This window comes from Archocentrus centrarchus, unplaced genomic scaffold (genome assembly GCF_007364275.1).
Source record: "Archocentrus centrarchus isolate MPI-CPG fArcCen1 unplaced genomic scaffold, fArcCen1 scaffold_35_ctg1, whole genome shotgun sequence".
Taxonomy (NCBI): Eukaryota; Metazoa; Chordata; class Actinopteri; order Cichliformes; family Cichlidae; genus Archocentrus; species Archocentrus centrarchus.
Window position 1 is genome coordinate 2146825 of NW_022060262.1, and position 136091 is coordinate 2282915.

Below are 136091 nucleotides of genomic sequence, written 5' to 3' on the forward strand. Positions count from 1 at the left end.
GAGCTCATGTCTGATGTGTTGGACTAACATCTACTCCATCTGAGACACAGCTTTCATCAGTTCACTACAAAAAGTGTCCCAGAGAGCCGGTTTCAGCCTCCAAATCCCTCCATTCCTGGAGTCCTACAAACCAAAACCAGCTTTATTTCAGGAACAATGCCCAGAACCAAGCTGCTGCTGACAAATGCTTCACACTCTGACTGCTAGCAGATACCTGCCTTACAGAGTGAATCTTTTTCAGTGACAGATGTGTTGGTGAACCTGCACAGAAACATGTGGATCACAGAGAGCAGATTATAGAAACAAAGATCAGCCGTTAAACTGACAACACGAATTCAGTCGTCACTAAAGAGGATTTCAAAGACAAACTGATGGTCAAAGCTTTGATCACTCAGATATTTTTTTTATTTATTTATTTCAAACAATCAAAATTAAAAAGAAAAAAAAAAACAGTTTAGGAAAATAAAACATACATATATGTATATATCCATATGTACATATATTTACAGATACAACAGATACAAAGCAAACATTAATAATAATAAAATGTCCAGCAAAGTATTTTGTAAACAAATCTCAAGGTGTTTGAAAAGAGAGCAGGAAGAAGCAATAGCTTATCTAGTCCTGTACCTATGTCAATATGCAAGTTCATAATTAAACTAGTTATATTATAACCCAAACATGCATATTTATATGTATACACAAACACATGCATGTATGGCTACACATACAGTACCTACCCATATTAAAGTATGGTACAATTTACCCAATCCTCTATAGATCAGCGCTTAATGTACATGTATATACAGTTCAATAATAACAAAACATTCTATCTCATTTGTATTTATACACATTATTTATATACTCCTTATATTTTTTCTTAAATTGTACAATATTTGTACTTTGCTTAATTTCCTCATCTCAACCATTCCACAAACTGATACACACATACTTTTAAGATTGCAGCAAACACATGGTTGTACTAAGTTATATTTCCCTCTCAGATCATACCTTCCCTCTATTCTTAAGAAATTCTGAATATTCTTTGGAAGCATTCTGTGTGTTGCCCCAAACTTCAACACAATACTCGAAATACGGCAATAACATTGTACAGTAAAGAGTGTGCAAAGTATTATTATTCAATATATGCCTAGTTTTTCTTAATATCTCTATAATTTTTGCCATCTTATTACACACGTGTTTGATATGGGGTTTCCAACATAACTTGTGACCCAAAATTACTCCTAGCAACATATGTTGAAAGACTTGTTCAGTCCGTACATTATTAATTTTCAACTTTACTGTTGTGTTAATTTCTTTATTTTCAAACAACATAAATTTTGTCTTAGTTAAAATTAAAGATAATTTATTTCTATCAAACCAGTATTTAAGGTTATCAATTTCTTTTCCAACATCCTCCAAAAGCTGTTTCAAATCATCCCCACACTCAAAAAAAGGAATTTAGGTTGTCATTACATTAAAAAAATAGTAACATGTTCTTTTAACAAAATAATTTCATGTTTCAAAGGCAAACGTGATAAAATCATGTCAGATAAGCATGAAATTTAACAACCTAACGTTCATGAAATTCAGTCATGTTGAGATAACAAGATTCAATGGAGTCAGAATGATCTTGCGCCGAAGACGGAGCAGCGAGATCACGGGAGATCACGCGAGATCACGCGAGATGACATACCATTTGGTGTGCCCGGGAAATTTCGAACGGCAGTTATCAAGCGAAGAAGGAAGTTGGCTGGCGTGCATCATAAAAGGTAAGATTCAGTCTTTTTTTTTCTCGTCCGTCTAAATGCAAATGATAATATGTGAATCAAATAATCAGCAGACTTTTAATCATTTTCCGTAATATTTGGTCGCGTAACATGTTTATGTTAGCTAAAGTGACGATAGTTAGCTGGCAATTATTTGTGTTTCTCTACCATTTGCGCCAATGTTTTGCCTGTTCCATGCTTGTATGTGGCTCATTATTTTATGTTGTGTGGATTAAATAGGTTAATTTTAGGCACAAACAATGCTTCGTTTTAACTCTGCAGCTCCTGGAGCGATGTCGCTCGCGCTCCATTCATTTTTTCCTATAGAACTTGTGTGATGAGGCCACCGTGGCTTCACACAAGTTCCATAGGAAATGAATGGAGAGGGAGCGACGGATTTCCATCATTTGGACAAAACGACCCTTTAACACGAGTGGATCATCGCGTACAAGTTTTTCCACGCCTCCACAGCTCTGTGCTGTGAGCGTGCATGCGTGTGTTGTGCTTGCTGTGCTCGCTGTGCAGAGGTCAGCTGTTATTTTTTCTTTACGTCAGCTGAAGCCACCGTTAGCAGCCATCGATCAGTGCCGGTCTTGTGCGAAATTCTGTTCCCGTGTGAAAATCTGTTCCCCCTGTGTTGGGAGTGTTGCGACCTTGAAATATCCCTTTTAATCTTATTTGTATTTTCAATTATTTAGTTGGCAGTAACAGATTTAAACAATAGGTAAATATTTTACGTTTCTATTTTATTTTGATGTTATGCCAAATGTTACTGTGATTAATGTTGCTACTATGGGGTCCGAGTTCAGGATGTGATGTCATCAACTATCGCGAGGTTGGTGAGCGGTGCGACCTCTGGTGAATGTTTTTTTTTTTGTTACTTTCTCTCGTTCATCTGTGCTCATGTTTGTGCCTGCTTTGTGGAGTCATTCAGAGAATCGGGAATAAAAAAAGTTGCTGAACTGAAGATGGAATCCTGTCTTTTTAAGAGGGCAACATAAACTTGGTGTTTCCGCCCGGTTGAAGTTTTTTCTTCACCGCGAAGCAAGACGAGAGAGAGCGACAGATGCGGACTCGGTGCGAGCTAGCACTAGCTGCTAACCAAGGCTACAGACTCCAAGAGCCCCGAGGAAGAAGGTAAAACGTTTTGATCATGGCCGAAGTGCAACAGATGTCATCTGACTGGGAAAGCCTGGTGGCTGAGATAGAAGAAAAGTTGTTGAGTCTGAAAGCACAGGACCTGAAGGATGTGTGTACAGCCCTCAGCCTAACTGTAGATGAACGTGACAGCGACGTAGCACGTAAGTTGAGAAGGTGTATTCTTCAGTATATAGAGGGAGAAGATATTATCTCAAGAGAAGATGAAGGAATGTCTGTTTTGCTGAAACTCAATGACCAAATCGACGAATTAAAAGAGAAATGTGAGTACAGTGAAGTACCCTTGCCTCAAAATGTCATCCAGAAGCGCCACCCTGTGGCCGAAAATGAAATTGCACCCAGTGATGTAGAGGGACAAAGGGAGAGTGACTTGACCATGAATGCAACAGCTGCTATAGCTAGCCAAAATGTCTCTTTTGTCCACCCGCTGTATAGAAGAGAGTTAAAAATAACTGGACAGATTGGGGAACCAAATCAAAGGGACAAATTAACATACTCAAGTCTGGAAAGACAGATTCAAAAGGCACTGAAAAAAGGATATGATGAGGGAGAAGTTGTCGAAGCTGTTATTCAAGCAATAGCTCCTGGAACAAAACTAAAAAGTTATTTAGAGAGTAGGATAGACCTGACGCTGCAAGCCCTCAGACAAATCCTGCGGACCCACTACATTGAAAAAGATTCCACTGAGCTGTATCATTCCCTCACACGTGCAGTTCAGGAACCTAAAGAGACGCCCATACAGTTTCTGATGCGAGCCATGGACATGAGACAACAAACTGTCCTTGCCTCAGAAAGAGTCAAGTCTGGTCTGAAGTACAGTGCAGAACTAATTCAAAACCAGTTCCTTCAAACAGTGATGACTGGTCTTCGTGATGACACCATTCGAACAGACATGAAACCACACTTACAAACCCCCAAAGTGACTGATGAAGCTCTTATGGAGAAAATGACTGCTGCATACAGTCTGGAAATGGAAAGGAGAAACAAGCTGTTAACCACACCGAAAACCAAAATGATCAGTGTGGCAGCAATTAATGAGGAAAATGAAGGAGCTGAATGCGAACATGTGTCTAAACCCAACAAGAACAAAGGTGGGGAAGCAAATAAACGTGATACACTCATGGACAAAGTGGATCAAGGTAACAGAGCCATATGTGAAGCTATTCAGAACCTCACAACACACATTGCAACCCTTCAGCAGAGCCCGCAGTCTCAACAAAGAGCGAATGGAGAGCCAAACGGAAAATACAGAACCCAACCTAAGACAACAGCCGAAAATGTCAAAAATGTCAACAGTCCAATCCTGATGGAAGGTGTGCTCATTGCTACAAGTGCGGCAGTACTGAGCACTGGGCAGCAGGTTGCCGAATGAAAAACGTAAGAGCCAGCACAAGCAAAATTGAAATCCTGCACTGTCCCACTGAAAGCGCAGAGAAAGCAGATCTTCTCAGTCTAGGAGCACCTCTCACTGGTAAACAATTGCAAACTGCAAAACTGGTGGGGAGGAGGTGTCTAGTTCGAGCCTCCCTAGGAGGAGTGGACACTACAATATTGTGGGACACGGGCTCACAGGTATCAGTAGTGGGAATGGGCTGGAAAAGAAAACATTTGCCAGATGTGGAAGTCAGACCGGTGACTGAGCTGCTTGAAGATGGATCGTTAGAGCTTTCAGCGGCAAATGGAACTGACATCCCATATCAGGGATGGATGGGGATTGAAGTGACTTTAGCTAAAGATGCTGTAGCTGGAATGAGCGACAAACCTGTCCTGGTCCCCATCCTGGTGGCAAGCCATGATATGGAACGCCCAATAATTGGCTTTAATGTGATTGAGGAATTAGCCCTGACCAATGACACACATGAAGACTGCATGCGATCTGGTCATATGGTTAAGAGACTTTGCTCAGCACTGGAGGTAGGTCACAGAACTGCAAAGGCTGTTTTATCTGTTTGGAAAAGCCAAAGCTTGAAAATCAGCCCCATGTAGCCAGAGTGGGTAGACAACCAGTGACCATCCCCCGTAACAAAGTGATGGGGGTGCAGTGCGGCCGACTAAACAAGAGTATGGTGGGTGCATCACACGTAGTGCTAGAGCCAAACCTTGAAGCACCCTGGCCATCTGGTCTTGCCATTAGAGCACAGCTGATTAAGCTCCCTCCAGGAGATCATGAAAACATTGAAGTGACTGTTGAGAATGTGACTGATAATGACATTGTGCTACACAGTCGCACCACACTTGGCCTGTTGTACAGTGTGGATGCCATCTACCCATTGCAGACAAAACTGGCTGATGAACAGACTTCGCAGACACCACACAGCTGTGCTGCTCCACCCACACAGCAGTCAAGTGGAGAGCTACGAGGTGAGCCATGGGACCCACCCGTGGACCTGAGCCATCTATCTGAGGACCAACGACAGCAGGTACAGCAGATGCTCAGGGAAGAGTGTGATGTTTTTGCTAAGGATGACTGGGATACAGGGTGCATTAAAGATTTGGAGATGGAGATACGGCTAAAAGACAATGTGCCTGTTCAAAGAACATATAATGCGATCCCCAGACATCTCTATCAGGAAGTTAAAGCGCACATACAGGACCTACTCCACCGAGGCTGGATCCAGAAATCCTGTTCTTCATACTCTTCACCTGTGGTATGTGTCAGGAAGAAGGATGGGAGTCTGCGGCTATGTATAGACTACAGGCTATTGAATGGGAAAACACTGCCTGACCGTCATCCCATCCCGAGGATACAAGAGATTCTGGAAAACCTGGGAGGCAACTCCTGGTTCACGGTGCTGGACCAGGGAAAAGCATACCATCAGGGCTTCATGAGTGAGAAAAGCAGACCCTGCACTGCATTCATAACGCCATGGGGACTCTACGAGTGGGTGAGGATCCCATTCGGGCTTACGAATGCCCCTGCCTGTTTCCAACGCTATATGGAAGGATGCTTGGGAGACCTCAGAGATGAAGTGTGTGTCCCATATTTGGATGATGTATTGGTCTTTAGTCCTGACTTCGATCAACACATCCAAAATGTAAGACAGGTGCTCAGGAGGCAGCGAGAGTGTGGCATAAAGCTGAGACCAAAAAAATGTGACTTTTTCAAAAGTGAGGTCTGTTATGTGGGTCGTGTGATTTCTGCAGAGGGATACAGGATGAATCCTAAGGAAACAGAAGCAGTTCAAGCACTGAAGCACGAGACACCAACCACTGTGCGAGAGGTGAGAAAACTAATGGGTTTCCTTAGCTATTATAGATCCTACATCCCAGATTTCTCCAGGACAGCCAAGCCCCTTTATGAACTGTTAGCCAAGCCAAAATCTGAGGTGAAGCAAAACCAAAAGAAAAAGGGGTGTAGCCGCAAATCAGCCCAGTTACCACCTTCCCATCCAGTTCAGTGGACCTCCTCCCACAAAGAGATACTGAACCAAATTGTGGATCAGCTGACCAACCCACCTGTTATGGCATACCCAGATTTGGAGAAGCCCTTTGTGCTTCACGTAGATGCTTCTGAAGATGGCTTAGGTGCGGTTTTGTACCAACGGCAAGAGGGGGTACTCAGAGTGATAGCATATGGATCAAGAACCTTAACAGCAGCAGAAAGAAATTACAAGCTACATTCTGGTAAACTGGAATTCCTCGCGCTGAAATGGGCTATCACAGAACGGTTCCGTGACTACCTCTTCCACGCACCTCACTTTACAGTCTACAGTGACAATAACCCTCTGACCTATGTCACCAAGTCAGCAAAACTCAATGCAGCAGGACATCGCTGGGTTGCAGAGTTGGCAGACTATAGGTTCACATTGAAATACAGGCCTGGAACAGCAAATAGAGATGCAGACTTCTTGTCACGCAGACCAAAGCCCATCGAGGAGCTCATCCAAGAATGTACGGAGGAATGCCCACAGGAAGCTGCTGAATGCATCACGAAAGCTCCGCACCTGGACAAAATAGGTGAGGTGAATTGGATATCAGCTGTTACCTGTAACGAAGATGTGCTGTCAGAAGGGTGCAGCATCACTGAGCCACCTCAGCCTCTTGCAGCAGAGGACATGAGAACAGCTCAAAACACAGACCTCATCATAAACAGAGTGGTGGCCTTAAAAAGGACACACGCCCACATGAAACATAAAGACAAACTGGCAGAGAATGAAGGTGTCAGACAGCTTCTCAGAGAGTGGCCCCGCCTACACATGGATGGTGATGGTATCCTCAGAAGGGAGACGGCGACACGAAAACAGCTAGTTGTTCCTGATTGTCTGAAGCCAGTTGTGTACAAACTCCTGCATGAGGAGATGGGACACTTAGGTGCAGATAAAATGGTAGCACTGGCAAGAGAACGCTTCTTCTGGCCTAAGATGAGACAGGAGATGGAGCACTATGTCACAAATGTGTGTTGCTGCATAAAGAGAAAGAAGCCTCACAGAATAACCAGAACAGCTATACAGAGTATAGAGACCTCCGCACCGTTTGAGATGATCTGCATTGACTACTTACATCTGGACAGGTGTAAGGGAGGTGAAGAATACATACTGGTCGTTGTTGATTATTTTACAAAATATGTACAGGCATATGCAACGAGAGACAAGTCTGGGAAGACTGCAGCCAAAAAGCTTTTTGATGACTTTATCATGCGTTTTGGTTTCCCATCCAAGATACACCACGACCAGGGAAAAGAGTTTGAAAACACTCTCTTTCACAAACTCCAAAGCTACTGTGGTATCCGCCACTCCCGCACTTCTCCATATCACCCCCAGGCTAATCCTGCAGAGCGCTTCAATAGGACGCTGCTAGGAATGCTGCGCACACTGGAAGAGTCTCAGAAGGCAAGGTGGAAGGAGCACCTGAACAAAGTGGTTCATGCTTATAACTCAACTGTGCATGAAGCAACAGGGTTTTCTCCATTCTTTCTTCTCTTTGGTCGTGAACCAACACTACCAGTGGACCTGATGTTCCCCAGGAAGGGAAGGAAAAAAACCAGTCACAGACTGGCTATGCAGAGAAGTGGAGAGAAGCCATGCAGGAGGCCTATGCGATTGCGATGCAGAATATGAAAAAAAATGCACGAAAAGGACAGAAAACCTACAATCAGAACGCATGGAGTTCTACCCTGGGGTCAGGTGACCATGTCCTGGTGAGAAACCTGACGCCTAGAGGTGGCACTGGAAAACTACGCAGCTACTGGGAAGACCTGATTTATGTTGTCAAGGGAAGGAAAGGACCTGATAGCCCTGTGTATGTAGTTGAGCCATTGCAAGGAACAGGGAGACAACGGGTGTTACACCGAAACCTACTCCTGCCATGTCCTTACCTGGTTGAGGTGCAAGAGGAGCCCAGCCTGAAAGAGAAAAGCAGTGGAGACAAAACAAAACAGAGAACAAGAAGACAGCATAAAGCCAAGCACACTTACCCCACTGATGCAAGCAGTTCCAGTGATGAGGAAAATCACATGTGGGCAGCAGTGAGGCGGGCAAATCCACCCCTCAATATAGAAGCAAAAGAGTTTTGCCCCCGGAGTGAAATGCTCAGAGGTGAACCTGAGGAGGTGTTCATACCTGAGGAGCACTCTGAAGAGGAACATGAGGAGGAACAACATGAAGTGCCATCTATGGAACTTGAGGATGAACAGAGTGATGCTGAAACAGGGAGAGAAAGGCCTAAAAGAGTCCGACAGCCCAGGCGTGTCTACACCTATGACCAGCTGGGGCAGCCGACCTTTCAGCCGCTGGAAACCTGCCCTGTTAGTATGAGGGAGTCCTCCAGAACCAGCCATGGCCTGCTAACCAGACCATAATCCATGTATCCTTTTTACATTGAATAGAGGCTCACACACACATATACAAGACAATTACAAGTTAGTTTATTTGTGATTTGTTATACAGTTATAGTTCACGGGGATGTGGTAATTCAAATGCATCACAGAATATAAAAACAGGTTTTCTGAATATTTATTTCAATAATAAGTACAAAAAATGGGGAACTAAGCTAACATGTTGGAGTTAAGGCAGTAGTGTGGTACATACTGTAAAGTGAGAACTAGTAATGTGTACACTTACTGATAGGCATGCAGAACACATGGCTATGAAATGTGTGAATACACAGTTCTGGGTGTAAATGGTAATTTCCTTGTCCCATTTGTGAAGATTTGGCGGGCCCACCAATGCTTCTATGGACTATGCACCTTACAATACTTACGGACTGTAGATATTTGATCCTGTATTGTGGCCATGAGAGACCATTAGAAAGAAAAAAAAATGAAGAATGGACTGTTAAGATAGCACAGCCTCATCATCCTGTAAAAGAGAAAAAATGTGATGTGTATGATACTCACCTGTTTATGTACCTTTGCATCAAATGTTCAGTTAAGAAATTAAGAAAATGTTCTGCAACATTTTTTTTAGTGGGGGAGGGTGTTGCGACCTTGAAATATCCCTTTTAATCTTATTTGTATTTTCAATAATGTAGTTGGCAGTAACAGATTTAAACAATAGGTAAATATTTTACGTTTCTATTTTATTTTGATGTTATGCCAAATGTTACTGTGATTAATGTTGCTACTATGGGGTCCGAGTTCAGGATGTGATGTCATCAACTATCGCGAGGTTGGTGAGCGGTGCGACCTCTGGTGAATGTTTTTTTTTTTGTTACTTTCTCTCGTTCATCTGTGCTCATGTTTGTGCCTGCTTTGTGGAATCATTCAGAGAATCGGGAATAAAAAAAGTTGCTGAACTGAAGATGGAATCCTGTCTTTTTAAGAGGGCAACAGGAGCACGCACTGCAGCCAGAGAGGCGGATCGAACTGTCTTCAGCAAACCTCATTTGGTATTTTCCCCAGTGATTTATGTACAACCTTCCCTACCACCCCTAACGTGCCCTATATTTCCAGTTGTTATTATCATGTTGCATTCCAGAGACCTATACCAAAAGTTTGAATACATGTATAGATGCACCTCTGCTCAGGATGAATTAAATATTTTAATGGTTGAAAATGTATCTGATCTCTTTCAGAACATCACTTGTCTGTTGATCATCTGCATGAGTACCAGTGAAGGGGGTCATCGGCCATCAAGTTTTTGATTTCAGTGGTAATAGTAAGTTTTACCAGATCTGAAGTGACTGATTCTAATGTTGGAGTGCTTATAAAGCTAAACCTGCATGTGAAGAAGCCAAAAAAAGCAGAAGTAAATTACTGCCCCAGCTGGCAGAAATGATGGACAAGACCTTTGCACTCAGAAGGCAAGAATGTATTTGGAGAGGCCCCCATGATAGCAACAAGGTGGCGATGAATGCATAAAAGAACAAGCCCCACTGCATGCAATGTGTCACAATACATATTGGCAGACTCCGAGAAGTTACTCATACTGATGTGGATTTACTGAAGGCCAGCAACTGTAGCCTAAGGCTACATTCACACTGCAGCCTGAAGTGACCCAAATCTTTTTTCTTTTTTTTTTGCCCTTATGTGACCTGTATCTGATCTTTTCATGTCAGTCTGAACAACATTGGATTTCACAAAAAAATCGGAATTGAGCATTAAGGCCTGCACTGTGAATGTAGCTTTAGTTGGCCTTCTGACAAAGAAAGTTCATGTATAGATAAATACATTTATTATGCATTTACATTTCTTAAACAGAACTGCTATCTCAAACGTTTACCAAAGGTGACGGTACAGTGCCAAACTAAGTTTTGTCTACTTTTTTGTTTTTTTTGTAGGTGATAAGATAAGAGATAAGATAAGATAGTGTTTATTTGTCACATGCACAGTTATACACAGTACAATGCACAGTGAAATGTATTTTGTGCAGAGTTTGAGAGAATCACAACAATCCATTTGCAGTCAACATTCTTCTCCAGGCTTGATGTTCAATCTGCAAACCTAATGAAGGCGTGGTCTACTTTTCACATATTTCAGGCATAAATATTTCTTAGATGACATCTTCAACTAGGTGGTAAAATAAAATGTTAAAATAATTCATTTTATTCATGGCGTGATGAAAGGAAAACACAAAGTAGTAAAAATAGTTAAGTAATGGATTCTTAAAGATCTTTTAAACAGACTATCCCTGATCAAACAATCTAAGCTGTATAAAATGTTAGCCACTGATCACTTTTATATTATGACTTCCTTTGAATTTAGTTAAGTTTCCAAGTGTGTGAACCTACACTGCTGGATTGTTGAAATTGTGTTTTCACTGCTTTCTTCTTTTTCTGATCTGCATATTAAGAATGAAACTATTGAAGTCAGAAGAGAATACATCCTCAAAGGTCTCTGCATGTACCTGAATGAAGACCCAGAGAAGCTGGTGAAGGAATACCTGGTATGTTAATTTACCTATGTGTTTATGATAGGGATGATCAGAGTTGGAGTTAATTGGGCTTCCTGTGTATTCCTATTAGATTTAAAATTATGTTAAGAGAAGGTCATTAAAACTCTTCTTTTTCTTTTTTCTCTTGGTTAAATTTCCAGTTTCCAATTTATTTATAATGCGCATTTAAAAATAACAAAAATTTGACCAGACATTTAAAAACATGCACCATACTTTGGCACAATCACAAACCACCCTTACCTACTAGACATTTACAACCCATTGTTACTCTAAATTGAATCACTTGCTGTTGTTGAGGGTCACTTGAAGAAGGGGGAAGGTATAAGCACTGACTTGTGGGATGTCTTTACTAGGGCTGGGTGATATATCGAGTTTTTAAGAAATCTCGATATATATTTTTATATGCGATATAAGATGAGACAATATCATTTATATCGATATAGTCATGTTACAGTCATACTTGTTTGTCTCTGAAAAACTTCACACTGCCTCGCCTTTCTCCCTCACCGCTTCACCCATAAATAATGCAGGAAGCGACAGCATGGCAGTGTTGCCAACTTAGCGAAATTGTCACTAGATTCAGTGGCTTTTCATACCCCGCTGGTGACTTTTTTTTTTAACCAAAAAGCACCTCGCGACCAATGTAGCGACTTTTCCCGGTGATGTCGCCGATTTTTGGAGAGTTTTGGAAACCTGAAATCCTCCGCTGTCGCTGTGTTTTGTGTACATACAGCCTTCATACTGTGTCCATTTATATGCTTTGGCATTGCCTGGACCCCCAAGAGTCCCTGGCCATACCACACCTAGATAGCATAATTTGGTTTGTACTGTAAGTCATGTGACCTTAAAAGCGGAGGTGGGTCTTTTTTGTGTGCATCCATTGTCATGGCATTTACTCCATCATGGGAACAAGACAGGTTCGGCACATGGAAGATGTTTGGTTTGTATACAGAGTTGCTATGGAGGGCTTTGTACTCGCCCATAAGTATGACTGGTTTGGAATGACAGGCAATGTGGCAGACCCTCCAAGCAAACTTGCAAATTGAGGGTGACTGGCCATGGAATACTGGGCCTGTTTGGGATTCACCCTCTGTCCTTGTCTTTCTGACAATAACAAACACACATACCCTACTTTAGCTCCTAGTTTTTCCTGTAATGAGACAATATACCTTTTCCAAATTGGAAAATCTAACGCTGGACTCACGATTACCACAGACAGGCCTATGGTGGAGCTTAGTTGTTGGAAGTATTTCACCATGACTCAGTCAAATTTTTATGTTAATTGGTTATTTGATTACATGTGTTTTGTTATGAATATGGATTAGGGTAGTGAAAGCTGTTTTACATACAGTAAAGATTGTGTACTGTAAATATGAATGCAGTGCAAATCAATTTAAGAAATCTTTATTCTTTTTTGCAGGATGTCAATGAAGGTGCTCAAACGGCCATAGCAGAGACTGCGTTTGAAATCTTTGTCCTTCAAGCAGAAGGTGCAGAGCCTGGTGATGACCCCATGGATGTTGGGAGTGGAAGTGATGAGTAACTTGGACAGTGTACCTTTTGCTGTAGAGATGTTGCTGGGTCTTGTCTATGTGCTAAGAGAGGCAAAAGAGTTTATTCCTTGTTTAGTAGTCAGCAAGCATCTGCACTGCCCATGTAAAAGTAAATGCATTACATTTTTGGAAATACATTTTTGGAAATACAATTCTATTGTATTTTTTCTAATTTGTTGTGTATTCTTTCCACCCTTTCAACTAGTACTGTTAAAACACTTAATTTATTAACACTAAAAAACTATTCTTTAAGGTAACGTAATTCAATCATGGAAAGTATTTCCACAAGATTAAATTGCTTTCTTTCAGCATAAAGCAAATTTGTTAGGCTAACTTAATTTCCATGAATTGGATCAACTTAATTAAGTAGTGTAGTTATACCACTGTAAAATAAGTTGAATTCAACTAAATTTGAATTCATCTGAAACAAGTAAATTCATTTAGTTGGTCCAAAACATTACAAATTAGTTGGGCTGGCTCTATTAAATTAAATTGGGCCCAACTATAGTAAATAGGTTGAATCAACCTTAATAAATTAAGTTGAACCAACACAGGTGCTTTAAATTGGAGCAACAGAATTACATAATGCTGAAATAAAGTAAAGTAATCATGTGGAAATCTTTTCCATGATTTTTTTTATGTTAATCCAAAGAGTTATTTTTTTGAGTGCAGAACAAAAAATAGTTGTATCATCTGCAACAAAATTCAAAACATTAGTCACTCTACAAATATCATTAATATACATAATAAACAATTTGGGACCCAATACTGAGCCTTGTGGAACACCGCAAGTAATATTCAAACATGAAGATTTGGACTGACCAATTTGTACATATTTCTGTCTATTATCAAGATAACCTTTCAACCAGATATTTGCTACCCCTCTCACTCCATATATTTCCATTTTATATATTGATATTTTATGATCTATGGTATCAAAGGCGTTTTTCAAGTCAGTGAATATCCCCACTGCATATTTTCTGTTTTGTATATATTCTGTTATATGTTCCACTAAGTCTATCATTGCCAATGGTGTTGACCTGGCTGATCTAAAACCGTATTGACTTTCCATTAAAATGTTGCTTTTTTCATTGAAATTGTCGAGCCTTGCCACAAACAATTTCTCCATTATCTTAGAAAATTGTGAAAGTAAAGAGACTGTATAGTTAGTAAAATCATGAATATTACCAGCTTTGTGTAAAGGAAAAAAATTAGCTATTTTCATTCTTTCAGGGAATGTAGCTGTTCTGAATGATAGATCACACAGATTAAAGGGGACACAATTCCATCAATTACCTTTTTACTGCAGTCATATCAATAACATCACAATCTGTTGAAAGTTTATTTTTACATTTATTTACCATTTCAATAACCTCTCTTTCTTCTACTGGTTTCAAAAATATTCAGTTTGGATTTTAAGTCCACAAAACTCACTTAAACTATTCTGCTGAGATGGTATATTTTTTATTTCCTTGGCCAGTCTTGGACCCACATTTAAATATTTAAAGTAACATGCAGCAAGTCATTCCACCTTAAAAGCTGTTTACATGTTAAGAGGAAAATTAAATCTGGAGTAGTTCATTCACATGAACTGGACCATCTTATAGTGACCTTGGACCTTTGATTCAACTGCTGAACCATCATCCTTGATATGAGAATAATCCATCTGTTTTGTTTTGTTTGCCTGTGATCTGTTAAACTTGCAGGTTTACACTGTTTGTGTCAGGGTCCTGGGCTGGTGGCCCAGTGTTTTGTGTTTCTCTTGTATAGCTCTGTTTTGTTTTTCTTGGGTTGTGCCTTTTAGTGTTTCTTTTAGATAGTTTTCTCAGCTGTTGTTTAGATGTTCTGTTTAGTTTCCCTTCCTGTTGTTTCTTTGTGAATGGCTGATCCCCTTTGTCAAGTTCCCGGTGTTAGACCTGCGTGTGTTTTGTTCACTTTCTGTTTTTATTTTGGTAGTCTTGTGCTCCATGTGTTTTGTGTTGTGTTTTACTTCCTGTTATTAGTCTCATTCATTTCACCTGTTGTTCCCAGTTGTTTCCCCTCACCCCTCGTTTCCTCTGTGTATTTAAGTCTCAGTGTTGTTTAGTTCTGGGTTCGAGTCCTCGTAATTTTTATGTCTATGTTGACATTCCTGCTGTGTCCTTAGTGTTTTTGGGTTTTCTAGTTCTCTAGTTTTGGATTTCAAGTTTCGGGTTTTTTTGTTGTGTAGCTGCCTGATGTTCAACCTATTTCAGTTAAAACGTTGTTAATAAAATCTCCAGTATGTATCCTGCTCTCGCCTGTGTCCTGCTCTGAGGTCCTCCCAGCCTAGTTAGCCGCAGCAGCCGTGACAGTTTGTACAAACTCTACATTTCCTGTCTGTTTCAAATTAAAGGGCTTATCACAGCAGCAGTTCTCAAGGCTTTTATTGTGAAGTATTTGCAGTTAGAGGATTTTTAGTGTAAATGTGTGTGTTGGTGAAGTGAGCTCACAGTCAGCGTTTCTGTTCCTCTTTTTGCTCTGTGGTCTCAGAAATGTTTTTCAGTTCTTTTCAAATGATGACGCTGTTAAACTGGTTTTATTGAAAATATGAATTCATATGAATTCAAATGAAGATAAAATGACATCTGAGGGAAATTTTACCATCCAATCCATCAAAATGACACCAAGGAAATCTGAAGTGAACTCTGGGTTGAAATCAGTGCAGCAGTGAAATTGTTGAGCAGAAAATGGTGAAATATTCAAATCAAGCATAACCACATAAGGAAAGGAAAAAAGTCCCAGAGGAACATTCAGTACTTCCAGTTACAGAACCAGATCAAACCTTCAAATACAAAATAAATGACAAACTGCTTCTAACATCATGCTGAAAACATGAATTCAGAAACAGCTCTGCTGCTGCTGCTCTGATTCCAGGATTGTACTCACACACGCTGAAGACTGAAGAGTTTAAGGGTCGCCCTCGGTGCTCCAGCCGTGAGTCCGTTACCGTGAACTATGGAGCGGCAGATTTGTGCTGGAACTAAGTTGCACACAGCTGATGATTCCAGACTGCTTCCAGTACCTTAAAATGGAGATTCACACAGACAATCAGGTGACACCAAGTTCAGGAAAGAGAAGTGAAACTTTAATAAGGAAGAACTCAGAACACTCAGAAAGGCGTTTGAGGGGAAGCTGAGATTAAGTAACAGCAGAATCTGTGTGGACTTTAGAAACATGTTGGAGGTTTTCTGTTCTGTTATTGAGCACAGCCTTAAAAATGTGTTTCTCTGGTAATGTGACACTTTGAATCCAAACTGGCTTTACTGCAGATCAAAGACTCAGTGTATAAGTGGAAGCTGCTTTTAGCTGAGCTGTGTCCTCAATCCAATCTGAACTGAACAGTTTCCACTGTCCAAAAATAAAAGTCCTGCTCTCAGAGTCAGAAGTGCTCTCAGTGAAAAGGAAAAGTGAAAATGCTCTTTAAGGACGGCACATTTCACTGGTTTATTATCAGGATCAGCGCATAAATGTGGAAGCTGTACTTTGAGGTTGTAACTGGTTGAAGTTCAGCTGTGAAAAAGTGTCAGTCAGAAAAAAAGGAAACATTCAAACAGAGCAGAGAAGAAAAGTCCTGCAGATCAAACACTGAAACACTTGAAACTATGGATTCAGATCTACTCTGCTGCTGCTCTTATTCTTAGATTACATACTGATGAAAGGATGAACCTTCAGCTTCACACAGAGGCAATCGTCAGTGACAGATTCAAATACCCAGAGAGGCGTCTGAGGACACAAAGAGGAGCATCAGAGACAGATCGATTCATTTTTAGAATCACCTTTCCACCAACCCACATCGCTGTCCTGTTACTGAACACTGCAGTCACCACATCTACATAAGGAAAAATCACCAGCACTCAACAGGATGATGTGCTGCATTCAGGTGCACCTTAGGAAGTCCAAAATCTCTCCTTAAGCAGTTGGAAGCAGCCGTCCAAAGAGGAATTATTTCTCATGGTTTTCCTGTTTGTTCGAAATACAATCTGTGATTAAAACATTTATTTCTACATGGAAAAGTCATAGCACCCCCAAGAAAACAGCTTGTGTCTGTGTGTGTTGAGAACTGAAAGAACAAATGACCCTCAGAGCACCCTCAGTAAAATGCTTAGCCCCCCCTTAGGACCTGCAGAAAAATATTTCTGGAGCCGCCACTGAACAGAACCCAAACTGCTTGAGGTCCAGTGTGAAATATCCAGTCAGTCAGTCTACCAGGATGTTTTAGAGGACTTCATGATTCCTTCTGCTGAGGATCGGTATGGAGATGCAGATTTCATCTTCCAGCAGGACCTGGTCCCTGCCCATGCCGCCAGAAGCACCAAAGTCTGGTTTGATGACCATGCCACAGTGCTTGACTGGCCAGCCAACTCGCCGGACCTAAACCCCACTGAGAATCTATGGGGTATTCTCAAGAGGAAAATGAGGGCAACCAGACCCAGAAACAAAGAAGAGCTGACAGCAAGCTTCAAGGAAATCAGGGCTTCCATAACTCCCAGGCAATGCCACAGGATGACTGCTTCAATGCCAGGTCGCATCAAGGCAGTGATTAAAACAAAGGGATTCCTAACCAAGTATTGAAGATTGACATATCATTTTAAAGTGCCACATTTTGATTGATTTGATGTGATCCTAATTTCTTTTTTTTCTGCAAAAACTGAGAAGTAGTTTGGACTGAGTATTCTAATTTTTTGAAATCCTGTTTTTGTGGGTTTTATGAGCTAATCGTTTAAATTGTGGGGCTTGAATCTATAATCTGTGAAAGTTGAACTTTTTGAATGGAATTATGGAAATTAATCAACTTTTCCATGATATTCACATTTTTTGGAAAGGGTCTGTATATAGAATGAAGAAATAACCTGTTTTTCAACAATCTTTAGGAGTCTTGGAACAGCTGATGGTTCACAAGCAACATGATGTCAGCTAGCTGAAGCAGTTAGCCTAAAACTGACTGTATAGGAGTCAGTGGAGGATTGGATCAGTGGAGGTGTAGCAGTTCTGAATTAGTAGTTAATGAGACGAGGACACTCGCTCTGGTCACAGCTTTTATTTCAATCCCCCTTTAAAATGGGAAACCAGGGGCATTGGTTTGGTGGACACAGCCTGGCTACACTCTCTGTAAGATGTGGATGAAAGAAACACTGTGAATATAGATGATTTAAAAGGTATTATTTTACAGGCTGGAAACAGACACAACCCTATTAACAATATCGTTCTAATGCCTAATGCATTAACAACATATTTTCAGTGTTTATTCCTGATTACCACAATCTTTTCAGCTGCTAGCTTAATCTATCAGCAGGAAGGAACACAAGCTGCTTGTCTCCTCTGAGGGGGAAACACAGCAGTTGTGACTAGTGATGGGACGGTCGCGAACGATCCGGCTCTTTGAAGTGAACGACGGGAGCCGGATCCTGGTAGTGAGCCGTTTCTTTTTTCTTTTTGTTCGTTCCTTTTTTTTTTTTTTTTTTTTGTGGAGGCCGCACGTGATTGGTTAAGATGAATAGTAGCATATGATCGTCTGAACTGCACAAACTTGAATCCGTGTCCACACAGAAGGGAGGAGTTCGTAGGCACAGAAATTAGAGTTGTATTCACAGGACTTTACACTCACAGCTTTTAGATTCGTACTCACAGAAAAACAATCCTAATCCACAGTTTCTCAATTACGAATACGAATGTTAGAATTGTGCACACATCTTTTTGACAGTTATCTTACTCCATAGTCATCTTGGTTCAGTCTGTTTAAAAAAAAAGAAGAGAAACGTTGTTGTGTCATTTTCTCTTTGTTGCTGTTGTGTTTTGGTCCTCAGGGCCACCGTACCTTAACTTAAATCTCCTTTTAAAGCTCCTCAGTGGATCAATTTATGACTCTAATGGTGAGTTAAATGTTGGCTGAATCAGAGGCAAACTGTACACAACTGTGTTGTATACATGTAGCCAACAGGGGGCAGCACAGGAGCGTCAGTTTGTTCCGCAGCACCTGTGATTTCCTGTAAAACATCATACAGGGCTGTAAGTCTTCCTTCATTGATATTAATGTCAGCAAAACAGAGGAGATGATTTTAAATGTTGGTAAAAATCCTGACCTCCTGTAGCCACCAAGAACCAATTAGCTCATTAACCATTATCATTCTACTGATTACCAATTATCAGTAGAAGCGCTCTGGCACCCTGAGTGACGATAAAGTCACATTTAAGCCACAGGCTGATGCAGGAAATGACATCAGAGATTATTTTTATCATAAGCTCTGAGATTTTAATGTTATATTTTTATGAAAGTGTTTTATCTTTGTTGTAGAGAATCTGTGTTAACTTTTCCTCTCATGTGTGGGTTTGGGAAAGGGTTTTAAATTTGAGGAACAGAAATCAGTTGTTAAACTTTGCAGCAGGACTACCGGGTGTTCCTGAACAACCTGTGGGATGTGTGCAGGATCAGGACCCTGAGGAACACTTGCTCCATCCTGGCTGATTCCAGCTGCTCCTTCAGGGACACTTCAGGTTACTTCCCTCAGGCTGCAGATTTGTGGAGCCACGTTCAAGGACCAATAGGGTCAACAACTCTTTTATTACTGTGGCAACAGGTTTATTAAATAACACAGGGTGATTTCTATTATTAATTATTTATTATATATGTGAGATTACAGTTATATTTTGTTGTTTTAATGTCACTGCTAGTGTGGAGCCCACTGTGTGCTCACATGTGGATGTAATTTAAAATAAATGTAATAAATTCAAATAAGATCTCTAATGTTATGAATACATTTCATTTTGTTTTATTTATGTGCATCAATGTTTTTATTCACACCGTGTGTTAAACTTTGAGTGTGTCTGCAGTTACAACACTCCCACCAGTAGGAGGCACTGTGATGGTGGTATACCTGCAGCTCGTGCGTCCCCCTCATGGCTGAGGAGGAATCAGAGCTTCTTCTGTCTTTAATAAAGATTTCTTTTTTTCTTTGACTTTAAATCTGAGTCGGTGTAGAAATGAAGGGTTGGAGTCGTTCCCAGCTGTCACAGACAGAGCTGTGGGTACAAACAGAGCTCCAGTTCATCACAGGGCAGAATCACCTGTTAATGTTTGTCAGAAACCAGACCCTCAGTCAGCCATGTTCACCCTCTGAGGACCCCAATCCAAACACTGTGCTGTCTCAATGTGTCATTTTTGAGTTTTTAATGTTCTTCACCTCAACATTCAACATTTTTCTCTAAATATAAAAAACAGTGATGTCATCATCATTAGCTGCACACTGTTAAACCTTTCCTGAGTCTGACCTCTGAATGTATCTCCAGCATCCTTTATCCACTCTCCCTCCTCTGCACACGTCCAAACCATCTCAGCCTCTCTGTCTCCAGACTGTCCCTCTGAGGGACTCGTTCCTAATCCTGTCCATCCTGCTCACTCCCAGTGAACATCTGAGCATCTTCAGCTCAGCTTCCTGTCGTTGTGTCGGTGCCACCATCTCAAATCCATCCATCACAGCAGGGCTCACTGCCACCCTGTAAACCTTCTCCCTCATCTCCTCCTGCCTGCACTCTCTCCTTGTGATAGGACTGATAGTTTAGTTTGCCTCATTCATCAGAAAGCAGTCTGTGGGTGGTGGGGTGGGGGATGGGGCCGCGGTGGGGTGGTTGGGGGGGACTGGGCACTGCATTTCCATGCCCAGGCCAGTATGTCCTGTCGCCTGTTTGTGTCTATTGTTGAGTGAATGGGCATCTAGGGGGAGCGGGCCGCCCTCTGCAGTGGGGGCGAGGGCGCCAACCTCGGGTGCTGCAGTCCTCCGGGATGCTGTCACCGCGGCCCCGGGCTCACCTCCCCCTGCCCTGTGCTGGGGTGTGGGAGGTCGGGGTGCCTATTGAGCCAGCGGACAGCTGGCTCTCTTCTTCCAGGATTCTTCCTGGTCATATGCCCCCCCCCCCTCTCCCCCTCCCCATACACAAACACACACACACACACACACAGAATACACATCACTCACAGATGTAGGATGGAGAGGCCACGTGGAGAGCTGCACCACCACTTGCCTCTCCGTTTTAATTGCACTTTAGTCATTATAACTCACAACACATACACACTTACAACCTGATACACATAGGACCTTTGGGGCAGGCATGTTACTCAGAGGTTGATGAGGTGGGGCCGCTGAGGTGGCCCCACTCGGATCCTCGTCACTGTCTGTCTCCAAATTTTATTTGCACTTTAGACATGGAGGGTTTTGGGGGGGCAGTGTGGGCAAGCACTGACGACCAACAGTTGGTGCTTGTGGCATAACTGTCCCCTCAATTTTAACTGCACCCTATACACCTCATTCACTCACAAACATTAACACATAGACCTACAAGTTGGGGAGGAGGAGGGGTGGATGGGTCATCTTACACCCCGATTTCTTGCGTCTCGCCCGGGGTAGGGGTCGGGTGGTTCCTTGGGGACCGGGCTGGTGGCGTCCTGGGGTCGCTGTTGGCCCTGGGGTGGTTTCCACTTGTCCCGTCTTCAGAGGGTGGGTAGCTATGGATGAATGTGTGTCTTTGTGTATTTGTCACCGTCTCCGTGAGTATGGGTGGGTGAGTGAATGTGTATGTATGGCATATCTGTGTGTGGGTAAGTATGTATGGGCATGTATGAGTATCTGTGCATAAATGTGTACACGGGTGTCTGGGTGTGTTTGTATGTATGGCTGGACCTGGGTCTGGGCCTTGTGCCTTGCCTCCTGGCCACTCCTTGCTGGTTGCCTCCTCCCCCCTACCCCCCTGGGATGGGGGTGCCTCGGGGTTCCTGGGTGGGGCTGGGTGTTCTGGCGTGGGTGCTGGCCTGCCCCCCTTGGGGGTGCGGTGCGGGGCTGTGTTGGCTTCTTCGGCGTGGGGGGGGGCTCTGTGGAGGGTCGGGCGGTCCTTGGGTGCCGTGGGCCCGGGAGCCCTGCCGCCGGCCAGTGCAGGGGGCTGGCCGCTGGGGGGGGGCTGGCTTCTCATCGCCTTGGGTTCCCTGGAGCCCTCGCTCCTCGACTGGGGGGGCTCCGTCTGAGACCACCCTCTCCCGTCTGCTGGGGTAGGTGTGCGGTTGTCTTTGGACTGAGTGGCCGGGGGTCTTCCTGGCTCTTGGTGGGCTGCTGGTGGCCTGGGTTTCCGGGGGCTTTCCGTACCTGCCTCTGGCTTCTGATGGGTGGAGCTGCAGCGTTTTGCCCTCATTGGTAAGTACGTTCCATGACACAGACACAAACATGACACAGACACAAACGCCCACTCAATCACAACTCAACAAAATTGTTGGTGTGCGTAACATGCTTTGTTAGTTTTGTTTTTCACACACAAATTTATTTTTGCAAGTATTGATAGTATTTTTTTATATGTTAAAGTGATGAAGTATCTGATTAATAGACTTGTGCTCTTTCCCCTTTTTTTTTGCTCCCTTTCTCTCTCCCTTTTTCTTCTCTTTATTTTCCTCTTCTTCAGCCTGTCAGCTCTGGCTGTTACATAGTATGTGGAAAAATAACTCAGATAAATAAAATAAAGGGTTAAAACATCAACAAGAAGAGCCTATTGAGAACCTATAGAGCTCATCTTGAAATAGCAAATATGTTTGGCACAACAACGCATTCAGATCACAGTTCTGCTTGCAAGATCTACCAGACATGACAGGCTAAAAAAAAAAAAAAAAAAAAAAAGAAAGCAGTCTGTGCACACTCCTGCTCTCGGGCAGGTACACGTTGCTGTCTTTGACAACACAAAGGGAGTCGACCACTCGTGGGTTTAAACTCTGGACTTTATCCTTCACACCTGTAAACACAAAGAAGCTGAGACTGACGTTTCCTGTAAACAGATCCATTAATGTGCTCACACAGCAGCAGCAACATTACATTAAATGTGTTATTGAAGAAGAACTTCTGCTCTCTGCTGAATCCACAGTGATAATGAAGCTGTAGCAGGGAGAGTTGAAGCCTCAGCTCTAAGCCTTTCAATGAACACACATCAGATTGTCGTCACTGAGCTCACTAATGTGTCTGCTTTCCAAATGTCATCACCTGAAGCAAAGCTCAGAGGCTTTCCTTTGGCACAAGTCCAGCAGGATTACAATGAGAAGAGACGTGTAACGTCTGAGCCGTGGAAGCAGAAATCAAAAAGGCTGTTAAAGAAAAACAGTCCAGTTTTTTAAATACTTTATTTTCCTCTCAGCAGTGCATTCAGGCAGCACATTTCTATAAATATATATAAATCAAACTAAGTAAAAGAATGAAGCTAGAGACAAAAGAAAATCAGTTATGTATCTCCAACCCAAAGATAAGAAAACTGCATCCAACAGCTGTGCAAACACTGGGCTGCGCCCCGTCTCAGACGAGCTGGCTGTTCACCACCACGACCCGACACACAGGAGCTGCAGCTCATGTCTGCGTACTCAGTCACTCCTCCTCCAGCAAATAATGATTAAGCATCAAGTAAGTACAAAATGAAATTATAATCTATCATTGAAAGAGGGTGATAATAAGTTAACAGATAAAAGTAAATGTAGATACATTAAGAGACTCTGACTGCTCCTTAAACCTCCTGTAGACGAGTTTTTTGATTACATTCATGCAACACAAGGTAAACCCCACATAGTGAACACAGATACAGTGTGACGTACACTCAAAGCACTGACTGATGACATGTCCAGTGTGTCACATGTCTCCCTTCAGTGTGAGAAGGCAACTCTCCCCCTGAGATCAGGTTCTACAAATGACACATCTGGACAGAGTAAAAAACACCCGGTGATTGGCAGATTGCGGTGTGCCATTATACAGTATGTGTGTGTGTGTGTGTGTGTGTGTGTGGGTGTGTGTGTGTGTGTGTGTGGGCGGTATCAGGGAATGAATCTTCATGTACATTCATTTCGTGCAAAGTTATTTTCAGAATGTGGAAACAGACAGGAAGATCACGCCGGGGACTTTCCAGGTAACTCTCTCTCAGTTCAGGGAATCCCTCAGCCTGCTGCTGCTGCTGTTGTTAGAGCTGACAGTGCAATGTTGAGTCTAATTCAACCAAAGAGTTTTTGTGCCATTTTAACTGTTTTTACAAAAACAATGTAGCTCTGAAAGGTCATGAAAATAAAAGATTCAACTATTTGTGAAAGAGGGCACGCCTTCTTACACAAGTCAATCTTAGAGAAACTCTAAACCAAATCTGAAACAGTCTCATGGAGTTGCAATCAAAAAGAAGCTGTAGTGTGACATCCTGATCAGCCTTAAGTCCTCCAGCTGAGTCATATCTGCTTAAAGACTCTCTGAGACGTCTCTAAACTTTTAGTTCAGGTGTTTCCTGTGAGATGAGTCATTAACAGGTTCACACTAACAACGGCCCTGAAAGGAAAAGCTGCATTTGATTGTTGTTGATGCAGTTTCATTTAATGATCCTCAAAAATGTGATTCTCATGTTTAAAGTAGAAAAAGCTGAAGAGCAGCAGGCACAGACTCACACTGCAGTTTGTTTGTACTTCCACTCACAGACTCATGAGGAGCTGAGCCTGTTTAAATTCTATTCTCATTTTTAGTTTCCTTGTTAAATACTTAAAGCAGGTCATGTTCAGCTTTATGCTCAGCTATAAAACATCCTGTGTGTAGTGTTGTAGTCAAGACCACCTAACCCGAGACCGAGACAAGACCAAGACCAGAGGGTATCGAGACCGAGACAAGACCAAGACTTTTAGGGTCCGAGACCAGTCGAGACCAAGACCGAGGGGGGGCGAGACCGAGACAAGACCAAGACCAGTGCCTGACACTACATGACACAATAAAATGTGAAACATGATCAAAATCACTTCTCAAATTGATCTGAAAGATCCGCATTCCCATAAAATCATCCTGATATTAAACACTCACAGCTCAAATAAATATAACCATCTTTATTTAATACTCCTGGGTGACTTCCATCATTTATCACAGAATGTAAAACAATTATTCATAGTTCATCACAATAGTCTTAACTTTTCTCTGCCTTTCATAAACTATGCATAAAGTTGTGTTGTTTTTAAACCAACAACCTTTGTAAAAATGGGTGCTTTTTCAAAACCACATAGCTAAATGTGTAAAACTGAAAAAATGGCAAACACTCATCAACAGTAAGAACTAAAGCCTTTAATCTTATACAGATTAAAGCTGCAGGATGTAACTTTTATAAAAATCTGGTTTTTACATATTTGTTAAAACTGTCACCATGTCAGACAGTATGAGACCGATAATCTGCGAAAAAAATGGAGCTCCTCCACCTCCTCCCTGAACCGCTCCCAGTCAAAAACAACCAGTCAGAGCCAGGAGGAGGGTCTTAGCACTGTCAATCACTCCTGGTGTATGCTGCTCAATGTAGTTGTGTGCAACACTTCATAATTTGGTATCGATCCTATGTAAAGTAAACACAGGGCCATTATCACCGATACTGATACCAATACTTTTTAATAATTATGAAGAATTTCCATGAAGTTTAATTGGTTTGAGATTTTTTTCCTTTGGATCATTAATTAGTTAAAACCCAGGATAGAACTGGGCAAAGTTTATATGTAAGTAGAAAATACTTTATCAAAATAAAAGTTATTGTTCTGAAACAATAGAACAAAACAATTTTCCCCATACATTGATGTCTGGAATTTTTTTTCATAAATTAAGTGTACAAAATCATCACTCAAGAACAAATGCAAACTTTTTTCCAGGTAGATTTTTCAGAAAGTATAATAAAAAAATTTAATAAAAAATGTTCCTTCATTCATTAATTTTCTACAAATTTAAATTTAAATTTGATTTAAATGTTTCATAGCAAAATCCTTTTTTTTTCCCAAATAAAATATGTTATGCATCACATGACAGTATAACAAAACACTGTGGGGAGAGGAGGAGCAAAGTGCTCTGTGCTGTGACAGGAGCGACACTTAGACAGTCAGCTCGCATCTTTGATGAAACCGCAGCACTGCATACAGGAGAGAAACTGAAGCCAAAGTATCGATCTCATTAGACTGATATTGATCAATACCAATACAACGTTGGCATCCATATTATCGATATTAGGATCAATCTGCCCACCACTAGCTCAATGTACTAATGGCGGAGAAACAACTTACTTACTTCTCTGCTGTTACCATTGGTGGTGGCCATGGTAACTTCCGGGTTCTAGCAAGAAATATTCCTCACCCCAGCACTAATGCTAATGCTAATTAGTAAGCTAATACTAACCACCAAATGCCGCTCCCACTTGTTAATTGAGTGATGGGGCCTAAGACATAACCAGAAAGCAGTAATCAGTTTTTTTGGACGTGTAGTTACATTTCTCGAGGTGCATGTCAGGTTTGCTTCAGAGAGGATTTTCAGTTATACACAAAGGATCAATGCAGAACTCTAAATCAGGCCTTATTAGATCGATAGAATGATCATTTTTGCATATAATCCAGAAAAGTTACATTTATACATCACGCATTTAATGTGTCCCAGAGTGCCGTTTCCTTCCACTGTGTTTGCAGAAATCACATAAAAAAATACACAACAAAAACATAATCCAGATTCCTCGGCTGCTAATAGCATTTCCTACATTTGAATATCAGCCACCATATTGTGAGCATAAACTATCACGTTTTTAATGCAACAATAGGAAGTGACATCATCTTGCTGGGAACTGTAGTATTTTATTCTTGAAGGCCTCTCATAGCTCTACTGGTGCTGAAAACTAATGTTTGACTATGGCTTTCTGAATACAAGTAGGGCTGCAACTATCAATTATTTTAGTAATCAAGTATTTAATTGATTACTCCGTCAATTAATCAAGTAATTGGATAAGAAATAATTTTTCATTTTAACAATTCATCAGCATATTTTAACTTCCGTACTGCAGATGTTTCTCTGTGTGAAACAAACAGGGTGGATGGAGCAGCTACAAAGTTCTCTGTTCTTCATGTTGCTGATCAGGTGGTTGATAAAAACATTTTGACGGATCCCCTCTGTACTGAAGTTGGTGGAGGGGGCACCGAACGATTGCTAGTGCTAATGGCAGCCCCCCTTTCCCCAGTACACTGTGGTTATAGATCAGTTCTGGTGGCTACAGCTGACGTAAAGAAAAAAATAACAGCTGACATCCTCTGCACAACACGCGCGCACATTCAAACATGCGCACTCACAGCACAGAGAAGTGGGGGCGTGAAAAAACATCTCAGCGATCCACTCGTGTTAAAGGGTCGTTTTTGTTTTTTTGGAAATGCTCCGCTTACACGGAGACACCTGAGCTGCAGAGCTGAAACCAAACATCAAAGCAACAAATTTGTGTCGAGGATTTTTAATAATCGAATTGCGTTATTCCAAGAATCGTTGCAGCCCTAAAACTTGCATTAAATTTTTAGTTTGTGTATCAAAATACATGAAGGTTGGTATTTACCTTTCATGCTGGGATTTTTTTGTTGAATCGGAAGCCTGAAATTTTCCTTTGATCTTCATTTTCCCTCTTACTTCTCTTCGTGTTCATGCCGGTTGTTATTTCGATTTATGCAGCACACGCGTGACCATAGTGAGATCAAACGTACACACTGTGAATGAAACTGTCCGTGCTCTGTGGTAGATTGCAAACTGCGGTGAAATGATACAGGCGTAAGCAGCGATAATAGCAGCGACCTAGCTGGGGCGGAGTCTGTGAGGTGCGCTCCTTTGAGAGGCAGAGGAGCGCAATATTTGTGGGATTTGAATCAGTACGTTTTGCATCCAATAAAAGCAAAGATGTTAACAAATAAATTGGACAGTATTCTGGCAATTTAGTGATATTTCCACAGCTGTGGTCTTGACTGGTCTTGAAATAAAATCCCGAGTCCGCAAGGTCCGAGTCCATGACAAGACCGAGACCAAATGCGGTCGAGTCCATGACAAGCCCGAGACCATCAAAAAGCGGTCTCGAGACCGGTCTCGAGACCAAGACCGATCTCGAGTACTACAACACTACCTGTGTGCTGCAAACAGGACTTTATGCACTGCTAAGAAGCCTGATTTATATCTTTATATCAAATATATAGAGACACCTTTTAGACTGAATTTGGCATTCTTAAAACCTTAAACTGATATATAAAGATTTATGCTCAATCATCCAGGTAAAGAAAGCTGATTCTAATGGATTTAATGTTTTCTGTGGGAGAAATGGTGGACTCCATCTGCCTGGAGCCCAGACGGGATGGTTTCTGGAACTGGATCAGCAGGATTCCAGTGATGTAAGATCTGCTCGTATGACAGGATCATGTAGGACCTATGCACGAGACTCACATGTGCTCAGAGAGTAGAAACTATCAGAGATTAAAAAAAAAAAAAAGCCCACACTCAGGCACTCGTCATGTTTGCATGTTATTATCAGAATAAGATCTCAGAATGAATTTTTCATGTCATTTTGTTACAAAAATAACCTGTTTTTAATAAATAAATAATCTCTTTCTTTCCTTTGGCATTAACTGAGTAAGAGACTGTCTTTATAGAAGATAAACAGGGGTGCTGAAATTTGCTTTCGGTCTATCAGTGTATGAATGAAGCTTGCTGCAGAAAGAGAATGAAAGCAGTCCATCTATGCGCCATGCTGTTGTTGTTAAACCTGCAGACATGGTGTTAATACCAGGGGAAAGTGTCATATTGTATGACAGCATAGGTTGTTCCAACACTACACAACAATCATCAGGTTACTTGTTGGTATTTGGTAAAGAGGAAGACCTTTTTCAGACAGTGTTGGACTAAGGACTGTAGTAGATAGAGAAATGTACACATGGCACAGTCTTGGCACATGTACATGAGGCTAAGTTCAGTTAGTCTGGCATTCACCCAGTACAAACCTGTTAATTGTGTGTGTTTTTTTCTTTTTCTCTGCTCTGTAACAGAGTGTGGCAGAGACAGACCATTTAGAGGCAAACATTTCATTTTTGAAGCCAACAGTTACAGCAACAGTGTTTCCAGTTCTGTTGACAGACTGGTTTTTGTCCTCTCTGTTAAACGAGCAGAACTCTGCTCTGTAAAAGCACTGGGACGTGTGAAGATGAACTTTAAAGCACAACCTTCCTGCATGTTGTTACCAGTTGCAGATGTGCAATGCATAATAAAACAATTTATAAAATAACATGCAGTTACTGAACCCTGAAGAAACTTCGATACCATATCTTCTGACATGGGTACAATGGTCTGACTACAGTGAACCTGCACCCTGCTGGTGCTGAGGTATATACACCAGAAGCATCAGTGGGAATAAAAAAGAAACTAATTTGTCATAACACTTGTTAAGAAAAAGTTTCGCCTGTAAATAATAGGTGTGTGTTTTCTTACACAGTATGACTCCTCCTGCCGTTAACGCGGTTAGAGCGAGGATGAAGTCACTTCATGCTGCAAGTTTACAGTAGAGAACAGTGGAGAACAAACGGATTAAAGCTGAAAATGTTCTCCTTGAAACCACCGGCGGGTTTTTTAATGGCTTGTGAATCTACAGCGCGCTGCACCGCTCTCTCTCTCTCTCTCTGCTGTTTGTTGTGATTTGGCGTTTTAAATAAAGTTTAATTGAACTGAATTAAATGTAAGTCAGTGAATCTCACCCAGCGTAGGCTTGGCACTGACACTGGTACTTTTTCTGAGGGAAACCCCCCCTTATGTGAGCTCCCTCAGAGCATATAAAGTAGAGGAGTTGACGGAGCACATTGATTTCATTAATGGAGTTAATCCAGAGAAATGATTAACTTAATCCGGCGTGCACTCCTCTGGACTCTGCTGATTGGCTGTGTTTCTGCGTCCGAAGGTGAGCCGTGCAGGTACTCAGGTGTTTAAATATATGAAGTATTTTGAGTTTTCCTCTTTAATCGGTGCTACTGCTGTTTGGTGAAATGTTTACATTCTAGGAACATCGGAAAACCTTTATCTGATCCATCGACTTTACCCGATTTAACGACCATGTGTAAAAACAGCAGACCGCTAAAACACGCATGTTTGATTGAGCATCATTAATTTTACTTTGAGAGAACAAAGGCAGCACAAACCCTCAGCAAGAAAAGCAGCTAATGAAGAAAATCATTAAATCGTCTGTAACAGGACTGAGGTGTTTGTCACAACAGCAGAAATCAGTGATGATCGGAGCTGCAGGAATGAACAACCGCACTCTGATCTGTTTAACCTCACACTTTCCTCTCTTTTAGAGATAAACGTCACAGCTGAGTCTGGACAGAACGTCACTCTGACGTGTCGAGCTCCAAACAAGAACATCGTAGTCGTAGAGTGGAGCAGAGCTGACCTGGAGTCAGATTATGTCCTTTTGTACCGTGATGAGCAGCTTGTTCCAGAACACCAGCATCCATCCTTTAAGAACCGGGTGGATCTGCAGGACAGACAGATGAAGGATGGAGACGTGTCTGTGATTCTGAAGAACGTGATGATTAATGATGCTGGAACATACGAGTGTCGTGTCTTCAGGAGAAGAACAAACCGCAGGAAGAGAGCTCTGTTGAAGACTGACCCCATCAGCATCATCACCCTGAGAGTTGTTGCTCCTCCAGGTGAGTGAGCAGAGTTCAGTGTGTCTGTGATCAGAGGTGAAGCTGCTTCCTGGTTGTTGATGTTTGTTTCTAAAGATGTTGTTGATGAGACTTTGTAGAAAGCAGCTGGTCTGAGTGGTGTGATCAGAGTGCAGTAGATAATGTCTGACAGCAGTTTGAAGAGGAAATGGATTCTGTTCTGTTCTTCATTCATCACCTACCTGACAGCTGACACCTCACACCTGTTTCTACCTGCAGGTCCAACAGGAGGAGACACAGAGGATGGAGGGATGGAGGATGTAGGGGAGGAGGATGGAGGGAAGGAGGATGGAGTCAGTAGAAGATGTCCTGGCCTGGCAGCTGGTCTGTCAGTTTTTGGTGTGATTTGTGTTGTGGTTTCTTCTTTTGTGATCTCTAAAAAACTGAAGAAGAAGAATTGTCTCCTTCCTCCTCCTGATCATCAGTCTGAAACAAAAAACTCTACATTTTGTTTCTGTGTTGGTTTACAAGAAGCTCAGACAGATCAGAGTTTCCTGTAGCATCAGAATATACCTGCATTATTAGAGCTGCAGATCCTGTGTTTTCAGGCAGTGTCAAAGGCTTGTATAAGCTGACTGAACTGTCCTGCTGTTTTTTTTTTCATCTCTACAGTTTTTAATTCATGAGCAGAAGATCAGCTGGAAGCTCCTGAAACTCTGAGTCCTCCCCTGAGCTTTAAAATGTGAGCAGAAACAAACAGGCCTTAAACTGTTAGTAGTGATGATGATGATGATGATGTGCCTGTGATCCTTAGTCAGGAGAAAGCAGATGTGCTGCCACCTGCTGGCTGTAATTTGTCACTAAAGCTGTGATAAAAGGTGAACATTAGATTTTATTCTCTTCTTCCAGTGAATTCATCACACTTTAATGAGTCTAGAACAAACAGTGTTGAAGCTGCTGAGAGGACAGGAAATGACATCACACTGAGTGATAATAAAGTCACATTTGAGCCACTGTTGATGCAGGAAAGGACACCATATTTTTATCGTAAGCTCCGAGATTTTAATGTTATACTTTTCTGAGTGTTTTATCTTTGTTGTAGAGAATCTGTGTTAACTTTTCCTCTCATGTGTGGGTTTGGGAAAGAGTTTTAAATTTGAGGAACAGAAATCATCTCCAGGGAATTGTTAAACTTTGCAGCAGGACTGCCGGGTGTTCCTGAACAACCTGCAGGATGTCTGCAGGATCAGGATCCTGAGGAACACCTGCTCCATCCTGGCTGGTTCCAGCTGCTCCTTCAGGGCCACTTCAGGTTACTTCCCTCAGGCCGCAGATTTGTGGAGCCACGTTCAAGGAGCAAAACTCTTTCATTACTGAATCAGAATCAGACTTTATTGACCAAGTATCGCTCACACAAACAAGGAATTTGTTTTTGGTTACGCTCGCAGTGCACGAAAAATACAGTAAAAATAATCTTATTCACACAGCTCACTCTCTCCTTACACACACATTCATACCCGTAAATCTAGAAAATATTTAAAATATTTAGCATGTGCAATTTACCTTGTAATTTTAAAAAGGCGCAGTTTGTGCAGTATAAAAACTATAGAAAATATAAAATATATTAAAAAATTGAAGTAAAGGTGAGAATCCTGTGTATGCCCTTACATAAATTAAATAGGAAATTTTTGATGTGCAAGTGTCCCAAGTATTAACAGTTCAGTAGTGTTCAATTGTTCATGAGAATAATGGAAGTTGGAAAAAAGCTTCTCTGTAGCCTGGTCGTTCGGGTCTTCATATGGCTGAAACGTCAGCCTGATGGAAGGCACCGAAACAGGTGATGGCCAGGGTGAAAGGGGTCAGTGATGATTTTCTCTGCATGCTTCCTGATTCTGGAGGCATGCAGGTCCAGCAGTGTGGGCAGCTTTACACCGATGGTCCTCTCTGCAGACTTGATAATACGCTGCAGTCTCTTGGTGTCGTGTTTTGTGATAGCGCTGCCCCACACTGTGATGGATGTGGTGATGATGAACTCTATGATGGCTTTAGAACTGCACCATCAGCTCTTTGGGTAGGTTGAACTTCCTCAGCTGGTACAGAAAGTACATCCTCTGTTGTGCCCTCTTGATGATGGAGTTGATGTTACTGTGGCAACAGGTTTATTAAATAACACAGGGTGATTTCTATTATTAATTATTTATTATACATGTGAGATTAGTTATGTTTTGTTGTTTTAATGTCACTGCTAGTGTGGAGCCCACTAATGTGTGCTCACATGTGGATGTAATTTAAAATAAATGTAATAAATTTAAATAAGATCTCTAATGTTATGAATACATTTCATTTTGTTTTATTTATGTGCATCAATGTTTTTATTCACACCGTGTGTTAAACTTTGAGTGTGTCTGCAGTTACAACATTCCCACCAGTAGGAGGCACTGTGATGGTGGTACACCTGCAGCTCGTGCGTCCCCCTCATGGCTGAGGAGGAATCAGAGCTTCTTCTGTCTTTAATAAAGATTTCATTTTTACTTTGACTTTAAATATAAAGTCGGTGTAGAAATGAAGGGTTGGAGTCGTTCCCAGCTGTCACAGACAGAGCTGTGGGTACAAACAGAGCTCCAGTTCATCACAGGGCAGAATCACCTGTTAATGTTTGTCAGAAACCAGACCCTCAGTCAGCCATGTTCACCCTCTGAGGACCCCAATCCAAACACTGTGCTGTCTCAATGTGTCATTTTTGAGTTTTTAATGTTCTTCACCTCAACATTCAACATTTTTCTCTAAATATAAAAAACAGTGATGTCATCATCATTAGCTGCACACTGTTAAACCTTTCCTGAGTCTGACCTCTGAATGTATCTCCAGCATCCTTTATCCACTCTCCCTCCTCTGCACACGTCCAAACCATCTCAGCCTCTCTGTCTCCAGACTGTCCCTCTGGGGGACTCGTTCCTAATCCTGTCCATCCTGCTCACTCCCAGTGAACATCTGAGCATCTTCAGCTCAGCTTCCTGTCGTTGTGTCGGTGCCACCGTCTCCAATCCATCCATCACAGCAGGGCTCACTGCCACCCTGTAATCCTTCTCCCTCGTCTCCACCCACTCCTCCTGCCTGCACTCTCTTCTTGTGGTCTGTCTGCTGCTTTGGATTGTTGAACCAGCCATTTAAACTAGGTGTGGGCAGATTGATCCAAGTATTGATAGTATTGATGCCAACACTGGTATTGATACTATCATGATAGGACTGATAATTTAGTTTGCCTCATTCATCAGAAAGCAGTCTGTGCACACTCCTGCTCTCCTGCAGGTACACGTTGCTGTCTTTGACAACACAAAGGGAGTCGACCACTCGTGGGTTTGAACTCTGGACTTTATCCTTCACACCTGTAAACACAAAGAAGCTGAGACTGACGTTTCCTGTAAACAGATCCATTAATGTGCTCACACAGCAGCAGCAACATTACATTAAATGTCTTGTTGAAGAAGAACTTCTGCTCTCTGCTGAATCCACAGTGATAATGAAGCTGTAGCAGGGAGAGTTGAAGCCTCAGCTCTAAGCCTTTCAATGAACACACCTCAGATTGTCGTCACTGAGCTCACTAATGTGTCTGTTTTCCAAATGTCATCACCTGAAGCAAAGCTCAGAGGCTTTCCTTTGGCACAAGTCCAGCAGGATTACAATGAGAAGAGACGTGTAACGTCTGAGCCGTGGAAGCAGAAATAAAAAAGGCTGTTAAAGAAAAACAGTCCAGTTTTTTAAATACTTTATTTTCCTCTCAGCAGTGCATTCAGGCGGCATATTGACAGGACAGATTGATTTGTCTTCAGTTTGGCTGGGCAAACTAAGTAAAAGAATGAAACTAGAGACAAAAGAAAAACAGTTGGGTATCCCCAACCCAACAAAAAAGATCTAAAACTGAATCTAACAGCTGAGCAAGCAGTCCTGCACCGGACTGCATCCCATCTCAGTCGAGCTGGCAGCAGAGCCGCTGTGGGTAAATGTAGATACATTAAGAGACTCTCACTGCACCTTAAATCTCCTGTGGACGAGTTTTTTTGATTACATTCATGCAACACAACATGTGATAAACCCCACATAGTGAAAACAGCTTCAGTGCGACATACACTCAAAACACCGACTGATCACAACTCCACTGTGTCACATGTCTCCCTTCAGGTTCTGAAAATTCACGTGTGTGTCTGTGTAAGGAAATGAAATTTGTGTAGGCTCATGCCAAATCACTGACAGAATGTGGTAAACAGACAGTGAGATCACGCTGGGGACTCGTGACTTTCCAGGTACCTTCAGGAGAGAATCCGACAGAAACTGTGTTCGTATCTGACATCCATGCTCACCCTGCTGCTGTGGTTAGAGCTGTTAGAGCTGGTTAGAGCTGTGGTTAGGCACATTTTATAGTTTTACGTGGCATTTGATGCAACCAAAGAGTTTTTGTGCCATTTTAACTGTTTTTTAAAAAAAACAATGTAGCTCTGAAAGGTGATGAAAATAAAAGATTCAACTATTTGTGAAAGAGGGCACGCCTTCTTACACGAGTCAGTCTTAGAGAAACACTAAACCAAATCTGAAACGGTCTCATCGGGTTACTGAGCTGCAATCAGAGTGATAATGGCTCCCTCTGAGGTCACAGTGTCACATCCTGTTCAGCCTTATCTCCTCCAGCTGATTCACAGCTGCTCAACGACTCTGAAACTTTTTTAGGCCTCCTTTTGCTGTTTCCAAAAAGTGATGTGTTTACGCTGAGACATTTCAGAAACGATGTCTGTGCACACAGAATCGCAAAATGCTCAAAAGGCTGAAGTTCCTTTTGCAAGGCCACAACCATAGCGCGCATGCGCGAGTGCGCCCTTTTCCAAAAAGCATTGTTTTCATCCGTTTACACGGAGACGGAGGCCGGAGCATTTCAGAAACGCTCCACTCTGGAGGCCGTTTCCAAAAAGTTTCGTTTTCACTCCATTCTCATGTAAACGGGAGGACGAAACACATCAAAACGTAGTCGCTTTGAAATGGTGTTGTTTAAACTGGGCCTTAAACTTTTAGTTCAGATGTTTCCTGTGAGCTGAGTCATTAGAACAAAACAGGTTCACACTAACAACGTTTGTACTTCCACTCACAGACTCACGAGGAGCTGAGCCAGTCCATTTTCATTTTTAGTTTCCTTGTTAAATACTTAAAGCAGGTCAGTGTTCAGCTTTATGCTCAGCTATAAAACCATCCTGTGTGTGTCATGATCCTGGGCCGGTGGCCCAGCGTTTTGAGTTCTTTTGTGTAGCTTTCTTTTGTTGTACTTTTCAGGTTGTTTTCTTAGTGTTGCTTTTAGTTTCTCTGTTTGTTATTTGAGTGTGCGGTTTGGTTTCCTTTGTTGTTTCGTTTTGTAATGTTGCCTTAAGTTTTCTGTGTTTAGGTTAGTATCTGTTATGTTTAGTCAGTTCCTGTTTTATTTTGACAGTCTCGTGTTCCTTGTGCTTTGTGTTTAGTTTTGCTTCCCCTTTGTCATTAGTCTCATTCATTTCACCTGTTGTTCCCAGTTGTTTCCCCTCACCCCTCGTTTCCTTTGTGTATTTAAGTCTCAGTGTTGTTTAGTTCAGTGTTCAGGTCCTTGTCAATTTTTCGCTGTGCGTTTTGGCCTCTGGTTTCGAGTTTTCAAGTTTCTAGTTTCATGTTTTGAGTGTATTGTGAAGCACTATTAATAAATCTTCACCTAACCTTGGTCTTGTCGTGTCCTGCACTGGGGTCCTCCCTGCCTTGCCTGCGCCAGCTGTGACAGTGTGCTGCAAACAGGACTTTATGCACTGCTAAGAAGCCTGATTTATGTCTTTAAATCAAATATATAGAGACACCGTATAGACTGAATTTGGCATTCTTAAAATCTTAAACTGATATATAAAGATTTATGCTCAATCATCCAGGTAGAGAAAGCTGATTCTAATGGATTTAATGTTTTCTGTGGGAGAAATTCTCCATCAAGAACAGAACTGACTTTCTGATTTCCTTCTGTTTTTTGTTTCTGTTTTTTCCCCAGCCAAGATCTTTTATAATGGTTTCATTTCCTCCAGGTGTAAATGAAACCATTATAAAAGAGCCAGACTGGACTCCATCTGCCTGGAGCCCAGACGGGATGGTTTCTGGAACTGGATTTCAGCGAGGATGACAACATTGTGTTAGGACCTATACATGAGCTCTGCTCAGAGTGTAGAAACCATGAAAGATGAAAAAGCCCATGCTCAGGCACACATCATGGTTGCATGATATCAGAATAAGATCTCAGAATGGATATTTCATGTCATTCTCATACAAAAATGCTGAAGATATCAACAGTGCGACAAAGATGAAAAAATAAAATGTCATGATTCTGTGACAGGTTTGCTGAACTGTGCGGCTCTGTTTTCTGCTCAGTTCAGCAAAACTTGTAACAGAGTTGCTCTTTCTGAGTAACAAGATTTAAGAATAACTAAGAATATTTAATGAACCTCGGATTAAAGAGGAGCAATGATGTTTATTGTCCTAGTCGTGGAACACTGGACCAGCTCGTCATCCTCTCGAGGATATTTGAGTGTGCGTAGGAGGTTGCCCATCCAGTCTACATGTGTTTTGTGGAGTTGGAGAAGGCATTCGACCATGTCCCTTGGGGTATTCCGTGGGGGGTGCTGTGGAAGTATGGGGGTGTCTGGCCTGCTGTTGTGGGCCATTCAGTCCCTGTACAGCCGCAGCGAGAGCTTGGTCCGTTTGCCGGTGTTGTGCCAAAAAGTGGTCGTCTGCCATAAAGTGATTCTGATGTTTCTGTGTGCTCTTATGTGTAATGTCTTTGCTTATATTGGTAAATAGAGTGCAGTCAGCATGATTTATGAAGGGCTTATATATAAAATGCAGAAATAACCTGTTTTTCAACAATCTTCAGGAGTCTGTGTTATTGAACCTACATTATAATCAATCCAGAGCTTTTTGGCCACTTCAAATATCTTTTATAGAACTGTGATGTTATATTTGTTGTGATTTCTGCAGCCTTCTGATTTCTGTTTAAAAAGACATTTTTAATGTCAGTGACAGTTTTTACCTTGATAAAAACAAATCTATAAAAGTCACTTTGACAAAAACTGAGTGCAGCTTCTACCTTGTGATAGAAATGCTGTTTCTGACTCAAAATGACCTGACAGCGGATCAAAAAGTATGTACTCTATGCACTGCATAGGGGCGCCGCACAAAGGGGGGGGGGGACCAAAACGATGCGCGGAAATAATGTCTCTAGTTGGATTTTCTGTATTTAACAGCTGTGCATATGATATGATCAATAACAGAGGCACGTTGTTGAATACACACACATAAAAAAGGCTCTCCAGCGCGCGCGCTTTCAGAAACGAGCTGGATCGCGACAGTTTTCATTTGAATGGCGCTATCATCTCAGGACAGGTAACTGAAGATGGAGAGGCAAAAAAGAAAGATCGTTGGGGCACAAAACAGAAAACGGAAGAGGGAGAAGGATAAAAATGTTGTTGGGATGAAAAAAACATTTCAAAGTGGTTTAAAGACGGTGTGTGTGTGAGTGCGTGCGCGCGCGCGCGCGTGGGTTAAGGTGCAAACGGAGTTAAAGCTGAAAATGTTCTTGAAAACACGGGCTGTTCTTTTTAATGGATCATTTAATGAATCTACAGCACGCTGCGCCGCTCTCTCTCTCTCTCTCTGCGGTTTGTTGTGATTTGGCGCTACAAATAAAGTTTAATTGAACTGAATTGAATGTAAGTCAGTTGTTATGAGAATGGTGTGGCCCCTTTAAGAGAGAGAGAAGGAACAGCAGTGTGACATGCGTGGGGGCGAGTGCATGTGGGAGGGGGAGAGATGCAGCGCGAGTGTGAGGGCAGATGCTAGTTGAGCACTATAGAAAGAAGACACAGTTTGTACAGCAGGTCGTGATTATAAAATAAAGCTGTTGCTCCAGCGGACAGTGGTGTCCCGTCTGTTGTTTCCACGGTGGAGAATAAGGGAGTTAACCCCGAGGTATTCGGCCCTGGAGAAGAGTAAATCTCCCCTGTGCTCTCTGACCCCGGTCTGAGAGCTGCTGCAGGAAAGGTTAACACAGTGAATCTCACCCAGCGTAGGCTTGGCACTGACAGTGGTACTTTTTTCTGAGGGAAACGCCCCCTATATATAAAGTATAAAGTAGAGGAGTTGACGGAGCACATTGATTTCCATCCATCGAGCTGTCCGCTGAGGTTTCATTAGGCAGTTAATCCAAAGAAATGATGAGCTTAATCCGGCGTGCACTCCTCTGCAGTCTGCTGATTGGCTGTGTTTCTCCGTCCGAAGGTGAGCCGTGCAGGTACTCAGGTGTTTAAATATATGAAGTGTTTTGAGTTTTCCTCTTTAACCGGTGCTAATGTTCTTTGGTGAAATGTTTACATTTTAGAAACATCGGAAAAAATTCCGGATCATCTCTCGGCTTTATCTGATCCATGGAAAGTTTAACGACCAAGTGTAAAAACAACAGACCGCTAAAACACGCATGTTTGATTGAGCATCATTAATTTTACTTTGAGAGAACAAAGGCAGCACAAACCCTCAGCAAGAACAGCAGCTAATGAAGAAAATCATTAAATCGTCTGTAACAGGACTGAGGTGTTTGTCGGAGCTGCAGGAATGAACAACCGCACTCTGATCTGTTTAACCTCTCCATGCTCCACACTTTCTCTCTTTTAGAGATAAACGTCACAGCTGAGTCTGGACAAAATGTCACTCTGACGTGTCGAGCTCCAAACAAGAACATCATAGTCGTAGAGTGGAGCAGAGCTGACCTGGAGTCAGATTATGTCCTTTTGTACCGGGATGAGCAGCTTGTTCCAGAACACCAGCATCCATCCTTTAAGAACCGGGTGGATCTGCAGGACAGACAGATGAAGGATGGAGACGTGTCTGTGATTCTGAAGAACGTGACGATTAATGACACTGGAACATATGAGTGTCGTGTCGCCCAGAGAAGAACAAACCGCTGGAAGAGAGCTCTGTTGAAGACTGCCCTAATCAGCATCATCTACCTGAGAGTTGTTGCTCCTCCAGGTGAGTGAGCAGAGTTCAGTGTGTCTGTGATCAGAGGTGAAGCTGCTTCCTGGTTGTTGATGTTTGTTTCTAAAGATGTTGTTGATGAGACTTTGTAGAAAGCAGCTGGTCTGAGTGATGTGATCAGAGTGCAGTAGATAATGTCTGACAGCAGTTTGAAGAGGAAATGGATTCTGTTCTGTTCTTCACTCATCACCTACCTGACAGCTGACACCTCACACCTGTTTCTACCTGCAGGTCCAGGAGGAACCACAGAGGATGGAGGGGAGGAGGATGTAGGGGAGGACGGTGGAGTCAGTAGAGGACGTCCTAGCCTGGCAGCTGGTCTGTCAGTTTTTGGTGTGATTTGTGTTATGGTTGTTTTTGTGATCTCTGGAAAACTGCAAAAGAAGAATTCCCCACTTCCTCCTCTTGAACAACAGCCAGTCTGAAACTGTAGCTACAAACAGACCAGAGATCCTCGGAGCATCGTCCTGTCATTAAGATTGAAGCTCCCGCAGCAGTACAGACGTGTGTCAGTGTTCCTGTCAGTCTGACTTTAAAAATGACCAAACTGAGAATCTTTGTTACAGCTGAATTGTTTGTTTACATGTCAGAAATTAAGTCTGTTCAGCTCGTCAGCTCCAGTCGTGTTATGAAGTATTTTCTGTGTAAAATCTGAAGTTATTCTGATGAAGGCAGACCGGAGGATGGAGTCAGTAGAGGAGGTCCTGGTCTGGCAGCTGGTCTGTCAGTTCTTAATGTGATTTGTGTTGTGGTTTCTTCTTTTGTGATCTCTGAAAAACTGAAGAAGAAGAATTTTCTCCTTCCTCCTCCTGAACATCGGTCTGAAACAATAAACTCTACATTTATTTTCTGTGTTGGTTTACAAGAAGCTCAGACAGAGCAGAGTTTCCTGCAGCAGCAGTAAGACAGTGAAAGCAGCAGCAGTACAGACGCGTCTCAGTGTTCCTGTAAGACTGACTTTAAAAACCAAACTGAGAAAATGTTCATTACTGCTGAACTGTTTGTTTACGTGTCAGAAATTAATTAAGTTCAACGTGTCAGCTTCAGTCATGTTATGAAGTATTTTCTGTGTAAAATCTGAATGTGTTCTTTATTCTGATGAAGGCAGCACTGACACAGTCTCTTCTTTTACAGAACAGACCGTCTCACATTATTTACCTGATATTTAAAAGCTGTGTATTTATTTCCTTCAAAGTGTTCATGTTCATTATTTTGAAAAGTCTCAGAACAATCTTCTCTATTTTTATTTGTGATTTTATTTTCAGTCAGCACTGAATTTCCCCACAGTGAGACTAATAAAGAGATTTATTACCTCACTTTGGGTCCTGTGTTAAAAAGCCCGTGACTTCCAGCACCTCCAACACTCCCTCCTCGTCCAGCTGTGGCCCTCAGAGCTCTGTGCAGACTCCAGTTTTTAAATATGTCCCAAAATGTCTTTTTTTTTTCTGTGCTTTGTAACAGGAGCCTGTTTTCTTTCCAGTTATTTAGTTTTTCTGTCATCACAAAGTCAGACTGGAAGAGTTCATTTGATTCATATCATGCTCTTTGCTTTCAAAATAAAACCATCTGAATGGACACATTTATTGTTTTGAACAGTCAGAAGCTCCGAGTGCAGCTCATGAGCCTCTGTATATGTCAAAGATAAACCTGAAAATTGAAAAGCATGACCCATCCTGTTCAGGACATTAGAGCTGATTACGCTTTCTTCATATTTCACCATATTTCACAGCATCTCGTCTGAACTCACACTGGGCTTTGTGTTGTTCAAAGAGAACTAGAATTAGATACACTCCTGATCAAAATCTTACGACCAGTTAAAAATTGCAAGAATTTGGATTTTGCACTATTGGATATTAAGAAGGTTCTAAGTAGAGCTTCACGATGCTAAAAGAAGAAATCAGCGCAAGAGACAAAAACTTTTGAGCAGGGAATTTATTGTAAACTGCATTTACACTCAAACATGATTTTTTTCAGCTGATCAAAAGTTTAAGACCACAGCTCAAAAAAAGGACTCAGTAATGAGTAGCTCCACCATTCTTGTTGATCACTTCAATCATTTAGGCATGCTTGATGCCAGTGTTTCCAGGAGGCTAGTGGGAACATTGCTCCAAGTGTTAAAGATGGCTTCATGAAGGGCATCCACTGTCTGGAACTGATGTCCATTTTTGTAAACTTCCCTTACACGCTGATAAAACTGACAGTGCAATCCTCCACGTTAACTCCACCCACGATGCAGGAAACGCGAGGTCACTGTTAACACAGTTGGAGCTCCTCTGGCAGTGTTACAGCTCCGCGCAGCTTCAGCGCTTCTTAGTACCTTTAGATCTGGAGGTTACCTGGAATATACTCAAGGCCTGTTAATGGAACAAAATGAGGGGGTGAAACAACCGCGTCCCGCCGCTGATCATGGAGGGAGATTAATGGTCACACGGGTCCACAGAGATGTCTTTAAACTGTTATCAGTATCACTTTTTACCCTTTATTTTTCTTTAGATGACTCTGACACTTTCCCAGCAAAGGGAAATATACGAAGCCTAATTCAAACTGACTGTATAAAACTGAGACTGAGAAGTTTTGAGAAAAAAGATTTTTCAGTTGGGCAGGTCCCTTTCTCACATCCTCCTTGCAGACAACGAACATTCAACTACACGTGGAGGAAGATAACACAACCAAAGCATGGCAATGATGAACGTTCTCCTGATCCTGCTGTTTGTCCCTGCTCTGGTTTCTGCCTCTGAAGCGGGGCCGGCGGTAGCATAGGACAAGGGTGGGCTCAGCCCACCCAAATCTGATTCTTGCCCACCCAATCAAAATCTCCCATACTGCCTGCGGGCAACGAATGGTACTCCCATCAAGCTACTCCTACAATAGTTTTATTTTCCACACTTTGACTTTCTCACACGCTTTCGTCACGCGTTCGTGGTTCGAGACCAGCTAGTTTGCGGGGCCGGAATTGAACCCGTTTTTCGGCCGAGCACCGAGTGTTTCGGCAGTGGAAAACCCGCCTCATGGTTCAAATTACGGCACGGGCTCCGGAACCCTGTTGGTGGGAAAGAGGGCTGATTCAGGGCTGCACCCCCCGTTTCGTGCTTTTCCTTAATCTGGGTCACACTCTAATTTCCATGTTAATATTTTTACCTCTTTTTACCATGAGCATGTATCGCGTCTATCAGTAGTAAATCTAGCACTGGAGTATCCCCAACAGCTCCCGTCCCGCTGCTGCCCGTGCTGAAATATCTCCCCCTGAGCGGGTTACCTGCTCCGTCTCCTCCTCTCTCCGATCAGCAGACAATCTACCGACTAGTTTCTCTGCATGTAATAGCACAAGCACCCCTGATGCTAGTCCTGCTCTAGCCACATCCCCAGACCCAAAGCAGGTCCTTCCTCTGGCCGTTTCAGCGCCAGGTCCTACCGTTGCGGACCTGAATAGCAGTGTGTCCACACCAGGGTTATTATAGTTAACGAACACGAACGAAATAACGAAAACTAAAATTGAAAAAACATTGTCGTTAACTGAAATAAATAAAAACTACAATTTAAAGGAAAAAACGATAACTAACTAAAACTGTATTGTGAGTTTAAAAAACTGACTAAAACTAACTGAAATTATTGTGGATTGATAATTTTTTCCCTCTCCAAGTTTAAGCTGGGAGCGCCGTCGGGCAGCTGTGTGCGTGCGTGTGCACGAGAAAGCGGCAGAGTCGCTCTGAACCGACCGGGTTCAGAGCGGGTCCACGCTGCCGCAACGCTGTGATGAACCTGTTCAGTCCTTGTGCGTTTCCGTCTACTTTATCAGTGAGAGAATAACAATCAGGAATAATAATCAAAGCATCACTATAAGGACTCACAACTGTCAGCAAATTCCTGGAGGGAGACTGCTGTCGGAATGGACGTGAGGAAATGAAGGAAGTGGAAAAACAGGGACAAATATGTTTGCAGCCAAAAAACTGAGCACAAAGAGCAAGGACCAAAAAAAGTCCCAGCTGGCACTGCAGCACACGACCACAAGGTAATTAACACACACAGCTACACAGGCAGAAATGTGGACATGAGGTCGGACACTTCTGTAGGTTGTGTACAGAGGCTGCAAAGACCCTGCAAGTCTAATCAGCGAGCATCTAACCAAACTAGCTCCAAAACAGAAGCAGCATCAGGTGGTGAGAACATCAGGATGCAGCTGGATTTGAGCTTTGACTCCTTCAAAGAGTTTGTTTTTGTCAAACACCACATGTAGGTGTTGTTAATCTACTGCACTGACACTGGAGTTTATTGTGGAGTTTATTGTAGAATTTATTGAGTTTGGGAGTTCATGTTTTTCTTTGTTTCTCCCTGTTGATGTTCATGTGTGTCCTAATTATTACACATTTAGCATGTAGTGCTTCTGTCTGTGAACTGTTGGTTGTTGAATATATTTCTTTATGGTATCTTTTGTTGAGTTTTTATTACACAATATTCACTTTTGTGCATTAAATCTTGCACCTGACAAAGTATGAAAATACTAAAACTAATACTGAAACTTAAATCTAAAATAAAAACGAGCAAAACCACTCTGAAAACTAATTAAAACTAACTGAATTAGAGAAACAAAAGTAAAAACTAACTGAAACTAAACGATAATGTAAAATCCAAAACTATTATAACCCTGGCCCACACAGCCAGTACTAGCTAACCATCGTGCCTTCACCAATACATTCCACTCATTCAACCCGGCGTGGTACCGCACTAGACCTTGGCTGGAATGCTCTGTGGCTCAGGACATGTTTCTGCTTCCCAAATGAATTTGTCACAAAGTTTGCCCAAAAAAAAAAAAACAGAAGAATGATTCTGTAGTTTTTCACATTTTGCATTTTTTTGCAGTTGCTGTTCTCTTTCTGTTGTACTGTTGTATAATAAAAAAAAGAAAACAAAAAGAATTAAAAAAAAATATGTATATTCCAGCCACAGAAGGTCACAAATCTGTACTTTTTGTGATGTCCCAAACCCAGATAAATGGAGAGGGTATATGTATATCTTTGTGCCTACTAGGGCTGTATTCAATTCCCAAAAAACAAACAAATATAGCCTAATATTTTGTGTCATATTATATATATACTTGCCCACCTACATTTTCAGTCTGCCCACCCAACTACAGTGGGCTAGAACCGGGCCTGGCGTTGCCTCATTTTCGTTTGTTTGGTGTGGCGTGGTGTCCGGTTTCCCCGTGGCTTCCTTTTCCTCAGTTGGATGTTTGCTTGGTGAGTTGTCGATTTGAATTTTTATCTTTTTTTCTTCTGAATTGTATGGATTGTATTTAAGGATTTTATTGTTTATTATTAGTCTTAAGGTGACGGGCAGCCTTATAGATGATCCGTAATATAGCACCCCTTGGTGACGGAACGAGGTACGTTTGTCTTGTTATGTGATTTAGTTGTTGTGATAATTGTAAGTTTCCTGTTGATAATGTATTGTAAATAAATTGATCGTTTTTTTGTATTTGTTTTTAAGTTTTCACGGTGCACAATGAAGTGGAAATAAAGAGTTGAAGCACCCGTCGAGACTCCCGTTTATTAACCCAGGGGCAGCTACATACCTCTTTTTTGAATCCAGCAGAAGAGGCAGAAGGTGAAGCCACGTCATCCTGCTGCAACGGGGCTGTTCAAGAAAAAGACAACGTGAATCTTGAGAGCAAGCTATGAGTTAAGAAAATGTTCAGCACAGCCAATACAGTATGTGGCTGAACCTGTTATACCTGTTACATTAGTTTACACATCCATAGCTTCCTGAACTGCACCTCTTATTTGTCATAAATGAATTAAAGTTAAAGAGCAGAATAAATGTTATAAAACCATAAATATGTGATTGTTTCTGAGAGCAGTCTCACAGTGTTGACCTCTGACCTCTGGAGGGCCCTCAGCTCCAGCTGTTTCATTGGTTGTGACTGACTGACCTTTTATTCTGCAGATTTAACAGAGAAAAGCTGCAGTGAAGCTTCTGTCGCTTTCAGTCACATATGCTCTGACTCAGGTACTCTGCAGTAACTATGATTACTGGCACATTAAAAACTGCATTATTGACACTTGGAAATAAAAGTGATTTGAATGATAATGAGGTCAGCAGGAAAACTTTATCTCATTCACTGCAGGAAATCCTGTGAGCTTCCTCACTGTCTGAAAACATGGAGACATGATTTTTGTCAGTCCACAGAAAATATTTCAACAATATTTTTATATATTAAAGTCTGTTGGATTAATGTTGATCCTCTATCATAAGATACTACTGAGGAAAATATCTATTTATTTGGGAAAATAAGAGGAGCTGTGCCTTCATGCTGGTATCATGAGGAGGTACCTGCAGCCCAATCAGGTTGCAGAAGTCCAGTTCCTCCAGGAGGGCACATCCATGCATGCTGTCAGAATCAGGTTTGCTGTGTCTCCCAGCACAGTCTGAGGAGTGTGAAGGAGATACCAGGAGATGATCAGGACTGCAGAAAGGCATCAGCCCAGGAGCAGGGCCAGTATCTACTCCTCTGTAAAAGAAAAAGAGCTGAAAAAAAATAAAAGTGCGTCTGTCACTGTCACTCTGACACATCAAACTCCAAATAGGAACACAGCTTAGAGGTCTGATCCAGAACAGCAGCATCCAGCTGTGAAGAACCAGGTGGATGTGCTGCACAGACAGAGGAGGGTGGAGATGGATGCTGACAGTGGAACATGCGAGGTTTGTGTTTTCATGAGAAGAAAGAACCATATTATTTTTCATGTGTTGGAGAGAATGCAGTCCTGCTAAACAGTAGAGACAATGCTACTGACCTCCTGATCAAACAGGAAGCAGGTTTGACATGTTCACTGCAGACTGACAGCAGCTGGACTCAGTTTGTGTTTGAATAGTTGGTCCTTTCAGTGTAGCCCTTTAACCAGTGTGCTTAACTCCAGTGTCCTGTGATTGGCTGCTGTGCAGGTGAAACTTTCTGCTCTGTGTTGTTTCCTCTTTCAGAAAATCATCACAGCTGAGTGAGGACAGAACATCACTTGGTCATGCTGAGGTTGAAATAAGATCCTCACAGGTGTAAGGTGGAGTAGAGCTGACCTGGGATCAGATAATATCTTTGTGTATCACCATGAGCGACTTGAAGTTAATAAAGGTTTTGGGAGTGCAGGGACATCACACTTTTTTAAACAATATTTTTTATTCATCTTAAATGTCATAAAATTGTGAAAAAGGCAGAACAGCTAGTTCACATCATCATGAGTATCAGCAATAAGAACATCATTAAAAATAAATTTAAAAGATTAACATTTTTACACATTTAGGTACCTACAGAAATCTGCAGCGCTGCTGTAATACAGCAGTGTGACCACTAGATGGCAGCAGACTTTAAACATGACTCACTGTGAGTCACATGTTCATGAGTTTGTAGTTTACCAGACAAGCTCCTCTCTTTCCACTGTAAACCTCTGAGTAAGACACTATAAACACCTTCATCATTTAAACCACAGCCAACAATTATCACCTCTCAAATAACCAGATAAAGAAAGATTAGTCTCACATTTTATTCACTGAAAACTGAAGAACAGATTCATTAATATCAAAAATTACTGCCATGTTAATTAGAGCTGGCTTTTTTTCTGGGTGCTGGTGGATGTCAGTGTTTAGAGTGGTGTACTAGTTCAGTGAACAGATGACCTCTGGCCTGGAAACTGAACACACACACACACTTTATTTCACAAGTCTGTTTTAAATTCAATTCAATTCGATTAAAGACCCTACAATAATACAGAGAAAACCCAACAGTCTTAACGACCCCCTATGAGCAGCAATTGGAGGGGGGGGGGGGGGGGGTCATCTGCTGTGACCGGTTGGGCTGAGGGGAGAGAAAAGACATGCTGTGGAAGAGAGCCAGAGATTAATATCAATTAATGATTAAATGCAGAGTGGAGTATAAACAAAGTAAATAAGGTGAATGAGAAACAGTGCATTATGGGAACCCCCCAGCAGACTAGGCCTATAGCAGCATAACTAAGGGATGGTTCAGGGTCACCTGATCCAGCCCTAACTATAAGCTTGATCAAAAAAGAAAGTTTTAAACCTAATCTTAAAAATAGAGATGGTGTCTGTCTCCTGAATCCAAGCTGGAAGCTGGTTCCACAGAAGAGGGGCCTGAAAGCTGAAGGCTCTGCCTCCCATTCTACTCTTAAGTATCCTAGGAACCACAAGTAAGCCAGCAGTCTGAGAGCGAAGTGCTCTGTTGGGGTGATATGGGACTATGAGGTCTTTGAGATAAGATGGTGCCTGATTATTCAAGACCTTGTATGTGAGGAGAAGGATTTTAAATTCTATTCTAGATTTAACAGGGAGCCAATGAAGAGAAGCCAATATGGGAGAAATCTGCTCTCTCTTTCTAGTCCCTGTCAGTACTCTAGCTGCAGCATTTTGGATCAGCTGAAGGCTTTTCAGGGAGCTTTTAGGACAGCCTGATAATAATGAATTACAATAGTCCAGCCTAGAAGTAATAAATGCATGGATTAGCTTTTCAGCATCACTCTGAGAAAGGATGTTTCTAATTTTAGAAATATTGCGCAAATGCAAAAAAGCAGCCCTACATATTTGTTTAATATGTGCATTGAAGGACATATCCTGGTCAAAAATGACTCCAAGATTTCTCACAGTGTTACTGGAGGCCAAAGTAATGCCATCCAGAGTAAGTATCTGGTTAGACACCATGTTTCTAAGATTTGTGGGGCCGAGAACAAGAACTTCAGTTTTATCTGAATTTAGAAGCAGGAAATTAGAGGTCATCCAGGCCTTAATGTCTTTAAGACATTCCTGCAGTTTAATTAATTGATGTGTGTCATCTGGCTTCATTGATAGGTAAAGCTGAGTATCATCTGCATAACAATGAAAATTGATGCAGTGCTTTCTAATAATACTGCCTAAGGGAAGCATGTATAATGTAAATAAAATTGGTCCTAGCACAGAACCCTGTGGAACTCCATAATTAACCTTACTGTCTGAAGAAGACTCCCCATTTACATGAACAAATTGGAGTCTATGAGATAAATATGATTCAAACCACTGCAGTGCAGTACCTTTAATACCTATAGTATGCTCTAATCTCTGTAATAAAATGTTATGGTCAACAGTATCAAAGCTGCACTGAGGTCCAACAGGACAAGCACAGAGATGAGTCCACTGTCAGAGGCTCTAAGAAGATCATTTGTAACCTTCACTAATGCTGTTTCTGTACTGTGATGAATTCTGAAACCTGACTGAAACTCTTCAAATAAACCGTTCCTCTGCAGATGATCAGTTAGCTGTTTTACAACTACTCTTTCAAGAATCTTTGAGAGAAAAGGAAGGTTTTGGAGATTGGCCTATAATTAGCTAAGACAGCTGGGTCAAGTGATGGCTTTTTAAGTAGAGGTTTAATTACAGCCACCTTGAAGGTCTGTGGTACATAGCCAACTAATAAAGACTGATTGATCATTTTTAAGATTGAAGCATCAATAATTGGGAAGACTTCTTTGAACAGTCTAGTAGGAATGGGATCTAACAAACATGTTGCTGGTTTGGAGGAAGTAACTATTGAAGTTAACTCTGAAAGATCAACTGGAGTGAAAGAGTCCAAACAAATACCAGCAGTGCTGAAAGCAGCCGAACATGAAGAATAATCTTTGAGATGGTTATGAATAATTTTTTCTCTAATGTCTAAAATTTTATTTGTAAAGAAATCCATGAAGTCACTGCTAGTTAAAGTGAAAGGAATACTCGGCTCTACAGAGCTCTGACTCTTTGTCAGCCTGGCTACAGTGCTGAAAACAAACCTGGGGTTGTTCTTATTTTCTTCAATTAATGATGAATAGTAAGATGTCCTGGCTTTACGGAGGGCTTTTTTATAGAGCAACAAACTCTTTTTCCAGGCTAAATGAGCATCTTCTAATTTAGTGAGACGCCATTCCCTCTCCAGCTTTCGGGTTATCTGCTTTAAGCTGTGCGTTTGTGAATTATACCACGGAGTCAGGCACTTCTGATTTGAAGCTTTCCTTTTCAGAGGAGCCACAGTATCTAAAGTCGTACGCAGTGAGGATGTAAAACTATTAACGAGATAATCGACCTCATTGGGAGCAGAGTTTAGGTAGCTGCTCTGCACTGTGTTGGCACTGAAGAGCATAATAATGAAGGAATTAGATCCTTAAACTTAGTTACAGCACTTTCAGAAAGACTTCTACTGTAATAAAACTTATTCCCCACTGCTGTGTAATCCATTAAAGTAAATGTAAATGTTACTAAGAAATGATCAGACAGGAGGGGGCTTTCAGGGAATACTGTTAAGTCTTCAGTTTCTATGCCATATGTCAGGACAAGATCCAGAGTATGATTAAAGTGGTGGGTGGGCTCCTTTACATTTTGAGAGAAGCCAATTGAATCTAATAATAGATTAAATGCAGTGTTGAGGCTGTCATTCTCAGCATCTACATGGATGTTAAAATCACCCACTATAATTATTTTATCTGAACTGAACACTGCTGAGTGTTAATGTTAAGGTATGACTCAGTTCTTTTCAGTGTGAATGTGATAAATGTTGGCAGCAGGTGATCATGTTTATGTATGAATAGAGTGAACCTGCAGCACTGAGGGGTTTAAATCAGTCAGTTGTATCTTTAAGCTGATCTTTCAGTGATATAAAAAGTCATAAATGAGGCTCCAGGTCACTTATCAGCTGAACAAAGACCTGCCTGTAGAGCACGAGTTTGTCCAAAAACTGAGAGGACCTGAACACCAACTTTCATTGACTGCAGTTTGTAACAAGGAAACTCAAATTTAAACTGAACTTTATCCTGTGGAGTTCCTAATGAGTGTTAGAGTGTTAAAAATAAAACAATGATGTGAGCTCAAGTTCAGTGTTTCATCCTCATGTTTTCAGCGTTTACAGATATCATTCCTGATATGAAACTCTTTACAGCATCATTTTCTCCGTCAAAGAAAACTCGAGATTCAAATCTGTAAGAACATAAAGAACGTTGAACTGCTAGAAAACACATAAGTCTGAAGAAAGGAAGCTGTAGCCCAAAACGTTACTTCTTAAAGGTTTTTGTATTAAATTTTCCATTCAGGAGCTTCATGCTGGTGTGCGGACTTCCTTTTAGGCTTTGCCTATTTTCATTCCAGCACACAATTTGAACTTTTTGGATTGAGTGTGTCTTCATCACTTGGTATACTACTCTTTGAAAATACACTTAGAATATAAAACCATTTTTATAGCACGTTCAGTTAAATCTGCTTTATTCACATGATGAGTTCAGAGAGAAAAACAACAGGTTCACACTGACATCATGATACTGAATAACACAATCTGATCACATTTTTAAAACGCTTTAAGGAAAAGAGAAACTAACAGAGCTGCTGTCAGGGTGTCACTCAATAAGACCGTTTCACATTTCAAAGGGTGGGGCAAAGGGTATGACAGGTGAGAAGTGAAATTTATGTCAGTGTGTTGTTTCCTTGTGTGACATCAGTGTGTGTTTCTTTTCCCATGTTTGGCTTTGACTGCTTTAACTCAGTGAGTCTGGCTGCCTCAGCTCAGAGGCAGCATGTTTGAGCCACCTTTGGTCCACACATCATCGCTGTAACTCATGTCAGACCCGACTCGTGCCTGAGCTGAGACACTTTATGATCAGTTTAACACAAACGGTAAGCAGGCAAACTGTGCAGCAGAGCCTTTCAAGCAAACACCACACAATCATTGCATCTCATACGAAATAAAATGATTAATAAAAGGAGAATCACCTGAGATAAATCCCACCACACTGTGATGCACAAAATCAAGCTGCATGCATATATACAACATCACTATGATCATGAGGATTGTACAATAACTATTAGTTAATGAGAAAAGGGAATTTTGTTGCGATACAAAAATTCATTTTTTGTCTTTTATATTTATTGATGCAAAGTGCCTCCAAAAATACCCTCATTTCAATGGACTCTGTATCATGACTGCAGCTTACAGAGCATCTGCTTTATGTGAGACAGTCAGGAAAACAGCCACAGACACTACAACCAGGAGTGTAAAATATGGAATTACAGGCAAGGTATGAGGAGGAGAGGACATGCAGCTTACCTTGTAGTTGTTTCAAACCCCCACTTTAAATCCCCTCATATTGCACTGAAACTTAATGACGTCCAAGCTGCAGAGGAGAAGCTTGTTTGTCGTCTTCTGGAGAAAACAAGTCAAAGACAGTGAGGAAAACGTCCTTATTAAATGCCTGCTAAAACTCCACCTACTGAGTGGCAAACACAAAGGTAAAATAGTTTTCGTCCTTACAAAGGTAGAGAAGTTCATGTTCACGGGCAAGTTCACTATAAAGAAATCGTTGTTTTTAGGTGCTTAAAAGCACCGCTGCAGCAGGCTAATCACGAGTTTACTGCACAGGTGGGTCTCCTCGGTCCAGGGTAGATCACCATGGTAAGGAATACTGAGAGCTCATCTTTCCTAAAAAATACAAAACCTTCTGATATTTGTGTGCAGCAGTCTCCCTGATGAGCATCAGGATTGAAGACAGATTCTTAGAAGCACACTAACACGAACACCTAAGCTATAAACGATGACCTCATGTCAAATTCTGACCTTCATTTAATTCAGTTTTGGTATTTATTCTTTACTCTCAGACCATTAAACCCCTCTGAAGCTGTGCTGACACTGTAATTTAACATTAATATAATGAAATACTTGATTTTAATCCCTCATATTCTCGCCTGTTTTAATGATAGAGCTGTGATACTGATACATCTGTAAATTTACACTGTTGGCAGTTTTCAGGCTCTTTCCAGGCTTCAAGTAGGATAAAACTTTATTAATATATCAGCTCCAGTCCAGTCTTACTGACTAAAGTGGACACTTTGAATACTACATTACTCTGCAGAGCTTTTCCTCTCACACAGACTGTTACATCAGGTTTTGGTGGGGCCGCTCTGACTCTCAGAGTTGGAAATCCATCTTGAGGAGAGGACGCGCCAGTTGAAAATCCTGACTTCAAGTGTCAAACACTAAAACTCCAGACTCCAGGCAGAGAGAGCGAGAGCTGACAGCAGGGGCGGTTCTAGGGGAGGGGCCACAGGGGCATTGGCCCCATCTGAAATCTGATTGGCCCCCTGAAGTGCCCCTGTCCTGTCACTCATCTGTCCTTTGTCCAAGAGCGAGGATCAAATTATAGGTGGATGCAATTCCATGCCGAAACACCAGTGGTGCTAATGAGCCAAATAGGAATGTCCAGTATGACTAAAGCTTACAGATGAAAAAGAAGATTTGAACGATCTCGCGGAGAAAGTTTTTTAACTGACAACCAATGCCAGTGTATATTTTGAGGAATTTGTCGGTAATGATAAGTCATAAATTCCTTTTTACTCAGAGCTGTCACACAGTGTAAGTCTGACAAACATTAAATTAAGAAGCAAAGTTAGTTAAGAGTAATGTTAACTGAGGCCCTACTTGTGTTTGGACATGAATGTTAGCATTTCACTAATTCATGTACTTCTTTGTAATCTGCATTTGTGTGTTAACATTAACTATAATGTTTGGCAGTGATAGAGAAGAATATGAAAAGTAAGGGTCAGTCTCAGGCGGGAATTCAGCAGTTTTTGAGCAAAAGAGTGAGTCTGCAGCTGAAAATGAGCAGGGTGAGAGGAGGGAGAGAGCAGCAGAACACAGTAGACCAGAGGCTGGTCAGGAGCAGGACACCTCCAGTCCCTTTTCATCAGGTCAGAAATCATTTAGGGAGAGCAACAACAGTTAATGCTGTAATGTATGAAATGTCTGATATTGTTATTTAGTGAAATGCCACATCAGTGGGCAATTTAGAATTCGTGGTGATAAGATTTACTGTAACTTTAATGTAATGGCTTTAATTTTTATTGGTCCGTATATCTACCACATTTACCACAAATACTTGGCCCTTCTATGAATACTGTGGCCCCTTGATGGCCCCTTATTCAGAAAAATCCTAGATCCGCCACTGTCTGACAGGCTACATCAAGTCTGTTTAACCACAGGTGTCAGAAGAGCCCCAGAATCACCCACACAGTCATCGTGTGGACATCATTGAGTGCCAAAGAATAAGTAATGACTGCAGCAGCAATAGCTCTATTTATCTATAATACTGTATAATAATGCTGGCCTTTCAGCAGAAACTTCAGCTGAACAGCTTTTGTGTCTCGACATTAGTGGCATGTTTGTCCTGATGATGACACGTGTGTTAATGACTCAGATTTTTTTCTTTTTTTTCCTTTTCTGAGCAGAACCAATGCTCGAGTACTAGAATCCTTCTTTTTTAAGTAAACTCACACATAGGGAAATGAAAACAGCTTTTTTCTGTGTGTGCGGGAAACGTCTCACTTTAGTCGTGCAGTCTTTTTCAGTTCTTTTAGTTACAAACAGCACAAAGGAAGTGAAAATATGTGCCCTCACCTCATGCTTGTTTGAGACGCTGACTCATTCATAACTTCCTGAACTGCATTCAGGTTTAAAGTCCCATTAGTTACATGCACGTGTGCGTCAGTTACATTTCCCAGCAATACACATCCATTTTTATGTTCCTGCTGTCAGGTAACTTTCTGAATTAGTTAAAAAAAAAACTGTTACAGAACAGAATAAATATTTGGAATTCATAAATACAAGAGCAGCCTCACAGTGTTGACCCCTGACCTCTGGAGGGCCCTCAGCTCCAGCTGTTTCATTGGTTGTGACCTTTTTTTCCTGCAGATTTAACAGAGAAAAGCTGCCGTGAAGCTTCTGTTGATCACTTTCAGTCACATGTGCTCTGACTCAGGTGCAGTAACTGTGGTTATTGTCATTTTAAAAGTTGCATTATTGACACTTGGAAATAAAAGTGAGCTCTAGATATTTTCTCACAGTTCAAACATTTGAATGATAATGAGGTCAGCAGGAAAACTTGATCTCATTCACTGCAGGAAATCCTGTGAGCGTCCTCACTGAAAACATGGAGACATGATTTTTATCAGTCCACAGAAAATTTTCATCAGTATTTTTAAAGTCAGTTGGATTAATGTTGATCCTCTATTATAAGTTCTACTGAGCAAAATATCTATTTATTTGGGAAAACAAGAGGAGCTGTGCCTTCATATTAAATCTTCATATCTAAGAGCTCCAAGAGCAGAATATGAGGTCAGTGTATGAGTAGAAAATAAGATGGGTGGAACAATGAGCATCCATCAGCACAGGATAACACAGTTAAACTGCAGAGAGATCGTTTTTTTTGTCAAAAACACCTAAAAATGTACTCAAATTTTTAACTTAAAGCTGTTCTTAAACCCTTAGGACTGTGTGAAAAAGCTTGGGCATTTTGTAAAGGTAACATTCTATATTTTTTAATACAAAAGTAAGATTTTCTCTAAGTGTAACTATCAGAAAGTTATACTCTTTGGAACAGACAGATCTGAAGATTTTTTTTCTCGCCTAGATTAAAAAAACAAGAGTGTTGACAGCTGAAGTTGATACTTGTGGACTAAAACACACCATAACTACAAAGAAGAAGGTCTTGGCTATTCCCATTTCAAATCTGAAAACAATAGCTGTGAAAATGAGCATTTTACAGCATATTTCATATGGTATAGGTTGTGCGTTTTTCAGAGTGACATTTTTGGACACTACAAATGGACACTTTGGATGAATAAGGCATGTTTCACACTTGACCAGTCCCATCGCCAGATCTCAGTCTTAAGGGGGGCTTATGAAGTCCAACAGGGGGGCACCACTATTATTAGCTTGATTAGTGATCTGGCTTGGGTGGGCGGGCCAGGGCGGGCCCAAGCGTATCAGTGGGCGGGCACGGCCCCCTAGGGCCCGCCCATAGCGACGGGTCTGCACTTGACTGGAGTTTTTTCATGGCACTTTAGTCTTTTTCTGTTCTGTTCTTTGTGTTTTGGCATTGTTTTGAACTAAAAACCCATCAAAACAGCAACAGCGCACATAAAACAACTTTTACGCACGAGTGCACAGAAATCCTGTAATGACTAAACTCTCTTACTCACGGTGTTCTGTTTTACCTAACTCATGAAAGTGCCACAAACTATACATCCACGTGCTCAGAACCTTTTGGCTAAACGTCGTCATTTTTATTCTGTTAGCTGATAAATTGGATCTTTCATGCTAAAAAGTGGGCATGATCTTGTGCTAGTCTGTGACACTCATTGGCTGTTCCTCGCTACAGACAGCCGTCACAGTGTCCCAGTTGGTCAAGTTAGGTGTCAATCAAAGCCTAAGCGTAAGACTCCGGGCGGCCATTTTGAGGCCAGACAGTAACGTCGGCAGAAAAGCGTCTTCACTTTTTTCAAGAAAAGTTTAGGCTCTGTTTTTGGTGCCCTTGTGGATGCGACTGGTGTTTTGGACCTCATGGATGTATTGGATTATATTCACTGGACTGTTATGGACAGAATGATGCCAAATATGTGGGGACAAAGATTTTGACTGGAGAGCAACGTTGAAGGTAGGGAGCAAATTACTAGTTTCGGGTATTAGCTTAACGTTAGGAGGTATTAGGGACATTTTGTTTTTTTTTGTTTTTTGTAATTTTCCTGCCATTTTGTCTGTGCTGATTGAGCATAACTCAAATTTGCCAAAGGGTAATCATTTTCAACAAATTTTAGAACTGTCAAATCAGTTTTGAAAAATAGCCTAAATTAGCTTAGCAAGTCACACTCGTTATCCTAGGGACACAAAATGTCCCATTCAAAACCATTGAAAATTGCATTTTTGATCACACGTTTATCTTCACATAAACCAATGCAATCTTTTTCATTAAGATTTTATTTTGGACTACTGACTTTGAATTTTTGATTTTTATATTTACCATTCAATGCATGCATCAAAATTACACGCTTTTTACTGTTTTCTGCAAGGTGTTCTTGCTCCCGAAATAATAAGTGTGTGTCACTATTGATGTTGGATCATCGTGTATGTGTGTGCACGGGGATGCATGTGCACGTGTGTGCGTGTGTGTGATGTCCAACTTGAAGTCTTTTCTCTTTGAAGGCCAGATTCTGCTTTATAAACCTAATTCAAGAATAATAAACAATGAGGGACCTTTCAGTGCTTCAAAGAGGCCTCAGCAGCAAGAACCAAAACAAAACTGGACTTTGTTCTGGTTCTCGCTCAGGTAGATTCTGCACCTGCACTGCAGCCATGGCTATAAGCATGAACAGTAGTGCAGGATTAGCCCTTTTGGGGATGACAAGATTTTACAGCACATGGCATGGTGTTTACAGGTCAAAAAATGAATCAACTCAAATCTACAAGGTGCTGCTGCAGGCCCCTCTCTCATCAGTAAATGCAGAAGTAAGAAGCAGTATGAATTTTACATGCAAATATGGGAATTTTACATGCAGTTTACATGCAAAGACCACCACAGTCTGTCCATTTGCTGTCTCAGCTTTACCTTAGCTGGACTCTCACAATCAGACAGACACATACCTCTACACTCTCCCATCCTGTCTGTCTCTCACCCACTCTGTCTCTCACCGTCTTTCTCTTTTGCGCTATATTTTTACAGCAGTTTTTGAGAAGGTGACATTTTTTGTCCTCAGAACCTCAAGTATGATTTTTTTTTTTTATTTGTCACTGCAGGAAAAACAAAAAAATGCATGAAAAAACATATTGCTCCCAATCATTTACCGTCTCATGGCCTAATAAAAATCAAATATTCCATTCATTTGGTTCTACTTATCCAATTCTGTGTCACAGAGGGTCCGGAGCCTATCCCAACTGCCATAGGGCGAGAGGGGGGGGTACACCCTGCACAGGTCACCAGCCTGTCACAGGGCCAAGACAGAGAGACAGATAACCATTCACATCAGTGGGCAATTTAGAATCACCAAATGACTTATGCCTACAAATTGCATGTCTTTGGACTGTGGTAGGAAGCTGGAGTCCCCTAAGAGAACCCACACAGACATGTGGATAACATGAAAACTCCACCCAGTAAGGCCCAGGCAGAAGGTGGATTTGAACCCAGGACCTTCTTGGTGTGTGCCAACAGTGCTAACATTTGCATCGCCATGTTCCTCTCCTCTGTAAAATGTATTTTATGGCAATTATTTTAGTTATTTGGATGTTTGATTAAAAAAAAAAAACAGTGGCGGTATGTAAGAATACTGACCTTTTTGAAGGGTTAGAATACCCAAAAATATATGCAATATTTTATATATTTATTTCAAGCTGAAGTAGTTTTAAAAGACTGGATCATTTAAAGTGGAAAAAAATATTACTTTATAATATTTTTACTACAGTTTTTGGGTAGAGGACAGTATGTGTCCTTAGGATCATGAATGTAAGTTTTTCACAAAACCTGATACTGTAGAAAAACAAAAAATGCATGAAAAAGAATGTTGATGCCAATCAGTGACTCATCTCAGGGCCTAATAAAAATAATAATCCAATAGTCCCCAAAATACATTTTATGGAAATTATTTGAGTTTTCTTGTTTTTGTCCATGAAAACACAGTGGCACTGTGTAAGTAAATGGGCCTATAAAGGGTTAAAAATGTTCAAAAAGTATATAATATTTGGTATCTATGTGTCAGGCTGAAGTAGTTCTAAAAGACTAGATCATTTAAAGTGGAAAAAATATTACTTCATAATATTTTTACAACAGTTTTTGGGAAGAGGACAGTATGTGTCCTTAGGATCACGAATGTAAGTTTTTTAAAGGATCTCCCAAGGGTTAAAATACCCTGTGGTGTATATGCTGCGATTGTTGTACCTGGGAATGGCATATATGGTTGGAAAGAGGAGAGCCATGGCTTTCTTTTGATGTGTCGCATGTGTGTGTGGGCTAACGTGTGTCGGAGAAATTTGGCTGTAAAATTCGAGATGCTGCGGGACGGCCTGATTTCGGGCCCTGGAACGTTAAGGGGTAAATTTAACAGGTGGTGGCCACAGACCGTTGCTCTCTCCTCATCCCTGACTGAGTCTCCAGTAATTCAGCTCCTCCAGGAGGGCACATCCCATGCATGCTGAGACACAGGTTTGCTGTGTCTCCCAGCACGGTCTGAGGAGTGTAAAGGAGATACCAGGAGATGATCAGGACTGTAGAAATCAGCACAGGAGCAGGGCCAGTATCTCCTCCTCTGTGTGGGAGGAACTGGAGGAGCACTGCCAGAGAGCTACAGAATGACCTCCAGTGGGATCCTGATGCTCACATTTCTGACCAAACTGACCAAAAAGTCTCCATGAGGGAGGAATGAGGTCCTTCAGTGCAGTGATTCCCAGTGTGGTCTGTCATTCTGTAAATTACGACACTTTTTAATGCAAAGTTGACATTGGTTAAAAGTCAACTTTGCATTAAAAGTGTCATAATTTACAGAATGACTATGATGGCAGTCATAAACAGTCATGAAGACTCCTTCATGACAGGTGTTATGTCTTATGTACACCCCTGCAAATAAAGCGTTACCAACAGAAATATTTCATGCAGAAATCAAAATGCTTCCTACGTTATAATGAAGGTATCTGACAGGTTTTGATATCATAAATCTTTTGCAGAGTCTCAGTCTCTAGCACTTTTTGAAATCTTCATCTGCTTTGTTGCAGTTGTGCTCTGCACGGATCTTCAACTCTTTATAAAACTTTTGCCATTCTTCAAAATCTCTCTTTGCAAGAAGCGGTGAACTCGACAAGATGTCGACTTTTTCCCCTCTCAGAGCCCTGAAAGCTGCAAACATGGCCACGATGCAGGACTTCCCCTCTCCAGTCCTGACCTGAAGTAACCGCCCTGTTTCTGAAAGAGCCAGAAGACTCCGGCTCACCATCTGTGTCAGCCGTGGCCCAAATGGCTTCTTATTGTTTTCAGTTTGAGTTTTTTCCACTGCCAAACAGAGTTTCTTTAGGATGGTTTTCAGTTGACTGTTCTTTGAGCCGTCATTGGGAATATCACGTCCTCCGTGAACTGTTGATACAATATCTCTGACATCAGCTAAAAGCTTTTCATCAACCTGGTTCAGCTGTTCTTGCTGGATTTCATCAATTATTTCCTCCAGGGTCTTCTCTCTGTCATTGGCTAAATATTCCTTCAAGGTTTCATCTGTTACACTTTTGTCTTGGATTCTGATCTTAATTTTGAAATGGATGATGATAAAGAAGTTCTCCTCCAGAAGCTGAAAGGACTGGTTACAAACATCAAATGGAGCCCAGAGCAGGTCTCTGACTTGTTAGATTCTCTTTTAAAGCGATTTGAATCAGCAAATGAGAAGTCACATCTCCTCACATGGATGATCAAAATGCTGCACTGCATAGAGATTAATGTTATTACTTCAGATTGGAAATGTGAAAATGTAAAAACATACATACACACACACACACACACATGAAAACCACTTCTGGAACTGATCCCAGACAAAAGTGTAACAGATAAAAACTTGAAACAACACACACACACTTCAAAAGATTTATCTTTTGAACTTGAAACAACACACACACACTTCAAAAGATTTATCTTTTGAAGTGTGTGTGTGTTGTTTCAAGTTTTTATTTTCAGGTTTTTATTTTCAGGTGCTTCAGAAGCACACAGACACACAAACACAACCTTATTTTTTTATTCTGCTCTTAACAGGAACGTGCTGTTATCATTAAGTATTTTAGCAAATACTTAGAGCAGACACATCATTTACTCATTTAAGGGAGCTGTAAAAACTGTAGGGCAGCTGATTGAAACACATTCATAGCTGAATAATCAGGTGATCAGTGCTGGGAGAGGAAATGTGTAGAGGTCTCAGCCTACCTTTATACTGTGATATATATTTTTATCATCAGTTTCCCAGCTACAAGAGGAGCTGGTCTCCCTCAGACTGCAGCGCTCCAGCGTGTACAGGAAAGGCCACTTCTCTCAGGCCCTGGGCACCACGGGGACAGAGCACATCAGCCAGAGGGCCCCCGACAGCAGCCTGTCTCTGGGGCAGACGCTGCTGGGAGGCGTGGGAGCGGTCGGAGCTGCGCTCCTGCGGCGGCCGATGGCTCGCTCCCAGCTGGTGGCCATGTCTTCGTCAGAGGACGAAGGCAGCCTGAGGTTCATCTACGAGCTGCTTGGATGGGTGGAGGAGACGCAGGTCAGTCCGCTCTAAAATCTTTTACTGCCGATTATTTTATGAATTATTTATTTTCACATGCTGTGAGATGCTGAAAATTAGTTACTGTGTTTTATAAATCTTCCTCCTTAAAAGACAGGACGTATATTTTAAAGTTTTATCAGAATAAAAACATGTATTCAGTCCTTTGTGAATCGTCCTGTTGGGTTGTGTGTCAGGAGCTGCTGGAGCGCGCCGAGTGGGGTGCAGACCTCGCCTCTATAGAGGAAAACCTCCAAGAGCACAACAGCATACACGCTGCAGTGGAGGAGCTGAGGAGCGGCCTGCAGGAGGCGCGCAGCTACGAGGTACACACGTCCCTCATATGATTGGGATCGATGCACTCGTGGTCTCGGTTTTTAATGAGGCCCCCCCCTTCCCGATGCAGGTGTCACAACGACGGATTAGTTGGACGCATTAACTCAGGAGTCGATAGGAACGGACTCATTTTTGGAGCCAGCCTCAAGTGGCCATTGGAGGAACTGCAGGGTTTTTCTGTCTAACTGTGGGCTTGAAGCGATGGATGATGTGTTATTTGTTTACTCTGCCCATCTGTGCGTGTTCCAGGTGTGGATAGAGTTTGGTCGTATTAAGCTTCCTCAGGGCCTTCATCCCAAGGACCTGGAGGAGGACTGGGGTAAACTCATCCTGGAGATGCTGGAGAGAGAGAGAGAGAGAAGGTTCTCCGGCCGGCCGTGGAAAGGTACAGAAACACGGGCGGATGTGTAACTGCTGATCAGAGTTTTTGAAACTGTTGTCTCATCATCTTCTGTGTGTTTCACAGGTTGGAGCTGCTGCTGCAGAGAGCCAATAAGATCCAGAACATGTCACTGGACTGTGAGGAGAAACTCACCCTCGCTAAGAACATGCTGCAGGCTGTGAGTGCTGCACCTCTCTCACACACAGTCCCTGGGTTTATGTTGGGTAAATGTTTAATAATGTGAGTATTTTACAGTGTGTTAATGTGTTGAAGCTGTAAACGCGACCACCCTTTGGGACAATAAATATTTACACACCACCCGGCCGGCTCTCTGCAAGCACTCTCACTTCCCTTTGACAGTGTGCCTCAGCCTGGGCACAACTTACAGATCTGCCTGGATGTTAGAGGAAGTGACGCTCCACAATTAAGTGCTTTATTGTACCCCCGTCTGATTTCACTATACTGTACACTGAATTTGTCTCTGGGTAAACAGTAATCATCAGGACAGCGTACTTCATAATAACACAGAAGCAAAACCAAATTGTTGATCAGTCCCTCCCACGGTGTCCAGGACATGTCCCGGGCGGAGAGCGGCGAGGCGGTGCAGTGTGAGAGGGAGCTGGTCTGCTACCTGCAGGACTGCGAGTCTCTGATCCAGCAGCTCAACCAGAAGCTCAAAATCCTCCGAGATGAGAAATACTACCAGGTGGAGCAGCTGGTGTTCAGGTGAGTCGGAGAACGTGTCGTGGTGGTTTGAAGGGTTTCAGATCTGTGGAGAATCAAACCTGCCAAATTCAGAAAAAAAAATTTTTCTCCAAAAAAAAAAAAAAAAAAGTGACTCGTTAAGACATTTGTTTCCTTTTGTGTCCATATTTAATATTATTTACTTTGATTTGTCTGACATTCTCATTTTACACCTATTAATTTCTGTATGTTCTGTAATTTTGTGTGATATGCACCCATGCCTGAGATCCCTTAGCTGAGCCTAGTCATGTGATCATATTGTGCTGCGTGATTGGCTGTGCCTATGATTGACAGAAATGGAGAAAGTGGGGATTCCCCATATCTGTCAGCTGACTTCAGTCTCTGAACAGCTGATAGTGGGAAGCTTCCAGGTCCAGTCTGTTTATAGGAACATCTGTTCTGGGCTGCAGCCTCATTGAACAGCCGGTGGTGCTGACTTCTGATTGGCTGAGCATCGTCTAACATGTGACTCATGACTATAAATGGTACAGACTGAGACTCATCATTGAGCAATATTAAAGCCATACCTGCTGCTCAGCAGTATTGCTCCAATGTAAGCAGCATTATGATTATAGTGATGTTATAGATCATGCATTGATATCAGCAGATTATGTAGTATGGGTGCATCACACGGTAATACTCCTGTACACACATGAGTATAATAGTTGTGAATACTTTGTAAATATATATATCTGACTTACTGTTATAGAGTTTATAAACAGAAATACATCATGTAGTATACAGACTTGTACAGAGTGCAGTACTTTATCTGTTTACATGGAAGTTTTGTGTCTGTTCTAGGTTACTAAAGAGTATAATCACAGAATATCTCTGACAGCAGGCTGAAAATAGTTTATTTAATGATTATTGTTAATATTGAAAGCATGTGTTTGCTGGAATGAGCATTATATCTGTGCCAGCCCAGAGGTGACTGAAAGTATTTGGATAAAAGTTTAGAGTAAGGCCTCAAAATGAGCTCAGAGTAGTTTTGCAGAAGGTACTCAGATATATCCTGATATCCTGATTCTGCATTTATTTTATATTTTCGTTAATGGTGGGACGACGTCCCATCCCATGAGTCTGTTAATTTATTCATGGTGTTAAATTTATTATTGTTTTTATAATTTCTGGATTATTTCATGGACGTAAGAATAATTTGGGCCTCTGTACAACTCTTATCAGAGCAGCCTTCAATTCATTATTATGAGTGAGACCATTGATTTTAATCACTGTGAGTACAAACAGTTTTATACGTATAACACCTGCTGTATCCTTACCTGAGCGTGTAAACTAAAATGTGTGTTTCACGGTGAATAAGGGTGCAGCCATAGAAAGTGAGAAAACACTGCCACCATCAGGTCAAACTGGAACATTGCACCAGATAATTCTCCACAAAAAGTCAGAGCTGAGACCTCAAACACACAGAAATTGTTCAAGTAAATTGTTAAATAAGCAAATTTTTAAGTATTATTATATTTATGCATGGATGGAAGGTTTATGCATTTGTACCTATTCTTGTATGTTAGACTAGGGCTGCAAGGATTCCTCGAGTAACTAAAATAATTGATAGTTGCAGCCCTATATCAGATTGCTGACACTAGCACTATAAAATGATGTGTTCAGTGTAAGTTCATTGAAGTGTTGCTGCTTGTGTGATTACAGATGCAGAAGATTTCCAGACAAAAACATCAGCTTTGCTTTCATGTTCCAGTGATTTATAATCTGATCTAAGATCAGCCTTCACTGATAGATGATGGCTCTCTGATGGCTACAGCAGAGTTACTATTAATATAAATCCACTTTAACTCTTTAACATTGAACTAAAAATGACCGAGCAGTGAGTTTCTGCAGCTGTCAGTGTGCCGGTGAGAACGTTCCACATGTTGCTCTGGAGGAGGCTGGAAAACTTTGTGAAAGGAGTTCAAATCAAGTGAAGCTCTGCTGATCCTGAGGACATCCTGACCTCTTTCTGACAGTCATCTGGGCACCTTTCTGCTCCATCTCTTTAACATCCTCATACTTATCACTACATGCTGTTTATGTGCTAAAAGAGAAATGATTTCCTTGTTACCAAACCCCATTCTGAAGTATAGTTTCATCAACTCATCTACATGACGTTCTGGAGAGGGTATAGCAGTCGTCACGTGGCAGTTGTTTGACTCACAACCATTTTAATCTGCACATTTTGACTTTTTTCTCAAAACATATTCACAAAATGCACTATTGAAATTTTTTTTCTCATGGTTTTGATTGAAAACTATTAATAAAATGCTCATATTTATTAGATCTAATGCTTCTCCAAAACGTATTGCTTGTGTTATGATGTAGTCTGCCCAGTACTGCAGCAGTGCGATTCCCAAAGTACGATTCATTTATAACACAGGAAAACACAACAGAAACTAGAATTGTTTTATTTTTTTTATTTGATGGTATAACTATGATTTAAGTAGGCTTCATCTGTTTTTGTATTGATTTGATGCCATATTAAATGTTCTTAAAATTGTGTTCAATTCAAGATCATTTTTCTAGCATCAAATCCCAACAAAGGTTTCCTCAGGGTGCTTTCTGATGTAATGTAAGGACCCTGGTGTGTTGGCAAGAATTCCCCCAACATTTAGGTGATGCCCTGTGAGCAAGCACTAGGCGACGGTGGAGAGGAAAAACTCCCGTTGAACAGGAAGAAACCTCTGGCAGAAGCAGGCTCACAGGGGCGGCCGACTGCCACGGCTGGTTGGGGGAAAGAACACGGGGAGATTTGTGATTGTGATTTCCACCTTCACAACTGGTGTAATCACCTCTGTCAGACTGTTGACGGTGTCACTGACTCTTATGGCAGAATTTTTTCCAGTTTGTCATATAATACGACACATGTGAATCGTTTTCTTTTAATCATTAAGTTAAGTTTTGAAGGAAAGCCCCCGCTCCTCATTTACTCTCGTTAGCAATATGTCATTATAACATGCTCTTCTTCCGACAAACCGTACATACAAGTATAACCTGCACCCCCCAGCCAATAGGCTTCTCTGCCCTCCTCGGCTTCATCAAGTGAGAGATGCTCATTTTCCCTTATTGTGCTGAGGATCTCATCTACAACCATTTCAACTGTGAGGAAGGGAAACTCGTCAGAGATGTTGGATTGGAGGCTCTCTTTGCTTGAATATTGTAGGTTGTCACAGATTGAAAAGCACCAGCAGGAGGAGGGCTCCCCTGGAGAAGACATGGCCTTTCTTATGTCGAGGAAGAAATCAAGATTGATGTTCAGGTGCTTCCAGAGAGCTGTGTCAAAAGATATATTACTTGAAATCAGAGTAGCTTCCAAGAGCTGGTCTGGAGAGCTGAACTCCTTCATGACGCCTTCTGTCATGTCCTCGATGAATTGATGTATGTTGTTTTTGAGCTTTGTCACAGATTGGGCATTTGTGATATCCTCCTGCAAAATATCTGTAATCGTGTGTGTCAGAGAGACGATGATGGTCCAGACTCTTCTCTCAGAAAGTTTTCCATAATTCCTACTCTTTGAAATGACCTTTTTGAAGAGAGAGACCACGAGGTGCCTGGAAATTCTCTCAGCTAATGAGTCGAAATGTTGTGCGAGTTTCTGCTCTGTGGGTGCAGAAGCTGGACCTGCCTCAGGCTCCGCCTTTGTGCATTCCTTGACTTCATGATGTAAGAGATGCACGTTTTTCCTTATTGCACTGCGGATCTCATTTACAACCATTTCAGGTGTTAGGGAGGGAAACCATTCAGAGATGTTGGATTGGAGGTTCTCTTTGCTTGAATATGGTGGCACGACAGGGCTTACACGGTTGCTCTTACAGCAGCACCTGAAGGGCTTTGTCAAAGCTTTTCCCACTGCTGAAAAGAACCTGGAAACTTTGGACTTCTTTCTAGGCTTGAGGAAGACACCAAGATTGATTTCCAGGTGCTTCAGGAGAGCCACTTTCAAAGATGAATCTTCTGAAGTCAGTGCAGCTTCCAAGAGGTGGTCTGGAGATCTAAACTCCTTCATGACGCCTTTTGTCACGGCCTTGTTGAATTGACGTATGTTGTTTTTGAGCTCTGTCACAGATTTGAACTTTGTGGTTTCCACCTTCACAACTGGTGTAATCACCTCTGTCAGACTGTTGACGGTGTCACTGACTCTTATGGCAGAAGGTTTTCCAGAATTCCTACACTTTGAAATGACCTTTGTGAAGAGAGAGACCATGAGGTGCCTGGAAATGGTCTCAGCTAATGAGTCCAAATGTTGTGCAAGTTTCTGGTCTCCTGGACTCACACAAGAGGTGGGTTCATCTGTGGGAGCAGAAGCTGGACCTGTCTCAGGCTCTGCCTCTGTGCACTGCTTCAGGTTTTCATTGATTGCTGTCCCAGCCTCAGCATAACTCATTTCAACCAGTGTCCAGGGATGCTGGGGGCTTGAGGTTTCTTCTTCATCTTTTGTGCAATGTGCTGTTTCTGAAGAAGAGTACAAATTATTTAGCCGATCACGTATTAAACCAATAACTTCATCTGCAAGTGTTTGTGGTATTAAGAGGGGAGGTCTGGAACTTTGAGCGTCCTCCTCTGTTCCTGTACACTCCTGTTCCTTATCATGATAGAGACGCACAGTATTCCTTATTGCACTGATGATCTGTTCTTCAAACATTTCAGCTGTGAGGCAACAAGACAATGTCATATTGCCTTTTGCCATGACATAGCTTTCAGTCTGGGATTCAGACATTGATGATGCTCCTAATTGACTGAGATTATTTGCTGTGCTTAGAAAATCCGGTTTGTTTTTAGGGTGGAATGAGCGCGGTGGATCATCGGACTCTGTGTCTTTCTCCTGTGTTGGGGTCTGGGCTGAAACAATAAAGTTCTGGATGTCTACTGCTACTGGCCTTGAAGGAGAAGATGATGTAGATCCTCTGCCACTTTGTTCCGAATCATCTGACTCTGTGTCTTTCTCCTGTGTTGGGGTCTGGGCTGAAACAATAAAGTTCTGGATGTCTACTGCTACTGGCCTTGAAGGAGAAGATGATGTAGATCCTCTGCCACTTTGTTCCGAATCATCTGACTCTGTGTCTTTCTCCTGTGTTGGGGTCTGGGCTGAAGCAATAAAGTTCTGGATGTCTGCTATGGCCCCAGAAACCTTGTCGTTTTGAATGGTTTGCTCTAATTCTTGATTCTCCAGCCAGAGAACAAGCTTCTGCACAAACTTTTCCACCAAGTCCTCTATGAGAACATAGAGGACCTCGGAAGAAAATGGACGCCCTGAACTGCCTACTGCATGTGGCGTCCTGGAGATGACTGACTCTGATAGAGACCTCCTCATCACAGGCAATGGGATTTTATAAAGGTAATTGTCCGTTACAAGATCAAATATTTTGTTTGTCAGTTGTCTTGAAAGATCCCTGACCTCCTCGCTGTCTTTAATGTTTTTCAAAATTTTGGAAATGCACGATTCTCCCTCCTTTGTCAGTTTGTTATACAACTTAGTAACAGCTGACTTCACGTTGTCAAAGCTGACTGGAGAAGATCTAACTGTGCTCTTTGGGGTTGGTGCCTCTTGAGAAGGCGCATGGGAGGATGTAGAAGCCTGAGGAGTTCCAGGCATTGATCTTGGGAGGCTGACATTAATACTCTCAGGGCTGGTCGGTCTCTCATCCTGAGGGAGTTTGGGCAGACAAATGAAATATTTCCTGCTTTTTTTAACTGCTTCCTTCAGCCCTTTTCTCATCTTTGTAAACTGTTTCTTGACAAACATGTAAAACAGCTGTTTGCGTGCATTTCGCTTGGCGCAGACTGTTGATGGTAAACTTGAGGTGAAAAAATCTCTCAATTGCTTGATGAGTAACCTCATGTTACAGGCAGGTATGGGTGAGCTAGGTGCCTCACGGGGCTCATCAGAGTCAGGATTCTGGTTGTCTGATATTATGGTGATAACGTTCCCTGCGACTTTTTCTACTGGGAGTGGCGCTGGGATGTTTTCAGCTTTTCCCTCAGTTTCTGGGAGGTCCTGGGTTTCTTCATGTCCTTCATCTTCCTCATCATCTTTTGCGTGCTCCTCTGTGATATCTGCGTCTCCACGCCATTTTGTGAGAATGGAACAAATCTCACTGGTCGCTGGTTCTGCTTCGATGACGGATGCTTTGCTTTGATCACTGGAATGACCGGAGCTAGAATCATCTCCCCTTCTCGTGCAGCACTGCTTAAGCTGACCTGCACAGCTTTTTAGGCATGAGGCAGCGTAAGAGACCATGCGACGCAGGTTTTTTATGTTTCTCAGTCTTCCACTGATGTAGATTACAGGGTCTGGAGGCAAATCGGAGCCACCTGTGATCAGAGAGACGGCCTGGGATATCTTATCCGCGACCTCCCTCTCAATCATCTGTGAAAGCTTCAGAGCGCGCTTACTCGTCGATTTCAGAGCACTCGTGATGCTGGCTGAAAGAGAGTCTCCAAATGCTGACTTTATTTTTTTTGTTATATCCTCTGGACTTCCTCCCCTGAGTGCCTGGTTTTGAATTTGAGGCAGAGAAAGCCTCAGGATTCTGGCAGAAGCTATCTGAATTATTTCAGAAATCATGTCAGCCAGAAGTGCTTGGACATCTGAATCCAAAGCACCATCTTCTATCATGCTCCACTGTAATTCAGAGAGCTTCTCAAAGTAGCTATTAATAACTGGTAACAGGTCCTCTGGTGTGACCAAGATTGTAATTTTATCGTTGGGTTCTGTCATTGTAACAAGTTTTCTTTGTTTATGACTTTAAAAAATGATTTTCGTTGTTTTGTTGGTCCTCTGTTTACAAACGCTCTCTGGGCAATGAAGACAGTCGCGACGGTACTTATGCATTCGGTCTGAGCCGAGCATGACGTCATCTTATAAGATCAAAGAATTCCGGCGGTCTCGCAGACGCGGCACTATCGAGCACGCGCGCAGAAGCGCCATGGGAACACGCCTGAATGAAAGACACTAGCGCGCGCACACACGCACGCGAAGCAGCAATTCGTATCTTTCGGTCACGGGGGGGCTTTCGCTAGCTAACTGCTAGGATAGCGATCCGTTCCGAGAGCTTCTCAGCTGTAAAGTGCGTTATAATTTAAGTGTATTATTAATGAGCAGAGTGATGAGCAGACAGCAGCAAACAGAAGGTCTGGGCCCTATTTCAGGAAGCATGTTCAACAAACTGAGTTTAAAAACAAACTCTGATTTGACCAACTCTGATATCGGCAACTGATCAGAGTCAGTTCAATCAACTCTGACTATGTTCGCCCTGAGTTAGCGCGTGCGAGAGTAAAGAAAGACATGCATCAGACACCATGATTCACCATGGCAACAAGTAAACAAATACCGGAGCTTCCATTTTAATCCCAGAGAGAGAGAGAGAGAGAGAGAGAGAGAGATTAAAATGGAAGCTCCGGTCTTTGTTTACTTGTTGCCATGGTGAATCATGGTGTCGCTAACGCAGGGCGAACATAGAGTTGAGATATATATATATATATATATATATATATATATATATATATATATATATATATATATATATATATATATATATTATGGCTCTCACTGCGGTATTGTATTACTTCCTGTTCCTGTTTCGGAGCACAGTGTTTTGCTGTCTGTTAGCTGTTATATCTGTATAACTCGATTTATCTGGATAATAACATATTTTAGTGTAATCTTCACCTACTTTAAATAGCATACTCTTTGCTGAATCACCTGTATTCACATTACTCACTTTATTTGTTTTTAGAAATTCGCTAGCTTAGCTCAGCTAGTAGCTTAGCCCTTAGCCGACTCACTACCAGCATGGCTTCTTCTCCTGTCTCTCCTGCACTTTCCTGCTCTGGGTGTCACATGTTTAGTTACTCCTCGGCCTCCTTTAGCAGTAACGGTACTTGTAATAAATGTAGTCTGTTTGTAGCTCTGGAGGCCAGGTTTTCTGAACTGGAGACTCGGCTCCGCACCCTGGAAAATCCTACATCTAGCCAGGCCCCTGTAGCGGGTGCGGACCATGGTAGCTTAGCCGCCGTTAGCTCCCCCCAAGCAGATCCCGAGCAGCAGGGAAAACAGGCCAGCTGGGTGACGGTGAGGAGGAAGCGTAGTCCTAAGCAGAAGCCCCGGGTACACCACCAACCTGTTCACGTCTCTAACCGTTTTTCTCCACTCGGCGACACACCCGCCGAGGAACAAACTCTGGTTATTGGTGACTCTGTTTTGAGAAACGTGAAGCTAGAGACACCGGCGACCATAGTCAAATGTCTTCCAGGGGCCAGAGCAGGCGACATTCATGGAAATTTGAAACTGCTGGCTAAGGCTAATCGTAGATTTGGTAAGATCGTTATTCACGTCGGCAGTAATGACACCCGGTTACGCCAATCGGAGGTCACTAAAATTAATATTGACTCGGTGTGTAACTTTGCAAAAACGATGTCGGACTCTGTAGTTTTCTCTGGGCCCCTCCCCAATCAGACCAGGAGCGACATGTTTAGCCGCATGTTCTCCTTGAATCGCTGGCTGTCTGAGTGGTGTCCAAAAAATGACGTGGGCTTCATAGATAACTGGCAAAGTTTCTGGGGAAAACCTGGTCTTGTTAGGAGAGACGGCATCCATCCCACTTTGGATGGAGCAGCTCTCATTTCTAGAAATCTGGCCAAATTTATTAACCCTCCTAAAAACTGACTACCCAGGGTTGAGACCAGGAAGCAGAGTTGCAGTCTTACACGCCTCTCTGCAGCTTCTCTCCTCCTGCCATCCCCCCAAAACCCCATCCCCATAGAGTCGGTGCCTGCTCCCAGACCACCAAAAACCAAAGCTAAAATCAGCAAAAAGCTATTTAAGCATAAAAATTCAAAAACAATAAATAATACAGCTTCATCAACTGCACCAAAGAATAAAACAATTAAATGTGGATTGTTAAACATTAGGTCTCTCTCTTCCAAGTCCCTATTAGTAAATGATTTAATAATTGATCAACGTATTGATTTATTCTGCCTTACAGAAACCTGGTTACAGCAGGATGAATATGTTAGTTTAAATGAATCAACACCCCCAAGTCACAGTAACTGTCAGAATGCTCGAAGCACAGGTCGAGGAGGAGGATTAGCTGCAATCTTCAATTCCAGCTTATTAATTAATCAGAGACCCAGACAAAGTTTTCATTCTTTTGAAAGCCTGACTCTTAGTCTTGTCCATCCTAATTGGGAAAATCAAAAAGCTGTTTTATTTGTTATTATCTATCGTCCACCTGGTCCCTACTCAGAGTTTCTGTCTGATTTCTCAGACTTTTTATCTGATTTAGTGCTCAGTTCAGATAAAATAATTATAGTGGGTGATTTTAACATCCATGTAGATGCTGAGAATGACAGCCTCAACACTGCATTTAATCTATTGATAGATTCAATTGGCTTCTCTCAAAATGTAAAGGAGCCCACCCACCACTTTAATCATACTCTGGATCTTGTCCTAACATATGGCATAGAAACTGAAGACCTAACAGTATTCCCTGAAAGCCCCCTCCTGTCTGATCATTTCTTAGTAACATTTACATTTACTTTAATGGATTACACAGCAGTGGGGAATAAGTTTTATTACAGTAGAAGTCTTTCTGAAAGTGCTGTAACTAAGTTTAAGGATCTAATTCCTTCATTGTTATGCTCTTCAGTGCCATGTGCCAACACAGTGCAGAGCAGCTACCTAAACTCTGCTCCCAGTGAGGTTGATTATCTCGTCAATAGTTTTACATCCTCACTGCGTATAACTTTGGATACTGTGGCTCCTCTGAAAAGGAAAGCTTCAAATCAGAAGTGCCTGACTCCGTGGTATAATTCACAAACGCACAGCTTAAAGCAGATAACCCGAAAGCTGGAGAGGGAATGGCGTCTCACTAAATTAGAAGATGCTCATTTAGCCTGGAAAAAGAGTTTGTTGCTCTATAAAAAAGCCCTCCGTAAAGCTAGGACATCTTACTATTCATCATTAATTGAAGAAAATAAGAACAACCCCAGGTTTCTTTTCAGCACTGTAGCCAGGCTGACAAAGAGTCAGAGCTCTGTAGAGCCGAGTATTCCTTTCACGTTAACTAGTAGTGACTTCATGGATTTCTTTACAAATAAAATTTTAGACATTCGAGAAAAAATTATTCATAACCATCTCAAAGATTATTCTTCATGTTCGGCTGCTTTCAGCACTGCTGGTATTTGTTTAGACTCTTTTGCTCCAGTTGATCTTTCAGAGTTAACTTCAGTAGTTACTTCCTCCAAACCAGCAACATGTTTGTTAGATCCCATTCCTACTAGACTGTTCAAAGAAGTCTTTCCAATTATTGATGCTTCAATCTTAAAAATGATCAATCAGTCTTTATTAGTTGGCTATGTACCACAGACCTTCAAGGTGGCTGTAATTAAACCTCTGCTTAAAAAGCCATCACTTGACCCAGTTGTCTTAGCTAATTATAGGCCAATCTCCAACCTTCCTTTTCTCTCAAAGATTCTTGAAAGAGTAGTTGTAAAACAGCTAACTGATCATCTGCAGAGGAACGGTTTATTTGAAGAGTTTCAGTCAGGTTTCAGAATTCATCACAGTACAGAAACAGCATTAGTGAAGGTTACAAATGATCTTCTTAGAGCCTCTGACAGTGGACTCATCTCTGTTCTTGTCCTGTTGGACCTCAGTGCAGCGTTTGATACTGTTGACCATAACATTTTATTACAGAGATTAGAGCTTGCTATAGGTATTAAAGGTACTGCACTGCAGTGGTTTGAATCATATTTATCTCATAGACTCCAATTTGTTCATGTAAATGGGGAGTCTTCTTCACACACTAAGGTTAATTATGGAGTTCCACAGGGTTCTGTGCTAGGACCAATTTTATTTACATTATACATGCTTCCCTTAGGCAGTATTATTAGAAAGCACTGCATCAATTTTCATTGTTATGCAGAGGATACTCAGCTTTACCTATCAATGAAGCCAGATGACACATATCAATGAGTTAAACTGCAGGAATGTCTTAAAGATATTAAGGCCTGGATGACCTCTAATTTCCTGCTTCTAAATTCAGATAAAACTGAAATTCTTGTTCTCGGCCCCACAAATCTTAGAAACATGGTGTCTAACCAGATACTTACTCTGGATGGCATTACTTTGGCCTCCAGTAACACTGTGAGAAATCTTGGAGTCATTTTTGACCAGGATATGTCCTTCAATGCACATATTAAACAAATATGTAGGACCGCTTTTTTGCATTTGCGCAATATTTCTAAAATTAGAAACATCCTTTCTCAGAGTGATGCTGAAAAGCTCATTCATGCATTTATTACTTCTAGGCTGGATTATTGTAATTCATTATTATCAGGCTGTCCTAAAAGCTTCCTGAAAAGCCTTCAGCTGATCCAAAATGCTGCAGCTAGAGTACTGACAGGGACTAGAAAGAGAGAGCAGATTTCTCCCATATTGGCTTCTCTTCATTGGCTCCCTGTTAAATCTAGAATACAATTTAAAATTCTTCTCCTCACATACAAGGTCTTGAATAATCAGGCCCCATCTTATCTCAAAGACCTCATAGTCCCATATCACCCCAACAGAGCACTTCGCTCTCAGACTGCTGGCTTACTTGTGGTTCCTAGGATACTTAAGCGTAGAATGGGAGGCAGAGCCTTCAGCTTTCAGGCGCCTCTTCTGTGGAACCAGCTTCCAGCTTGGATTCGGGAGACAGACACCCTCTCTATTTTTAAGATTAGGCTTAAAACTTTCCTTTATGATAAAGCTTATAGTTAGGGCTGGATCAGGTGACCCTGAACCATCCCTTAGTTATGCTGCTATAGGCCTAGTCTGCTGGGGGGTTCACATAATGCACTGTTTCTTCTCATTCACCTTATTTACTTTGTTTATACTCCACTCTGCATTTAATCATTAATTGATATTAATCTCTGGCTCTCTTCCACAGCATGTCTTTCTCTCCCCTCAGCCCAACCGGTCGCGGCAGATGACTGCCCCTCCCTGAGCCTGGTTCTGCTGGAGGTTTCTTCCTGTTAAAAGGGAGTTTTTCCTTTCCACTGTCACCAAGTGCTGCTCATAGGGGGTCGTTTTGACTGTTGGGTTTTCTCTGTATTATTGTAGGGTCTTTACCCACAATACAAAGCGCCTTGAGGCAACAGTTTGTTGTGATTTGGCGCTATATAAATAAAATTGAATTGAATTGAAATATATATATATATATATATATATATATATATATATATATATATATATATAATATATAAGTCCCACCCTAATATATATATATATATATATATATATATATATATATATATATATATATATATATATATATATATATATATATATATATAATATATATATATATATATATATATATATATAATATATATAATATATATATATATATATATAATATATATATAATATATATATATCTATATAATATATATAATATATATATATATAATATATATTATATATATATATATATATATATATATATTATATATATATATATATTAGGGGTGGGACTTTAACACGTTAATTTCCATTAATTAATTATGGGGAAAATAACGAATTAAAAATTTTAACGCACTTTGCACCGTGGAACGTTTCTCAGTGCACGAGTTCCCAGCATACAGATTATATCGACGCACAATGTCAAAAATTCAGGGGCCGCATGCTTCGAAGGACCCGGCCCACCTAGCCTTCGCAGCCCACGAAGACCACAAAGGCCGGAAGTGAGCGGCTCGCCTTCATATCAGCGTCACCTGCCCCCACCTCTCCGTAGCTCCTGTCGCCTAGCAACCGTGAGCGCGAAGCACAGCTGTGTAAAAGCAGCTGGTTAAACGGAGAACGAACTTTTTCTCCTTTTTGTGCTTTAATTTTAAGTCTTTTATTCAATATAAGCTGTTAAAACAAGCATGACACATTTCAGCATCAAGGAATACAGCTGAGAGAATGATTAATTTCCAACTATATTAAGTGAGACATTAATGTAGAATAAAACTATCCAGTTATGATGCTTTGAGTTTTGAGGCTTGTCTCTGTGCTGTTTGGCACATTACATGTGAGATACTTTGTGGCATTTGTGCAGTAATGGCTTTCTTCTGGCAACTCGACCGTGCAGCCCATTTTTCTTCAAGTGCCTCCTTATTGTGCATCTTGAAACAGCCGCACTGCCAGTTTTCAGAGAGTCCTGTATTTCAGCTGATGTTATTTGTGGGTTTTTCTTTGCATCCCAAACAATTTTCAGTTTCAGTTTTAATGTTTGTTTTACTTCTATTAGCCTTTTTTTTAAGCGTGTGAAAAGTAGTCCAAAGTGAAAGTTGTGCCTTTAGCTCCTTCATGATCACCAGCTGGAAGTTTTCATTCTTTTTTTTAAATTTTTTAAAGCGGAGCTTTTTAATCTTATTCTTTTAGAAATCATATTGAACAAAAAAGTTTATGAATTAGAAACATAATCTAATTCTAAGCACCTGATGGCTTTGTTACATTGTTGTATTGAACATTATGCTTTCAAGTGTGAGCTTGTTAGTGCTGATAATGGGTGGGATTATTTATTCCTGTACAGATGAATCTCCTTTAATCAGGAACTTTGTGATGCAGGTCGATGCAGGTGTGTAGCACCGAATCAGTGCACTGCAAATGTTTCAGGAGCTTTATTGTAAAGATAAAGGGCTTTGAGATGAACCGATGCTTCAGAAATAAAACTAATGTGAAGCTGAAGAGTGAACAAACCACACTGAACAAACCTGCAGTCTGTCCTAAACTCCTGCCTTTATGATGGACCCGACAAGAATCAAATTCCACTAAAACCTGATGGAAAGCTGCTCACTGACTTTCTTTCTTATGTGGTCCCTTTATCCTGGCATCACGAAGCAAAATATAATATAAAATAAAATAAAATATAAAACTCATCTTTTTAATATTGCATTTGCTTAAAGTTTTCTTTGTATTTTGTTTTATTGTTGTGAAGCACTTCGTGGCAGCTGCCTTAAGAGGTGCTATATAAATAAAGTTTTACTTACCTACTTACTTACTTACAATCACCACCCTGAACTCTCACACTCACACTCACCCACCGTAACTGTGCAACACCCACATCTCTGTGCAATATTAGATAATTCATACTGAACAATATCTATCACTCCTATATTGTGTAATATCCAGTATTCATTCACTAGTGCAATATTCATTCACCAAGTGCAATATTCATCATCTTCATTATTATATGTATACACTTATTTACTTTTCTTACAATGTACAGATGCACCAATGTAGGTATATATTTCTATACATTCTATTTTTTGTATATTTTACACATTGTTTATTTTCTGTATATTCTTGATTATAATATTTTCATTTTTATTTTAGAGAGCTTGATTTTCTGTTGCATGGCACTGAACAGGAGTGGCCCTCCAATCTCATTGTACTGTACATCCTGTATAATGACAATAAAGGCATTCTATTCTATTCTATTCTACATCAGGTTTTGGTGGGGCCGCTCTGACTCTCAGAGTTGGAAATCCATCTTGAGGAGAGGACGCGCCAGTTGAAAATCCTGACTTCAAGTGTCAAACACTAAAACTCCAGACTCCAGGCAGAGAGAGCGAGAGCTGACAGGCTACGTCAAGTCTGTTTAACCACAGGTGTCAGAAGAGGCCCAGAATCACCCACACAGTCATCGTGTGGACATCATTGAGTGCCAAAGAGTAAGTAATGACTGCAGCAGCAATAGCTCTATATCTATAATACTGTATAATAATGCTGGCCTTTCAGCACAAACTTCAGGTGAACAGTTTTTGTCCTGATGATGGCACGTGTGTTAATGACTGAGATTTTTTTTTTCCTTTTCTGAGCAGAACCAGTGCTCGAGTACTAGAATCCTTCTTTTTTAAGTAAACTATAGTCCCTACAGCTCACAACACATCAGTGCACACACATAGGGAAATGAAAACAGCTTTATTCTGTGTGTGCGGGAAACGTCTCACTTTAGTCGTGCAGTCTTTTTCAGTTCTTTTAGTTACAAACAGCACAAAGGAAGTGAAAATATGTGCCCTCACCTCATGCTTGTTTGAGACGCTGACTCATTCATAACTTCCTGAACTGCATTCAGGTTTAAAGTCCCATTAGTTACATGCACGTGTGCGTCAGTTACATTTCCCAGCAATACACATCCATTTTTATGTTCCTGCTGTCAGGTAACTTTCTGAATTAGTTAAAAAAAAAAACTGTTACAGAACAGAATAAATATTTGGAATTCATAAATACAAGAGCAGCCTCACAGTGTTGACCCCTGACCTCTGGAGGGCCCTCAGCTCCAGCTGTTTCATTGGTTGTGACCTTTTTTTCCTGCAGATTTAACAGAGAAAAGCTGCCGTGAAGCTTCTGTTGATCACTTTCAGTCACATGTGCTCTGACTCAGGTGCAGTAACTGTGGTTATTGTCATTTTAAAAGTTGCATTATTGACACTTGGAAATAAAAGTGAGCTCTAGATATTTTCTCACAGTTCAAACATTTGAATGATAATGAGGTCAGCAGGAAAACTTGATCTCATTCACTGCAGGAAATCCTGTGAGCTTCCTCACTGAAAACATGGAGACATGATTTTTATCAGTCCACAGAAAATTTTCATCAGTATTTTTAAAGTCAGTTGGATTAATGTTGATCCTCTATTATAAGTTCTACTGAGCAAAATATCTATTTATTTGGGAAAACAAGAGGAGCTGTGCCTTCATATTAAATCTTCATATCTAAGAGCTCCAAGAGCAGAATATGAGGTCAGTGTATGAGTAGAAAATAAGATGGGTGGAACAATGAGCATCCATCAGCACAGGATAACACAGTTAAACTGCAGAGAGATCGTTTTTTTTTGTCAAAAACACCTAAAAATGTACTCAAATTTTTAACTTAAAGCTGTTCTTAAACCCTTAGGACTGTGTGAAAAAGCTTGGGCATTTTGTAAAGGTAACATTCTATATTTTTTAATACAAAAGTAAGATTTTCTCTAAGTGTAACTATCAGAAAGTTATACTCTTTGGAACAGACAGATCTGAAGATTTTTTTTCTCGCCTAGATTAAAAAAACAAGAGTGTTGACAGCTGAAGTTGATACTTATGGACTAAAACACACCATAACTACAAAGAAGAAGGTCTTGGCTATTCCCATTTCAAATCTGAAAACAATAGCTGTGAAAATGAGCATTTTACAGCATATTTCATATGGTATAGGTTGTGCGTTTTTCAGAGTGACATTTTTGGACACTACAAATGGACACTTTGGATGAATTTGGATAACCCTGAAAATGCAATAACTTTTGAATGCTTCATCCTACAGACGTCAATGAGGGCTCTAATGAAAGCTTACACTTAGAGGAATTAGAATATAGAGCCAAAGCCTCTCTCCCTGTTTTAGAAATTCATATTTTATCATAAAAAGCAATAAAGAGTAAACTAAACGTGTGCATTATAAAAAGTTGTCCAAACCAGTGCTATAGCCAACAAACATTTTAATAAACACACAAATATTACTATTTACATATTTATTGGCACATTATCATTTTACATGTTTTACATGTACTCTGTGCCAGCCATTGAGAGAGTGCTATAACTTAATTTTCTCATCTAAAAATACAAGTTGCAGCAGTACATTGCTTATCTACCTACACTGATCCACCTGCTGCTTCTCCAAAGTGGGGAAAGGCTGACCACCATCTACTGTAGGTAAATATGCTGACCATCTGTAAGCACCTCATGCAACCAACTTAAAAAAAAAACCAAACTATTCCTTTAATCTTAATTTACATCTTATGCTATGCTGTGTTGGGTTCATGTCAGGATTTCGGCATAGACATACACAAAACAGATGGCAGTTCCAGTGATTGAAGAAAACTTGTGAGCATAGTTTTAAACAATTCAAAGGATAAGGTATCGTTCCACTTAGCACACGAAGATGCTGGATAGATGTTCTTTTGTGGAGCTGAAACTCATTCAACATTTACACTAGGAAACTAGGGCTGCACAGTATGATAAAACAGACGATATGACAGAAATTTCAATTTGATTGTGGAAGTTATTTTTTTATCAATTATTGATGGTCACTGAAATATCACTGTTGTGCTCTTGTCATTTATAAAGGCCTCAGATGATGATGACTCCTTCTGCAACATTGACATTGGGATCCTCCTTGTTGAACCTGAAGGTGCTGTGCCCTCATCCTCCCTGCATCTCAGTCCAGCCTCACTAAAAATTGTCATTGAGGGAGAAGTGGTGATGGACAACATTCAAGACCTGCCAAAAGCTGCGTGTCTTCTCTTTGGACTTGCATATGCAATGCATCTCAGTTACCCCATTTCTATGAAGTTCATGTTCCAGTTCATCCAGCAGGTATTTCTTGAGCTGGGCCACGTTGAACTAAAACCAAAGTTACAAACATTGAAAAACCAGCTTGCGATGTAAAGAAATGTCCTGTGTTATCAGTGAACAGTCAGGGGGTTGAATACTCAAGGACAACTTTATCAACTCCATCTGCGTTATGTAATGCAGTTCAGTGCAGCAGTGCTGCCACAACTTTTATTTCTTAAGAAAGTTTGTAATGTTCAGTTTACAGTGTTATAAGAGACATCAATGTCCAGCCACTTGTACTGTACAAGACAGGATTTAGAAGTATATGCTCAGGGCTCCATAGTATTATTTAGTTGATACAGTTAAAGGAAAATTCAGCACTTTTCATGTAAATGTCCAGTTTATGTTGATGGTAAATGTAGTCATTTGAAGCAGAAAATTCAAAATAACGTAATTCTTCCTCAACAAAAACATCACCGCTTATTTTACAGGTTTTTTTCAGTCAGTAGCAGCACAGGAATTTATTGCTTCAGTTGGTTACATTTACTAACAACGCAGACTGTACATTTACATAAAACATGCAAAATCTTCCCTTAAACATAGTTGATCTGTTCATTTTCCAAGTTGGAGATTGTGTCCTACTTTAAGGTTTCCAGTTTTCCCAAAAGGATGCAAATATTTTTGTTGGATGCTGCTGCAGTTTTATTCATTCTCTAAACATGGTAGAATTGAGATCAAGCACATATGCCTATTTTTACTTGCCTTTTGGATGGCAAACTTTTTTTGAATGGCTACTGTTTTAATACATTTTTTGTACTTGTGAAAAGCATGATGACAAACTACAGTTAAAATTGTCTTTTGCATAAGTATTCTGTGAAAAATAAAATATTGGAATACTGAAATGTATTTAATTTATTCTCTTTACAATTTAGTGTTACATTCAATACAACTTGAACATAAAAAGGGTAATTACATCAGAGGAAATGTTATTAATTAACAAAATATAAATAGCTTTAAATGTTAAATTGCTTATTTGCTTTACAGTTTAGCTTAAAAGTTATTTTCACTCTTAATCCAAATTAGTTGAGTTTACTAGAAAATTGTTGCCTTAAACCGTTCTAGTTTTTACACAGAGATGAAACTAAACATGTTTAGTTGTGTTAACTTGGAACCTTAGTACAATGTATCAAACATGTTTAGTAGTATTTACTAAAATTGATTAGCTCACATAAATAGCAAGAAATTTATATGAGCTAATCAATTTTAGTAAAGACTACTAAACATGTTTAGTTTCATCTTTGTGTAAAAACTAGAACGGTTTAAGGCAACGAGTTTCCACACGATTTTCTAGTAAACTCAACTAATTCGGGCTAAGAGTGAAGGAGGAGGATGGAGGGAAGGAGGAGGATGGAGGGAAGGAGGAGGATGCAGGGAAGGAGGAGGATGGATCTGTGGCACTGATAGCTGGTCTCTCGGTTTTATGATCTTCAGAAATCAAATCAAACAGTTCTTCTGTTGAATCATCTCAGAGATTTTTACACCTGAATCCTGATTTTCCTGATTTTGGTGTTCAGCATCTCTGTGAAAGACTTCATCATTCTGGGGGCTGCATGTTGAAGAACATTATCTAAACATTGATTCATTCCAAAAGAAAAATGACACAACTTTTTAAATGTTATTTTTCTTTGGTGCCAAACATCGACAGTCAGGTCAGCAAACATTTCCAGGTTTGATATGTGAACGTGCATTAAGGGAATTTTTTTAGTAACAGAAAAATCGAGGTTTTTTTTTTTTAGCTCCTCACTGTCTGATCGATAACCTTCACGAACTTCTTCTTCTTTGAAAAGATGAGTTTGTTTAAAGTATTAGTATTTGAGTATTAGAAGGTTATGAATGACAAAAGTACTGTTGATGCTGTGAGGAGGGACCAAACCTGCTCGTCCATCCTGCTGCCTCCTGCTCAGCTAAAGCCTCTCTTTAACTTTGCTTTTAAATTCCAACTACCTGCTGCTTCAGTTTAAAAACACACATCATTCATATTTATGTATCATAGCCTCTAAAGTTGATTGTATGAATCTTTCATCTATTTTTTTCATGTTTTCTAAGCACTACATGTACTGTGAAGCTTTATTAGAGCACACCTGCTTCTTCTTCTTCTTTAAGCTGCTTCTGTTTGGGGGTCACCCCAGCAGGTCATCTACCTCCATCTACACCCAGCGTCCTCCAGTTTCACACCAGCCCTCTGCCTGTCCTACATCATGAATCCTTTCTGTGGGCTTCCTCTTTTCCTCATACCTGGCAGCTCCATATGTAACAACCTTTGTCTAGGACAGTGCTTCCCAAAGCGTGGGCCGCTGCCCCCTGGTGGTACTACAGGAGGGCCACAGTAATAACAGACATCCAGTTTGATAGCACTCACAAGTATGTAGTTATATATTTATAGAAATGTATTTATTTATATGAAAATTTAAATAAAATTGTAATAGTGGGTAGTTTGTGATATTACTCACTGCTTCCCATTGAAGGTGGGTCACATATTGGCATTAACCCTTTACATATGACTGCGTAGTATTAGCACTTTATAGCCAGAAGCCTGTGTTTATGTTTTTTGAATCATATTTTAAAGGGAATACGTCACTTTTTCTTGTATTTTGATGAGAGTGGAACCATTTTCAAATGTACGTCCTATCAGTATTGAATATGAGCAGATTCTTGTTTTTTTTTTTTGCACTGATGACTGCCTCTGTTCTTTTATTAGAGACTTTCTGACCTGTTGACTCAGTTGATGCTGTTTTTATGCACTATTCCTCTTTTCACTCCCCGTGTGTATTTATACCACTGTTTCAGTAAGTTCCTGTTTATTATGCTGTAGAGTTTTTACTATAAAAATAAAGTTCACTGAGACAGCTGCTGCTGTTGTTACTGTTGCTTCATACAGTACAGCCCAGTCAGATTTCAGAGGAGTCAGACCCTGTCCCCCTTTTTAAAAAGCTGAGCTGCTGTTGAACCACTCGCTGACGCTCCTTCCTCATCAGGACCTCACCTGCTGTCGGGATCTTCTTGAGCACATTGTTTGGTTGATGGTGGAAATCTGATGATTTTTACAGATGAGCACATGTGACACCGTACAGACTTTAGTACTTAAGAGAAGCAGCCAGTAAGCTAGTAGTTAAATGTCAACATAATGAAGTGTTCTTTAAAACAATACACATTATTAATAATGCACATAAAACCTTATTGCTCCATATGATGGTTGTGGCAGTACAGTACTGACCCGTGGATGAGCTGCAGGAGGAACTGAATGTTTTTGACTGATGAGAGACATGATGCTGCAAAGCTGCTTGCAAGTGATGAGTGGAGTCCACTTAATCTTGTTCATTTTGTTACACAGTGGACAAAGATGTTCTCGTTTGTGTGTGTGTGTGTGTGTGTGTGTGTGTCACCTTTCTGTAAAAGTCACCACATACTGGTTTATTAATACTATTATTTTTACTGAAATTAAAATCTAATAAAATGTGAAATATTTTGGTTGATTTAGCAGCACTAATGCATTTCCTCAATCATCCACCAGGGGGTAGTGCAGAACGCCAGCCTCCCCTGACACTGCGACCTCTTAGTGTGAGCATCACAGCCACACAAAGCAGCAGCAGTGGAGATAGAGGGAGGAAACCGCCTGCTGAGAGGAGAAAACAAACACTGGAACAGCTGGAAATGAAAGCTGCATCCACATGATGCAGTTTTCAGTTTCATGTTATTTACAGTGTTCAGTTTGTTTGACCTGTGCAGGCCACAGGGTACAAAACCTCCAACAAACTGCATGTCCATTCTTATACCACCTACAACAGTGTAGCTCAAACTGTGGGGTAGATGCCGTCTGTCTGCTTTAAGGTGTGAACATGAACACAATTCAAACAACAGGAAACGTGATAGTAAACTTTATTTAGTACTTAGCTGAAGCACCTTTGACAGGAATTACAGCACCGAGTATTTTTGAGTATGATGCAACAAGCTTTGCACACTTGGACGGATTTTTAGTCGTTCTTCATTTCAACTCCTCTCGAGCTCCGTCAGGTTGGGCTGTTGGTGCTCAGCCTTTTTCAGGTCTCTACAGAGATGCTCAGTGGGGTTCAAGTCTGGCTCCATGCTTCACTGCTGGGATGGTACTGGGTAGGTGATGAGCAGGTCCTGGTTTCCATAATGTTTATAAAGTGTGGACAAATAGTTCTTGTTTCATCAGACCAGAGAATCTTCAACCTCAGGGTCAAAGTGACCATCAGTGATCTCGGGTTCAAACAACAGGAAACATGATTACAAGCTTTGGAGTTCAATCAAGACCTCCAACCTGCACCTGTCTGCATCACACAGTCCCAGTTCACACTGGTAAATATGAACTGGGACTGAGCTTCACTCAGGATGTGGTTTGGTTAGCTTAGCTTAGCATGATGGCTGCAAACAGCAGCTAGCTTGGCTCTGTTACAGAGCAGCTGTACCTGGGCCTCCTTGATCTGATGGTTGTTGGTCCATAACTGATGTCTTCAGTTGTCACTGCTGAGTAGACTGCAGCTGAATCAGTGTCTGCAGAATAAAACACATTTAAATGACTGCAGGAACAACAACTGCAGCAGTACAGCTGTATCATTACACTGCAGCTAAATGAGACAAAACATTTGTTCTGTTTGTAATGTTGCATCATGAAGAGAGTCAATGATGATTTTTGGATCATGGAGTCATTGGTCGTCTGTTCCTCCATAATCCAGAAGAATTTCTGCTCTCAGAGTGTTGATGTGATTTCAGTGAAACCAGATGAATGTGTGTGGATGTGATTGTTTGTGAGTCTCCTCGACTCCTCAGTGGATTTTAATTCTCATTAGTTTGTCCAATACAGCCAAACAACAACAAGAAAACTTGTAACTTTCTTTGTGTCCTTCATGAGCCTGATGAGCTGCTACATATTCAGCTTTCACAGTTTTTGCTCCTCTTAACACCTCTGCTGAGAAACACTGACTGACCACAGAGAACTGGGGGCTGTTTCTGAGAAAAGGGCAGGTGGACGACCACAAAGCAAACACGCTCTCACAGCATGAACACTGTTGTTGGCCAAAGCAGTAACACTGTGGTTCAACGTTCAACTGTTTCAGATCAACTGTGACCAACAACAGGAAGTTGCTGCTGTGGTTTTACATGCACGACTTTGATAAAGTCCATTTATTGGAACAAAGAACATTTTGTCCATTCAGTCTGCAGCATCACTATGACAACAAGGAGCCTAAACAACCTGAGCCAGAGTCACATGTTTGCTGTTTCAGCTGCTGATTGGTTCTTTGGGAGCAGTGTCACGGCAACCATAGTGTTTTTGCTGTTGACCTCACAAACCAGCCCTCAACACTACCTCTTCTTTGTTTGATTGGATGATGATGACTCTGCATGATGTCATCTTCTCCAGGCTCTTCTTTATTCACTGAAATGATTCAAAATGAACAATAACATTTAAATATGTAACGCAATCTATGGATTTCATGATTGTAGACTTGATCTTAAAAAAGTCCATAAACATAAAATCTGAGAATAAGTCTGAGTCTCACCTTCAGGTTTCCTGTGAACACATCGTCTCACCAGCAGAACCAGTAACACCAGTAGAACCACAACACAGACTGATCCAAAAAAATGGCATCACAGAGAGAACAAGAGGAGAGAGTGATGGAGGTGTGGATGTAGGTGGAGGTGTGGTGGTGTGTCTCTCTAAAATAAAGCAAACACAGTCATTAAGTTATGGTCACATTGTGAATGTTGAAACCTGCAGAAACACAGACAGGTGAGTGTGTCACCTGTGACAGTGATCCAGCTGGATGGAGACTCTCCATGACCGCTGATGTCACACTTGTAGAGGCCTTCATCAGACCTGGAAACATGCTGGATGGTCATGTGACCTGTAGGCTGCTTCCTGATGAGGGAGCCATCTTTATAGAAAGCAGCTGGGAGGTTGGAGGGAGTGGTCTTTGTTTGACAGAGCAGAGTGACGTCATCTCCCTCCATCACAGGGAGGACAGGACTCTGCAGGATCACTGATCCACCTCAACACAGAGACAAAGTACAGCATTTCATCCATTTACACACAGCTTCATCAACACTAACTCCACACACTCAGCTTACCAGAGACTGTGAGATTAACCATGTTACTGATGGCACCCTCTCTGGACTCACACCAGTAAACTCCACTGTCATGAGGGTCAGTGTAGCTGATGGTACAGGAAGAACCAGCTGCTTTGAAGCCAAACAGGTCATATTAGTGAGCATTTATCAGGTTGAAGCTGTGACAGAAGAAGGTTACTGACCTTGGTTTGTTGTGCAGCTCAGCAGTGAGATCAGAGCTAAAGAGAAATGACACTCAGGTTGGTTTGAGGTGAACACAAAGAACAACTCCACACAAACAGCTGACAGACACACAAACTCGTCTCTCTCTGATAGAGTTGATGCAGCAACAAGTTTCAATAAAGTTTGCACTACAGTCTCTCCTGTTCAGTGTCACAGTAAAGTCATGTGTCCTCTGTGCAGCTGTGTTCATGTAATCAGTGAATGATCTGAGCTTTTCACTGCCTGCTGTGTTTCCTGGACTCCTGATAAAGATAAAGAGTCAGTTCAGACCTGCAGTTGGTCCTCATAGTGTTTGAACTTGAATTCAGCCTGATTAGTTTTTCATGTCTTCTCCTCCATCATCAGTTATCAGGAGAGCAGACAGTCAAAGGTCAATAATTCAAACAAACACAGAGATTCTACTTACAGAGCAGACACAGCACAGATGTTTCCTTCATCGTCCTTATGCTGCCCTCGCAGTGCGTTTCTGGCAGAGCTAGACAGCTAGTTAACACTTTGATACTCCAATAAACTCACAAGTCCTTGCTTGGCTTTGCACAGTTTAATTAAGAAGTGTCGCCAGTGTAAAACTGAAAAAATACAGAAACATAATCATATATTAATATACACACACTGTAATGGACTCCTCATGACACATTACTAAGCAGCTAACTATACATGTAGAACATTCCCCAACTTAACAGGCTAGCTTAACAAGAATAGCAACTATAAAATTATCCAAAATAAAACATCAGAAGACTAACAAATATTAGAAAACATAGTCAGAACTAATGCATGAACTACTTACAGACAAATGTGTCCAAGGCACAAGCGTATGAAAGGGCACTCTTTTGCACCATGTGCTTCGCTGCTTTCCCTGTAGCCAACTGCTTTCACTGATTAGCTACAAATCTATTCCATTAAAAATAAAATAAAAGGTCCACTAGGTGGCAGCATTGTACAAATGTGGTCACATTACCACTGCTTAAATTACAATGTTTTTTATAGAAAACAGCACACTCCCCGCTTGGCATGATGTTATCATGCCACTATCAAACTAAAGAAATGTCTCTAATTAGGAAACTGAAATCTCTTCTGTTTTTGTTCAATTTTCCTCAGAAATTAGGACTACAAGTTCTGAAACTGGTCTCAGGAAAACCTTGACAGTTCCTTCCTTCACAATCTTCACCTCCACTTTGCGAATAGCCTGGTCCTTGCTTGGCAGGGTTTTAACAACCACCCCTACTGGCCATTCATTTCTGTGAGCTTGGGTGTCTTTGAGTAAGACGACATCTCCCACTTTGATATTTGGCTTTCCTTGAATCCATTTTCTACGACTTTGTAGAGTGGACAAATATTGCCCTTTCCATCTTTTCCAAAAAGTGTCTGCGAGACACTGGACCTGCTTCCACTGCTTACCATGCAGGTCAGCCATTTGGAACTTTCCAGAGGGGGCTGCAACAGGATTTGTCTTTTGTGTCAGAAGCATTGCTGGGGTGAGGACTGTAGGCATGTCTGGGTCAGTAGACACAGGAACCAGGGGTCTTGAATTCATGATTGCCATGACTTCAGCCATGAGGGTGCTCAAGACCTCATGTGTGAGGCGCGTCTGGCCTGTCTGAAGCAGCATTGCATCCAAAATGCGCCTAGCGACACCTATGAGCCTTTCCCATGAACCCCCCATATGTGATGAATGTGGTGGGTTAAATACCCATGTGCATCCCTTGTTTTGGAGGTAGGTTTTTACTGCTGAATCTTGTGTGCTGATGCTCAATTCCTTACAGGCACCCACAAAGTTTGTTCCCCTGTCAGAACGAAGGAGTTTGCATGGGCCTCGGATAGCAAAAAACCTTCTCAGTGCATTAATGAAGCTGTCAGTTGACATGGACTCAATCAGCTCAATGTGTACAGCTCTGGTTGCCATACAGGTGAAGAGTACTGCCCAGCGCTTGCTGTCCGCACTCCCTCCTCTTGTACGACGTGTAATGACGGTCCAGGGTCCAAACACATCAAGGCCTACATTTGTAAATGGCGGCTCGGGTGTGAGTCTGTCAACTGGCAAATCTGCCATCCTCTGTTCTTGAAATTTCCCACGCAACTTGCGACAAATAACACACTTGTGTATAATAGAGGACACGAGCCGTTTCCCACCAATAATCCAGTATCCAGCCACTCTGATTGCTCCCTCTGTTATATGGCGTCCTTGGTGAGATACTTGCTCATGATAGAATCTCACAAGCAGTGTGGCAATGTGATGAGTGTGTGGAATGATCAGAGGATGTTTTTCTTCTGTTGAGAGGTCTGTACACGATATGCGACCTCCAACCCGAAGTAAACCATTATCATCTGTCACAGGATTTAGCTTTCTGAGCTGGCTTTGCTTGTTACATGGCTTTCCCTCCTTGATACACTTTAAGTCTTCTTTAAAGACATCTTGTTGCACCGCACGTATAATCACTATCTTGGCTTGTGAGAGCTCCATCAGGGTTGGCCTATCTCTGAAACATTTCCAGCCTTTGTCTTTTGTTCCTTGCTGATTTTCTTTAAAGGACGCTGCGACGTGAATCAGTTTGGCTGTAACACCACAGAGTTTTCTCCAGTTTGAGAATCGCTCAAAGCGTCGTGACCCTAATTGGGCCCCAATGGTTCTGGTGATCATGGTTGTGACTTCAGGTCGGATTTCTGCATCCGTGTCAGGATTCACAAGAGAGCAAAAACAGGGTTCAGGAACCCCCTCTGCACTGTCACAAGTTATAAAACTGGGTCCTGACAGCCAGCTGCTCTGTTGCAGTTGTTCTGCTGATGTACGCCTGGTTGCATGGTCTGCAGGATTCTGGTTTGTAGGGATGTAGCACCACTGATCAGGATGGGTACATTGTCTGATGCGAGCAACCCGGTTGGCCACATAGATGTAAAATCTTCTTTTGGAGTTGTGAATATATCCAAGTACAATCCTGCTGTCAGTAAAGAACCTCACAGTATCCATTTGGATATCAAGCTCATCTCTGATCTGTTCATACAACTGTACAGCCAGCACAGCTGCACAAAGCTCAAGGCGTGGAATGGTAGGAGCTGGGCATGGGGCTAACTTGGACTTTCCCATGACGAATCCAACATGATTTTTCCCATTACAATCTCTTGCTCTCAAGTAGGCTACTGCTCCTATTGCCATTATCGAAGCATCTGAGAAAATGTACAGCTCCTTTGTCTGTGCTGAAGACAGTGAGACAGGAATATAGCATCTCTTTATGGACAGGTTTTTCAAGGCCTTCAGAGAGTCTTTCCATGTGTTCCACTCATCTTGCTTGTCTGGAGGAAGCGGAGTGTCCCAGTCAGTACTTCCGCGTGAGAGTTCCCGGACTAATGCTTTTCCTTGCATTACTACTGGAGCCACAAACCCTAGAGGGTCGTACAGGCTGTTCACTGTGGACAGCACACCTCTTCGAGTAAATGGCTTCTCCTCCTGGGATACCTGAAATGTGAAGCTGTCTGTTTCCAGGTTCCAGTAGAGTCCTAGGCTACGTTGTAGAGGAAGAGGGTCCACACCAAGCTCCAAATCCTTCAAGTCTTTTGCACGATCTTCCACAGGAAAGGCTTCCATCACCTGCCCACTGTTTGATGCCACCTTGTGTAGCCTCAGATTGGATGCTGCTAGCATCTGCATAGTTCTTGCCAGGAGATCTATTGCCTTTTCTGGTGTGGAAACTGATGTAAGGCCATCATCCATATAAAACTGCCTCTCCACAAACTGCCTTGCATCAGAACCGTATTCTTTTTCACCCTTCTCTGCAGCACGTCTCATGCAATATATGGCCACGGCAGGGGATGGAGTGTTTCCAAACACATGCACTTTCATCCTGTACTCTACCATATTTGTGTTGAGATCACTGTCCTTGTACCAGAGGTAACGAAGATAGTCTCTGTGGTCCTCTCTGACAATGAAACAATAAAACATTTGTTGCACATCTGCACTGATAGCTACAGCCTCTTTGCGAAACCGCAGAAGAACTCCCAACAAAGTATTGTTTAAATCTGGGCCCTTGAGGAGTACATCATTCAGAGACATGCCTTCACACTCAGCACTTGAATCAAATACGACTCTTATCTGCTCTGGTTTCCTTGGGTGATACACACCGAATGTTGGCAGATACCAGTGTTCTTTCTCTTCCTCCATAGGTGGTGCTAGCTCAGCTTGCTCACTGTCAAGTGTTTTCTGTTTTCTTTTCACAGTCCTTCTCACTCATTTGAGCTTTTTTTCATTTCTCTCACTGACACCAAGTAAAGCCCCGCCCTCTTCCTCTGAGCACCAGCTTTTCTATTGGTGCAGAGGCAGTGTGTGTGTGTGTGTGTGTGTGTGTGTGTGTGTGTGTGTGTGTGTGTGTGTGTGTGTGTGTGTGTGTCAGATTTAAGCCCATGTGACCACACGCTGACCTCAAATCAGTGTGAGATTGGCTCCAACACAAAGAGGGATTAGCAAGTCTGCACATGATTGGACGCCTGCCTGATTGCTAACGGGACACGAGACCGCAGCTGTTGACGACCAGTGCCACCGCTGATGCTGATGCTGATCATCTTTGTCTTTCCTGATACCTCAGTCCTGAAGCCTAAAATCTTTTTTGTTTTTTTTATTTAGGTGTCAGAAATTCAGATTAATAATGTAAGACAAAAAGTTCTCACTGAAACATTTAGACAAAAGGAGGGAAACAGAAGGCAGGAGGAACTGGAGGATATAGAAACAAAGAATCATGACAAAAACAACAAATATGACAGACTGTGACAGTTTATGTCACAAGTGGGTTCAATGTTAATGTGAATTTTAGCAGTCAGGATCTAATTTTTCCAACTCCACTGTGAACTTGGATGGGAGTAGAGCATTGACTGAAACTGCAATTAGCAATCTAAGTGTCAAATGTTTCCAGTTATTCCTTTCCAATAAAGTTGGATTGGAAAGGAATAACTGGAAAACTTTAGGAATTTACTGGGACCAGAAACTGCAGTATATCCAGTTTACTGTATAAGAAGACAAATCATGATTTATAAACATTTTTTAAGCCAAAGTGGCATCTGCAGGCTGCTGCAATGGAAGCTTGTTTCTGCCACTTTTTTCATCCTAATTTCTCAGAAGTTTGAGTTAGTAAGTCCAAAAATAATAACCCAAAATTTACATATTTTTTAATTTTACGCTTGCTAATGAATGTTTTCTTCAGTGGCAGAAACAAGCTTCCATCTGTTTCTCTTTATTTCAAGGTTTTTTTAATCTTATTAAATGACTAACAAAATCTACCAAAAAAAAAAAAAGATCGGGGAACCATATTTTATCTTCTAGCCTTCCAGTCACTCTCTGTCTGTCTGCACTGATTCTCTGCTTGTAGGCTACATAATTATATGGAAACCTGTGTGTGTGTGTGTGTGTGTGTGTGTGTGTGTGTGTGTGTGTGTGTGTACTGTAGGTGCTGGCCACAGGTCTGCAGGTTTACAGTGAGGACTGGCACCATCTGGAGCAGGCGGACTGGCAGCAGGTAACCTCACAGCAGCAGGGTGACAGGATGAAATCATGAATGAATGAATCCGTGACAGCAAATGAAGCAAGAGGAATAAGAAGGGATGCTCCCTGCCCATCTGTACGTGCACCTTTTACATGTGTGGAGTGCTTGTGTTGCTGTCTTTGTCAGGTTTCAGTTTTAAACCACTGAAGCAAAGATTTTGACTTGCCCTACCTCCCCCACTTGGCCAGAGTTCTCATCCTATTGTGTGTCAGTGGAGCACTTGTGTGCACAGTAAAATAAATGTCAAGTGCTACTACTTTGACTACAGTGGTTGCCTGTAAAATGTGAGTAATCAAATATGGACAAGTATGTGTTAGATAACTATATGAAAATATAAAACTATATTAAGTGAGTATACAAATCAGGGGCTGACTGAACGAGAGTAAATGAATGAAAAATGATCTCACTTTTACCTCGTGTTTGGGCCAACAGGTTCCTGCTGTGGTCCATTTCCTGCACTCACTGGACTTCTGTAGTGCTATTGCCAAGGTAGCATACAGCACACGCACACACGTGCAAACGCACACACATGCAAACACACACACACACACACACACACACACACACACTAAGCGTGTCTTTGTCTCTTTCAGGTGGCTCATCCCTCCATCCGCTCTCAGCTGCTGGGTTACATCTACAACGGCTTCCTCGTGCCTGTACTCGCTCCGGCTCTGACCCATGCTAACGCTTAGCTTGGCCGATGCGCTGGCTCGACTCTACAGCTGCTTTAAGGAAAATAACGTTGCCTTGTTTGTTCAGCATTACTTTACCTTCAGAGCAATAAAATCAATAATCTGGTGCTCTTATAATTACGTGATTTCTCGCCATCAAAACCTTCGGAAAAAAACAAGGTAACTGATAATGTCGATGTACCTTACTTGGGCCATAATTTCATGTCATTTACACAAGTGACGGGTGAGGTACTGTTACCTCGCTGCTTTTTAAAACATCCTTGCAATGTCTCCACCTCCGATATGGTACCATTTAGGCCAGGTTAAAAAAAACTGCAGTCTTGACGGAGACGGTTGCATTCTCTCTCTCTCCCTGCCCTCCCCATCTCTCCGCTTGCTGCTTGCTGTGAGAGCGTGTCTTACACACTGTCCGAATAAGAATAAGATTGAGAGCAACATGGATCTGGCTAGCTGGGCCCTAAACACCATTGATCGAATTTTTTCCACTATGAGATTTAGCATTAGCAGGCTAATGCTAATTAGCTCAGGCTAATGGGGATTGGCTCAGGCTAATGGGGATTAGCAAAGGCTAATGGGGATTAGCAAAGGCTAATGGGGATTAGCAGTCTGATGCTACCACCACAATAAGATGGCACGCTTTATTTTAGGAGTGGTTGGCACAGATATTTCAGCGATACTTTCACGCGGCTTAAGCATTTTCATTTGAAATAAAGCCGATTAACTCCTTTGCCGTTTCAGTCGACAGCATATGAGCTGGTGCGCATGCGTATTCCAACAGTCATGTGACATACAGAGCGCGCGTTCAAAACATGAAATGATGACGTCACCTTCAGGGGTCTTTGGTACGGGACGAATTACAGTCTTAGGTACGGGACGAATTACAGTATTAGGTACGGGACGAATTAGTCTTGTATAGAAATTTATTCAAGCTCGCATCGCATTTTATTTCAAAGAAAAAATGTATTTTTCAGATTTTTCTGATCCTATTTTTAAAATGGAGGATGATGAAGAAGTTCTCCTCCAGAAACTAAAAGGACTAATTACAAACATGAAATGGAGCCCGAAGCAGGTCGCTGAGTTGTTCCATGCTCTTTTAAAGAGATTTGAATCATCGAGAAATGAGAAGTCACATCTCAACACATGGATGATAAAAATGTTGCACTACATAGAGATTAATTTTATTACGTCAGATTGGAAATCTGAAGATGGAAAAACGCTCCTGGAACTGATCCAGGACAAAAGTGCAACCGATGAAAGCTTGGAGGAATATTTAGCTGGTGACAGAGAGAAGACCCTGGAGGAAGTAATCCTTGAAATCCAGCAAGAACAGCTGAACCAGGTTGATGAAAACCTTTTAGCTGATGTCAGGGATATCGTATCAACAGTTCACGAAGGACGTGATATTCCAAATGACGGCTCAAAGAATAGTCAACTTAAAAACATCCTAAAGAGACTCTGTTTGGCAGTGGAAAAAAGTCAAACTAAAAACAAGAAGAAGCCATTTGGGCCACGGCTGACACAGATGGTGAGCTGGAGTCTTCTGGCTCTTTCAGAAACAGGGCGGTTACTTCAGGTCAGGACTGGAGAGGGTAAGTCCTGCATCGTAGCCATGTTTGCAGCTTTCAGGGCTCTGAGAGGGGAAACAGTCGACATCATGTCGAGTTCACCGGTTCTTGCAAAGAGAGATTTTCAAGAATGGCAAAAGTTTTATAAAGAGTTGAAGATCCGTGCAGACCACAACTGTAACAAAACAAATGAAAATTTAAAAAAGTGCTACGAGTGTCAAGTTGTTTACGGCACTGCAGAAAGGTTTGCTGGTGACTGGCTCCGGCAACGCTTTCACAGATTAGACATTTTAGGACAGAGGACCTTGCAGTGTGCAATAGTGGATGAAGTAGATTCTGTAATGTTAGACAAAGGTCATCATACAGTCAATTTAAGCAGTCACATGCCTGCTTTGCAGCATCTCAACCCACTCTTGGCATGTATACGGGCCACTGTTAATCTGTACAACAAAACAGGCACAGGTGCAACTGTGGGACCAAAAAAACGTTTTTATCAAGTCCTTGAAAACACGATGGTCGAAGATGGTGATGAGGTCATCATTCGTCAGATAGCAGAGGACACAGGTATACTGAAAACAGGATCAGTCAAAGACCTGAGAGAGAACCAGAGCCTCTTAACTAAAATGACTAAAAGTGTTACTGTGAAGCAGCTGGCTGAGTTCTTTAAGGCAGTGGAAAGAAGATTCCCATCATGCCGGTTTTCTCTTCACATAAACAGCAATGGTGCAATCGAGGAACTTCACAAAGAGCTGCAGAGTGAAAATCTGGAAACTAGAAGAGTGTCTCTGCTTTTACTGGATGGTGGCTTCTGTCAGTACATATACTCTGATCCAAACAGTTTGCTGAGTGCTGTAGAACAGGAAGTTAAGAGTGTAATTCATTTTACACCATGTGACCTGAGCCAGACTAAAAGCAGCTGCTACATCCCAGGTTTCCTCTCAGAGCTGGTTGAATCGAAACTAAAAGTCTGGATTGAAAATGCGTTTAAAGCTAAAGTCATGACAGAAGACCATGAATATGTGATGGAGAAACACGGAATCGTACCTGTGGACTACAGCTGCACAGGGGTTGTTGAAAACAAGAGAACGTGGACTGATGGACTGCAGCAATTCATTGAACTGAAACACGAGTTAAAGATGAGTAACATGACCGTGATTACAAACTACATGTCCAATGTCATCTTACTGCAGAAGTATAGAAACCAGAATGGAAGTCAGATCTATGGGATGTCTGGGACTCTCAGCCAAAAAGCAGAGACTGAGACTTTGCAAAAGATTTATGACATCAAAACCTGTCAGATTCCTTCATTCAAACGCAGGAAGCTGTTTGAGGTTGAAGGTGTGGTCCTGGAGGATGAAAAAGAATGGACTGAAAAAATCTGTGATGTCATCATAGCACAAACGAGGCCTACATCATACAGGAACCCAAGAGCTGTGCTGGTCATCTGTGAGACCATCAAACGAGCCAAGATGATCCATAATCATCTTGGAGACAGAGTCAAGAACAAAAGTCTTTATATAAGCAACAACATGGACAACAGTTCAATCTTTTCCCAGGAGCTCAAAGCAGGAGAAGTCATCATAGCAACAAACCTCGGAGGCCGTGGAACCGACCTGAAGGTTTCTGATGACATGAAGAGGGCTGGAGGTTTGTTTGTTGTGCAGACCTTCATGCCCAAGAATGCTCGTGTGGAGGAGCAGGCATTTGGACGCACAGGAAGACAAGGATCTCCAGGATCTGCTCAGCTGATTGTGTGTTTCAGTCATCTGCCAAAGCTGCTCCAGTTACTGCTTTTACCAAGGAAACCTTCCTCAGATGTTACTCCACTTAATCTGCATCCATTTGTGCTGCAGCTAAGGTCATATCAGAGAAGCCACAATAATACAGTATCAGCCGATATGCTCGAGGATATTTTGACTGAAGCTTCACAGCACGAAATAAACAAAGCTAAAAAGTTCAGAGACAGCTCAGTGGAAGGTGAACTATCAAACTACCTGGAGTGTGAACTCGCACACATTAAGAAGAAGGAAGAGCTCTTCAATGTTTATCTGGACATATTAGATGATGTGTACAAAGAAAACAAGAACCCAGAAGCTTCATATTTGTCTGCTCTGCATGAGTTTTGGGGTATGTGGCTACTCACAAGCTTCAATGAAACAGACTCTATTGAAGACTTGAAAAGTAAACTGAAAGCAGACCTGCACACAGCCAGGGAGAAACTCAGAAGGAGGGAATCACCTTCATCAAACAGCTACCACTACATTGCCTTTGGTAATGACCTGCGAGAACAGGGGAACTTTACAGGGAGCATCGACATGTACACTAAAGCCATAGACAACGATCACTGCTGGGGAGCTATTGCATATTACAATCGTGCTTTCACATCTCTGAAGCAGCACAACGGGCGTCAGAGTCTAAACTGCATCAGTCGAGCTCTGGAAGATTTGAAACATGCACTCCAGTTGGTTGAGCTTCACCAGGACCAACTTGAGGTCACCTATAGGTTCCCAAAACAGCACAGCAAAAACTGTCATTCACTCACCAGATTTGAAAGACAGTTCAGAGCCAGAGACACAGTGTTAAAGTCATTCATGGAAAACATCAAAAAGGTCACATTCAAGGTGGAGAGAGCAATTTATCTCTGCAAGCATCTCAAAGTAAAAGAGAATCAAGTCGACTCCATGGTTCCAAAGGAACATACTGAGGTCCCAAGGACTGTTTCAGTGGCAGTAAGGAATAGAATCTTAGCAGCTCATCAGCTCATGAGATCCGTTGATATTCCAAGGGAACTGAAGTGTTTTCAATCTCTGGGCCTGACTGAAATCTATACCATAGAAATATTGTGTGGTCGGAAAGGTTTTTAGTCATAGACTGCTAGAAGCCTAAATTCAACACATTAGATGCTGGGTATTCAGCTTTAGGAAAAAATACAAGCAAACAATAGCTGCTGTAAAGAAATTTTGTCAGACTTTCTAGACTATGAGGGAAACAAATCTCCAGTTGTTAGATTTACTTGAGCTTTCATTCTGATTTTCTGAATGACAATGGCAACACATATGTTATATTCAGTTTTCCAGATTCTTTTAATGGTCGATTGAATAATTAATATTTAATTATTATCTTGACTTCATCTCGTCTCCCCGTGTTCTTTCCCCCAACCAGCCGTGGCAGTCGGCCGCCCCTGTGAGCCTGGTTCTGCCAGAGGTTTCTTCCTGTTCAACGGGAGTTTTTCCTCTCCACCGTCGCCTAGTGCTTGCTCACAGGGCATCACCTAAATGTTGGGGGAATTCTTGGCAACACACCAGGGTCCTTACATTACATCAGAAAGCACCCTGAGGAGACCTTTGTTGGGATTTGATGCTAGAAAAATGATCTTGAATTGAACACAATTTTAAGATCATTTAATATGGCATCAAATCAAAACCAAAACAGATGAAGCGTTTTAAATCATATTTATACATAATTGTATTTATACCATCAAATAAAAATAAAATAAAAAAATTCTAGTTTTTGTTGTGTTTTCCTGTGTTATAAATGAATCGTACTTCGTACAGCAACTTGTGCAAAATTGTGTGAAATTTCACCCAAAAGCTAAATATCCCTAACTTTTTGTGAGTAATGTATATGACACACACACACACACACACACACACACACACACACACACACACACACACACACACACACACACACACACACACACACACAGGATGCACAAAATGGATATATTAAAAGCAGTAAAGTACAAAAATGAGGGTTTGCTGCAGTAGTTTTGTTTAGTGCTTGAGCTTAAAGAAATTAACAGAATTGGCCTTACCAGACATGTCCTCAGAAAGCTGTCCGGTTTCTCCCTCAGGAATAAAGGCAGACCTTGCAGAGATGGGACTTCCTGCGGGCCAACATGTCATCTGTCTGAAACATACAAAATCAAGACCAAAAAAAATATGGTGTAAAATTTTTAAATTTCTGATTATCTCACATCTATAAACACAATTTTCCAATGCTCTCCTCCTGATAGCATGTATTTGAGGTTCAAAGTGAATTAACCCAGGTTAATCCATAAATCACTGTTTTTTGGTGATTTTAAACATTGCCACCTTTCACATTTTACACTCCAAAGCTGTGTTTGAAAAGAGAAGCCACTGATTTCATTCTGAGAACACCTGAAATGTCAATCACTAATGGTTGTTTGCTTAACAGCAGTGCATTTGAAATTTATTTTGTGTATGGTTATAAACTGGCTCCAGTAAATCATCATGAAGCCTTAAATATTTAGTTCAAGAATGTAACTGTAATTTTTATGGCCTTCATATTAATTAATTTATTATTATTATTCAATGCATTAAACACTACATTATCACTATTTATTTATTTATTTATTTATGTAAAATGCAAATAAAATCTCAAAACTGCATGTAGTAATACCTCCAGGGAAGTTTCATATTGTTTTGTCTTTCAATCACAAAAATTAAACTTAGTGGGACAAAATGCTGCAGCTAGAGTACTGACAGGGACTAGAAAGAGAGAGCAGATTTCTCCCATATTGGCTTCTCTTCATTGGCTCCTTGTTAAATCTAGAATAGAATTTAAAATCCTTCTCCTCACATACAAGGTCTTGAATAATCTTATCTCAAAGACCTCATAGTCCCATATCACCCCAACAGAGCACTTCACTCTCAGAGTGCTGGCTTACTTGTGGTTCCTAGGATACTTAAGAGTAGAATGGGAGGCAGAGCCTTCAGCTTTCAGGCCCCTCTTCTGTGGAACCAGCTTCCAGCTTGGATTCAGGAGACAGACACCCTCTCTATTTTTAAGATTAGGCTTAAAACTTTCCTTTTTGATCAAGCTTATAGTTAGGGCTGGATCAGGTGACCTTGAACAACCCCTTAGTTTATGCTGCTATAGGCCTAGGCTGCTGGGGGGGGGGGGGGGGGGGGGGGGGGGTTCCCATGATGCAGTGAGTGTTTCTTTTCACTCTGTTTATACTCCACTCTGTATTTAATCATTAGATATTATTAATCTCTGGCTCTCTTCCATGCAGAGTGGGGTATAAACAAAGTAAATAAGGTGAATGAAAAGAAACAGTGCATTATGGGAACCCCCCCACCAGCAAAAAGTCTGAGAAATCAGACAGAAACTCTGAGTAAGGACCAGGTGGACGATAGATAATAACAAATAAAACAGGTTTTTGATTTTCCCAATTAGGATGGACAAGACAAATAGTCAGGCTTTCAAAAGAATTAAAACTTTGTCTGGGTCTTTGATTAATTAATAAGCTGGAATTGAAGATTGCAGCTAATCCTCCTCCTCGACCTGTGCTTCGAGCATTCTGACAGTTACTGTGACTCGGGGGTGTTGATTCATTTAAACTAACATATTCATCCTGCTGTAACCAGGTTTCTGTAAGGCAGAATAAATCAATACATTGATCAATTATTAAATCATTTACTAATAGGGACTTGGAAGAGAGAGACCTAATGTTTAATAGTCCACATTTAATTGTTTTATTCTTTGGTGCAGTTGATGAAGCTGTATTATTTATTGTTTTTGAATTTTTATGCTTAAATAGCTTTTTGCTGATTTTAGCTTTGGTGTTTGGTGGTCTGGGAGCAGCACCGACTCTATGGGGATGGGGTTTTGGGGGGATGGCAGGAGGAGAGAAGCTGCAGAGAGGCGTGTAAGACTGCAACTCTGCTTCCTGGTCTCAACCCTGGGTAGTCAGTTTTTAGGAGGGTTAATAAATTTGGCCAGATTTCTAGAAATGAGAGCTGCTCCATCCAAAGTGGGATGGATGCCGTCTCTCCTAACAAGACCAGGTTTTCCCCAGAAACTTTGCCAATTATCTATGAAGCCCACGTCGTTTTTTGGACACCACTCAGACAGCCAGCGATTCAAGGAGAACATGCGGCTAAACATATGGCTCCTGGTCTGATTGGGGAGGGGCCCAGAGAAAACTACAGAGTCCGACATCGTTTTTGCAAAGTTACACACCGAGTCAATATTAATTTTAGTGACCTCCGATTGGCGTAACCGGGTGTCATTACTGCCGACGTGAATAATGATCTTACCAAATCTACGATTAGCCTTAGCCAGCAGTTTCAAATTTCCATGAATGTCGCCTGCTCTGGCCCCTGGAAGACATTTGACTATGGTCGCCGGTGTCTCTAGCTTCACGTTTCTCAAAACAGAGTCGCCAATAACCAGAGTTTGTTCCTCGGCGGGTGTGTCGCCGAGTGGAGAAAAACGGTTAGAGACGTGAACAGGTTGGTGGTGTACCCGGGGCTTCTGCTTAGGACTACGCTTCCTCCTCACCGTCACCCAGCTGGCCTGTTTTCCCTGCTGCTCGGGATCTGCTGGGGGGGAGCTAACGGCGGGTAAGCTACCATGGTCCGCACCCGCTACAGGGGCCTGGCTAGATGTAGGATTTTCCAGGGTGCGGAGCCGAGTCTCCAATTTAGAAAGCCTGGCCTCCAGAGCTACAAACAGACTACATTTATTACAAGTACCGTTACTGCTAAAGGAGGCCGAGGAGTAACTAAACATGTGACACCCAGAGCAGGAAAGTGCAGGAGAGACAGGAGAAGAAGCCATGCTGGTAGTGAGTCGGCTAAGGGCTAAGCTACTAGCTGAGCTAAGCTAGCGAATTTCTAAAAACAAATAAAGTGAATAATGTGAATACAGGTGATTCAGCAAAGAGTATGCTATTTAAAGTAGGTGAAGATTACACTAAAATATGTTATTATCCAGATAAATCGAGTTATACAGATATAACAGCTAACAGACAGCAAAACACTGTGCTCCGAAACAGGAACAGGAAGTGATACAATACCGCAGTGAGAGCCAACACCAAGTGACAGCGCCACCCCAAGGTCTCAGTGACCTCACTCAATACAGCAGACAGATGTTGCAGCTGTGCCAAACGTCACATGACAACCCAGAAAAAGCACGAGGTATGTTCATGTTTGCATCCTTTCAGTCTGAACCACAGTCACATCAGTCAGTACAGCACCACAGCTTTTAACCCTGTGCTTGACTTCAAACTCCCTCAGGATCTCTTTAGCATCTTTAGCACCGTTTATTCAGTGGAGCTGCCTTAATGTTTCAGAGAGGACTGCTGCAAACAGGAAATGCTTTTTAACTGTTCTCATCACTTGTAACCTGTTTACCAGCAGCTGGAAGCTCAGAAAATATCTATCCTAAAATCCTCTGAGCTCACAGAGCCCGCGGCAGTGGATGATCCTACTTTATCCTCCAGTTTGTGTGTTTATGTAAGAATAATCACAGTGAACAGTGAATGAACAGGAAGTGAGTGAAGAAGAAACACTCAGTGCATCATGGGAAGTCCCCAGCAGCCTGGGCCTATAGTAGAGTAACTAAAGGAGGGTTCAGGGTCACCTGATTCAGCCTAAATATAAGCTTTATCATAAAGAACTAATCTTAAAAACAGACATGAACAAATTTGCTGATTAATAAATCCACAGGGGCCACCAAGCTCCCAAAGAATAAACTGCAAACACAAAAATTCACATCAGAGTTCAAGTCTGTGACTCAAAGCGTGGAGGTGTAGATATGACTGTGCAGAGCTTCTGCAGCTGCTGCAACCAAGCATCACAATCACACACTGAGCAGCTTATCACAACCTGATCAAGGGAAACTTGCTGCATCGAAATACACACACGTGCACCACGCTGTTGTTGTGACAAAAACAAACAAGCAAACAAAAAAAAAGGACCACTTTGACAAACGCGGGGGTGTAGCTGAACTGGAAATCGGCCTTCATTCGTCTTCATTTCTAGGAACAGCTGTAGGTTAATTAGAAGCCGTGAAGGTTGAGTTATAACTGTAGTTTTGTTGTTACATCCTGCAGTAACAGAACTGACATGAAGCCTCATCTTTAACCAAAGAAGCTACAAAAAGGTCAGATGGAAACTTTTGCTCAACATTTTGCACAGAGATCTCACAGCTCTGAGTGTCAGCCGTGTTTCCAAGAACAGCCTCACAGTGTTGACTCTGACCTCCACGGCATCAGCTGCTTCATGAGTGGGAGCCGATTCAGGTTTTCTGCATATTTAACAGAGAAAACCTGCAGCAAAGCTCCTGTGGATCCATCTGAGGCACACAGGTGAGCTTCATGCCATTAAAAGGTTTCAAAGAAGTAAATCAGAACGCATTTAAACTAGGCTGCTCAATAATGTGACGGTGGATGTTGCTGAGCTGAAACTACAAATTCCTCCAGATGGACTACAGAAATCTATCTTAGATATTTAAAAGTGTGTTATTGTTTTTGTTTTATGCACATACAAAAGGTAAAATTCACTTCCTTCTCAACTTGATTCTTTTTTTGCAAGTCTTGTTCACGTCAACAAATCTGTAACACTGACCTCATTATTTATACCTGTGACCGTTCTTATAATTTGCTCTGCTATGTGGTGTCATTTTAAGTGCTATGCAGATACAGTTGGAGCTCCTTCAGCAGTGTTACAGCTTCAGCGCTTCTTTGTACCTTTAGATCTGAAGGTTATTTGGAATATACTGAAGGCCTGTTAATGGAACAAAACGAGGGGATGAAAATCATGGAGGGAGATTAATGGTCACATGGCTCTACAAAGATTTCTACAAGAACTGTTTTCATTATCACTTTTTAACCCTTTATTTTTCTTTTTACCTCACTGTTTACTCACGTTTGGTCAAAAACAGACTGTGTTTCCCAGCAAACGTGACAAATAAAGAAATCTCATTCAAAACTGGTCGAGGTATGACTAAAAACTGAGAATGACAGTAATTTTGAGAAAAGCCTTTTCTCAGTCAGGCCTGTCCCACTCTCACGTTGTCCCTCAGACCGTGAAGCTTCCTTCAACAACACGTGGAGGAAGCCAACACAACCAAAGCATGGCAACGATGAACGTTCTCCGGATCCTGCTGTGTGTCCCTGCTCTGGTTTCTGCCACTGAAGGTAAGTTGCTCAGATGTTCACACTCACGCGAGTTCGGTTTCCTCCTCGGGCTCCGACGTGAGCTCTGAGCTCTGATGGAGCATGCCTAGGACATCCAGCCTCTTCTTAACGGACTCTCAAACACCTGAATGTCAGCTGTCAGTGTCGCAGAGCATTCAAGCTGCCTTAGAAAACGGGATTTATTTTGCATCTTATAAGTACTGAATAATGAGTTTAAGTTCCCGTTACACAAAACAGCTGATAGAAATGTCCTCCAAAGAGCTACTTTCACTTTCTTACTTTGAGCACATTTCAGAACCTCCACAGATGTGTAACACGTGCTTATTGTGGCAAGTCGATTCACATAAAACATAAACACAGTTACAAAGATATTAATGTATCACTATCAATACAGCATAATAACTGTGTTTTTTGCACTTCAAAATACTTCATGGATGGAGCCTGGTCAGTGCTCTGTGTGTGGCTTTTTTAGTGAGGCACAGACACAGTGTTGGAGTAATGTGTTACACATTAGGTGTACTGGAGTACAACCACATTTGACCTCTGAGAGAATGAACAAAGATAATAAGGGGCTGACTTGTCTGTCTACGATCTCAGCAGGCTGGTCCGGTCAGAACCGATGGCTCAGTCTTACATGAATCCACTGTCCACTAGATAGTTGTTGTCCACTTGATTATTTAACAGTAGTCTTAATCCACGAATATACATCCATACAGTGATTGTGGAGAGTGGGGAATCAGATGGAGTGGGATGCTGTGGGATGGTGTGGTTTCTGTTGGAGGAAAAAAACATAAAGTTGTACATAATTGCCAGAACGGCATCACTGAACATGAACAATATCCACACTGCGGAAGGCATGCTGGCAATCTAAGGGACTGTCAACAAAGGGCGAGCTCCCCATTTTGAACAGCGGATGGGTACATGCATCACACTTGCACCAGTATGACAAATTAGAGACGGTCCCTTACCGGCCGCATGGTGGAGATTGCTTCACCGTGACCGTGTGGCATTACATCGTGGATCAGAAAACTACATCACACTAAGTTATCGCCACTACAGTAACTAACAGTGACTAACAGCAGCAACATTCAACACACCAACAAGAATGGAACTGAATATCAACAATAAAGGAAATGACAGGATAAATAAACAGCACTTGCAGTCTCATGGACGCACACCACTAACCCAGCACGTGACTGTGCTGTCTCTTCCCTTACAATACTTATTGGAATTTAAACGACACTTCCGGAATATTAATATCGAGAGAGATCTGAACTTTAAAAAGAGTATTTAATTAAACAAGAATAAAGAAAAAATAACAACCATAGAAGGACTCAGCTGCAGCAACACTTGCACACCAATTGGAAAACAAACAAAAGCTAGAAAAATATGGACTCACCAGCGGCAAAGAAGGACCTTAACAAAAACCACAAAACACAGCAGAGGCGACTTCACCCAGTGCTGCACACAACAAACGTAATGCACTGCCTTATGTAATCATCGGTGAAAGTAATTTGTTACCTATTCGTTACGTTACTTTCACGTTACTTTGTAACAGGAACTGAAATGCCCCAAATCACATAATTATCAGTTAATATATAAACTGAGGCTACGGACACACACAGACACACTTATGATCTTTGTTTTAGTGTTACCTATGAACACAAAATTAACAGAAAGCAAAGTCAAATCACAACAAATGGTCACCTCAAGGTGAATGGGAATCATGAAGAAGCTGCTAGGAAAGCTGCAACCGCTAAGCACCTGCAGAAAAGCATCACCTACACCCTACGGTCACTATTTGTAGCTCATTGTTTTTTTTTTTCCAACAACTTTTATTGTTTTTTACAAGAAAATAGCCAACATGTAAACATAACAGAATAAGTGTCATAAAGATTCAAACCTGGCCTAACAAACAGAAAGAAAACCCAAAACATAACATAAAACAAATAGAACAAACTCAGGAACAAAGCAAATACCCTCAACAAAACAAAAAACAAACAAATAAAATACTTTTTCAGGTTGTCTGTCGTTTCAACATTACAGTGTGAGATGCATCAATCCGGGACTATTTGTAGCTCATTGTGATGATCATACTGCAGAAATTAATAATTGCACTCTGACCTTTAACCTCTCTGCTCTGTGTTGTTTCTTTTTTCAGTCCAGAAAAACATCACAGCTGAGTCTGGACAGAACGTCACTCTGACATGTCGAGCTCCAAACAACAACATCATCGCTGTCGAGTGGAGCAGAGCTGACCTGGAGTCACAGTATGTCTTTGTATGCTGGGATGGTCAGGTTCTTCCAGAAGAGCATCATCCATCCTTTAAGAACCGGGTGGATCTGCAGGACAGACAGATGAAGGATGGAGACGTGTCTGTGATTCTGAAGAATGTGACAGTTAATGACACTGGAACATATCAGTGTCGTGTCCAGAGAGAGGATGACAGTGTGGCGCTGATCAGCATCATCTACCTGGTTGTTGCTCCTCCAGGTGAGTGAGCAGAGTTCAGTGTGTCTGTGATCAGAGGTGAAGCTGCTTCCTGGTTGTTGATGTTTGTTTCTAAAGATGTTGTTGATGAGACTTTGTAGAAAGCAGCTGGTCTGAGTGATGTGATCAGAGTGCAGTAGATAATGTCTGACAGCAGTTTGAAGAGGAAATGGATTCTGTTCTGTTCTTCACTCATCACCTACCTGACAGCTGACACCTCACACCTGTTTCTACCTGCAGGTCCAGGAGGAGGAGGAGTCTCAGAGGGTGGATATGTTGGACTGATCTTTGGTCTGTTAGTTGCTGCTGTGCTTCTTGTTGTTGTGGTTGGTTTGTTGATCTACAGAAAGAAGCAACAGAATCAGGATCCATATCAGCCTCCAGCTGAACAGCAACCAGAGTTTTCCAGAGAACTTTGAGTCTCCTGCTGCTGCTCCAGCAATTTTTCCAAAGTTTGCACATAACTTAAAAACACATATAACTCAGACTGATCTCAGCCAGTTTCTGCACTCCAGACGTTACACTTTTTTCTGTCATCTTGCTGTCGTCTGACATGCCACAAACTCTCTTTGGATTGCACTGTCACATGGAGGCCTTCTGACAGCTCGTGATACCATGAAGCTAGCGTCACACCTCTGTGTCCCTCCTGTCAGTTATATCCAACAAAGTGTGTTACTGGCTCAGATCAGTGCTGAGGTTCTCTCAGGCGTTTGGCTTTCAAACTTCCTTTTAGATCATCTGGTATCATGTTGATACAGTGGTATAATCTCTTTTATGATTGTGTATTATGACAAAATAAACATGGTTGATTAAAAAAATCTCTCATTCATATAATCTACTCAAAGAACCGTGAAATGCATCGATCTACACTGAAACCCCTTTAAAGCTCTTTAACATGACTCGCTTTAATAATGAGGGACAGCAATCACTGAACTGAGGGCTTAAATCTGGGGTTATTTTTCAGCTCAGAATAAAAACCTAACATCATGACTCTGTGGAGAGGAAGACAGCTTTAAGGTTGTGAGTCACTTCTTCAGCTTTTCATATCTTGATTATGACGTTTTCTGAAACAATGAAACACACAAGTGCTGAACACTAATAAGCGAGGCTACTTATTACACCAAACTGTCAATAATTATGATCTATGCGTGTTTTGGGAGAAATCTCCATACAGCAAAGCAAGAAAAACTCCTGTCAAAGACCACAAGCTGTGACTGTAAATAGAATAGAATAGAATAGCGTGCCTTTATTTGTCATTATAGAGAATGTACAATGAGATTGGAGGGCCACTCCTGTTCAGTGCCATGCAGTAGAAAGTCACACTTTCTAATTCTAAAAATATACAGAAAATAAGAGAATGTATAAAAATATATACATTGTAAAAAATATAAGTTTATACATGTAATAATGAAGATGGTGAGTACTGCACTTGGTGAATGAATATTGGATATTACACAATATAGGAGTGACAGATATTGTTCAGTATGAATAATCTAATATTGCACAGAGATGTGGGTGTTGCACAGTCACAGTGGGTGAGTGTGTGAGTGCAGGGTGGTGATTGCTCTGGTGAAGAAACTGTTCTTGAGTCTGTTTGTTCTGGCTTTGATGCTCCTGTAGCTCCTGCCAGAGGGCAGCAGGTCAGAGGTCAAAGCCAGGGTGTGAGCTGTCCTTGATGATGTTCCTGGCTCTGCTGAGGCAGCGGGAGGTGTAGATGTCCATCAGGGAGGGGAGAGGGCAGCCAACCAACTGTGTGTTCCACCAAATACTATATTCCCCCTGTTGTATTAACATGTGTTTCAGTTACTTACTAATTTAGTGCAATGCACAACAAACAAAATATTTTGCAAAAAGGCTGCTGTTTCTTGTGATGACCACACAGGTTTTGTGGATTTGAATGCCTCCTATTAATCTACTTATGCTTATGCACATTAAGGAAGAGAAACTCAACAAACAACTGTCATATGTAAAGATTTTTTTCAAAAGTATTATTTTTTCAGCTGTTTTTGGGCTGAGTTGACATCTTGTTTTGCTGATTAACTTCTGCTAATTAAATTGGCGGGATGAGCACTCATCAGCTGCCTAGCACCAATCATACGCCTGACTTTATTTGGAGTTTCCAAATGGAAATGAGATCGGGATCTCTTACAGCAAATTAATTTAATGTAATCCTAATTGTCTGCTTTTAAGCAACCTATCAAATGATATACTAACTTAACTAATCTATTACTCACTAAATCATACTATCAGCTGCTGTGTCACTATGTTAAAATCTTCTCTCATAAACCCTCGACGTCTTGATGTGTTTGGTTGACTTTAAGCTTTCTGGGAGTCTCAGCAGGTAAGCCACCAATCGAAGCTGCGGTGAACCCCACCAAAGGATCGCTTTCCCACGGTCGTGTGATGTGGGTGTTTAGCACCACGAGTCAGAACAGTGTTTTGAAACATCTGTGCTTCAGTAGCTCGACACATGTCGAAGCGTCTGCCTCGAGCATCCCATCCCTAGAAACATCCCTGCTTAAAGAAAACTGATTTTCAAACTCTGGTTTTAGTGGTTAAATAGTGTGTAGAGAACCATCAGTCAGACTCTGTCACCATCTCTGCTGTTCCTGAATTGCAGGGATTTCAGTTCAGGATTCTTTGAGTGTTTCTCTGTCAGGAACAGGCCCCAGGACTCTGCGGTATGTGTGTGAGCATTTGATTGCAGTCAAGAAAATAAATGTTTTGTTTTGTGCTTGTTTATTTTGTCCAGAATGATCTGCTGTCTAACCATTGACAGGGAGGCTGCTGCAGCGCGCCTTAGTCAGCAGATGGCAGCACAAGATCATGTTTTACAGCTAGTTGGTGTTTTTACCGTCTGTGGGAGCTGCAGCTCAGTTATCATCTAACCAGAAGTGTTAGAGTACTGTATACATGTAAATTACAGCAGAGTGGTGTTTTAATGGTGATAGTGAGAGCAGTGTGTAGAGTGGTGTATAAATTCAATTCAGTTCAATTCAATTTTATTTATATAGCGCCAAATCACAACAAACAGTCGCCTCAAGGCGCTTTGTATTGTGGGTAAAGACCCACAATACAAAGTATATGTATATGTATATGTATATGTACAGAAAGGCATGTACACATATAGCTACAAGAGTGCAACATACAGGCCACGCTGAAGATGTGCTGGACCAGTTCCTCTGGGAGAAAGCTCCTCCTGAACTTCCTGGTGCAGGAGTGATGCTCCTGTAGCACCTCCTGGATAGAGGGAGGGAAGAGAGTGCAGTTTGGGTGAGATACATTCCTGATGATGCTTTGTCCTCAGTGATGAGCAGCTGGGCAGTTTTCACTGGCCATGCCTTCTTGTCTGCTGCAGCTGTCGTTCCACACTGGGATGCAGTTGGTGAGAATGCTCTCAGTGGTGCAGTGATAGAACGTCTTGTTGAGGTTCTGCAGCAAGTAAAGGCACTGACGTGTCACCTTGATGACAATGACAGTGTTCAGGGACCAGGTGAGATCAGACAAAGCAGATCATATGCTTCCATCTCACCCTGACCCCATCCTCCTCTATCAAACTACTGTCCTAGTCCTGGGTCTCTGACTCAGTGATTTCCTGTTAGCGGACTTTTGAAGTTTAGTCGTTTCCTGGTTTCAGTTTCTTACCCTTTTTCTTAGTTTAAGTTTGTTTAATCATGTTCTTTGCCTCAGTGTGTAGTTCTCCCTCTGTGTCTGTCTGTGTTCCTGTCTCCTGCTGTTTTCTGTTTTACTTTGTCAGTCTGTCTCTTGTGTTCTGCATTTGGTTTTACTTCCTCCATCCTCCAGCAGCGTGTTGTCGTTCAGACATCTTCTACAGTGTTGCTCGTGGTCGTCTTCTTTTGCTGCCCGATCATTGTGACTTCACCTTTAAAAGGTAAGCTGTGTTGAGGGGCGTTTCAGGACTGTTTAGATGGGGTGGCACAGGGCCCCGTCTCCTGATTTAATTTCAGTTTTAGTTAGTCTGCCTGCTCCTGCAGATTAGATAAAAAGTGCCTTGAGAGTGCCGTGAAGAAGAGGTCTAATTCTGAGCAGTACTGGGACCTGACTTGTTTGTCTGCATCCACGTGTGAACCAATCATAGTGATTTCAAAGATATGCTGTAACCATTTGCAGTGCAGTGATACATGTTTGCACTCGTGGTTCAGTTACAGCTGGGATATTAGTGGAGTAAATGATAATGGAATGAATGGGGATGTTAATGTACCAGGGTGGCATTATTTTGAAAATAATTAACTTCATCTTTCATCAGCTGCTTCATTTGTTAAGTTCACATTTATTCAAACAGTGAGTTGTTTAAAACTCTTAAAGAAGGAAGCGGGGGATGGGGTCTGAGGATGGAGGCACGTCAAAGGCTAGTCTGGGAAACACGATGAGGAATAATTAAATACGGTGCTGCACACCAGAGCTTTTAATTTCAGGAAATAACATGACAGTCTAATGGGCAGAAGAAGATATGTCTCTGCTGGGTGTGTCAGCATCTAAACTCCTCATCCGTGTCTCAAAATGGACTTGCACTGAGAGTACAGTGAACCTTACAGGAATATTTTATTGCCATTTGTATTTTTGCTGCTAGGATTTTCAGGATTTTGATGAGTCTGCAACTAGAAACATTTGGAGTTCAGCTGAAATGGTGACAAACATCAGCAGACAACAGGAAGCCTGGTCCGCTGGAACATAAAGTATGAGTGCAATTTAAGATGTAAACACACTGATCGTGTTCATGATACCAAAGACATGAGAGACGGAGAGACGGCCCTCAGAAATGTAATGCATGGGAGACATGCATAAGAGGAAAGATGGTAGTGCATGTTTAACTTTTTAAAACTGTATTTTAGTGCAAAGTCAGTGAACTTTGTTTTTGCTTTAAGCAAATAATGTTGCCTTTAATACATCCATGCTTCAGTGCATGCATGTATTAGGCACTGGTTTCCTCCCACAGTCCAAAGACATGCAGTTGGGGGGGTTAATTGGTGATTCTAAGTTGCCCATAAGTGTGAATGGTTATCTGTCTGGGTATCCGCTTCTGTCTCCAGTAAATTGCCAACTATAAACGTTGCTAAATGGCTCATTTAAATTTTACTATCTGAAAGAGAAACTAATGAGCCACAAACACATCTTTAATTTGCAAACCTGACACTGTACCTCCTTAGTAAAACGTCGTATACTGAAAGTTTTCAGGGGCTGCAGCTCACACTGGTTTTTTTTCTCAGATTTATCAGTCGTGTCTTGTGACATCCTAAAATGCAGTGGGTATTCAGACTTCCTTCAGTTTGGCTTACAGACTGAGGCTACAGTCGTTTAGATTCATTTGTTTTCAGTACACCATAATGACAAATTGAAACTGAATTTTAGGATTCTTTTGGTAAAATTATTTAAAGAAAAAACTGAAATATCACATTTACATAAGTATTCAGAGGAAACCAGGCACCACACCTACTATAATATCCAACAGTGAAGCATGGTGGTGGTAGCATTAGTGCTGTGGCGTGTTTCTCAGCAGCAGGTACTGAGATATTGGTCAGGCTGGAGGTAAAGATGACTGGAGGAAAGTACAGAGATATCATCAATAAAAACCTGCTCCACAGGTCTCAGGACCTCAGCTTGTGCCGAAGGTTCACCTTCCAAACTGACAATGAGCCTGAGAAGACAACACAGGAGTGGCTCAGAGATAGCGCCGTGAATGTCCCAGAGTGGCCCACTCAGGCCCTGACTTGAACCTTATCGAACATCTCTGTAGAGACCTGAAAATGGCTGTCCACCGACAGTCCTCATCTAAACTGACTGAGCTACTAACAGGAGCTGAGGCTCAGCAATCCCTCAGACTCAGGTCCAGCCATAAACACACACACAAAGAAAAATGCACAAAGACACACACCTCAAACCACCCTCCAGAGTGTGGACAAATGGATGGGGGCAGATGTGACATGAACTCCTGACTGCTGGTCAGCACCTCAGTGTAGACTGAGGGGCAGACAGCAGTGAAGAGGTGAGTGGGTCCACCTCAGCAGCTCCACCCACCATCCTTTAGGAAGCACACCTGCCGCCCAATGTGTGAGCCATAATGACTATAGTGTAATTATAAAGGAGGGGATGTGGCCGTGGAGTGCAGTGAGCAAAGCCACATGAATGGTTGACCTATGTGGCACGTGTGCCCCCACCCGAGACCCCACATGTATGAGTGATGTTTGTGTTGTTTGAGGGAGCTGGGGAAGAAGAAGGGACAAAGACTGGGAAGTAGAGGAATAGCCCTGGAAGGAGAGAGCCAGCCTTCCAACTAGCTCAGTATGCACTCCTGTTCACCACACCTCACCATGGGGAGGGGTGAAGCAGACCTAAGAACCATGGCAACAACACCCCGGGGTACTACCACACTCAATTTCAGCACCTACCCTCCCCACTGCAGTGGGTGGTCCAGTACATGCTGAAACCCACTCAATCAACAACAGACAAGGGGACAAAACAAGCTGCCCCAACCCATCCAAACTACCCTACTCCTCGGTGACAGGTGCTCCCTCACCTGAACACCTGGCCCCCCAAAGGGCCTGTAGGCCCACAGACCCTTTGGGAGGGGGAAGAAGCCTTTCAGATGAGAGGTGAAATGTCTTCAAGAAACTTACAGAAGTCCAGTCGCCTTTTCTCAAAAAGTCTACATGACCTGATGGATTGAGAACCTAAACATTCTGAACTCACCATATCTCGGTTTTCCTCCAACATCTCCCTTCCTCTGGATGTTTTTGAGCCTTAGTACTAATGGCTATTTTTCTGTTGTTTAGATCCAGATGAGGTGATCAAAGTGCATCAGGGAGAGGACGTCGTTCTCGAGTGTTGGAGATGCTGCTGTCGAGCTGCTGGAGTGGAGCAGACCTGAGCTGAAGCCAGATTACGTGTTCTACCACAGAGAGCAGCGCTCTTATGGAAAATATCAGCATCCATCTTATAAAGGTCGGGTGGAGCTGAGAGAGCCAGAAATGAAGAATGGAGATGTTTCAGTGATTCTGAAGAAAGTCACCTTCAGTGATGCAGGCAGCTATGAGTGTGTGGCTAAAACAGGGAGAAGAAGAGTCAGGCAGAGGTTCATCAGTCTGAGGGTTGAACAGGCTGCTAAAGATACTGGGGATAAAGGGAACAAGAGAGAAAGGTGGCGCGTTGGGCAGATAGCAGCAGTAGTGATTACAGTGGTTGTAACGACCGTATTGATCTCACTGATTACTACGATCATAATTGTGATTGTGACCAGCAGATAAATAATATCATGCATCTCTCCTGCAAACAATGAGGCTGGAAAAAGGCTGTTTAGATTCAGGTCATCCACTGAGCAACAGGTTGATGGTTCATCCATAAAGTATAAAGAAATACCGATGAGGCTCGGAGATCGGGGCTGCGTCTGCAGTGATGTGGACGCTGCAATGGTCTGTCGCGGGGAAGAGGGAGCTGAGCGTGAAAGCAAAGCTGTTGATTTACAGGTTAATCTACGTCCCTACCCTCACCCAAGGTCATGATGTTTGGGGAGTGACCGAAAAAATTAGATCGTGAATACAACCGGCAGAAATGAGCTTCCTCAGAAGGGTGGCTGGCCTCTTCCATAGAGATAGGGTGAGGAGGGGCTCAGAGTAGAGCCGCTGCTCCGGCACATCGAGAGGAGCGAGCTGAGGTGTTCCGGGCATGACCTACCGGAATGAGGCCCCGGGGCAGACCCAGGACACGCTGGAGAGATTACATCTATCAGCTGGCCTGGGAACACCTTCTTTGTGAGATCCACTGTTCATCCAGAATAACAGAGAATTATTAACTGATGTTTTTGACTGGAAAATTTGAAGTCTTCTTATCAATTAAAACATATCAGTGACAAACAGCTGTGTGTGGGTAGTTTTTCTCTCTTTGTAAATCATATTACAATAATCTCTGTGAACCTTCTCAGCTTCAAACCCTCTTCATGCCCCCTGAATAAATGCATTGATTGGTTGAGTAGCATCACATGGTATAAGTTACAATGCACACCACTGCTCTGTTTCCTGTGTACACACCTTGACTAAGGAAAAGGCTGCACAGATTTAGATAACCTTACTGTAAATACAAGAAAAGCTGTGCAGAGTAAAATAGAAACATCTCTCATAATCTAATGAGAGGTCTTGATCCTGATCCCATTCAGAATCAGAAGGTTTTTATTGCCATATGGGTGAACAGGTTCACAGCATTAGAAAATTGCTGCGGTACTTCGTGCTTACAGAAAAAACAAATAAGTATAAAAACTATAAGACAATATACAAGTATACAAATTGCAAATATACAGAGATATTAGAGCTATAACTATAACACAATATTACAAAATTACAAAATATACAGTGCAGAGACTAATTAAAAGATAAAAGAATGTAAACTATATTCCACTAATATGTACATCAGTGCAATCAGACAGGTGCATAGACATAGGGTCATCAGCGTTTGTGGAGGGTGGTGGTAACAGTCTTAGGGTTATTGTTCATGAGTCCAACAGCAGAGGGGAAGAAACTGTTCTTATGGCGGGAGGTTCTGGTCCGTATGGACCGTAGCCTCCTGCCTGAGGGGAGAGGGTCAAAAAGTCTGTGCCCAGGGTGAGAGTGGTCGGCTGTGATCCGACCTGCACGCCCCAGTGTCCTGGAGGTGTACAGGTCCTGGAGAGATGGGAGGTTACAGCCAATCACCTTCTCAGCAGAGTGCACAACGCGCTGTTGTCTCTGTTTGTCCCTAGTGGTGGCTCCAGCGTACCACACAGTGATGGAGGAGGTAAGGATGGACTCAATGATGGCAGTATAGAACTGCACCATGGTCCTTGCTGGCAAGTTGAATTTCTTCAACTGCCGCAGGAAGTACATCCTCTGCTGGGCCTTTTTGACGACAGAGGTGATGGTGGGCTCCCACTTGAGGTCCTGGGTGATGGTAGTTCCCAGGAAGCGAAAAGAGTCCACTGTGGTGATGGGGGTGTTAGTGTTAGCATTAGTGACCTAGAATATACAGTAGTGACCTATGATGTCCTGCCTAATCTAAACCTGAACAGTGGTCTTCCAATCAATCTGTCCATATCAAACATAATGTTGAGTATAAGGTTGTACATATACATATCATGGGACCTGTAGTCACGGGTCTTGGGCACTCAGGTGAAGAGGGCTTAGGTGGATCAGGTGGTGGGTGAAGATGTTGGACAGGCCTTATATGCCCAAATGTATATTGAGTTGGGAGTCAGTGTCTTGTTCCCATTTAGATTTTATTTTTCACTCCTTTCTTCATCTTTGTGCTCACTGCTGTGTATTTACTGCTGTACTGCAGCCAGAGAAGCTTTTTCTCTTAATGATGTGAGGGGGGAAACCACAGAACTAACACCCCAGAACAGAGGAAGGAGGAGGGTCTTACTTGAAGCATGTGTGGGCTGATCAAAGGAGAGCAGTTCAGTAACACTGAGAGGCAGGATGAAGAAACCAGCTCTGTTACGGCTGCTTCGTAAGTAAACTATGATGTTTCCTGATCTCTGAAAAGGCTTAAAGCTGCTCTCTGTCTCGTTCCTCCATCATAAACATCAGTTTGTGTAGAAGATACAAAGAGAACCATTTCCTGCTTTCTCTGCTTATTCTGCATCAGTTCACAGCTGGACCAGAACAATGGTGTCTCTGCTGTTTTTTTGAATGTTAAACTCTAAACTAACCTGAGCGTCATTTCTCTTCAGTTCTAATATCTCTGCCCAGCTGCTCAACAGGCCAAGGTCAGTAACCTTCTTCTATAAGGTCAAACCTAAAATAAGCTACACCTTAATAACTGCCCTGATACCTTTTACAGTTCACTGTAGCATGTTAGAGTTGTTGGAGTTATGGTATAAATTCCATTCTGTTTATTATAAATTATCACATCTTCTGTTTGTATATTTTCTATAAGTTGTTTTATGTGCATATGACTGTTGTTTTTATGTTTGAAATGGGAACACGTGGTGACATTTCTTACAAAGGAAGTTGTAGTTACCTGCAGGCTGTTTCAAGCCTGCAGAGAACACATATAGGATACGTGTCTCGTATACGCCATGTTACATGCGCACATGTCACAGTATGCTTACGACCATATATGGTAAGGAAAAAGACAAGAATGTTGTTTATTACATGCTGTAAACTGCGTTTGATGTAACCCACGTGATCTTATTGTGAAAGTCCGAATAAAAGCGCTGCGCAGGAAGCGGTCCTTCAGGACAGATAACTTCCGCTCAGCCGCGAGCTGAGTTCAAGGAACGGATCTCTCCTCCTTGCGCAAGTTCAAAAGAGTTGTGTGTTTGTTCTCTGAGTTATTAAAATGATCTGAACCTATCAAGAGTCATTACAGTAATCTATCCCAGAAACCTGCTGAAACGTTATTGACCCCCATATGCATGAAGGAAATATGTTCACGTGAAAAATGGTCTTAATTTGGACCTTCTAAGTTCACCAGAGGATGCTGAACTATACTTCAGTCCTGGCTGATTTCTTTAACTGTACTTAACATTCATCTTCCTCACAGCTCATCTGACTGTGAGTCCCAGCAGCTCTCAGTTCTTTAAAGGAGACGTTGTGTCTCTGAGCTGTGAGGAGGACGACAGCTCTGCTGGATGGACTCTGAGGAGGAACACAAGCAAACAACAGAGGACTCAGTGTGGAGATGTGTGGGGAAGATGGTCTGGTTCTTCCTGTAACATCACTGCCATAGTAACATGGGACAGTGGCGTTTACTGGTGTGAGTCCAGAGAGGGTGCCATCAGTAACATGGTTAACCTCACAGTCTCTGGTAAGCTGAGTGTGTGGAGTTAGTGTTGATGAAGCTGTGTGTAAATGGATGAAATGCTGTAGTTTGTCTCTGTGTTGAGGTGGATCAGTGATCCTGCAGAGTCCTGTCCTCCCTGTGATGGAGGGAGATGACGTCACTCTGCTCTGTCAAACAAAGACCACTCCCTCCAACCTCCCAGCTGCTTTCTATAAAGATGGCTCCCTCATCAGGGAGCAGCCTACAGGTCACATGACCATCCAGCATGTTTCCAGGTCTGATGAAGGCCTCTACAAGTGTGACATCAGCGGTCATGGAGAGTCTCCATCCAGCTGGATCACTGTCACAGGTGAGGAGCTTCACTCTGATTCACCTCTTATTTCTTCCATATATTTACCTGAACAGGTGGGATTCTCTCTGCAGTTAAACCAGTAACCACAATCCTGCCCCCTCACAAAGCTCTGCCTCCTGCTTCTGCCCTCCCCCACCTTGTATTGAGAGTGGTCCTCCACCTGGTGGTGTTCTGTCTGTACTTCATCTCCACTCTCCTCATGGTGTCTTTATATAGAAGCAGAGCCAAAGGTAACACTCTGACTCTCCTCAGATATTTATCATGCTCGGTTCCTTCTGACTCCATTTACAAACATCACCACCCTCATCTAAACAGGAAATGACCTCATATCCCTGGTGACAGCACCACCCGCTCAGACTGGGCAGAGATTGGCTGAGGACTGTGATGACATTGCTGAGGTGACCACTGAGCATCAGTTCTGAGCTGCACAGACTCAGACTTCCCTTTCAGTCAGTCAGGTGATGGTTATCGCATCACTGTGACTGAACTATGTGTGAAAACTGCTTTAAACTGGAAGATCCTGCTTTGTAAGTGTGAACACTGTCAATAAAGTTTTGTTTGTTCTGTCAGCTGTGCTGTCATTTCTATAAAGAGAGTAACTCTGTAGAGTCACTCAGTGGGACTCTTTTTAGGGCTGAAACAAAAATACAGCTGCAGGTTTTGGACCTTTGTGCATTTTGCTCATGAGATCAAGAATTTGTTCTCAGCATCTGCAGAGATTTGAGCTGCTGTCAGCTGGATGAATTAAGCTCATCTGCATCACTTACTGGAAAATGCTACTGAAGGTGCTGGTGCTGCACCTTCATTGTGTGAGGTCAGTAAGCAGCATCAGAGCAGACTCTGTGCTGGTTGGCTTGGAGCATCTTTAATAGCATAGAGCTCCAAGTCCAGAAGCGAGTTTTAACTGCTTGTCTCATTAGCAAAAACCTAGTCGGCATCTATAAATAGTCACACTGCAGTCGGTGTGTGCTTGCACATGACAGGTAGCTGTGGGTGGTGTTCTTGCAGGACTGCTTGTTTTCTAGCCTGTGGTTGCAGTTGAGAGCTCTGTGTGGTCGTTCAGTTTCCTGTTTCCTGTTTATGATGAGCAGAGTGTGTTGAGATGATAGCAGGAGTACTCCGAAGAGCTCATTAATGCAGAAAAGAAGAGAGAGGAGGATAGATGGAGGACAGTTAGAGGATCAGGAAGAGCAGAGGAAGATTATGGAGGAAGTGATGGCAGCTATAAAGAGGATGAAGAGTGGAAAGGTGAGTGGTCCAAATGACATACCTGTGGAGGTATGGTGATGTCTATGAGAGAGGGCAGTGTTCTTTTTCACCAGACTGTGTCACACAGGCTTCCTCACACTGCAGAGTGAGAGGCATGGAGAGGAAGTGTGCTGGTTCTGATTTTTAAGAACAATGGTGATGTGCAGAGCTGTAGCAACTACAGAGGGATAAAACTGATGCCTTGAAGCTATAGGAACAAGTTATTAAAGCTAGGCTAAGAAGAGGTGACGATCAGTGAGCAGCAGTATGGCTTCATGCTGAGAAAGAGCACTGCAGATGTGATGTTTGCTTTGAGAGAGTTGTTGGAGAAGTATAGAGAAGGTCAGAGGGAGCTGCACTGTGTTTGTGGATGAAGAGAAAGCAGATGAGAGGGTGCCCAGAGAAGAACTGTGGTGCTGCATGAGGAAGTCTGGAGTGGCAGAGAAGTATGTGAGGGTGGTGCAGGACATGTGGGAGGACATGTATGAGCATGTAGGAGTGAGAAAGATGAAGTCAGGCAGAAGTCTCTGTGGACTGTAATGTTTGCAGATGACACTGTGATCTGTAGTGAGAGTGGGGAGAAGGTGGGAGAGAGTCTGGAGAGAAGGAGGAATGCTCTGGAAGTCAGTCAGTAGAAGAAAAAGAAAAAAAATGCATGCTGGGGTCAGGGTGAGATGGAAACATCTGACACTGTGATCTGATTTCACCTGAACTCCTACATCATCATCAAGGAAACACGTCAGGGCCTTTACTTCCTGCAGAACCACAAGATGTTCTATCACTGCACCACTGAGAGCATTCTCACCAACTGCATCAAAGTATGATACGACGAATGCATCTCACCCAAACCACAGTCTCTTTTCCCTCCTTCTATCCAGGAGGTGATACAGGAGCATCACTCCTGCAGCAGCAGGCTCAGGAGGAGCTTTTTCCCAGAGGAACTGGTCCAGCACATTTTCAGCGTTGCTTCTATGTTGCAGTCTTGCACTCTGCTGTAATTCTGGCATTTGCACTTTACATGCATACAGTACTCTAACACTTCTGGTTTGATGCTAACTGTATTTCATTGGCTGTATTTCAAAGCTGCATCAAATGTAATTTAATCTACACAGTCAGTGCTGCAGGAGACTTTCTTTATTATATTATTAAACTGATGACAGTGGCTCATTATGGCTCATCATGTCACATGGTTACAGGTGTGAAGCCACCTGAGAGCAAATGATTGTGTTCAAGTTACTATTCAAAAACAAAAGATTGACTGATGATTCTGTACACACTGTTTAACCACTATAACTAGTGTTTGATAATCAGTTTTATTTAAACAGCGATGTTTCTGAGGACGTGACTCACAGCCTGAACGCTGTCTTACTCTCCACAGACTCATGATGTTAGAAAGTTTTTATTCTGAGCTGATAACCCCAGATATAATCCCAGTTCAGTGGTTGCTGTCCCTGATTATTAAAGCGAGTCATGTTAAAGACCTTTGAAGGTCCATAAACTGGGTTTCAGTGTTTTCATGTATCTTTCTGTACATTGATGCCTTTCATTGTTCTCTGAGTAGATTATCTGAATGAGAGATTTTTTAAACAGCCATATTTACATGATCATAATCAGAGATCAGTAGGCTGCTGTCATATTCTCTATTCTACCTCTATTTTTCTGGCTTTACACCAGCACACAATCCACTACCTGCGATTGCACACTCCACCAAGAACGTTCTCTGCTTTCCCAACAAAACTTTCTTTTTAATCATTTTTATGAACTAACCAGTAAAACAACAGAAGAGTTTTTCTTCTACCACCTTTTCACAAACAATTCATCTCACTTACTAATTAGCACCACCTGGTGGCAGAAACGGTGCAGTACACATTTCAATACACTGCAGTTTGGAGGCCATTCCTGAATTACTTGTGAACACTGGGAAGTGGAAAAAAAAACATGAAAAACTGATACATGTTCAGTACCTAAGTGACAGTTTACCATTCGCATGTGATCAAATGGCATGAAATAAATGGTGGATTCTCACATCCAACAATGTTTAACAGAACAGTGTAAAAATATTCCACATGTATCAACCTTTGCATCAGCATAATAGTTGTCCCCTTACAATAATACACAATCATAAAACAGATTAAACCACTGTTGTCTGGGATCAACATGGTACCAAGCAATCTAAAAGGGAATTTGAAAAACAAACTGATGTGAACACAGTTTGTTGGATATAACTGACAGGAGAAGGAACACCTGCAATAAACAGAAGGTGTGATGCGAGCTTCATGGTATCATGAGCTGCCAGAAGGCCTCCATGTGACAGCGCAATCCAAAGAGAGTTTGTGGCATGTGGCAACCTGCTGAGAAAGTACCAGTCTGAGTTATATGTGTTTTAAGTTATGTGCAAACTTTGAGAAGTTTATGAAAAGCTTTTCATGTAAAAGTCTTGTGAATAAGTGATCTGGTTTCTTCCAGCATGTTCCTGTAACAGCCTGCAGGCTCCTTTGCCTCTAAAGTGTTTTTCTACTGTTTCAACTGATTTTAAATTCAGAAACTGCACATGTACACCAATCAAGCATAACATCATGACCACTGAATAAACACTCATCTCTTCATCATGGCACCTGTTAGTAGGTGGGATATATTAGAGAGTCATTGTGAGGAAGACAGAGTCAGTGTCACTTGAAACCTGTTAGTGGACCTGATGAGAAACCTTGCAGCAGCAGTCATGAAACAAAGACATAAATCATTTCCATGTATACTGAACACCAAATTAAAGATGTGATGGACGTTCATTTCAGGATATCCTCATTTGTCTTTTGCCTGAATGCAGCAGGAGACTCAAAGTTATCTGGTAAAACTCTGAGACATTTCAAACAGGCTGCAGTTCAGCTGGAGGATGATATGAACTATGATTATATTTCCTGTAGATCAGAAAACCAACAGCAGCAGCAAGAATCACAGCGGCCACTGACAGACCAACAATCAGACCAGCAGATCCTCCTGGACCTGCAGGTAGAAACAGGTGTGAGGTGTCAGCTGTCAGGTAGGTGATGAGTGAAGAACAGAACAGAATCCATTTCCTCTTCAAACTGCTGTCAGACATTATCTACTGCACTCTGATCACATCACTCAGACCAGCTGCTTTCTACAAAGTCTCATCAACAACATCTTTAGAAACAAACATCAACAACCAGGAAGCAGCTTCACCTCTGATCACAGACACACTGAACTCTGCTCACTCACCTGGAGGATCAACAACACTCAGGTTGATGATGCTGATAAGCTTCATAGGTTTTCTGGTCCCCTGGACAACACGACACTCGTATGTTCCGGTGTCATTAATCATCACGTTCTTCAGAATCACAGACACGTCTCCATCCTTCATCTGTCTGTCCTGCAGATCCACACGGTCCTTAAATGATGGATGCTGGTAATCTGGAACAAGCTGCTCATCCCGGTACAAAAGGACATAATCTGTCCCCAGATCAGCTCTGCTCCACTTTACGACTTTGAAGCTGTTGTTTGGAGCTCGACATGGCAGAGTGATATTTTGTCCAGGATCAGCTGTGATGGTTTTCTGCTCTAAAAGAGGAAACAACAGAGAGCAGAGAGGTTAAAGGTCAAAGTAAAACTGTTCACTCCTAGAGCAGCCAATCAGAGCTGCATTAGGAGCAAAGTTTGAAACACGTGTTCCAGTGAAAACAAAACCTAAGCATAGCATAAAACATTCACATACACAATGGCACAAAAAGTGAGTATGCACTATATGCAATGCACAAGAGGGGGCGCCAAAGCGATGCAGGGAAATTATTTCTCTCTTATTTCTGTATTTAACAGCTGTGCATATGATATGATCAATAATAGAGGCACGGCGCTGATTGAGCCCCCCCCCCCCCCCCCCCCCCCCCCACACACACACACACACACACACGCATACAAAAAAAAGTCACTTGAAATTGCAGGTAGGATAGCCCCTGAAATGGATGTTTCTCCAAAATTCAAAGAGAGATGTTTTAGGAGGTTCCAAGATGACAGTTCCTGCACATTGTTATACTTTTTTTGGTTTGTGATTAAGCTGATCATCTGCTGTAATATGTGACATACGTAGGGTCTCCCTACGTAGGCTGGTGTCCCTGCGACCCGACCCGGGAAAAGCAGAAGAAAATGGATGGATGGAAAAGTAAAGCCCATAATAGAAGTCTTCATAAATAAGTGAGATCTGCACACATCAGCACAATAAATCTTGAGAGGGTGTGTGTGTGTGTGTGTGTGTGTGTGTGGGGGGGGGGGGGGGGGGGGTCAGGTGCACTCCTGACCGACAGTCACTTTTGTGATCATGACATGAATTTGTTTGGCCTGTTTTGATGAGCCTGAAACTTTTTGTCTCCCAGTTTCACCATCACGGTTCCCTCTGTGTCAGAGAGATGCATGTAACAGGGTTCAATCCACAAGCTGCATGTGCACATCTGTGCGGAGATCTGTGTGTAAATATGTAATAATGTGCATAGATATCAATGGCTACATGTCACCCAGCGTCCAAAGGACCGTCTCTGTACATGTGACCTCTGCTGTGGCACATCCACAAACATGAGTGGAGAGTTGTCTGTGAGGCAAGGCTTCATTAAGGCTTCGTTAACCCTCTGTACCCTATAATGGCCACAGATGGTGTTGTGCTAAAAAGGGATCCTCTGCCAAAATGTGATTTCTAAAGTTTGTCAGATAAATAAAGGCTATATAAAGTCACGTTGCCAAAAAATGATCCCAGTTTCTACGTTGTGACAGGAACGTTCATCTTGGCTCAAAATGACTTGATGTCATTCACGAGCAACATGTTTGAAATGTGTTTGGCAGATTATGGGCCAGCAACTCATTTACAGCAGTTTAAATACCACAAATCACTTTGTGGCACAGTACTCGGCTCTTACCAGCTGACTAGAGAGTCACGTGTTTAATCTGCTGATAATCAGTAATTATGATGATATCAGGAATAAATAATCTTGTTTTTGGATGTTTCCGTGTGTCAGAGCCATGACTTCAGTTCATGAGAAGAAGCTTGACTTGAGATGGAAATGTGAGAGATGAGAGCAGCGGTGCAGGAGATAAAGATTATAATAAAGAGATGATGATAAACAAATCTTAAATGGACACACTGTCATGGTCCTGGGCCCAGAGCTTTATTGTGTTTTTATATTCTGTTATATGTGTAAAGTTGTGTTAGGCTCTTGGTTTTGAGTCCTCTTGTGTTCTTTGGTTGTCAGAGTTTGTGTGTTATTGTTTATCCTGTTCATCCTTGTATTTTGTTACTTCCTGTTCTATTTTGGTATGTCTTTGGTTCTTGTGCCATGGGTTTAGTTTTGCTTCCTGTGTTTTCCTCCCAGCTGTTTCCCATTAGCCCCCCCCCCCCCCCCCCCCCCCCCCCCACACACACACACACACACACAGTTTCTTTCTTTTCGATTTGTTTCAATGGTTAAAGAGAGAGTAGAAATAAGTGTTGAATGCTCCTTTCTCTTGCTGTCAGCAGGATTATAGCCCAGCGTCTCTGTTCTTGTAGTAATGGCCACTGCTGTTTAGCCTGTTTAGCTGAATCAGCTGGTAGCTATCCTTAGACAGAGGCTCAGATCAGGTTTTTACCTTCTTAATTGTGTTGTACATATTTACAATGACAATCGAGACAATTCAATCCAAACATACAATAATACTCACTGTGACAAATACTCCAAACTGCTTAGCTTGCACAAAAAATCTCACCTGTAAGGAAAGGAAAGCAGACACACAGTAGGGTCCAGCGGCGTACTGTCTCACATTTTTCTGCACCCATCAGGATGCTGATTTTTGGGCACCACTTCCTCCTGTTTGTATATGACACATCCACTCCAGAGGCTTGAAAGTGGCAGACAGGGGTTGGCTGCATGTTTGTTTTTTTGAAGGAGATAAGATCATGAATGTGCTGCTCTCTCTCTTTATCCAGCCTTTATGACAGTAATGTTCCAAATAAGTTTACACACATCTATAAAAAGGATTAGACATCATTTAAAAGGTGTTTTTGTTGTTTGTTTTCCACAGATCTGAAAGTCACTGACTGCCTGGATCATCGTTATCGGTCTCACAAAGGGCGGCTCAGACTTTTGTGAGAATTTCAGCTTTATTTTTTGACAGATAATATGGAATTTTTCCTGCTCTGACTTAAATGAAACAGGGATAGGGATGAGAGCAACAGCAGAGTTCACAGGGAATGAGATAACAGCATGAAAAGCTGCAGTGGACACTGGGCTGCCAGGAAAACTGCCAAATTTGACTTTGCTCAGGAAGCAGACAAATAATCGCTCAGCACGGACGGTCGGTCCCTAAAGGAGAGATTACAGAGTGTCGCAGTTGTAACACTGTAACGTTTCTTGCAATTGAGTTAATGAATCTGTTACTTCTTTTGTCAAGTAGAATAATCCCAGTTACAAGTTGTAAAAAATGTTAAGAATATATGCTTCATTAATGTTTTCATACTCCTGATGTTATATTAGCAAAGTTTGGTTTCAGTGTTAGTTAAAGAGCAGCTTCCACACTCTCCTGGAATAATGATCTATATGCAGCTGTATTTGGAACATGGAAGGACTGCCCTGCTGTTGTGCATTATTAGCAACTCTGTAAGCCTCCAAGCCCCAAGAGTACTGACAGGAACTCGAAACAGAGCATATTTCTTCCCTACTGGCTTCTCAAATTCATCCATTCATCATCCTTTCCAGGGTCACAGGGGTGGGTCGCAGCCTATCCCAGCTGGTATAGGGCGAGAGGCAGGGTTCACCTGGAAAGTCCAGAACTGAGTTTAAAATCCTTCTCCTCACCTACAAGGTCTTGAATAATCAGGCCCCATCTTATCTCAAAGACCTCATAGTACCATATCACCCCAACAGAGCACTTCGCTCTCAGAGTGCTGGCTTACTTGTGGTTCCTCGGATACTTTGGAGTAGAATGGGAGGCAGAGCCTTCAGCTTTCAGGCCCCTCTTCTGTGGAACCAGCTCCCAGCTTGGATTCAGGAGACAGACACCCTCTCTATTTTTAAGATTAGGCTTAAAACTTTCCTTTATGATAAAGCTTATAGTTAGAGCTGGATCAGGTGACCCTGAACCCTCCCTTAGTTATGCTGCTATAGGCCTAGGCTGCTGGGGGGGAAGGGGGGGGGGTCCCATGATGCACTGTTTCTTCCTTACTCACTTCTTGTCACTCTGAGAGTTCATACACCACTCTGCATTTAACAGCACCCTTCACTGTACATTCATCTTTAAATGCAATACACTCCTCTTTGTGGCTGAAACACAACAGCCTGACTATGCTGACATGATTTTGCATCAGTGCAGGTACACTATTAACATGTTAACATGTTAACATGATGTAGCGCTCCCCGTAAATAGAAATATTAATAGGGGTAGGGCTTTTGGGTTCTTATGCTATATTCACTATGTTTTAACCCTGATTAAGTCAGTGTCAATTTAAGCCTTGGATTTAGGTTACACAGTACCAATAAAACATTTCGAAACACACTTTTTAAAACTCACCTTTAAGGGTTTCTGTCTCTCCAAGAGTTTTAATCAAAAAACCTGTAAACACACTTTTCAGATGAAATGGTTTCTATTTATCTATAAGCTATAAACAAACTCACGGCACTCAAGTTTTAAGAAACAATATGAACAGATTTACTTAAAACTATTAGTTTTGATCAAAAGATAGAAAAAACAAATACAATTACATTAAACGGTCTTCAACATTTAACTGACTCGAACCCCTTTGTATAAAGTCACAACCAATATCATATGTGGACCCACATACACACACACACACACCTAAAGCCGGCAAACTCAAAATTACTTAAACCCAAATAAAACGTTGCAGGCCTGGTTCGTGGCTAGTGTACGTGGAGGCCCAAAACACAATGGCCGTTTCACTCGTTAATGAGCCAAAATAAATGAGTGGTACCTTAGTATTTTGGTTGCTGGTCTGTAATCCAACAGTCAGGTAATTGCTCTGAAGCAGATCCTTCTCACCTCACCGGCACAGCAGAGTCCACCGTCTCCTCGCTCACCTCGCTTCCAGAACAGGTACAGATGAGGCTCTGTCAATCCTCGAGCAGGGTATTTACTCCATTCCCGGGCTGAAAACAGTCTTTCCCCTCTCGCACAGTTCAACTGGGTTAGTCCAACTATACGCAAACAGTCTGTACACTTGTAGTGTGCTGACTCACTGCTATCAAGCTCGTTAGCTTAGCCGTAGCACACGCGCTAACGCTCGGGCTAACATTAGCATACGGGCCACAGTCATACACAGTCTTTGACAGAAGAATTGGCCATCCCTCTCGTCCTCGCAACAGGAAGAACTTGTGCTCTAACGACAGATTGTCGAGCAGACAGTCCCACAAGAAACACAAGAATCCCCGCTTCTGTGTACTTAGCCTTAAAACTCGCTTCCGTCCTGTTCCGACACACTCGTTCTTAGCTCCTCTCCTTCTCTCTCCCTCTCCTACTCTTGACACTCCCTCTGCCCTCTCTTACTCACGCATTAACCCCATAAATGCTGGTTCAAACAGTTCTTTGTTACACTTCACATTTTTAAAAGATAACCAAACAAACAAATTACAGTATTAAATGTATTTAAACCTTTCATTACATAAATAACAGTTTTTAACTGAAACATTTAATATTAACTGGATTTGAACAATCGCTTTTAAACCAAACCAAACACATTTTCTAACCGGGTTACACCCTCCCCCATCTAAATGGTTTTGATGTCCTCATCAAACAAAATGTACTCAACTTTTAAAATAAGCTCGAGGTAAAGGGTGCATTAGCTACATTCAATTAGCTCTGGCCAATCTTAATGATAACACCTCTATGCACTATGGTGATCGGCTTGTCTTTTGACATACCAGGCTCATCATAAGTTAATCTGATGACTGGTTTCACTGTTCTTTTTGGACGAGCTACAGGTTTGCTAACCATTTCTGGGCTAGAAATTTGAGCTTCACTGTGGCAAGGGTTATCAGACTCTGGGTCTCTTTCTTCCTCAGGAACTGAATCTTGATCACCATCTTCATCCATGCTGTGGGTTTCCTCCTCCCAGCTGTCATCCTGGATGGGGTCTGATGGTCTCGCAGTTTCTCTTTCCTTTTGCAGGATTTCTTTCAGGAGAGTACTGTAATGTTTCTCAGGACCATAATACTCCACATCTGAAGAGGAATCTTCACTCTCCTGCAACTTTTGAAGAATTTCCTGAGCTTCAGGCGAGGCTTTCTTTGATCTCCTGTGTGTCTTAGGTCTTGTCGTTGTTTGGACATGGGAAACGTCCTCAGTCTCTCCCATCGGCATTCTCACCCGTTGTCCAATCGGCAAGAGATGATCACGATGTAGGGTCTTGACTGGTCCTCCTCCATCTTCAGGTTTCACTTTATACACTGGTAGGTTGGGCATCTTCCCCATCACTACATATGGTATAGGACTCCATCGACTCTCCAGCTTATGTTTCCCCTTCAATCCTAAATTTCTCAGCAACACACGGTCACCGATATCCAGTGTCTGGAATCCCACTCTTTTATCACACAGCCTTTTGTTCCTTTCATGTGTCTTATAGGCAGCTTCAGAGGCAAGCTTGTAAGCACTCTGCAAGTCATCTTTCAACTTAGCCACGTAGCGTGAATGGCCACCCTCAGCTTTGCCATCGGGAGAGGTTCCAAAGCACAAGTCTACAGGAAGTCTTGCTTCTCTGCCGAACATTAAAAAATAGGGCGAGTAGCCTGTGGCATCACACTTGGTACTATTGTAAGCGTGAACCAAGTACCCAATGTGTTTGCTCCACTGCCGTTTCTTCTCAGAGCCCAGGGTTCCCAGCATGGATAGAAGAGTTCTGTTGAATCTCTCGGGCTGCGGGTCTCCCTGAGGGTGATACGGTGTGGTCCGTGATTTCCGAATTCCCATCATGTTCAAGAGCTCTTTGATTAACTGACTCTCAAAATCTCTTCCCTGATCGGAATGTATTCTTGCTGGTAGGCCATAATGTATGAAGTATTTGTCCACTAGGATCTTCGCCACTGTCTGTGCTTTTTGATTCCTGCTTGGGAAAGCTTGAGCATAGCGTGTAAAGTGGTCAGTCACTACTAATACATTGCTTATGCCTGCGGAATCTGGTTCCAAGGACAGGAAGTCAATGCATACCAGGTCCATTGGTCCACTGCTCGTGATATGATGTAATGGTGCTGCTCGATGACTTGGGGTCTTTCGAGTGATGCACTCTCCGCAGTTCTTTATGTACTGTTCAACATCATGTGCTAGTTTAGGCCAGAAAAACCTGGTCCTCAGCAGGTCTGTAGTTCTGTCTATACCAAGGTGTCCAAGATCATCATGAGTGGCCTTCAGCACAACTCCTCTGAACTCCCTTGGTAAAACGAGTTGAGTGAGTTCTTCTCCAGAAGATCGTTTACTTAATCGGTGGAGTAACCCATCTTTCATCATCAGTTTCCCCATCTCTTTTTTGAAAAAAGACCGTTCTGGACTGGAGTCATTCTCCTTAGACCATTTGCCACCTTTTACTGCTTGGATGACAGATCTCATGACTTCATCCTCTTCCTGAGCTTTTATCAGCTCCTGCTTTGACATTTGTCCTAGTGATTGCAACTCCAGGTGCATTGGGAAAGCGTATATGTCTGGAACACAATCAGGAGAGGCTCCCAACTGGTCCACATATCTTGTCGGATTGCTGGTAGTCCCATGGATGCAGATTCGTTTGCAGATGGACTTCACACCAGTCTGAGGTATGGTCTCCCAATCCTCAGCACTCTCATCAGGCATGTTCCTTGAGAGCAGGTCGGCATCTATGTTGTGTCTGCCTGGTCGGTACTGTACCTCAAAGTCATAGGTGGATAAGGCAGAGAGCCATCTGTGCCCTACCGCACTGAGCTTTGCTGTTGAGAGTATGTACGTGAGGGGGTTGTTGTCTGTACGTACCGTGAACTTGGCCCCATACAAATAATCATGGAATTTATCCACGACAGCCCACTTAAGGGACAGAAACTCCAACTGGTGAATGGGGTAGTTCTTCTCTGATGACGTAAGCTTCCTACTGGCGAAAGCCACAGGCCTCAGACCCTCTCTGTGCTCCTGATAGAGAACTGCTCCAAGCCCTTTTAAGCTGGCATCTACATGCAAGATGTACGGCTTGTTGGGATCTGCAAAAGCCAAGACCGGTGCATGAGTGAGGCAGAAAATAATCTTGTGGAATGCCTCTGTGCAAGACTGATCCCACCTGTCACCAAATGGCTCAGACGTCTTAAGGTAAGTCTTGGTATGAGCTTTGTCTTGCTTCTTGCCCATCTGGGTTGGGGCATAGCCTTTGGTTAGGTCTGACAACGGCCTGACGATGGCTGCGTAGTTGGCTATGAATCGTCGGTAATAGCCACAGAACCCTAAGAAAGATTGGAGAGCTTTCAGGTGAGTAGGCTGTGGCCAGTTTGTAACTGCTTCTATTTTGACTGGGTCAGGCGATACACCATCAGCCGATACAATGTGTCCAAGGTATTTTACCTTTGGCTGGCAGAACTGGCATTTGTCGACTGAGATCTTCAGTCCAACTTCTGCCAGACGATCCAGAACTTTCAGGAGTCTCTCCTCATGCTCTTCCAACGTTCTGCCAAATACAATCAGGTCATCAAGGTAGACGAGGACCTCAAGCAGATTCATGTCACCCACCGCCTTCTCCATCAAACGTTGGAAGGTGGCTGGGGCTCCGGTTATCCCTTGTGGCATCCGCTCAAACTGGAAGAACCCCAGTGGGCAGATGAATGCCGTCTTTTCCTTGTCTTCCTCAGCCATTGCTATTTGGTAATAGCCACTCCTTAGATCAAGTACAGAGAACCATTTGCTCCCGTTCATTGAGTCCAGCACATCATCTATGCAAGGTGTTGTGTACTGATCGGGGATGGTTCGGCTGTTCAACAACCGGTAGTCGATACACATCCGTATGGCTCCATTCTTTTTGCGAACAATCACGATCGGAGATGCATAAGGGCTACGGGACTCTTTGATGATGCCAGCACGCAGCAGTTCTCGGAGGTGCTTTCTCACATCTTCTATGTCAGCTGGAGCTAGGCGACGTGAGCGCTCCCTGAACGGCCGTGGATCTGACATCCGGATCGTGTGCTCTACTCCCTTTGCTAGTCCAACATCAAGCTCATTTAGAGAGAACACCTGGGACCTTGTCGATAACTTTTGCCGGAGTCTCTCCTTCCACTCCTCCGACACAGGTGAGTCTCCGAAGTTGATCAGATCAGCGTCAAACTCTGTGGCAGCTGACTTGGAAGGAGTGAGAGAAGTGACTTCATCTGTCAGATACATATGTCCAATGACGGTTCCCACGGGTAGGACGGTCTCAGTCAAGGACTCATTCCGAACCCAGATCCTAAAATGGTTAATGTTCACTTCCTCGCTAGGCACTACCATAGGCTGAAGTAGTACACCGCCTGGGAGTGGCGCTTCAGGAGAGGCGTCAACCATCAGGATTTCATGGTCGATGTGGTGCTTGTACTCGACTTTGCAGACTGCTCTGCAGTCTCCACCAGGGGGCAGAGTCAGTGGGCCAGGGCCTTGCCATGTCACACAGCCAACATCATCCTCCACTTCAAGGGCTGTCGCCATACCAGGAAGTATTAGCTCTGTGTCTTTACAAGATGCTTGTATGCCCAATGTCTGGGTGATGTCAATGCCATTGTCCCTGCATTGCTGCACAAGACGTCTGATGTGACTGGCATTGGTCCCCACAATAACAGGAGTCTGATCTGCAGTTCGAGGCTGGGGGCAAATAAGAGCAAGAACTGTAACAGTCTGGTCGGCTCCAGAAATTTTTGCTGGATATTCGAAATCAACCACCACATACCCACGGTAAGGATAGCTGAGTGTTGATTCACTTAGCCCCCACAGGGCTAGACCAGATACTGGGTGAATTGGGACATCAGACAGGTGAGTTTGATACCAAGACTCAAAGATGATGGTGACTTGAGAGCCACTATCTAGCAAGGCATCACAGGAATTTCCATTTACTTTTACAGGCACTATACTGGGTGGGCCAATCAGACCTTCAGGAATGTCCACCTGCTGTAGTGTGGTAACAGCACTTTTCTTTGCCCCACAGTTAACTTCACTAATGGGGATGTCGCCTTTCCCTTTTGTCACCTTTAAAGCGTGGATTAGCTTTTTGATGACCTTGGCCTGATTTTCAGGGTTTCGACACTTTGTAGCAAAATGTCCATTTTCTCCACAGCGATAGCAGAAATTATCCTCTGACCTTTTCGACTGTGTTTTCTGAGCATGTGTAGCAGGTCCAGAAATCTCCATGGCTGAAACTAAAGCAGGATGTTCTGACTTCTTGTTGTTAGCTTTCTGTTTCAATCGTCTCACTTGTTTTTTTAAGGCATTCAGCTCCGCATTGGGCCTGTTCTCTGGACCAAAAGATGTACTTACAGGTGTAGCCTCTGTGTACTCATCTCTGACGTGAACTGGTTTGGTTGCTACTGATGCAAACATTGACTTAAGTTCTTTGATTTCAGCCTTTAATTTCTGAATCTCAGTTTGCTTTGTGTCCACTTCAAGATTAGCCTGTACTTGGTGTACTGAGGTGCTGAGCTTCTTTCTGGATGCTTCGTACTCCTCTTCAGTGCGAATCTCAGTCAGAAGCTGCAGAAAGTTTGGTGGTGCTTTTTTCCTTTCTCTCAATCGCAGCTGGATCAGCATTAAGTCTGAGGCAATAGCACCCCTTAGCAGTTGCTCAAGTCGTGCTTTATCCATGTCGCTAGCAGGGAGGCCTCCTTTTGAATCACCTTAGCTAGTAGCCGCTCTAAACGTTTGAGGAAATCTGATAATTTCTCTCCTTGTTGCTGTTGCATCAATCGGAAGGCAAAATAGAGATCATCCCCAGACTCCGCACTTCCAAACGCACTTTCAAGGGCATCCAAACACTCTTTTGGGGTGGCATCGGGGTTGGCATGCCGCACTGCTTTTATGATTTCTAGCGCGGGCCCTTTTAGGCTTCCCATCAGCCTGCGTCTTTTCTCCCTGTCAGAGCACTCGGACTCCTCCACCATAATCCATGCTTGCTCTAGCCAATGGTCAAACGGTTCCTCACCTGGCGGGGTTGGCAGAGCTCCTGAGAACATGCGTAGTCGGCAATAGCTCCCACCATCAGCTGGTTTTGTGGTCTTCTCCAACAAATCACCAACAACACGAAGGATAGATTCAGTGGAGCTTGTGGGCGGGGATGCACTAGGGCATAAGGATTTTAGGTCCTCCATTGTTTTTCCTTCAGCCTGCAGCAAGCCCTTTAGTTTACTATTAAACGTATCAGCAGCTGCCTCCACTTCTCTTATGATGATAATAGGCCATGCCTCTCCACCATCACTAGGGACCACTTCAGGAGGAACACTCCCTTCCTTAATAGTCTCTCTACTCTCGCACAAGACCATCCGACAATTTAGTCTAGCACAAAAGTTCCTCCCACGGACACGCACCCGTCCAAGTGACTTGATAGTTTGAAGGGTTTCTTCAATGACACTGATCTCCACTTCTTCTGGGACGAAGGTCATCAGCGCATGAGTCTCATCGACACCCTCACCACGGCACCAGCTCTTTAGCTCTGACACTAATTCAGTTTTATCCATTTTATAAATATCTGTAAGTGAGCTTTGCAATTTAGCTTAGACTTAGTTTAGCTGAGAAATCCAAGACTCATCCCAGCGGTGCCTCCATTTTATGTAGCGCTCCCCGTAAATAGAAATATTAATAGGGGTAGGGCTTTTGGGTTCTTATGCTATATTCACTATGTTTTAACCCTGATTAAGTCAGTGTCAATTTAAGCCTTGGATTTAGGTTACACAGTACCAATAAAACATTTCGAAACACACTTTTTAAAACTCACCTTTAAGGGTTTCTGTCTCTCCAAGAGTTTTAATCAAAAAACCTGTAAACACACTTTTCAGATGAAATGGTTTCTATTTATCTATAAGCTATAAACAAACTCACGGCACTCAAGTTTTAAGAAACAATATGAACAGATTTACTTAAAACTATTAGTTTTGATCAAAAGATAGAAAAAACAAATACAATTACATTAAACGGTCTTCAACATTTAACTGACTCGAACCCCTTTGTATAAAGTCACAACCAATATCATATGTGGACCCACATACACACACACACACACCTAAAGCCGGCAAACTCAAAATTACTTAAAACCAAATAAAACGTTGCAGGCCTGGTTCGTGGCTAGTGTACGTGGAGGCCCAAAACACAATGGCCGTTTCACTCGTTAATGAGCCAAAATAAATGAGTGGTACCTTAGTATTTTGGTTGCTGGTCTGTAATCCAACAGTCAGGTAATTGCTCTGAAGCAGATCCTTCTCACCTCACCGGCACAGCAGAGTCCACCGTCTCCTCGCTCACCTCGCTTCCAGAACAGGTACAGATGAGGCTCTGTCAATCCTCGAGCAGGGTATTTACTCCATTCCCGGGCTGAAAACAGTCTTTCCCCTCTCGCACAGTTCAACTGGGTTAGTCCAACTATACGCAAACAGTCTGTACACTTGTAGTGTGCTGACTCACTGCTATCAAGCTCGTTAGCTTAGCCGTAGCACACGCGCTAACGCTCGGGCTAACATTAGCATACGGGCCACAGTCATACACAGTCTTTGACAGAAGAATTGGCCATCCCTCTCGTCCTCGCAACAGGAAGAACTTGTGCTCTAACGACAGATTGTCGAGCAGACAGTCCCACAAGAAACACAAGAATCCCCGCTTCTGTGTACTTAGCCTTAAAACTCGCTTCCGTCCTGTTCCGACACACTCGTTCTTAGCTCCTCTCCTTCTCTCTCCCTCTCCTACTCTTGACACTCCCTCTGCCCTCTCTTACTCACGCATTAACCCCATAAATGCTGGTTCAAACAGTTCTTTGTTACACTTCACATTTTTAAAAGATAACCAAACAAACAAATTACAGTATTAAATGTATTTAAACCTTTCATTACATAAATAACAGTTTTTAACTGAAACATTTAATATTAACTGGATTTGAACAATCGCTTTTAAACCAAACCAAACACATTTTCTAACCGGGTTACAATGACAAAAGATTCACAACCTTTTCTCAGTGGTGGAAGATGGGAGAATTAGGAACCTTGCACTCTCAAGGCCTCAATAGGTCACCTTTGTTCAGGTGTTCAGCAACAATCAGTTGTAGATGTTTCTACCACTGAATCAGAACACAATGACGTAGAGTCTAACTTTGATGGCCAGGATGACATTGTTGTCTTGGGCATCCAATTACTCTGATAAAGATCAGGACAGTCCTCATCAGCAAGCTGCCTCAGACCAGTCAAACCAGCCAGTCACCACAGATCCCTCGGTGGTTTCAGAGGTCCATTTTATTCAACTAGAGATCTTACCAGATGATGCAGTTGTTCTTCACGACTATGTAACACTGGAAGAAAATCCATATAACATCTCTGACCCAGAAATTACATTCTGCATACACTCAGAGGAGGATTTTGACAATGCTGACACTGATTTATCAGCCTGAAACGCCTGATCATTCACCTCAAACAACAATACTAACCATACACCACGCAAATCATTTCAGTGATAGGACTGAAGCATTTTCTGACCCAGATTCTGAGGAAGCTGGTAGTGGCTCAGGGGTCTATGAGTCTATGATCGTTGCACACTTGGCTCTACAGTTAAAGTTCCCTTCATCAGACATGATTTCAAGGCGGACACCTGGAAAGCTTGCATCCCGTTTTGTGGAGGAGATGTTATTTGGATATTTTTATATTCTTTTTTTGGTCATAATTTTCAGTCTGTTCAGTTTTCTCTATTCATTGTTACGTTTTCTTTCCTCTTACGTCACAGTATTTGCTGTGGAACTGTTAAAAAGCTCATGGACTTCCGGCTTACCGATTTCATGAATCTGCTCAAAATCTGCCCACAGAAAGCACATGTAAGGACCCTATGTGGGCCCACCCACACTTAAGTGGGATAAGTGTGGGTTTGTCCTACTCACACAGGCCCACAGTTTCCACACACACACCCACTGTGGGCCTGCATGGGCCTGTTTGCTGGAATTCAGATTTAGATTTCACAGTTTAATTTCTCTGGCTTCACAGGCCTGGTTAGCTGGTATGATGCTGACAGTCTCACAGAGGTGCAGTCCTATATTCAGATGTACGGGAGACTTCAGTAACAGGAAAGATGGAGGTAAAAGAAACTTTTTTGGGCAAAGTCCGCAATTTTTTAAAACACACGATATCAGATTTGACTGCTGATTCTATACATGCAGTTTCTCTGTCCTGGTGATAAATGAATAATAAAGATAAAAAAAAAACACACATTCATGTAACTTAATGATTTTGAACTTTATGCAAAACAACCAGAGCTCCCAAAATTAAAATGTTGCTTTACACCTGGCATCCTTAAGCACAGCACACACACGTTACAGCTTTAAAACGAGGCCCTGAGGTGAAGCTGTATCCTTTAGGCTGCACCTGCTGCCTCGTTTCCTCTCTCCTCACCTTGTTTGCTGTGTGAGTGTCAATCAGAGGTACAATGTGCAGACTTTGAATCACAGTGTTGTATAAATGAAGCCACCAGGGGGCAGCACACAAGGTGGACAGACTCCCCAGTCAGCCATGTTCTTCAATTACAAACATTATGCGGTCCTTATGTAGTAAATATATAACTCTAAAGACAGTATAGAGACAGTTATCCTGAGACGGTCCATTCTGTAGAAAGCACCATTTTACTGTCAGTGTTACATTAACTTGTATCAGCTTAGAGAAAGCAAAGATGTGCTGAACACTCTTTGACTTGTTCACTGTGTAAAATCACTGCGTAGATAAACTCAGAGTACTTTGCTCAGCAAATGCACACGTTCAAAGATGGAAATGAATCCCACAGGTATGGATACTATTTCTGTTTATGTTTTCTGTACATCATTAAAGCTCCAACAGCAGTGACGAAGAAAACAAGTAAGTAGACAAGTCAAAATGTTCGGTTTTTGGGTGTATTAATCCACACGATTCCTTACATCACCCCCGGCACCAGAGCCTCTTTGAAGTGCTTGTTTCTCTGCCGGTAGCTAATCGTATCGCTGCTATCAAACTACAAAAATGGCCGAACGGGGTGGAGTGGAACGCTCTACGACCTGGAGGGGGGCGGGGCGTGAAATGTCTCACTTACATTTAAAGAGACCAAAACGAGCCGCTCTAAAACGAACCTGTAACAGAGGGGTGTGTGGAGCTACAATAACGAGGAGTTCAGACCAAACCACTGCAGGTCTACTTTATAGAGACCACAAATGAATGATTTACATATGAAGGATTTAAAAGCATGATATGTGCCCTTTAAGAACTCAGTGTCTGCACTTTGCAGCTCTGTCCTGCAGTGATGACATATGCTAACTAGAGCCCATCACACTGTTTCTTAGAAGTTTATTCGCTTTCTGACCACAAGACAGCTGTTAAAGCAGAGAGAGGCCGTCACTCATGCAGTAATCGCACCTCCAGCACACTTCCTCTCAGCCAAACCACAGTCAGCTACAGGAAAAAACAACTTTTTCCTCTAATCTGCAGCACAATCAGCACAATCAGTGTTTGAGATAATTATCGGTTATTTTGTTTCTTTTTTTTTACTGTTCATAGATTCTCAGATCAAATCAGCAGATTTGCCTCAAACTCATTCCTCAGAGTGGTCATTGAACGTATCACAGAGGGACAGCTGATTTTGTTGCTGTTCATCTTTACTGCTGTCACTTAGTTTTACCATTTTAAAACTTTATTTCTCTTCTTTGTTGCAGTCAAACAGAGAAACTATTG

At 42.1% G+C, this 136091-nt stretch overlaps 3 protein-coding genes and 1 long non-coding RNA gene across 5 annotated transcripts; 2 read left to right on the top strand and 2 right to left on the bottom strand.

Annotated features, from left to right (window-relative positions):
- Nucleotides 1-13448: 13448 nt before the first annotated feature.
- Nucleotides 13449-105517, top strand: LOC115776620 (CD226 antigen-like). The gene is made up of 5 exons (XM_030724345.1): nucleotides 13449-13505; nucleotides 29983-30319; nucleotides 38990-39346; nucleotides 104508-104840; nucleotides 105078-105517. Exons 1-5 carry the CDS (start codon nucleotides 13449-13451, stop codon nucleotides 105254-105256), a joined length of 1263 nt encoding a protein of 420 aa, XP_030580205.1. The 3' UTR covers nucleotides 105257-105517.
- LOC115776601 (uncharacterized) lies at nucleotides 83196-84961 on the bottom strand. The gene is made up of 3 exons (XR_004019479.1): nucleotides 84822-84961; nucleotides 84629-84697; nucleotides 83196-83814 (listed from the first exon to the last, which is right to left on the bottom strand). It is a non-coding gene; the product is annotated as an uncharacterized LOC115776601 (long non-coding RNA).
- On the bottom strand, nucleotides 85251-89877 carry LOC115776592 (uncharacterized). Of its 2 annotated transcripts, XM_030724318.1 has the most exons (5): nucleotides 86399-89877; nucleotides 86018-86180; nucleotides 85572-85607; nucleotides 85390-85497; nucleotides 85251-85310 (listed from the first exon to the last, which is right to left on the bottom strand). In XM_030724318.1, the coding sequence occupies exon 1, from the start codon at nucleotides 89762-89764 to the stop codon at nucleotides 86696-86698; it is 3069 nt and encodes a 1022-aa protein (XP_030580178.1). In that variant the 5' UTR covers nucleotides 89765-89877; the 3' UTR covers nucleotides 85251-85310; nucleotides 85390-85497; nucleotides 85572-85607; nucleotides 86018-86180; nucleotides 86399-86695. The 2 variants fall into 2 exon arrangements, with proteins under 2 accessions (XP_030580178.1, XP_030580177.1); XM_030724317.1 differs by having other exon boundaries at nucleotides 86018-89877.
- A 2629-nt stretch (nucleotides 105518-108146) lies between the features above and the next one.
- On the top strand, nucleotides 108147-116451 carry LOC115776621 (low affinity immunoglobulin gamma Fc region receptor III-like). Its single transcript, XM_030724346.1, has 5 exons — nucleotides 108147-108330; nucleotides 115368-115631; nucleotides 115711-115956; nucleotides 116031-116189; nucleotides 116275-116451. Exons 1-5 carry the CDS (start codon nucleotides 108147-108149, stop codon nucleotides 116379-116381), a joined length of 960 nt encoding a protein of 319 aa, XP_030580206.1. The 3' UTR covers nucleotides 116382-116451.
- The last annotated feature ends 19640 nt before the right edge of the window (nucleotides 116452-136091 follow it).

Bases quoted from the DNA above. Each gene is read 5' to 3' on its own strand.
- LOC115776620 (XM_030724345.1), top strand. From the start codon at position 13,449: ATGTTAATCCAAAGAGTTATTTTTTTGAGTGCAGAACAAAAAATAGTT. The intron at 13,506-29,982 runs GCAACAAAATTC...GTCACAGCTGAG, and splicing joins AAAAAATAGTTGTATCATCT to TCTGGACAGAACGTCACTCT. The intron at 104,841-105,077 runs GTGAGTGAGCAG...TTCTACCTGCAG, and splicing joins CCTGGTTGTTGCTCCTCCAG to GTCCAGGAGGAGGAGGAGTC.
- LOC115776621 (XM_030724346.1), top strand. From the start codon at position 108,147: ATGAGCAGCTGGGCAGTTTTCACTGGCCATGCCTTCTTGTCTGCTGCA. The intron at 115,632-115,710 runs GTAAGCTGAGTG...CTCTGTGTTGAG, and splicing joins GGTTAACCTCACAGTCTCTG to GTGGATCAGTGATCCTGCAG. The intron at 115,957-116,030 runs GTGAGGAGCTTC...TTCTCTCTGCAG, and splicing joins CAGCTGGATCACTGTCACAG to TTAAACCAGTAACCACAATC.
- LOC115776592 (XM_030724318.1), bottom strand. From the start codon at position 89,764: ATGGAGGAAGAGAAAGAACACTGGTATCTGCCAACATTCGGTGTGTAT.